Source organism: Ictidomys tridecemlineatus, chromosome 1 (genome assembly GCF_052094955.1).
Source record: "Ictidomys tridecemlineatus isolate mIctTri1 chromosome 1, mIctTri1.hap1, whole genome shotgun sequence".
In the NCBI taxonomy this organism is placed as follows: Eukaryota; Metazoa; Chordata; class Mammalia; order Rodentia; family Sciuridae; genus Ictidomys; species Ictidomys tridecemlineatus.
The window spans coordinates 51,461,841-51,594,901 of record NC_135477.1 but is presented as its reverse complement, the minus strand read 5'-3'; the positions used below and the strand labels follow the sequence as shown (position 1 = coordinate 51,594,901).

At 50.1% G+C, this 133,061-nt stretch overlaps 2 protein-coding genes, 1 long non-coding RNA gene and 1 pseudogene across 9 annotated transcripts; 1 reads left to right on the top strand and 3 right to left on the bottom strand.

The window, feature by feature from the left end:
- Nucleotides 1–19,221: 19,221 nt before the first annotated feature.
- Nucleotides 19,222–54,403, bottom strand: Npffr1 (neuropeptide FF receptor 1). Its single transcript, XM_078040975.1, has 4 exons — nt 54,054–54,403; nt 38,471–38,785; nt 29,355–29,454; nt 19,222–26,547 (listed from the first exon to the last, which is right to left on the bottom strand). The coding sequence occupies exons 1-4, from the start codon at nt 54,058–54,060 to the stop codon at nt 25,671–25,673; spliced, it is 1,299 nt and encodes a 432-aa protein (XP_077897101.1). The 5' UTR covers nt 54,061–54,403; the 3' UTR covers nt 19,222–25,670.
- Nucleotides 31,904–34,333, bottom strand: LOC101963511 (serine/threonine-protein kinase Sgk1 pseudogene; annotated as a pseudogene).
- An 8,649-nt stretch (nt 54,404–63,052) lies between the features above and the next one.
- Nucleotides 63,053–132,375, bottom strand: Lrrc20 (leucine rich repeat containing 20). 5 transcript variants are annotated; one of them, XM_078040970.1, is made up of 6 exons: nt 132,265–132,316; nt 128,051–128,198; nt 127,794–127,938; nt 100,726–100,875; nt 87,034–87,201; nt 63,053–65,385 (listed from the first exon to the last, which is right to left on the bottom strand). In XM_078040970.1, exons 3-6 carry the CDS (start codon nt 127,873–127,875, stop codon nt 65,228–65,230), a joined length of 558 nt encoding a protein of 185 aa, XP_077897096.1. In that variant the 5' UTR covers nt 127,876–127,938; nt 128,051–128,198; nt 132,265–132,316; the 3' UTR covers nt 63,053–65,227. The 5 variants fall into 5 exon arrangements, with proteins under 5 accessions (XP_077897096.1, XP_040128381.2, XP_005326004.2 ...); XM_040272447.2 differs by lacking the exon at nt 128,051–128,198 and having other exon boundaries at nt 132,265–132,375; XM_005325947.5 differs by lacking the exon at nt 128,051–128,198 and having other exon boundaries at nt 63,053–65,382; nt 132,265–132,375.
- Nucleotides 76,665–78,441, top strand: LOC120885382 (uncharacterized). Of its 3 annotated transcripts, XR_013435621.1 has the most exons (4): nt 76,665–76,942; nt 77,171–77,342; nt 77,684–77,873; nt 78,022–78,441. It is a non-coding gene; the product is annotated as an uncharacterized LOC120885382 (long non-coding RNA). The 3 variants fall into 3 exon arrangements; XR_013435619.1 differs by lacking the exon at nt 77,171–77,342 and having other exon boundaries at nt 76,675–76,942; XR_013435620.1 differs by lacking the exon at nt 76,665–76,942 and having other exon boundaries at nt 76,949–77,342.
- Nucleotides 132,376–133,061: the final 686 nt, after the last annotated feature.

The window sequence follows — 133,061 nt, the reverse complement described above, 5'->3', positions numbered from 1 at the left end:
TTGACCACTGACCTCTCCACCACGCACGCAGGGAGCTCACCTTTGACTCTCACGCCCCCCCCCCCCCCGCAGAGCAATTTCTTATCTCTGAAGGCGATAAGTCCCTTGCTTCCCAGACCTGCCCTGCTTGCTGTTTCTCTCTTTCTCTCTCCCTTCTTTCCTCTCTCTCTTTATTCCTTTCCTCCTTTTCTTTCCCGAGATTTGAACCCAGGGACGCTTTATTACTTAGCTACATCCCCAGTGTTTTTTATTTTTTTGAGATAAGGTCTCGAGAAGTTGCTGAGGGTCTCACTTAATTGAGAGGCAGGCTTTAATTTGAGATCCTCCTGCCTGAGCCTCACGAGTGGCTGAGATTACAGGCGTGTGCCACTGTGCCAGGCATATTATTGACATCTCTTAAAATGGCTACCAGGAAGGTACCCACTCCTCCACCTTCTAAGATATGATATTGTTCAAATTGCTTTTAACCTCCCTGTCTTCAGTTTCTCACCTGGCAAGTGGAGATAATAATAGTAATTATTTTATGGGTTGTTAGGAATGATTATCTGAGTGCTTGAAGCAGAGCCTGGCTCCTTGTAAGCACGCAGAAAATGTAACTTATCATTCCTGCCCTCCATAGTGAGGACAAATTTAGTGTGTCCTCCCAACCCCCCACCCTGAGTCTCCTTTCCCAACCCACCCTAGGTCCACAGAGACTTAAGATGGAAGCTTTGGGAAGTTCCCTGCATGAGTTAAAAGTCCCCGGAGTACATTTATCTCAGGAATAGGCTCATCGGAGCTTGTTTTCCACCTTCTGGTCCATCGTGTCAGGCCAGATCCCCAAACTAAAGTCTATTGAGGCCAGAAGCAGATCTTTTGTTATCACTTTCCTAAACTTACATGGTAAAAAGAAAAAAAAAAAGATACATTTAAAATCCTACTTATAAATTGAGAAATACTTTTTCATATATCAAAGATTGCCTAGTTTGTTTGTTTGTTTTGTGATCCTGGGGATGGAACCCAGGCTCTTGCACTCCACCCCAGAGCTGCATTTCCTGATCTGCATTTCCAGCTCCATGCATAGTTTTATTTTAAAAATTGATAGACAGCATTTCTTTTTGTTGTTGTTTGGTTCGTACCAATGATTGAATCAGGGGTATTTAACTACTGAGCCATGTCTCCAGCCCTTATATTTTATTTTGAGATAGGGTCTTGTCAAATTGCAGAGGCTGGCTTTGAACTTGTGATCCTCCTGCCTCAGCTTGCCAGGCTGCTGGGATTACAGGTTTACACCACCATGACCACCTCTCTTTAAATAATATTGTTTTTCTAGGACATTAATTACCTTAAAACAATTTAATTTTTTTTCAAAACCATGTCTCATATAAAATAAAAGTTAGAAAACAAGTAATAAATGAAAATGAGATAAAATTCTAATTAGTGTCCCTGCATATTTGTTTTCAACTGCCAGCCCCTTTGACACCCATTAATTTTCAGAAGGTTGACCTCCCTGACCTTTTGAACACAACACCACACTGTTTTAGAACAAAAGGGCAAGGAAAAAAAAAATAGTGGTGCAATACTTGAGTCAGTAACAAAAGGAAGGTCTGAAAGTTAGAGAAATCTCTGCAGAGTAAGTAGATAAGTAGGATCAAGTCTGAAGAATAAGAGGAGGTACCTTTGAACCACTCTATTATTTTTCTTCCTTTGAACAGATGGTACCAATTATCTCAGAAAAACCTGGAATCTCATCTCTAACTGACTTATGAACAGACAAAAATGATGCAATAATAATGTGCTGCACACACTTTCCTTTTTGCTTCCTGCCAGCTCAGAGCAAGATAATAAAGTCTCACTGACCTCTGGACTTGCCCACGGGCTCTGGTTTCATTGAATATGTTCAGAGAGCCAATCAGTAGCAGCTCAATGAAACACCTAGCCCTGGTTCGTGTCTCTTTCCCTAGCAGGCAAGGGTAGTGAGCCCCACTAGCCAAGAGGTACTTGTTCTATTTCCCATGCCTCTCTAGGGCTGAGCACAGTACCTGCCCCAGAATAGATGTTTAATGAATGTTTGCCAGACCAGCAGATAGAAAATTCATAAAAAGAAGTATAAGAGGGACTGGGACTGTAGCTCAGCGGCAGAGCATGTGCCTAGCATGTTCAAGGCATTGGGCTCAATCCTTAGCAAACACTATATACAAATAAAACAAAGGCATTCTGTCCATCAACAATTACAAAAAAAAAATTTTTTTTTTTTTTTTAGTTAAAAAGAAGTATAAGAATATCAGTTTTCCAGGCACAGTGGCTCATGCCTGTAGTCCCAGCAGCTCAGGAGGCAGAGGCAGGAAGATCATGAGTTCAAAGCCAGTGGAGTCACTAAGCAACTCAATGAGACCCTGTCTCTAAATAAAATACAAAATAGGGCTGGGGATGTGGCTCAGTGGTCAAGTGCCCCTGAGTTCAATCCCCAGTACCCCCCCCCCACACACAAAGAACATCAGTTTGACCAAAGAAGAGTCCACAATTCTCAAACATTGTCTTTCTTGCTCTGTAACCAAATCCATTGTCACTTTTCAGTCCATGTCCTGTCATCTTTGCTGAGGGTGACTCTGTTGAGTACCTCCAATTTCCTGGCTTGTGACTGCATTCTCTTCTAATGTTTTGTTGTTGTGGTGGTGGTTTGACCAGGAATTGAACTCAGGGGCACTTTATCACTGAATCACATCCCCAACCCTATTTTTGTTTGTTTGTTTTTTATCTATCTATTTATTTTTTTATATTTTCAAATTGGTTGTTCAAGACATTACAGAGCTCATGATATATCATCTTTCATACATTTGACTCAATTGGGTTATGAACTCCCATTTTTACCCCAAATACAAATTGCAGAATCACATCGGTTACACACTCACATTTTTACATAATGGCATATTAGTGACTGTTGTATTCTGCTACCTTTCCTATCCCCTACTATCCCCCCTCCCCTCCCCTCCCATCATCCCTCTCTACCTCATCTGCTATTGTTCAATTCTCTCCCTTGTTCCCCCCCCTTCCCCTCACATCCCCTTCTATGTAATTTTGTGTAACATTGAGGGTCTCCTACCATTTCCATATGCTTTCCCTTCTCTCTCCCTTTCTCTCCCCCCACTCGTCTTTGTTTAATGTTAATCTTTTCCTCATGCTCTTCCTCCCTGTTCTGTTCTTAGTTGCTCTCATTATATCAAAGAAGACATTTGTCATTTGTTTTTTAAGGATTGGCTAGCTTCGCTTAGCATAATCTGCTCTAATGCCATCCATTTCCCTGCAAATTCTATGATTTTGTCATTTTTTATTGCTTCGTAGTACTCCATTGTGTATAGATGCCACATTGTTTTTTATCCATTCATCTATTGAAGGGCATCTAGGTTGGTTCCACAGTCTAGCTATTGTGAATTGTGCCGCTATGATCATTGATGTGGCAGTATCTCTATAGTACGCTCTTTTAAGATCCTCAGGGAATAGTCCAAGGAGGGCGATAGCTGGGTCAAATGGTGGATCCATTCCCAGCTTTCCCAGGTACCTCCATACTGCTTTCCAAATTGGCCTTATCAATTTGCAGTCCCACCAGCAGTGTACAAGTGTACCCTTTTCCCCACATCCTCACCAACACTTATTGTTGTTTGACTTCATAATGGCTGCCAATCTTACTGGAGTGAGATGGTATCTTAGGGTGGTTTGGATTTGCATTTCTCTGACTGCTAGAGATGGTGAGCATTTTTTCATGTACTTGTTGATTGATTGTATGTCCTCCTCTGTGAAGTGTCTGTTCAGGTCCTTGGCCCATTTGTTGATTGGGTTATTTGTTATCTTATTGTCTAATATTTTGAGTTCTTTGTATATTCTGGATATTAGGGCTCTATCTGAAGTGTGAGGGGTAAAAATTTGTTCCCAGAATGTAGGCTCCCTATTTACCTCTCTTATTGTTTCTCTTGCTGAGAAAAAACTTTTTAGTTTAAGTAAGTTCCATTTATTTATTCTTGTTATTAACTCTTGGGCTATGGGTGTCCTATTAAGGAATTTGGAGCCCGACCCCAAAATGTGCAGATCGGAGCCAACTTTTTCTTCTATCAGACTCAGTGTCTCTGATTTAATATCTAGCTCCTTGATCCATTTTGAGTTAACTTTTGTGCGTGGCGAGAGGAGGGGATTCAGTTTCATTTTGTTGCATATGGATTTCCAATTTTCCCAGCACCATTTGTTGAAGATGTTATCCTTCCTCTATTGCATGCTTTTAGCCCCTTTATCAAATATAAGAAAGTTGTAATTTTGTGGATTGGTTTCTGTGTCCTCTATTCTGTACCATTGGTCCACCTGCCTGTTTTGGTACCAGTACCACGCTGTTTTTGTTACTATTGCTTTGTAGTACAGTTTGAACTCTGGTATTGCTATACCTCCAGATTCACACTTCCTGCTTAGAATTGCTTTTGCTATTCTGGGTCTTTTGTTTTTCCATATGAATTTCATGATTGCTTTATCTAATTCTACAAGAAATGCCGTTGGGATTTTAATTGGCATCGCATTAAACCTGTAGAGAACTTTGGGTAATATCGCCATTTTGATGATGTTAGTTCTGCCTATCCATGAACAGGGTACATTTTTCCATCTTCTAAGATCTTCTTCTATCTCTTTCTTTAGGGTTCTGTAGTTTTCATTGTATAAATCTTTCACCTCTTTTGTTAGGTTGATTCCCAAGTATTTTATTTTCTTTGAGGATATTGTGAATGGAGTGGTTTTCCTCATTTCCATTTCAGAAGTTTTGTTGCTGATATACAGGAATGCCTTTAATTTATGCATGTTGATTTTATATCCTGCCACTTTGCTGAATTCATTTATTAACTCTAGCAGTTTCTTTGTAGACCCTTTTGGGTCTGTTAAATATATTATCATGTCATCCACAAATAGCAATAATTTAAGTTCTTCTTTTCCTTTTTTTATGCCTTTAATTTCTTTTGTCTGTCTAATTGCTCTGGCTAGTGTTTCAAGAACTAAATTGAATAGAAGTGGTGATAGAGGGCATCCCTGTCTTGTTCCAGATTTTAGAGGGAACGCCTTCAGTTTTTCTCCATTTAGGATGATGCTAGCCTGAGGTTTAGCATATATAGCTTTTACAATGTTGAGGTAAGTTCCTGTTATCCCTAGTTTTTCTAGTGTTTTGAACATAAAGGGATGCTGTACTTTGTCAAATGCTTTTTCTGCATCTATCGAGATGATCATATGGTTCTTTTCTTTAAGTCTATTGATGTGGTGAATAGTATTTATTGATTTCCGTATATTGAACCAGCCTTGCATCCCAGGGATGAATCCTACTTGATCATGGTGCACAATTTTTTTGATATGCTTTTGTATTCGATTTGCCAGGATTTTATTGAGAATTTTTGCATCCAAGTTCATTAGAGATATTGGTCTGTAGTTTTCTTTCTTTGAAGTGTCTTTGTCTGGTTTCAGGATCAGGGTAATGTTGGCCTCATAGAATGAATTTGGAAGAGCTCCTTCTTTTTCTATTTCTTGAAATAGCTTGAAAAGTATTGGTATTAATTCTTCTTTGAAGGTTTTGTAAAACTCTGCTGTATACCCATCCGGTCCAGGGCTTTTTTTGGTTGGTAGTCTTTTGATGGCTTCTTCAATTTCTTCCTTTGTTATTGGTCTGTTTAAATTGTGTGTGTCCTCCTGACTTAATCTGGGCAGATCGTATGACTTAAGAAATTTATCGATATCTTCACTATCTTCTATTTTATTGGAATATAGGGTTTCAAAATACTTTCTAATTATCTTCTGTATTTCTCTAGTGTCTGTTGTGATATTGCCTTTTTCATCCTGTATGTTAGTAATTTGAGTTCTCTCTCTTCTTCTCTTTGTTAGCATGGCTAAGGGCCTGTCAATCTTATTTATTTTTTCAAAGAACCAACTTTTAGTTTTTTCAATTTTTTCAATGTTTTTTTTTTTGTTTCAATTTCATTGATTTCTGCTCTAATTTTAATTATTTCTTGTCTTCTACTACATTTGCTGTTGTTTTGCTCTTCCTTTTCTAGGTTTTTGAGGTGTAGTGTGAGTTCATTTATTTGTTGTTTTTTTCTTTTTTTGAGGAAAGAACTACAAGAAATGAATTTCCCTCTTAAAACTGCTTTCATTGTGTCCCATAGATTCCGGTATGTTATGTCTGTATTGTCATTTGTCTCTATAAATTTTTTTATCTCCTCCTTTATGTCTTCTGTAACCCATTGATCATTCAGTAACATATTGTTCATTTTCCATGTGATGTAGGATTTTTCCTTCCTTCTTTTATCATTGATTTCCAGTTTCATTCCATTATGATCAGATATGGTGCATGGTATTATCTCCACACCTTTATATTTACTAAGAGTTGCCCTATGGCATAATATATGGTCCATCTTTGAGTAGGATCCATGTGCTGCTGAGAAGAATGTGTATCCACTTGATGATGGTTGATATATTCTATATATGTCGGTTAAGTCTAGGTTATTGATTGTGCTATTGAGTTCAATAGTTTCTTTATTCAGCTTTTGTCTAGAGGATCAGTCTAATGGTGAGATCAGTGTGTTGAAGTCACCCATATTTATTGTGTTGTAGTCTATTTGACTTTTGAACTTGAGGAGAGTTTGTTTTATGAACGTTGCAGCTCCATTGTTTGGTGAATACAAATTGATAATTGCTATGTCTTGTTGGTGGATGGTTCCTTTTAACAGTATATAGTGTCCTTCTTCATCCCTTTTGATTAACTTAGGTTTGAAGTTGATTTTATTCGATATGAGTATGGCAACTCCTGCTAGCTTCCGAGGGCCATGTGAATGATATGATTTTTCCCAACCTTTTACCTTCAGCCTGTGTATGTCTTTTCCTATCATATGAGTTTCCTGAAGGCAGCATATTGTTGGATTTGTTTTTTTGATCCAGGTTACTAGCCTATGTCTCTTGATTGGTGAGTTTAGGCCATTAACATTTAAGGTTACAATTGAAATATGATTTGTACTTCCAGTCATGTTTATTTATTTATTTATTTTGGTTTGGCTAGTTTTTAATTTTTGGTTATTTTCCTTCCCCTTTACTGAGATACCTCCTGCTGTTAGTTTTGGGCACTATTTTTCAATTCCTCTTCTTGTAGTATTTTGCTGAAAATGCTTTGCAGTGCTGGTTTTCTGGCTGTGAATTCTTTTAGCTTTTGTTTATCATGAAAGATTTTCACTTCATTGTCAAATCTGAAGCTTAATTTTGCTGGATACAATATTCTTGGTTGGAATCCATTATTTTTCAGCGTTTGAAATACATTGTTCCAGGATCTTCTCACTTTCAAAGTCTGTGATGAAAAATCAGTCGTTAACCTAATTGGTTTACCCCTGAATGTAATCTGCCTCCTTTCTCCCATAGCTTTTAATATTCTCTCCTTATTCTGTATGTTGGCTATCTTCATAATTATATGTCTTGGAGTTGGTCTATTACGGTTTTGAATGTTTGGGGTCCTGTAGGCTTCCAGGATTTGGCAATCCATTCCATCTTTCATCTCTGGGAAGTTTTCTAGAATTATTTCATTTAATAGGTTGTCCATTCCTTTGGTTTGATTCTCTATGCCTTCTTCTATCCTGATGACTCTCAAATTTGTTTCTTTTTTATGACATCCCATATCTCTTGAATAGATTGCTCGTGGGATTTAAGCATCTTTTCAGTGTTGACTATACTCTTTTCAAGTTGATAAACTTTGTCTTCATCATCTGATGCTCTGACTTCTACTTGATCTAGTCTATTTGTAATATTCTCGTTTGAGTTTTTAATTTGGTTTATAGTTTCCTGCATTTCTTGGATTACTGTTTGATTTTTTTTTAAGATCTCTATCTCCTGGTAAAGCTCGTTCTTTGCCATTTGAATTTGTTTGTTTAATTCATTTTCAAAATATACTTTTATTGCTTTGACTTGCTGTCTCATGTCTTCTCTAATAGTCCTTTCCATCTGAGTTAGGTATGCCTTGAGTTCTTTCCCTATCCCTGTTTCTGATGCTTCTAGGTCCTCCTGTAGATTTAAGTTGTCCTGCATTGTTTGTACTGCTTTTTTTTCCTTGTTTTTTTCATGATGTTCACGCTACTTTCCAGCTCTATTTGATTGCTGTGTTTCTGCTCTCTTCTATAAATTTGTTTTGGTTTTTTATATCTCTGTTGTCTCTCCTTTGTGTTGGTAGATTATGCTTGCTAAAGTGGATTTTGCTGGGAAGGAATTCCAATGGCCGAGCTCCAGTGACGTCACCTCTCTGCTATGGCGGGCCCCAGGCTCCTTACTGGGGTGTCCGAATGGAGGGGTGGGACTGGACCGTCTCTGGTTGGTTTCAGCTCCTGGACACTGGTGGGCGTGTGGTCTTCAGCCGCCTACTCGCACGGGCAGCAGGCTAGCTGTCGCCGGCGGGCGGGCAATCTCTAGCCGCCCAGTCGCAGGGGCAGGTGTGCGGTTTCCAGCTGCTCAGTCGCAGGGGCAATGGGCCGGCTGTTGCTGGTGGGCAGGCGATCTCTAACCGCCCAGTCACAGGGGCAATGGGCCGGCTGTCGCCAGCAGGGGGCGGACTCTAGCCCCCTAGTCACGCAGGCCTGGCCTCTAGTCCGCTGGTTTCTCCTGCTAGTCCTGGTTTCTCCTGCTAGACCAGATTTCCCCTGAGTGATGCCTCTGGGCAGTTCAAACTGTACTCTGGGCCTGCCGTTTGTTGGGTGTGGAGGGTGGCTATTGAGAACCCCCCCACCCCCACACTCTATTGTTTTGATTTTTTCCACTTGCCCCTCCCCCCGCGCTGGCAATACAGGTTTCGTTTTTCCCCCCTGCTGATGGGAGGGGGAGTTGAAGGTTGGGTGTCTCTAGTTTTCCCTGCGTCTTTATGTAGGCTTGCTCTGATAATCCCTCCCCTGGAGAGCCTAGGAGAGATTTTATGGGAATTCCCTGCTGAATGGGAGATGAGCTGAGTAAAACACACCTGTTTTATTGTTGCAATCTGTCGGAGAGTGGTGGTGGTTACTTCAGCTCTCCAAGATGGTGGCCACTGGTTTCCTTGGTGGAGTTTCTGTTGTTGGGGATAGAACTGTCCCGTTTCCTTCCCCATCTGAAATCCCGAACTCAGCCCGGGGCTCCGTGAGTGCTCAGGCGGCAGGATTCCACAGCATCTGCAGCAATCTCACTGCTTGCTGGTCGCTTCTCGGCGGCTCCCCACTGTCTGTAGCTGCAGGGCCAGCCACGCGGATCAGTCTGCCCGGATCTCTGGTCGCACAGTTGGCTTGTGTATGAGACTCAATTACCGGACCTCGGTGCTGGAAATCCTTCCTCTAGGTTTCGGTGCACCCCCATTTTGCTGTAAGTTCCTAACAAGATAGTTTTTTGTCGTTCTAACTCGTTATTCACCAGCACAGTGGCACGGTACACGGGTGTGATGCACTCTATTCCCGGCCATCTCCTACCCCCAACCCTATTTTGTATGTTATCTAGAGACAGGGTCTCACTGAGTTGCTTAGAGCCTTTCTAAGTTGCTGAAGTTGGCTTTGAACTCTCGATCCTCCTGCCTCAGCCTCCCGAGCTGCTGGGATTACAGGTGTGTGCCACATGGCTGAGTAGCTTTTCTCATGTTCTTTCTCCTTCTCTGGCCACTCATTCCTCATTCTCCCCTTAGCCTTCTCTTCATCTTACTCATTGTCTTTCTTACTTCTGTTTCTAGAGACGCCCTCTTTCCAGATTATGTCATGTACATCTTTGGCATCCACTACCCCCTGTAGGTCCAATAACATGAAAACTTTCAGGTCTGTAAGTTTTATTTAATACATGGCCATGTTCTGCGCCAGGTGGTAGGGATATACCCCTTAGAAAAACATGGTCCTAGCCCTTCCAGAACTTAAAATCTAGGGGAACACAGACTACAAATATAATTGCAATAAATTTGGGTGAGTACAGTGATAGAGGAAGTACAAGGCATTGCATTATGGAAACAAAGAGCCTCTTGGAGGAAGCAACCCTTAATCTATGACTTGAATTATAAGCAAGGATTAATAAGGTGAAGGGGGAAAGGCAGAAGCCAGAAATGGATTAGTAAGAGGTAAAGCCAGTCAAGTAATCTGGCATCAAATGGCAGCAGGCCTTGGAAGGCATGGCAGACTGTGGTCTGTAAAAGGACATCTAAGATGGAGTTTTAATGGGAAAATGACAATCTGAATTGCTTTTAAAAGTCAGCATCTCAGAACCTGTTTTGATACTTAGCAAGACCCCGAGGCATAGAGACAAGAAATCTGCTGCAGTGGCCCAAGGCAGAAAAGAACTACCCAAGAGCTCTGTTCTAGATGGAATTGATTGCTGATTAATGGAGGAGGTGACAAGAGAGTTGGAAGTTTGAGGAGGATTTCCAGGTTTCTGGCTACAACACCTGATGGAATGGTTTGTCATGTAATGAGATGATTGATCTGAGATGAAGCAAGACTGTCACGGCAGACGCTGCTAGTTGCCTGCCCCGAGGTTTTATCGCCCCCTCCTTCCTGATAGAATCCTGATTTCATTCAGGAGTGTTCTCTTCTGTGCACATCTTTGCTTCAGGGTAGCCAACCCCTGTTCCATCCTCAAGGAATGAGTTTTAAATAAGCTAAGAGAATCATTGTTCCCAATGGTTTGTGTTCGGACATGTTAAAGATATAGTTCTGTCTGGTGGGATGAAGGGAAAACTGCTAAAAGGGTTTCTGAAAAAGCACTTCCTTATCTTCAAAAGGGAATTCTTGGGCCAGGCTTGTAGCTCACTGGTAGTGCACTTGCATTGCATCTGTGAAACACTGGGTTCCATCCTAAGCACCACATAAAAATAAATAAATAAAAGTATTGTGTCCAACTACAACTAAAAAATAAATATTTAAAAAAGAAAGGCATTGTGTCCTTCTACAATTAAAAAAAAAAGAGGGGGGCTGTGGTTGTGGCTCAGTGGTAAAGCACTTGCCTAGCACATGTGACTGAGTTCGCGATCCTCAGCACCCACATAAGTAAATAAAATAAAGGTATTGTGTCCATCTACAACCCAAACTATATATATATATATATATTTTTTTTTTTAAAAAAAGGGCTGGGGTTGTAGCTGAGTGGTAGAGTGCTTGCCTAGCAGGATGGAGGAACTGGGTTCTATTCTCAGCACTGCATATAAATAAATAAAGGTCCATCGACAACTAAAACATATTGAAACTGTTAAACTGAGGTTTCTGTCACTTGAAACCCAAAACACCTTGGCTCAAACAGACTAAGAGACTGAAAAAAAGGAGTGGAATTATGATACATGCTATCGTGCAGGTGAAGCTTGAAGACCTTATGCTAAATGAAATAAGCCAGGTACATACTGTGGGATTCCACTTACCTGAGGAACAGTCAAAGTCACAGATGGAGAAAGAAGACTGGTGGTAGTCAGGGCCTGGGGACGGGGGTGGGGAGGAATTGGGAGTTTTCAATTAATACCATGTGGTTTCAGTTTGGGAAAATGAAAAAGTTGTGGAGATGATCAGTGTTAATGGTTGTATGACCCTGCGATTGTACAAAAGGCCAATGAAGTTGACACCGAAAAATGGTTAAAATGGTATAATCAAATAATACATCTTTATTTTAAAAAAAGAAGTCATCAATGGTTACTTCAAAATTTATATATTGGGGCTGGGATTGTGGCTCAGCGGTAGAGCGCCTGCCTAGCACGCACGGGACCCAGGTTCAATTCTCAGCACCACATAAAAAAATAAATAAATAAAAGGTGAGTGTTGTGTCCATCTGTTGAGGGCCACAATCAAGTCAAGATGGCACCTGGCACTTTGCCAGGAGGAGAGGTTTGTGAAGTAACGCCAGCGAGTCATTAAGATGATGAGGATTCCTTAATGACTGACTGCTGTATCTAGATGATGTTAATTAAGCTGTGTGTAATTAGTTAAGTATATATACCTCTGCTGTTCCGTAATAAAGAGGCTCCCCCTGTTTCAACCTTCACAAGTTGCTTGTCACCCCCTGGTTATTTTGCCCAGCCAGACTGCGGCATCCATCTACAAAAAAAGATTCTCTCTCTCTCTCTCTCTCTCTCTCTCTCTCTCTCTCTCTCTCTCTCTTTTAATATATTGGGTCGTGTATGTATCAGAGCAACAATGTGCAGATAAAAACTGCACAAAGTATTTCAGGCAGAGGGACATTAATAGAGGGTCAGTAGGCAGCAGAAGAGCAGAGTAGCCAAACAGAGATTAGCAAAGCAGGAGCCACTGTTGTTTCTAGACTGATGGGACAGGAGGAAGAGGCAGGGTGCCCAAAGGAAGGAGCTCAGGGGCCTGTCCATCTGGAGATGGAGTTGCTGCAGGGACAAAAAGGGAGGGAAGACTGTTCTTTCCCTTCATCACATCTCCTGCCAGGGTCTCCCATGAGCAGGGCCCAAGTGGAAGCCAACTATGTTAGCCAGCTTTTACTAGTTTATGCTGCTATAACAAATAATATAAAAGATCTCAGTTACTGCCATGACAGTGGTCCATCTGTAAATCCCAGCTACTGGGGAGACTGAAGCAGAGGATCACAGATTCAAGGCCACGCTTGGCAACGTAGCAAGACCCTGTGTCAAAATTTTTTAAAGGGACTGGGGATATAGCTCAGTGATAAAGCACCGCTGGGTTCAGTCCCCGGTACTGCAAAAATAAGTAAATCAATATCTCAGTTACTTATCAGAATGAACATTTCTTTCTTTTTCAGGTTACATGATGGTGCCATGGGCCAGCTGTGGCTCTGCCCCATATGTTCTCCATGCTCATACGCAGACTGAAGTAGCATCCACCATGTTGGTTTTAGTACAGAGTATGGAAAATGGCAAACCATTTTCTCAGGCTCTCAAGCTTTTGCTCAAAATAGAGTATGTGTCACTTCTACTCTCACTGTATCAACAAGGTCATGTGACTTTGCCTGATGTCATTGGGGTATGTACCTCCTCTGGAGGGTTCTGTGGGGCATAACCATGTATATAGCTGTTTTAGTCAACCGTGACCAAAGGACTGACAAGAACAATTAGAGGAGAAGAAAAAAGTTTCCTTGGGGGCTCTTGGTTTCAGAGGTCTCAGAAGGCCAACTCCATCCCGCAGAGCTCTAGGTGAGGCAGAACATCATGGTGGAAGAGTGTGGTGGAAGAAAGCCACTGGGAGCATGGCACCCAGGAAGCAGAGAGAGGGCCTAAGCTCAGCCCACCAAAGGCGTGTCCCAGTGGCCCACCTCTTCCAGCCACACCCTGCCAACCTGCAGTTACCACTTTGTTGATGCCTGTTTTAATCAGCTTGTTCACTGCTGCGGGTAAAAGATCTGACCAGAAAAACTTTAGGAGGCAAAGTTTATTTAATGGCTCATGGTTTCTGAGGTCTCAGTCCACAGACAGCAGGTTCCAATCCTCTGGGCTCTTGCTGAGGCAGGAACAAGATGACAGAAGAGTGTGGCAGAGCTCACATGACAATCAGAAACAGAGAGAGAGGAGGTCTCCTTTTCCTAGATACAAATACATACATACCCCAAAGCCAAGCCCCTAATTCCCACCTCCTCCATCCACAACCTACAACTTCAGTTACCGCTCAGTTAATCCCTATCAGGGAATTAATCACTGATTGGTTTAAGACTCTTGCAACCCAGTCGTTTCTCCTCTGAACTTCATGGTATTGTCTCACATGTGAGCTTTTGGGGGACACCTCATATGGGATTAATTCATTGATTTGGTCAAGGCTATCAGAACCCAGTCATTTCACCTCTAACCTTCTTGCATTGTCTCACACATGAGCTTTGGGGTGGGGGACACCTCATATCTACACCATAACAATAACCATGTATAATTCTCTTACAGGGAGAAAAACAAATAACTGGAAACAATAATACCCTCTATCATTGTCTAATTTGTTCGTCACCAATGTTCATCTCTCTGAAAAATGATCTCTTCCCCAAAGAGTGACACTCAAAAGTCTCAACCAATTATACTAGCAGGGTCAAAGTTCAGTTGTTGTTTTTTTTTTTTAGTTGTAGTTGGACACAACACTTTTATTTCACTTATTTATTTTTATGTGGTGCTGAGGATCGAACCCAGGGTCTCACACGTACCAGGCGAGCGCTCTACCGCTGAGCCACAACCCCAGCCCAAAGTTCAGTATCTTATGATAGTTTCTGCATTGTGTCCGGATATGGCTTCTCTTAAACCAGGGACTTAAGAACTTAAAAGCAAACAAATGTTATCTACCCTTCCATCTATACTTAATATGCAGTGGTTGTCACCAAGAAAGAGTAGACACAAAAATGAATACTGTCATTCATAAACAGAGGGGGAGGCACCCAGCATCGCTCATTCTTTGAATTCCAAAATCTTGCTGGGGGTTTTAGAAAACACTCCTTTTTTTTCAGCTTCAGCTGCCTGAAAGTAGCTCTCTGGTATCTTGGCTTTATCTTCTGGAAAGATCCATTCTTTTCCATTATCCTTCTTGGCTCTATCTCGAAAATATATATACTCCCTGGGACCTGAGTAGCTTTTCAGCTTTCTTCCCGTCCCCTGAAACTTGGGAACACAAGATTGTTCTGCAACAGTCAAGGTCTCAGGTCCTTGCCCAGGCAGGGGCATTTTGACTTAACACAGCTCTTAAGAACACACCACACCTGTGATTCTTTTCTCTCTAGGCCTAATTACTAAGGTAACTTGCATTTATCAGGCCTCTTTGGGAGGCCCTGAATTTATTTTCTCTGAGCCATTTTATTCAATGGAGAATTTAGTGGGGGTTGCTACTTATGCCCTTTATCTGTCCCAAAGCTGAATTTTGAGGCTTTGTCATCTTTACTCAAAGCATTTTCTCAATTTCTATCCTTTCTTGGTTAGAGATAAACAATAATAAACAATAGTTGGCGTCTCTCAACAATGGAACTTCTGGATTCTCTCTTTTCCCTTCCAACCTTGCTTAGAAAACAGCCTGTCGGGTTTCTGTTCTTGAGACTAAAAAGCTCAGGGGTCACTCCAGTTGAACTGGGATGACTGGGCTGCACGAAATAACCACACAAGAGACACAAATACCTTTTTCTTTGGGGTCACTGTGGCGGCTCCTCTGGCCTTAAAGATCTGCAGGAAGAGAGAGCGAGAGCACGCGCTGACCCCTTTTATTGAGGAGAAGCTATTCAAATGAGACAAGGGGTCAGGTTTCAGGGGCTGAGTCTGTTTTCATGATGTCCACTGTCAGCAGGTTGACTGACACCTGGGTAGGCCACACCCAAGGGCACAGTAAGAGAAGGGGACACACACAAGGCACTTCCATGGAAGATTCTATCCTAAACAGGGCAAGGGGTTATATTACAAAGGAACAGGTGAGCACAGCTTCACCCATGGGGCTGTAGCAAGACTCACCCATGCAAGAGACACCGAGACAGCGACCCTCGAACCCAAGAAGGGTGGGGAAAGCTCTGCCACATTTCTGCGACTGAGCGCCTCAGCACCCAGCCGGGGAGTGTGACCCACTCACGCACAAGGATGATCTCCCACAACAGCCATTTCTTTTCAGAGCTCATTTCTGTCTTGTAGAATCCTGTGAAATTCCGCCAAGAGCAATCAAGGCACACTTGTAACAATCTCTTCCCCAACTTCTTTGCCTAAACTAGGAAGCTACGTGGTACCTTACCTACCTTCCAAGTGACCGAAGGCTACAGTTTCCTTGCTACTCACCAGTAGGCCCTGGAGCAAAAGACATACCATGTTTTAGGACTGCATTCTGGTCCTGGTACCAGTTACTCCCTTAGTGCATTTTTCTAGATAATGTTGTTGTAACAGACGACCTTCCTCCCACCAAAATGTTACAACATGCGTTTCTTCCTCAGAGCACACGTCAGCTCCAGGTTGACTTGGCTCAGCTTTACATATCTATTAGTCTGGGGTCCTGACTGAAGGGAGCATGTATTTCTTGGTCTCATGGTAGAAGGAGGAGAGAAATGGCTGAACCATAGAATGGTTCCTAATGCTCCTGGTCATGGTTGGTACAAACAACTTCCATTCACTTTAGGGGGTGAGTAAGTATACTCATCTGCAGGAGGTCCTCTAAGTTACCCCTCCACTTGGCGAGGAGGTGATGTATACTCCTTTTACAGGGAAGAGAGGAGAATCGGTAATAGGAACCCAGTCTTGCACACCTCTGACAGAGGAGCTTGAGAAACTTAGTCTGTAGGGGTTAGCCTGCAGACAGATAGACAGACACACACACACACACACACACACACACACATACACACATGCAAGTGATCAGGGAAAGAGAGTAAAGAATGGAAGTGACAACAGGGGCTCAGAACAGCCATAGAGCTGGGTAAGAAGGCAGCTTGACATTACTTTGTACAGCACATTTTTCTATAAAACAAACAAACAAAAAAACCAATTAGCCAAAATTGTCAATTGACTATTAAATAAAGGAAAAGACCTGGTAGAGATAATAGGGAGTGTGGGGGGACTAAAGTTCAGGGCGAGGGACTAGAGGTCAGGTTGAGATGCCCAGTGGTGGTTAGATATGAGGCCTAGAAGGTTGACGGGGGGGCCGTTGGTTTGGGCACCTGAAGCCACAGAAGACGAGCTCCCCCGGAGGAAGTGTGTAGAGGGAAAAATCCGCAGGAGGCCTACAGCCGAACCCTGAGAGTCCCAATATTCCAGAGCTGGAGGCCATAGAGGAGGTACCAACCAAGGATCTGAAAAGGAATGGCAGAGGTGGACGATAAACTGGACGATGTGCGTTTTGGAAGCCAGGGCAAAGGGGTTTGAGAACACGTGGTCCACCCTTGTTGATATACAGAGCTCTGGACTGGTCTGCTTGCCTAGGAGTCCAAGAGCGAGCACACCATCTCTGCCTTGGGTCCTTCATGTGTCTGCCCAGGCAGCCAACCTGGAGGTCCCCCTGGGCTTGTCCTGGTTGACCGCTACAGCAGCCCTGCCTGTCCAGCACCTCTTCACTCTCCTCCCTCCTTCCTGATAGGACCCTGTTGTTCTTCAGAGAAGCATCCACCTGCCCCGCTCTATCTGTCTGCTTCAGGGAATGTGAGGCCTTCCCAAGCCTCAGGGACAGGTTTGGCTGTAGGTACGTGACATAATTCTGACCAAGGTGAGGGGAGTTGTGATGGAGGCTCTGGGAAGGGTTCTGTGCTATCAGAGAGACACTAGAAGAGGCTGTCCTTTATCCCACTGGGCACTGTCATGGAATTTGCCAACCTGGAGGAAGTGTGGTCTGTAGGTAATATTGATACACTTAAAATGAAGACACGAAGTGAAAAAAACCTTGCCTCTTTTTGTATTTGAGGTGGGGGGACTGGTACTGGGGATTGAACCCAGTGATGCTCTACCACTGGCCACATCCCCAGTCCTTTTTGTACTGAGACAGAGTTTCCCCCTAAGTTGTTGAGTCTGGCCTTGAACTTGTGATCCTCCTGCCTCAGCCTCCCAAGTCACTGGGATGACAGGTGCGGGCTGCCACACCCGGAAAACCCTTGATACTGTTGAACTGCTGCATAAACTGACCCAGGGAGCTTCCCTGCCTCTGGTTTTCTTGTTTTCTGATATAATAAATTGGCTTTGTAGCTATTACTGTGTTCAAGCCAGTTTGAATCAGAGTATTCTATTTCTTGTCCCTAAGAACCGTTCTAATGGATGCAGCTTCTCCACATTCTTTTCCTCCTGCCCCAGACTAGCTTAGACATTCACTCTGATCCGGGATTCCAGGATGGGCTTTGATTATCGAACTCAGCCATTGTTGTCCTGTCCTTGCTAACTGATGGGAACCCCATCCCAGAACATGGGGTTGGGAATGTGGCATTCCCTGGCCACAGGGATTGGCTCAGGAACAAGTACCTGACCCATTTTAAGCCAGTAACTGGCTTTGGAAAAGTCATGACAAGAGAGATCATCGGTCTGTCTGTCTGTTCTCCCTCTCTCTTTTTCTGTCTGCAAGAGGCCTCACTCTGTAGAGGAATGGACACAGGCTGGGTCCTCGATGACACTGTGAGCCCCTGGATGCACCAGTTCTCTGCACTTGTACGAGCCACATTATCCCTTTTAACTTGGTCACTCTGTGCCAGGTTTCTGTTAGGACAACTGAAAGCATGGGGGGGCGGGTGATGTCTGCAGCAGCTCTTGAGCCTGTTGCCTCTTCTCCATCCCTCCTGCCTCAGCCAGCCCCATGATTTCCCACCCTGATTCCTGCAGATACCTCCTTTCCTTACTGGGATCCAGCTCCATCTCCCTCCAGCTCGCTCTGGACATACTGCCAGTGTGAGCTTTCAAGGGTGAGCTACTGGGCATGATGGCATACACCTGTAACCCCAGCTGCTCAGGAGCCTGAGGGAGGAGGATCTCAAGTTCAAGGCTAGCCAGGGCAACTTAATGAGTCCCTGTCTCAAAATAAAAAAATTAAAAGGCCTGGGGTAGAGTGCTAACCTAACACATGTGAGGCACTGGGTTCGATTCTCAGCACCACATAAAAAAAATAAATAGAATAAAGTGATTGTGTGCATCTACAACTACAAATATTTTAAATAAAATATTTAATGTGGCTCAGTAGGTTCAATTCACACTCCCAAAACCAACAAGCCAAAAGATGAAGAGCTGAGTGTTCTCCTCTCTTATTGACCCTCCTTTCCACGAAGTTGCCTGTAATTCAGTCTTTACTACTTATAGCAAACTGCTTCTGGGAGCCCTTTTCTGACACCCCTCAAGCTGTCCCATAACCTCGTGGGACACCACTCCAGCAAGTATCACAGCACATTATGATTTTTCTCTTTCCTGTCTCTGTTCACTGGATGGTAGGGAGCTTCACATTCCCAGACTTAACAGATTGTAAATTTGTCGAGCAAACACAGAATTCAGTTGCATCTAAACTGTCCCCTATAATTACAAATGGCGAGTTCTCGAAACAGGTAATTCAGTATAGTGTTGAGATCACTGCACTGCAGCCCACGAAGCCTGAGGTTTGGTTTTGATTTCAATACTTAGGAGCTCTGAGACCTCAAGGAAGTGCCTTGGCCTCCATGCTACTTAACTTACCATCTACAAAATGGGGGTGCTGTGGTTGGGTTAGAGGGTCCGTAGCTGCTGTCCACTTTTTTTTTTTTAAAGGGATGGCTATTTTGCCTCAAAACAAAACAACGTTCATGGTGTAGACACAAAAGGGGAAAACTGCTGATGTTGAACAGCACGTAAGAAACAGCAAATTCTTTCACAATGAGTTTATTTTCCACAATTTATATCACAGGTAACAGGATCATTGTGGAGAAGAGGAGAAAGGAGGCGGTTATGATATTAGAGGTGGAGTCCAAGGGCCACCAGACCACACCGTGGACAAAAACAACGCTCCCCCTGGGGGCACTCCAACCAGAAATATGGGCTGCTCCGTCTCTAAAATAGCCGGACTTGGAGACAGAGGGTACTGGTGGGGGAGAGTGATCACTCCTCAAACAAAGAGTGATTGAATACCACCTCTGGCTGGGTGACAGAGAAACCCATTTCTCCAAATCACTAAGCTTGGGTTTTTCCACCTACATTTATTTGGTTGTTTGCACATGACAACAGCAGCATTTGTAGGTGACCGGATTCAAAGACCCGGGCATTGCAGCCAGCGAGAGAACATAAACAACAGGACACTACAGTCAGTTTAGCAGCTTCGGCTCCTTCGGTGACCACAAGCGCAGGGGAGCCTGTGGCTGATGAGGGCTCCGTGTGGTATTGGATCAAACTAAGTTAGTATCTTTTACTCAAACTGCTGGTATCCCTTCCATCTCAAACCCTTGGAAGCCTTTGAATGTGATGGAAATATGGCCTCGTGGCCAAAACAGCAGTCTGGAGCCTGTGGCTGGCTGGTTTTATTTTTAGGATACCTCCATCAAGCCTCTTGCTTTTATGCTGAACCTCAGCTCCCATTGCAGGAAGGAGAGGCTGAGGCAGCTTCAGGGAGTAGCCAAAACCTGAGCTTTATGGAACCAAGACATAAGGCTCAGGCTCAGCACCTCCCAGTTACATGATCTATATGTAATTTGACCTAGCTTTTCCCATCTGTAATGTGGGAATAATAAACACCTACTTATTTCATTGCTTCGCTCATCCAATAGAGATTTGTTGAGTGCCTCTTAAGCACCAGGCAACATTCTAGATTTGAGTCCACAAGATGAGGCAAGTAGACACAGCTGCTGTCCACATGAAGCTTCTGTTCCATCACGAGAAAGAAAACGATGCACAAAGCCCTAGTACCATGTCTGGCGCTGAATATTTGTTTTTGTTTGGCTTTGGTTTTGCCTTTTTGTGGTTGCTAGGGACCCAACCCAGGGCCTGGCACATTTGAGGCCAGTGCCTAACTACTGAGGCCCAACCCCAGTCCCAATAAATGTTTTGAGTTCACCAGAAACTTAATTATCATCTATTAGTGATAGGTGCCTCTTAGATTTAGGGAGAATTTTTGTGCACAAGTCTCTGCAATGTAATCATGTTTTAAAAGATGGATTTGAAAACCCTTTATAATAAAAGATAAATGGCCAGCAAACACACAAAAGGATGCCCAGCATCACTAGTTACCAGGGAAACTGATGCTACTCAGTGTTGGCAAGAGTGGGGGACAACTGGGCTGGGGATGTGGCTCAAGCGGTAGCGCGCTCGCCTGGCATGCGTGCGGCCCGGGTTCGATCCTCAGCAGCACATACCAACAAAGATGTTGTGTCCACCGAGAACTAAGAAATAAATATTTAAAAAAAAAATTCTCTCTCTCTCTCTTCTCTCACTCTCTCTTAAAAAAAAAAAAAGAGTGGGGGACAACTGGATCTGCTGATGAGGGTACAGAATGGTGGAGCACTTGGAAAATGCTTTGGCAGTTTATTACCCAGACGGCATACTTGCCATCCACCTAGCAGCCTCGCTCCGGGGTACTTACCTAAGGGAGTTGAAAGCATGCATACATAGAAGGACTGGTACATGAATGCTCACAGCAGCATCCTTCATGATAGTCAAAAACTGGTAATGACCATTAATTGACCAATGGATAAACAGAACATCTTCACACATACACATAGAATGGGATACTGCTTAGCAATAGAAAGCAATGAACTACATGGTACCACATCAGTGAATTTCAGAAACATCCTGCTTCGTGAAAGAAGCCACACCCAAGAGGCTATCTATAGACATTGATTCCAGGTACAGGACACTCTGAAGTCAGATGCGTGGTTTTCTGGGATCAGGACTAAGGGGAGAGGATTGACTGTAAATTGACACCAGGAAACTCTTTGGGATGATGGATATATCTGAGCATAGTGGTGACTACACAAATGTAAATAATTGCTAAAACTCTCTGGACATATATTTAAGATGGGTGACTCTTACATGCAAATGATGCCTCCATGAAGCTGTTACCGAAATTGAAAATATATAGATATAGGTGCATAGAAAACAACTATGCTTATCTTGTAGGATTTAAATGTTTTCAATTTTCTTTTCTGTACTTATCGAAATTCTGTAAAATTTCCACAATGATTATGCAATGCGTTTGTAAATAAATAAGTAAATAACCCCCACCAACAATAATTGGGTTATTCAACAAGGAATCTATTTTGACTCAACATTGTTTGCTTGTAAGGAAGCCCATTTGGGTCACCTCTTTCTCATCTATCTTTCCTTGGTGGCATTTCTGAGGGGTGAGCTGAGGAGACGGATGCAGAAAGGTACAGAGCTTAATAGCAATGCCTTGTCCACGCAGCCCTCGTTTTGGCTTTCTCCTTGATTTGGGGATGAATACACAGTAGGTTGGTGATGGGGGGCTCCGGTCGGTCCTCCTTTGCCAACTCCACCCTCCATTCCAACCCAAATCAACTCAAGTGTTCTCCAGGCCCCAAGAGAAGATCCACAGCCCAGGGCTGGGCAGACTGTGGTTTGTGGGGCTGGGGCGGGCCCCGCCTGCAGCTCACACTGGTCAGCTGGGTGCCATGTGATCTTGGGGAAGTCAAGGGGCCATTCATCCGTGGAGACCCGCCATGAGAAGGACCACTCTTGTTACACTGTGGTACCACAGGACACAGAGTCCCTCCAAAAGCCCCTCTGGGGTGGGGGCACCGTGTCAACAGGCCTCTGGCCCTGTTCCCCCCTCACATGCTCAGTTCATCCTTGAGCTTTCCTCCGTGAATGGACAGTCGCCTCAGGAGACCCGACCAAGCCAAACGTGGAGAGTGGCAGGTCAGGGAGCCACACGGCCTGCCCTTGAGTGTCTTGGTTATACAAGTCTCCTGACAGGGCCTACGTGTCGGGACACAGGAATCCAGTGAGAATTAAAAAGCTGTAATTATAAAAAGAGCTTCGTGAAAACATGCTGTGGGGGTCTGGGCTTGTAGCTCAGTGGTAGAGCGCTTGCCTAGCATGTGCGGGGCACTGGGTTCATTCTCAGCACCGCATATAAATAAATGAATAAAACCAACATCAACACCTAAAAAAAAAATATTTTTAAAAATCCCACGGGCAGAACACACAAATTTTTAGCCACTCTAATCAAGAAGCAAAGCCCCATGGGAGCACAGAGCTGTTGGGAAGCTTCTCTCTGTCACACATAAATTCGAAGTTGAGAAAGATCTTGGGGGTCTCTGTCCTTAGGGTTCACACAGACACTATTTTTTAGGAAGTACTTGCATTCTCTTAAAGCTCCATACATTCACCAAAGCCAAAAGGTGGAAACAGCCAGTGGCCATTGTTGGGTGAATGGACCCACAAAATGTAGAATATAGATTATGAAGCCTTAGGAAGGAAGGAAGGAAGGAAGGAAGGAAGGAAGGAAGGAAGGAAGGAAGGAAGGAAGGAAGGAAGGAAGGGAGGGTAGGAGGTGGCTCAGTGGTAGAGCACTTGCCTCGCATGAGTGAGGCCCTAGGTTCAATCCCCAGCGCTGCAAAATAAGAAGAAAAATTTAAAAAGAAGGAGAGAAATTCCAACACATGCTACAACATGGATGAACCTTAGAATAACATGTTGAGTGAAAGAAATCAGTCAAAAAAGGATCAATACTGGAGGAGTCCACTGGTATGAGGTACCTGGAATAATCAAATTCAGAGACAGTGGAATGGGGGTTTTTAGGGGCCGGAGGAGGGGGAGTGGGGAGTTGCTTCATGGGTACTGAGGAGGGAGGCTGAATTCTGGACATGGGGAGTGGTATAGTTATGTGGCAGCGGGGATGTACCTAAGGCTGCTGAACTGTACCCTTAAAAATGGCTAAACTGGCAAGATTCATGTTGTGTGTATTTCACCACATTCACAAAGAAACAAACCAGTTCCCCGTCACTCACAAGGCCCCAGGGCTTCACCAAAGCGTCAGGTTGTGTCATCAGATCCAGTCTCTGGATGGGCAGCCTCTGATAGTTTTAAATAAAAAATACAACAAAATATATGGATTGTGAACGCTGTGTGCAGGAATTTTGCTTTCTTCTGCCGGCAGTCACCACCTCTCAAAACATGGCATCTTTAGGAGAAATAAAGCGAAGGGGCCATGGTGGGAAGGTTGGTTTTTGTGAGTGCCTTGGTTTCTGTCTCCCTCTTCCTCCCTCCCTCCCTCCCTCTCTCTCTCTCTCTCTCTCCTTCCATCTCTTCCTCTCTCCCTGTCTCTCTCATACACACTTCTGAGAGAGAAATACACATAATGGCTATGTTTTTGCACTGGAGGAGGCCATACTAAAGGAGGCACACCCTGGAGCAGTGTCTGCTCCAGACAGCTACAGGCACAGCCAGTTGGGGTTTGAGATGGCCCTTTGTTTAGTCTATTTTTAGAGCCTGGCGTCAGAATTCTTCACATAAACAGCCACCAACTCCCAGGTGTATGCGTTTCAGGGCACAGATATGGCACAAAAAGTGAACATCATGCAAGGCACCAGCTAAGGCCACTGAGGGGCAAGACCCCCTTCCATCATTCCTAAACTTTTGGAACGGAACAGGGTCATAAGGAATCTCAGCAGCTTGCTCAACACATGGCTCATAGATCTTATACACAGAACAAGTCAGGCCGGAAATTACAAGAGCAAACACAATAGATTCATTTCCCCAGCCCAAGATCTTGGGCACCAGGATTCTACTCCGTGGGCTTTCTGTTTCACTATTAGACAGAAAGTCTTTGGGGGAATTTCCAGCTCTCCTTCCTGCCATGCCCATGACCTTCCCTGAAAGGCAGGAGGCTGTATAGGAAGAACAGTCAGAAGATGTGTCCTCACACAAACCCCGCTCCTTGGCCCTTAAGAGCTCACTTTTAAAATGTCCATACCAGTATCGCCAACCTTGTTTGTGTGAATGAAATAACACAGTCAGTGTTTGGGGACCTGTTTAGACAACTACTTGGCATTTTCTTCTGTCCCTGTTCCCAGTGCTTAGAATAGAATAAACAGGGTTAAGTCATTGTGTGTTGATTAAGGAAATAATCAGAGCCTCAGAGCCCTGACCTTGGGAAATGTTTCCTTTCCTTTCACTCAGTTTCTAGCAAAAGCAGTAATGGATTGAGGGGGGGGGGGGAATGTCCAGTCAACTGCAGATTTTTTGCAGGTGCGCCTGAGGCAACCCAGTTCCTCCCACCTGCTAAAGAGAAGCTGCACTCTTCAGGTGGCACAAGCCACTGATTGAGAGCTGAAGAGAACAGAGAATCTCTTGGTTCCCACTGTTTGAGGTACATGAGTCATCCATGTGGGGAGGGGTTCAGGAGTCCCCCAGGAGAGCTCAGCTGCAGTCAGCTGGCCAGCGTCTATATCCCAGGATGAGTGAGGAAAGGCCTCTGTCCTTCACACTTGCAGCCTCCACATGGGTTTCCAAAGGTGGACAGCAGGAACAGTGCTCTCCCTTCCCCTTTGTCCAGTAGTAAATAAACACACCTCCACCTGGCTTCCCAGCCCCTGCACTGGGTCTGCCGGGCTCTGGGAGATGGGGGTGGGAGATAGACTCTTCCTCCCTTCTCTAGGCTCAGGTCTAATGCCCTGTAACAAGCAGGCTCCCCAGGGCGACATCCTGAAAGAGAATGGCCCTGGACACTTCCTGGAACAAGACAAAACAACGCATTGGAGCTGGCAGGTGAGGCACACCATGGTCTCCCAGCAAAAGGTCCAAAGAAGCAGCCTGAGCAACAGAACATACAGACTGAACGACAGGGTTCTGAGCATCAAAGCTCTGCTGGCTTGCTTCCTATCTCTTCCCAGCTGCCTAGTTGGTTAGGATTTTCAGTTTCCCTGTGCTTCCCTTATGGGGTCCTTTTGGAGACAGCTGAAGGCAAAAAAACCATTCAGGCACTGGAGCCTGGCAGGTCCAAGTGAGATTTCCAGCTGAGCGATCTTGGGCTAGACACCTCTACTCTCTGGGCCTCTGTTTCTGCATCTGTTGAAGACAAGGTGCTTAAGAAAGCCCATTTCCAAAGCGTTGTGGGAATTCAATGAGATGATGGTTGTCAAATCTACCCCATAGGGAGCGTTTGGGGAGAGGAGGTTTCTTCCTCTCCCTGCCATCTGAAGGGAGAGGACATCAAGAGCAGCGAGCAGCCTGTTGCCTTGTTTTTGAGAAGGCATTTTGGCATCCTCTTCAAACTCCGCCCCAAGCTGCCAAGTAAGTGTCCAGGTATCGCAGGTGCAGTTGGGGCCACAGGCAGGGAGGGGCCTGCCCTTTCTGGACCACCTCAGATGTTCCATGCTGGTACGGTGAGGGGCAGGTGGGAGCAGCCAGGCCCCTCCTCGGGTAAGCCCTGGTGGGCGACCCGCCCGTTCCGCAGCGGTGGGCGGCCAGGCCTGGGGGCCCCACTGCTGGCGCCCGACTCCGACGGCAGGCCCGAGTCGCTGGGCTGCACCTCCATCAAGACCCTCCTGCGCAGGAGCCAGCCGGGCCGCTCCGAATAGGTGCCGTGGTGGCGGCCCCACTGCAGAGGGCAGAGCCGGGCGCGGAAGGCGGCCTGGAAGCCGCGGCGGAAGTTCTCGTTGAAGTAGCCGTAGATGATGGGGTTGGCGCTGCTGTGGAAGAAGGCCAGCCAGTGCGCGAAGGGGAAGGCGTAGACCGACAGCAGGTGCAGCTGCGGCTCGCTCAGCTGCCCGTAGTCGATGAGCAGCAGCAGCGCCCAGAGCGGCAGCCAGGACAGCGTGAAGAACAGCGCCACCATGACCAGCATGTGCACCACCCGGGCCTTGCGCCGCGACGCGCGCCCGCCCTCGGCCGCCACCTCCGCGTTGTCGCGGGCCGGGCCCGACGCCTTGCAGAGCTTGCGGGCGATGCGGGCGTACATGACCACGATGAGCGCCAGCGGCGCCAGGTAGATGTGCGCGAAGAGCACCGCGGTGTAGACCTTGCGCATGCCCTTCTCGGGCCAGGCCTCCCAGCACGAGTAGAGCGGGTAGGAGCGGTTGCGGGCGTCCACCATGAAGTGGTGCTCCTCGCGCGTGACGGTCAGCGTGACGGCCGAGGGACACATGATGAGCAACGCCAGAGCCCAGATGACCACGATGGTCACCAGCGCCTTCCGCAGGGTCAGCTTCTCGCGGAAAGGATGCACGATGCAGCGGAACCTGAGGCGGGAGTGGGGGGAGAGAGGCAGGGATCTGGGAGGGTCCCGGGGGGGCCCCCTGGCACCTAAGGCAGCTCAGACAACAGCCCAGACGTTAGTCAGGTGAGTTTGCAAGCAAATTGGCTTCTCACCTGGGAGGGAGGCTGCCCGGGAAACAAAGGCAGCGACAAGATTTACGGAGAGCGGGGAGGAGGGAACCGCAGCCTGGGAACAATGAATTAAACCTTCCCTGCGCTTCTGGGGTACACTGATTCTCTGGCAGCCCGCAGAGCCATCAGTCTGAGGTGCACATCCTGCCCTGGAGAAGGCTCACTGGGGGTATCAACAAATACAATTTTTAGCTGTTATGGATTTCCCAGAAAACCCTGGGAGGTCAGATGTGGAGCCTGTGTGGCAGACTGTCCCTCTGTCATCTCAGCCAGGGCCCCTTCATCACTGCCTTCACCACACGAGGGCAAGTCTGCACCATTTATTTCCTCATTAGACTCTTTTCAGCAGCAATTGTTAATACACCCTTAATTTATAGATAGGGAAACTGAGAGGGATCAAGCAACTGGCTCAGGGTCACACAGCCAGCAAGTACTGGTGACCACCTTTGAACCCAATTTGTCTTGCTTCACTAGGCCACATCACCAGTAGCTGTAGGCCCTTGTTGTGAGTTAGAATTTCCTGAAGCATTTAAAAGGTATGCACTGAATCCCACACCCCAAACTCAATTTCTCTAGTCAAAGATCCCAATGTAATTAGTCTGGGAAGCTGGAAGGGGTTTTAGCTTGCTTTGTTTGTTTGTTTTGTTTTGCTTGGAGGCTCCTGGACGTTCCAGTTTGCAGCCAGGGTTGAGATCTGCTGCCGGAGGTGGAAGAGGTGCCAATGTGTCCTCCATAGGGTGGTTCATCCCAGGACTTCTAGAGTGTGTTCAGATAAATGCATGGAACTACCCAAAGGGCCAACTACTGAAAAACCTTTCTGGGCCTCAGTTTCTTTCTCTGCTAAATGGGGTCCTACTCCGGAAGGCTGTTGTGAAGCTGAAGTGAGGTCACCACCCTTCTGGAGACATTCTGAATGCCTAATAGTGAGAGAAAGGAGGGGCTCCAACTTCCCAGGAAGTCTTCCAAGGGCAGAAAACAGACTCCGAGGAATGTCCAGCTTGCCTCTTTCATGGAGGGGAACCTGGTCCAGATAGGGGAAGAGACTTTCTCAGAAGGTCCCTGGCTCCTTGGGGACAGAGCCTGAGCTTGAATACAGGGTGGAGCCGATTTCCAGCCAAGTACCCTTTCCACTTCACTCACCTGTATCCTGTCCTGCTGCCTATCCCTCTGTCCCAGTCTCAGCACCTTTGTCCTCTCCCATGGCCTGACTCAGCCTGGGTGACCTTGACCCACTGGCTTTTCAGTATCATATCCCAAAACTCTCCAGAGAACAAAGGATTCTTAAAGCATATACTTAAGAGGTGGAGGAGAATCCTGGGGTAAAAATCCAGGAAGGCTTCCTGAAGGAGGTGTCACTTGAAGAATATTGCCAACACCACTGGGAGACATTGCACATACTCATATCAATAAAGGCTGGTGGAGTGGAGGGACTTCCCACACTCACCCAACTAGTTAGTGGCTTTGTGGAAAGAGGAACCATCTCCATCACACTAGCTACCTACTTTTTTTTTTGAACTGTGGATTGAACCCAGGGGTGTTTAACCACTGAGCCACACCCCCAGTCTCCCGAGCTGCTGGGATTACGGGCGTGGGCCACTGCACCTGGCCCAGCTGCCTACTTGACTGGGTTATAAAAAGTAGGTTGAGGCCGGGGTTGTGGCTCAGTGATAGAGCACTTGCCTAGCACGCATGAGGCACTGGGTTCAATTCCCGGCACCATATAAACATAAACAAATAAAATAAAGGTTTTGTGGGAAGAGAAAAGTAGGCTTGGTGGTGGTGGGGGAAATAGAAAAAAGATGAGATCACTCGAGTCTAGAAAGGGAGGCCTGAGTATTAGCGCTGAGGAGAGGACGAAGAGGAGTGTGAGGGTGCCCTGAAGAAGCAATGGTCACAGCTGACCTTTGGACCTTGAGCCGGGAACTGTGCCTAAGGTTTTCAGGCAGGAAAGCTTAGTTGTCTGAAAATGGTGGTTGCCATGGTACAGACGAGCCTCCATTGTACGGACCCACCCAACATCACACAGCGAGGCACTAATGAGCGTAAAAACTACCTCCAGCTCATCTGCTTGCCATATTCCCTGGGGAACGCACCCCAGGAGCGCTCAGAGCACCGAGATGCTGGGCAGGAGGACAAGCGCCCTGGAATAGGGAGACTTAGGGCTCAGACGGGTTCCATTGCACGCCTCCAGCCACATTCACAGAACCACGCTTTATCAGAGAATCTGCTGGAATCTGGCTGAAAGACCAGAGGTGGTGGGGATGGGCTGGGGTTGGGGACTGAGTAAGACCTGGACTGCCAGGGACCGGCAAGCAGACAGCGGGGTAGGCTGAGGCGGCGGGGAGAACCCCAACCCCACCCCAGGCACACGGAGCCCACCCCTGTGCTGCTCCCTTAGCGCTGGCTCCCTGGTTCCCAGTGCAGCAGGCAGGACCCCCGGGCTCCTCACAGGACTCCTATCAAGCCTCCCCAGGGCTCTCTCCAAGCCTTCCAGAGGGGGTGGAGTGTCCTCAGAGCAGGTACCCCAGGCTAGAGGGCAACTGGGCCTCCAACCGTGCTCAGCCTCCCCTCCAGCCGAGAGGCCCCGCCTTCCAGCCAGCCCAGTGGTGCGTGGAGACACCTCCTCAGGCCAGCCCCTCCAGCCAGGGGTGACTCTCACCTTTCCACAGCGATGGCCACCAGCGTGAACACGGAAGCCGACACAGACATGCCTTGCACCAAGCCGCTCATCTTGCATGTGGCGTTGTCGAAGGGCCATCCTGCAACGACAGAGGCCCCCCTGGCATGAAAGAAGCCCCCCCACCAGGAGTCCAGACTCTGGCCCTCTCAGCCAGGACCCTCTGAAGCTTGGGTCTTCCCTCCTTGTCCTGCCTGGGCTTGCACACTTCCGGGACGGAGGCACCAGGCAGCCCATGTCAACAGGCACAGCTCCGACAGGTGGCCTTATGCTGGCCAGTGATTTCTCTCCACCAGCCCTGCCTGGCTTTCTGCTCCCATGTTTCTGCCCCAGGTTCTAGGCCATTTCCTCCTTCATAACTACCCTATCATCCCCTATTTACAGAAGCTGGCACATCCCTGTTATCCTAGAAACCCAGTGACTCCGGAGGCTGCGGCAGGAGGATTGCAAGTTCAAGGCCAACCTCAGCAACTTAGTGAGACCCTGTCTCAAAATAAAAAATAAAAAGGACTGTCAATGTAGCTTAGTGGTAAAGTGCCCCTGGGTTTGATCCTCAATACCAAAAATGTGTGTGTATGTGCGTGTGTGTGTGCACTATGTTACTCTGTGTTCATATACATATATTTCCTAGCTCTGTCCCTTGAGAGGGCCTAGAAGCAGTGACAGCCCAGAAGCAATAAGCACTCCTGCCTCCCTTGTCTTGGTTTCTAAATACTATTTTCCAATTAAAGGAAAAATGCTCCTCAGGGAAAGGGTTAATTCCAGGGCTGATGGTAGGCAGATAACAGATGACCCTGGAACATTTTGTGGTGTCAGAAAGTAAGAAAATACTCAAAAAAAGCATGGCAGCAGGTTGGGAAGAAGTCAACTGCAAATGCTCCCAATAGCCCAATCTGGCCCAATTTAAGTAACAAAATACATAATGGTAGTATTGGATTAAAACCCAGAATAGAATTCCAATTACTAAATTTAGGAGTGTTCTAAGTGGAAAATCATTGCTAAAGAAACATAACAGCAATAATTGTTGCAGGCAGGCACCACCAACGATGCTAAAAATCAGTGGATAAATGAATCATGAGAAATAGGACCTTTGCATAGTCTCAAAGTACACCCCTATGAAAGTAATTATTCAGGGAAAAATAATTGCTTTACAGTTGAAAAACCTGAGGCACCACTTTAACCAAGTAATCAAAGAAAACACCACCTCTAATAAACATGTGGCTTCTCAGCATGTTTTCTGTGATATTCTTGCCCAAAAATGCATAAACTGGATCCAATTATGAGAAAACATCAGGCCAACCCAAACTGCACAACATCCTGCAAAATAACGGATCAGGCTAGGTACAGAATAGGTGCATGCATGTAATCTCACCAACTCAGGAGACTGAGGCAGGAAGATTGCAAGTTCAAGGACAGCCTCAGCAACTTAGTGAGGCTCTAAGCAACTTAGGGAGCCCCTGTATCCCAAAAAGAAAAAAAAAATTGCCAGAGATGTAGCTCTGTGGTAGAGTGCTTCAATTCACAGGACCACACACACACAAAAGGCTGATCAGTACTATTCCAATGGTCAAGTTTATGACAATGAAGGCCAAGGAAGGACCTTTAACAAGTTGGAGGAAATTGGGAACACAAATGCACTGTGCAATCCCAGCTTGGATCCTGGGCTAGAAAAGTGATGCTGATTATATTCCTGAAAATCGGTTTTATGAAAGATTAAAATCCGTGTTGAAATCCTGAAAGCCCAAAATTTCCAGCAAAGAAGGGGCTCTAGAAGAGGTGGAAAGTGGAATTCTGGGGAAGGGGTGAGAGCGTGGGCAGCTGTCTGCAGGATCCTTGTGTCATGTCAGGCACGTGAGTACCCAGACACCTGGTCAAACATTATTTGGGGTATGTCTGTGAGTGTGTTTCCACAGAAGATGAGTGTGGATGGGGAGGATCCACCTCACAGGAAATGAATGAATGCAAATGTGTTCTCTGAGGACAGCCAGGCCTCACACAACAACAACAACAACAAAACCAAGCAGCGATTCATTGTGACACAGGACTTCAAAATATAGTAATGTAGTTAATGGTCATGAAGGGTCTACCTCCATCCCATAACCCATAATTGCCCATAACCTATCTCTACAATACACTTTTTCATCTGTTAATTTTTATTTTATTATTATTATCATTATTAGCAGTACTGGGAACTAAACCCAGGGATGCTTTACCACTATACATCTCCAGAACTTTTTATTTTTTTTTTAATTTTAAGACAGGGTCTTGCTAAGTTGCTCATGGTGGCCTTCAACTTGAGATTCTCTTGCCTCAGCCTCTTAAGTCTCTGGGATTACAAGCATATACCACCACACCCAGCTATATTGAATTTTCTTTTCCTTTTCTTTTTTTCTTTAAATTTCTCCCACTATTTAATATTGTCAGCAGTATTCTCTTTTTTTGGGGGGGGGGCGGGTACTGGGGATTGAACTCATGGGCACTCAACCACTGAGCCACATTCCAGTCCAATTTGGTATTTTTTTTTTTGTAAATATTTTTCAAGGTTTTATTGCAAACCAAAATTGGTTCATTGCACACAAAAAAAGTTGTGTGGTAGGAAGAAGGGATTGTACATATTATAACCATGTTAATTACAGTACATTAAAATGGTGGTTTACATTACAAATAAGCCTGTAAGTTTAAATATACTAGTGTTATAACCCAATGTACAGACTTTCTTTATACAATACATACAATTATCAGGAATGCAAAAAAAAAAAAAACACATAAATAATGCCCATTTTACAGGTGACATTTTAAATAATGAAAACACCAAACGGCTTCAACAACTGGGGCGTTGGTCTATAAAAACCCTTTCTAAAAATAGAAATATTTGTAGCAGCAATGCTTTCTTTTAAGCATCTGGATGCAAGTCATTGCAAGACCATTTCAATAAAGTTTAGTTATTAACAATATCTTACCAAAAAAAACAGTCTACACATAAAATTTATCTTCCAAATATGGAAGAAACAAACAATGTCCCACATTGTTGTGTCCTGCAAGTGTCACATTGATGCTTATAACAAAATCCATGTATGATCAGGCATACCACACTCATACCATTGTTCACATAGTACATCCACAAGGAAAAATAAAGAACTGAAACACTCTGCGATAGGAAAAGCTTTGGAGCTAACACGAACTCAGCAGAAAAGGCACATTTCAGAATATTCCTTATCACAGCCCAGACAGACCCACAGAAGATCCTTCTTAGATCAGCATCTTCCTCCTAACGAGATCGTTGCATCGGTCTAGGGTGGCACGCTAATGCTCATTTCAGAGATAGCACCACGTTGGAAGGAAGGATAAAAATGAAAACCTCACGAGCTCACTGAGAGGAGGGTGTGCTCTTTGAAAAGCTTCCAGCAAACAGTGTGCAACAGGATTGCCAAGCTTCCAGAGATGTGCAAATTCTTTCTTTTAAGATGTCCTGTCAGCTGGCAGCTCTGCCCAAAGGCTAACTAAAACATTTAAAACACACATGAAATCCTTCAAAACCACCCCTAAGACTGTTCAGAGGAAAGAGTCCATGGGAGGTGCGTATGAAAAGTCCAGGAATGCTTCAGCAGCTTCCTTCACACTGGCTGTGATGAGGATGCTGTCAGGGGACCTGCCGATGGAGTTGGGGACAGGTTCTTCGGTAAACTCAGGATCGAAATGCCGCAGGTCGCTGGGCCCACTCACATTTGGGTTAAAAGGGGGCGTTATCTTCTTATTAATGAGATCATCCCAGTTAATCAGAGAGAAGAAGACGTGATTCTTAATCTCCATAAAGTCGTCCTTGGCACCAAGCCTCTTTGTCCTGTCCTTCTGCAGGAGGCCCTCCAGGAGATGTCTTGCAGAATTTGTGATATTGGGTTTCAACTGGAGGGGCTTGTTCAGAATGTTATCGTACATCTCAGCTGTGTTTCGGCTGTAAAAAGGAGGCAGGCCATACAGCATCTCGTATAAAACAGCCCCCAGGCACCACCAATCCACCGTCCTGTCGTAAAGCTGCTTATGAAGTACTTCGGGTGCAAGATACTCAGGTGTGCCACAGAAGGTGGATGTCGTGCCATTGTGTTCAATATTTTCCTTGCAGAGTCCAAAGTCAGTAAGGACAATGTGTCCCTGTGAATCTAGCAAAATATTCTCTGGTTTTAAGTCTCTATAAACAATGTTCAGAGAGTGCAGGTAACCCAAGGCACTGGCTATTTCAGCAGCATAGAAGCGAGCCCGTGGTTCTAGGAAGCAGCTCCCTCTGAAGATGGTAGAATAGCTCTCCTCCATTAATGTAGTCTAGGACAAAGTACAGTTTGTCGGCAGTCTGGAAAGAGAAGTGAAGGCCCACCAGAAAAGGGTGTTTCACATTCTTCAGTAGAACATTCTGCTCCGACATAATATGCTTCTCCTCCTTCTTTTTCAGGATTGCTTTCTTCTGCAAAACTTTGACTGCATAAAATACTTCTTCTGCCTTGTGTCTTGCTAGAAGAACCTTTCCCAAACTGCCTTTCCCAATTACTTTCAAGAAGTGAAAGTCAGATGGTTTAGCATGAGGATTGGAAGATGGACCAAGGTTGAGGTTGGGAGATCTTCTGAGGTTGGGAGATTTTCAAAATGGACTGAACTTCAGGGTGTTTGCACGCATAGGAGTTATTGGCAATCTTCTGAATAAAGTCGTTCAGGCCCATCCTCCTCTGTTTCATGAAAGCAATGAGAATCGCTACCATTCCCCTCATTCTGGAGTAAGTGAGGGTGCCTCTAGCAGCCTCGGTTTTCACAGTCATCGCCACCGACAGAGCACAGAGAACCTAGGCTGACGGGAGACCGGCTTGGCCAACACTCCCAATTTGGTATTTTATGTAGAGAAAGAGTCTCCCTGAGTTGCTTAGCACCTTGCTGTTGCTGAGACTGGCTTTGAACTCGAAATCCTCCTGCCTCAGCCCGCCCCCCTCCCAGCCCACTACCAGCTGCTAGGATTACAGGCGTGCACCACCATGCCCAGCTGTCAGCAGTATTCTTTAAAATTCACTGTGCTATGTATTTCTTCTTCTCATCATTTACAATACTAGAGGTACACATCGTATAGAGAGGGGCTGGGGATGTAACTCAGTTGGTAGAATATTTGCCTTGCATGCACAAGGCCCTGGATTCAATCCCCAGCACACATACACATACACACACAAAAAAAACCCAAAAACAAACAAACAAAAAAAAACCCTTAGAGTTCTGCTTTGTCTTGTGCATTTTTTACAAATTTGACTCCAAAAAAGCACACCACCACTGTATTGGCTTTGTGTCTAAGCATTACACGTGTACATAAAAACTTTGCAATATCCTCAATAGATGACAAAATGTCCTGTTTGTACACATGCATTTGTGAAAGATAAATTTCTCAAGATCTCTTTGGGCAGCTGCATGTATTCTGGTGATGCATCATGATTGCAGTTATAAATCTGTGTGCACATAATTACCAATCTTAGTGGTATGTGTTTATAATTTCTCTTTTTGACTGATTTCTTTATGAATATGATTCATGTGCTCAAAACTATTATACCCTGTGACTGCCATTAGTGAACCTTAGTTTTTGTGTGCCTATTATTATTGCCTATTTATTGTGTAAAGTGGCATTTGATGTGGTCTGCAGTGTTTTTATGTTTCTCAAATAAATTTGCCTTTAAAATTGCAAACAAAATGTATATTAAAGAAATTTTTAAATTAATTTTTTCAAAATTGGATTTTCTAGATTTTGCTCTTGGGGGGATTTCAGGCTTTAGAAATCTTTTGGGATTCCAATATTCAGGGTTATGGGTTCAGGACTGTGGCTCAAATCCCTAGAAAAGGACATCTGTGGGAAAACTAGTGAAATTCAAATGAAGTTTAAAGATCAGTTAATAGTATATAAATGCTTATTTCCTCGTTTGTATTATTATATTATGGTTATTTAGGAATATTAAATATCCTAAATAAAAGGTGGATAAAGGGTACCTGGAACCTTTCTGTACTAGTTTTGCAAATTTTCTTTAAATCTAAAGATATTTCAAAATATGATATGTCAAGAGCTTTGTAATGTTGTGAACAACCAATAAAAAAAAAAGAAAAAAAAAATCTAAAGATATTTCAAAATAAAAGGAAAAGAGCCAGATGGCACACACCTATAATACCAGCAGCTCTGAAGGTTGAGGCAGAAGAATTGCAAGTTCAAAGCCAGCCTCAGCAACTTAGCAAGGCCCAAAACAATGCAATGAGATCCTGTCTTTAAATAAAAAACAAAAAAGGGGGCTGGGGTTATAGCTCAGTGGTAGAGCATTTGCCTTGCATGCATGAGGCACTGCGTTCGATCCTCAGCACCACATAAAAATAAATAAATAAAATAAAGATATTGTGTCCATCTACAGCATATATATATATATATATATATATATATATATACACACACACACACACACACACATATATATATACACACACACACACACACAATTTTTTAAATACAAAAAAGATCTGGGGATGTGGCTCAGTAGTTTCACATCCCTGGTACCAAAAAGTAAGAAAATAAATAAATAAAAATAAAAGGAAATCAAAACAAAAGCCCACTAGGTTCAAAAGCTTATGTACTGTATGAGTCTATTTATATGACCTCCTTGCAAAAGCCAAACTGTATTTTCTGTCCCTACAAAAACTGATTGCTGATTCCAGGGAATAGGGGAGGTGCCAAATACAAGGAACATGGTGCTTCTTGGGCTGACAAAATTTTTCCATATCTTGATTATGATGGTAACTATGACTGTTTTCATCAAAACTTGTGGAACTCTTCCCCAAAGGGTGGATTTTGTCGTATGTTAAATTATATCTTTAAAAATAATTTAAATGTGAATACTTTTTTTGGGGGGGGCGTACCAGGGATTGAATTAGGGGCACTCAACCCCTGAGCCATATCCCCAGCCCTATTTTTATAATTGATTTAGTGACAAGGTCTCACTGAGTTGCTTAGTGCCTCACTAAGTTGCTAAGACTGACTTGGAACTCATGATCCTCCTGCCTCAGCCTCCCAAGTGGCTGAAATTAGAGGAGTGCACCATGGGGCCCTGCTAAGAATGTATAAAAATAAAGACAAATTAAAGATAATAGGATGACATTCCATGGATCAGAGAAGGGAGATGTAGTGGGATATGAATAATGAAGGGAACAAATAAATAAACAAAATATAAATGAGGAACTTCACAACAAAGTGAAGTCACATGGTGCTATGAACTGTGGCACCCATGTCAGCCCTCTGCACAGAAAGGAAGGAAAGAGGGAAGAGAGGGTGGGAGGGAGGGAGGGGAAGGGAAGGTGGGAGGGAGGGAGGGGAAGGGAAGGAAAAACTCAAGTTTTACTTAATTGTAGAAGATTCTACTAGAATCAACCTAGATACCATAAAAAAATAAAGGTGTACTACATCCATGCCATGCAATTCTTATCAGTTGTAAAAAAGAATGAGAAACTCTTTTATTTATTAGTATGAAATATTAACATGTAAATTGGTTTAATGGTTCTTATTTACAACAAACATGATCCAGTTTTAAGTAGGGGTGGGTAAAAAGGCATAAAACTGAACGGAAATGTACCCTTTCTTTTTTTCTTTTCTTCCGGACTGGGGATTGAACCCATCTCTTCTTATTTTTTGAGACAGGGTGTCACAAAGTTGCCCAGGCTGGTGTTGAATTTGGGATCCTCTTGCCTCCGCCTCTTGAGTATCTGGGATTACAGGTGTGCACCACCATGCCCGCCTTCATTTCTTTAATTTACTCGTATATACAAAAAAAAAAAAAAAAAGACTTTTGGAAAGAAACCCATAAACTGGTCCCTTCCTCCCAGGAGAGGAGGCCTGGCTGGAGGACAGGGGTGGAAGGGAGACCTTTTTCGCTGGTCACCTTTGGGAGCTTCTGATTTATTGAATCATGTGAATGTTTGGCTTATTCTAGCAATTTTTTAAAATGTAGTTGTGTGAAAAGGACTGGAAGACACCAGTTTCACCAACTGGTAGCCTCACTATGTTGCTGTCGACAGGCGTGTGAGTTTATGGTGCGCGCACCTGTGCGCATAAGCGCACGTGTATGTTTGTGGGGGCCGGATGCAGAGTTAATGTTCAGCATCCCTGAAGGAATCTGGGACTCAGCAGTGAATCAAGGTTCCACCAGGAAGAACCAGGACACTGCCCTGGCTTCCCTTCTTGGGGCTCAGAAGCCACAGAAACTCAAGCTGCGGCTCCCTCTGTGCATCATTCCAAGCAGGGGGATCTGGAACTGGAGCTCCTGGGAGCGCTGGCTCAAGCAACTGTAGGCTCTGACCTGCAGGGGTCGCCACAGCTCTGGAAAGCAATCCCTCCCCATCTGGAGTCCCAAGGAACCGATTCTAAAACAAGAGCCAATCGCAAGAGAGAGCGTGTGCTGGTGGAGGCTTTCCGACATCTGCGGGACACACAGGCAAGAATTTAGAAGCCAGAGTTCTGCTTATTGCCTTCTACAGATCCCTCCGCAGTGCCTAGCCAGTCCCTAGACACTCCCAGCAACAGGGAGTTCATTACCTACATGACAGGACCCTCTTTTGGAGAGAATCACTCAAATAAGCAGAATTTTAGGTCCTTGTTCAGAGGAAATCTGCTCCCTACCATTTCTTCTCATTAGTTCTATTTCTGCCCGTGGGAGCTTCTTAGGGGTGTGAGGAGGTGGGCTGTGACACTTATTAGTTTTGTAACTACAAACCAATCTCTTAACCATTCGGGGAATGCTTCCCCCATCCATAAAATGAGGATAATCACAAAGCACGCTTGGCTGAATTGCTGTGGGGATTAATTAAGATAATGCATGAAGCATATGTAACATAATGCCTGGCACAAAGAAAAATGATTAATCCATTGTATCTATTATTTCTAGTCTAATCCCTCAGCCACAAAACCATCTTGAGAATTTGAGACAATGGCATCTTAGCCAAGAGGCCAGCCCAGCAGAGATCTGTCTTCCATGCATTTGTTTCAGGCTTTAGCTGAAGTTGGGGGGGGGCAGGGGACACTCCCGCAGCCCCTTGTCCACACTCACCCGTGATGAGGTTGTCCACAAGGGTGGTGGGCATGCAGAAGATACCCACCAGCAGGTCGCTGACGGCCAGGTTGAGGATGAACATGTTGGTGACTGTGCGCATGTGCCTGTTCTTGAGCACAATGAAGCAGACCAGGGCGTTGCCCACCATGCAGAGGAGGAAGATGAGCACGTAGGCCACGATGAACATGACGGCCACTGGTGAAGAGTGCTGGTAGTAGGAGGAGAAGGTGAGGTTGGCAGCCGGGGTGACCTCAGCTTCACTCCCATTCTGACTTTGGGGCCAGCTGCCATTGGGAGGTTGGGAGGGCTCCCCTAGGACCAAAGGAGCAGAGGAGTCAGGCTAAAGAGATGAACCTCACTTTATGGATGAGTACCCACCTGTGTGCCTCACCCTGGGCAGGCCCTGGTGCCCTGGTCACATGCTCAACACCAGTGGCGACTGGACAGCACCAATGCCCAGCTTCCAACACACTGATCTCATACTGTCTTGCCCAAGACTTACTCCCCAATATCGGTTACCCTCCATCAAAACTCCCCCCCACCCCTCTGGAGGCTCCATCCTTCTGGGCCTTGCTCTGTGCTTCAGGACTCAAGTTAAGGACTGCCTCTCCCGGGTTCTCTTGCCCTCTGGCTTCTGGCTGGGTTCAGCCAGTGGCAAGTGCTGAAGGAGATGGAAGGGCAGGAGGAGAGAGAGGTCCGAGTATTAATCTTCTGGCTCCCTCCTGCCTGCCCCAATTCTGCCAGCAACTGTTTTTTTTTTTTTTTTTTTTTTGTGTGTGTGTGTGTGTGTGTCGTTTTTCTCCTAAGAGGGACAACTCAATCCTGTTGGTTGACTCCTTGATGTCGTCTGAATGTTTCTCTCCAAAGTCCATGTGTTGGAATCTAAATCCCCCACATCCTATGTTCAGGGTGTTTGGAGGTGGGGCCTGTGGGAGGTAATTGGGATTAGATGAGGTCACAGGTGGGGCCCCATGATGGAATTCATGCTATAGGGGAAGAGAAAGAGAGAGCTGAGCTAGTAAACTTGCTCTATCATATGATTCCTCACCCTGTAATGATGCAGCAAGAAGGCCTTACCGGATGCTGGTCCGATGCTCTTGGACTTCCCAGCTTCCAGAACCGTGAGCTAAAAACCTCTAATTTTTTTTTTATAAATTACTTCATCTTGGGCATTTTGTTATTGCAACAGAAAATGGACTTAGACGTCCTCTTCTGTGGCTTTAGCACTTGCCAGTGGCATTGTTCCCTCTCCTTGTACCAACAGGCACGCAAGGTGGGAACCGTACGTATCCTGTGTTCCTGGTCCCTCAGTGACATGCAGCCCGGGTGGTCCTGCTCTGTGTTTCTGACTGTGGACCAGGCTTGAGCTGGTGTCTCCCCAGCCATGTTTTGAAGGGAGAAGCTCAGTGTCCAACCACAAATCTTCTGGGAAGTCATTAGCTGTGGTGACTCACGATGTTGTTTCACAGACTCTCCTCCTGCCTTCCTCTGGGACTGAATGTGGCCCATTCCAGGGGACGGAGAGTCTCTGAGGAGTCTTTTCCTGTCACACCCAGAGCTTAGCCACTGGCTGGCAGGCCTATTGGAGGTTTTCGACCTGGGAGCTAGAGATACCCGGGAGAGCAGGGACAATGAGCTGGCACCATCAGGGCTACAGGGACCAGAGGTAATCACAGGGGATCCTCTGGTGGGGTTGGAGGAGGAAAAGCCAGAAAGTTCCAGCTCATGGTGAGAGGGGATCACACTGCCCTAGATAGGCCTTGTAGGATTTCCAGTTGCACCGAAACATCTTTATTATAGAAAATATCAAATATGAACAAGAGAAACTAATACAGTGAACAAACTCTGCAGTAAGAACTTTAATGAGCCATTACAAGAGAGGATAGTATAAAGAATTCTCATGTGTACATCATCTACTTTCAACAATGACCAAGGCCAACCTTGTTTTATCCATATTCCCACTTTTTGGATGATTTTGAAGTACGCACCGGACATCATTCCTTTTCATCCACAAACATTTCCATTTCTGAAAAGTAAGGCCCCTAAAAAAAATTCTTTGAAAGCCATGATCACGCCATTGTCAAACCTGACAAAATTAACAATCACATTATGATATTATCAAATACCTAGCGTCCAACATTCAAAACTCCCTGATTGATTCATAATTTTTTTTAAGTAGTTTGAGTGAGGGTTCAAACAAGATTCCTGTTTCTATTACCTATTATTATGTGGCGAAGCACCCTCATATTTAGTGGTATGGCACCTTGGCTTGACATCTGGGGGGTTCTTCTGCAGGTCTCTGTCGGGATCCCTCATGTAAGCTGCAGCCATCGGATAGCTTAACCGGGGCTGGAGGGTCCAGGATGACCTCCCTCATGGGTCGACGGTTAGTGCTGGCTATGGGCTGGGGAGTCTCAGCCCTCCAATGGCCTCTCCTCCTCCAAGAGGTTAGCCAGGGCTCCTTCAGAGAAGGGTGCTCTCAGGAGTCCAAGAAAGCAAACAAAGAAGCTCTAGGCTGGAATTTTCATATCACTTGTGCCATATTCAACTGGCCAAAGCAAATTTTAAGGGCAGCCCAGATTCAAGCCAGTGGAGAAACAGTTTCTACCCTCTTGATAGGAAGAACAGCAACATTAGGTTATAAAAGGGTTTAGACCTGACAGGGTGATTCATGAAGGTCCATTATTATAAAATCTGCCAACATCCTCACATTGTACTGGGTTGTTGTCCTCCTAAATCTCTTTTGATTGACAGATTCCCCCCCCCCCTTTCCCTTCTGCTATTTATTGGTCATAAAGATTAGATCTGTAGAGTTTCTTGCAGACTGGCTTTTGCTGATTGTTCCCTCATGATGACATTTTACATGCTGTGCTTTCTGCACCTGTGTTTTCTGTAATCAGAAGTTAGATCTAGAGGCTTGAACGGATTATGTCTGCTGGTCTCTCACTTGGTGATGCTAAGCTTCAGTGGGTTCAGATGATGTCAGCCTAATCCTCCATTGTCAAGTTCTCCATAAGCTTTTTACTTAACATGTTCAGCAGTCACTAATGAGCATCACCTAGATCCCTGGTTGCATTTTAAATAGGACCTACACTCTTCACCACGGCCTCCAACACACTGCGTGGTCTAATCCCTGTTGACATCTCAGGCGTGGCCACACTCCCCTTGCCCATTCGCTCTGCCTCTCCGACCTCCTCTAGGTTCACTCTTGCTTTTCCTAACCCCAGGGCCTTTGTTCTTCCTCTCCTTTTGCTTTCAGCTTAAACACTGTCTTCCTGGAGAAGTCCCACCTGATCATCTACTCAAAGCAGGTGCCTCACTGTTATCTCTTACAGTTCTGTTTATGTTCTTCAATATTTTTTGTCTTTGTTTTCAGGACAGTTGTCTTTTTGCCTGTAATTAAAGTCAGCTCCTGGAGAGCCGAGATTTTCCTGTCTTGGCGGCAGCGTTCCTGGTATTTTGTGAGTGCCCCACCACAGTCAAGAGTTCAATAAACAATCGACAATAATGGAATCAATAAATATTTATAGGAAGCAGAAAGGGAAGAGAGGGTGAGTCCTGACATCAGGCGACAGGGTGCTGCCTGCAGCAGGCAATGCTGCATTGGAAGGCCTTCTCCAGGCCCTCCAGAAAGAACCCCAGGAGAGGCCTTTGGGACCCTTCCTAGGCAGCTCACCAGGCTGAGCCTCAACCCTGAATCAGTCCCTATGACTAGGGAACGTCTGTGGGTGTGGATAAGCAGAGAACATTGCCAGAACCTCTCAGTCTAGACCCTAGCCTGTCCGGCCCCCCACCACCCTGCTTCCTTTGGCCCTCAAATGAGCTCATTTTCCAAAGTCTGTCCCTGGGAAGTGTCTGGGAGCAATCCTGGCCATCTCCAGTGCCTCTGCTGAGCTTGGACATCTGTCTCTAGACCTAGCCCAGCTCCCAGCACTGTACACTGATCCATTCTCAAGGAGGAAAATCTCCCAATTCCTGGCAAAGCCCTGCCTGCCTCCACCCCACTTGAGCTCCGTGCCAGTAGCCAAAAGCTCATTAACAGCCTGGACTTATCCTTCCGGAGATCTGACAGGTGCCCTTGTGGTTACATACTGTGAAATTTTCATCCCTTGAACCCAATTAAGCAGTTCCCCTACAGGTGGAGCTTCCTGGAGGTCTCAGGATGTTATGATGGTTGTCTCCAGGGCACTCTGATGACCTTCGAGAGCAAGCTCTAGGCCACTGAAGGCTGGTTTGGCGAGGTCAGGTCACAGAGGTTCTTAAAGCATGCCCCTCCCCAACCAGCAGCATCAGTACCACCTGGGACTTGTTAGAAACAGACATCTTGGCTTCATCCTTGACCTAGGGAACCAAAAACCCAGATTTTTGGAGCTCAGTTGTCTGTGTTTTAAATTTTAAAGCTTTGGCTGGAGGTGCAGCTCGGTGATAGAGTGGTTGCCTAGCAGGCACAAGACCCTGGGTTCCAGCACTACAAAAAAAAAAAAAAGTATTTTTAAAAAAGCATCCTCCAGGTGATTCAGATCCCTGCACCAGCTTTGAGAACCACAGAAGGACTTGGACCAACACCTGGCCGTGAATCCTACACACGTGGGGATATCCCAGTCCTCCTTCCTGTTTCCTCACCTCTGGGGGAACTTGGTGTCTCATCTTTAAAATAGAAATACAACATTACCTGGCTATGACCTAGGGTAGGTCGTGCCGCCTCTCTGAAATCCAGATTCCTCATGTTAAAACCAAAAGGGCACTCACTGCAGATCCGCCTAGCAGCAGTCCTGAGAACGTTCCATTACACAATGGATGTGGGTGTAGTATTTTTATAAACCTAGTTTGGGCCCCCCAGAAGCCTGAAGGACGCGTGTGAGAGAAAGCAACTCCCGATAAAGGAGCTTAGTCCAGAACAGGTTTCCGTGTGTCCCTGGGCTCAGAACGTCATCGTTGCTGCCACCTGCTGGTTTGTCTTGGTAATGCATCAGAGCTCAGCTACAGACCAAAGACAGGTTCACCCATTCCGGCCAGGCCACCTCCTGAGAGCCTGCAGCTAAACCCAGGCACTGGATCCATTGAAGAATGCCACACTAGGGCTGCCAAGGGCCCAAAGCACAAAATAGGACACATGGATAAGAATCACATGAAACAGAAAGTTCATTGGTAACGTAAGACGTGCCATTTAGAAAAGAACATCAGGGTAACCTTTTCATCAATCAGATTGGCAAAGATGAAAAGTGCCGAGGGAGGGCTGGCATGTGGCTCTGCACAGCAGGGGGAACACCAATCAGCTGAGCCTCCACTGCAGAGGCACATCCATCCAGCACCCTGGCAAGGGACCTGCTCCCAGACCCCGTCATTCCACGTCTGGAGATTTATCCTAAGGACGTCTAGAGACACAGGGTTGTAATGGTCACAGAATAGTGTATACATGCACTGTGAGTCCTTATTCCATATAAAAGTGTGCATGTGTTCGTGTGAACTGTAGACGAATTTTTAAAAATTAACAATGTTTGTTCAGAGGGTGTTTCATCAAGTGATTTTTATTTTCCTTTTTCCTAGCTTGCATTTGAATTACTTCATCCAAAAGAAACGCTGATATATGGGATCAAACACGAAGTCAGTGGTTCTCAGCCTTGATTCCTATCATAATTACCTGGAATTTCACAATGCAGATTCCCTCCCCGCCCCACACCCATCGTGAATGAATCAGAATTTCTTGGAGTGGTATTTAGGCATTGGTATTTTAAAAAATTCTCCCCTGGTGATATCCATGTACAAATATGAAAACCACTGAATGTATGGTCTCTCCCCACCCAAGGTCCAAGGTTTGGGGGGGGGTTTAACATTTTAGAGGTCACCAAACTCTCAGAGATCAATGCCTTCTCATTCACGTCGCAGAGGCTTTGCTAGGGCTTTCTCTTCATACACTGTGGAATGGTCCCTGTCCAGAGGACAGCGCTGGATCCTCTCCCAGAAAGAGTATTCAGCGTCTGACACACTCTTTCAGGCAGCAGTGAGCCCTGGAGACCTGGCTCACTGTAGCCATTGCTGTTCCTTCTGGCTTTGTGACTCTTCCCTTGGGAACCAGTCCTCCTTGCATGCTGCTCTTGTCAATCAGGAGTTTGGACCTACGCTGGGCTAACGGCTGCCCAATTGGACTTCTTTTGCTTTGAACTTCTTTTTTTATTGGGGGGGGATACCTGAGATGGAACCCAGAGGTGCTTAACCACTGACCCACCATCCCCTACCCTTTTATAATTTGGGGGGAGATGGGTACCAGGGATTGAACTTGGGGCATTCGACCACTGAGCCACATCCCCAGCCCTATTTTGTATTTTTATTTAGAGACAGGCTCTCACTGAGCTATTTAGGTCCTAATCAAGTTGCCCAGGCCAGCCTTGAACTTGCGCTCCTTCTGCCTCAGCCTTCTGAGCCACTGGGATTACAGGTGTGCGCCACTGTGCCCAGCCCTCTTTTGCTTTGAATTTGAATCTGGGTCCTGGCCACCCATCTTTTCCTCTCATTGGATGACCTACCTGATCCCTTCCGATAAATTCCCATTGTTGCTGAAACTACCCAGCCCCAATTTTTTTGTTGCTTGTAACCCCCGTGTCTTGGCTAGTACAAAGTGATCAAATCAATCATCCTTGGCCCTCCTAGGGATTTGCACAGTTCAGGGTCAGAATCCCAAGGATGAACCAGGCGTGGTGGTGCACATCTGTAATCCTAGCAGTTTGGGAGCCTGAGGCAGGAGAATCGCAAGTTCAAAGCCAGCTTCAGCAACTTAGTGGGGTCCTAAGCAACTTAGTGAGAACTTGCCTCTAAATAAAATATAGAAAAGGGTTAGGGATGTGGCTCAGTGGTTAAGCGCCTCTGAGTTTAATCCTGGTACCTCTGTCCACACCCCCATAAAAAAAAAATGACAGTGGAAGAAGGGTTAGGCAGAAATTGTGCCATAGGCCCCTAAGGCTTCTGCTCCCCGACTCTTAACAAGTCCTGTGGGCTTCTGTGGACACAGGGCTGCGCAGAGAGGCAAGCACCCTGACCTGGGAATCGGAAAGCGTGGCCTGCAGGGCCGTCCTAATGATTGCCACTGGCAAGGCCAGGAATTCAGTTTGAAGGAGAAGCTTGGGACTCTTTGTCTTGAAGCTGCTTTTGTACAGTTTAGACAGAGAGACTTTGTGTGTGAGTGTGGTGTGTCCACACATCCCTGGGGTTGGTGATGGGGGCTCTAACCCCTCTTCGTACTCGCGTGTGAAGTGGGGAGATCATTTCATCCCTGTGTCCTCCTTAGCTCTCAAATGCAGACGCCCTGCGTGTCTCACCTCTTCCCCGCTGTGGGCTCAGAGAGACGACAAACTGTAAAGGGCCTCACAGACCAGGGGCTCTTTCTTGACGGCAGTAACTATCCGCCAGGCAGCCGTGAGGGAACTGGGGGGCCTTGGTGCTGTGTCAGTTCATTTGGGTCAGTTCCCAAGGTAGCAAGCTGGGCTGGGCCTGTGTTTGGCCTGCTCGGGAGAGTGAAAGGCGCAGGGGGACGTACAAGGAAGGAGGCCTCTTGAGGCCACAGCCTCCTCCTGCCCTGCCAGCGCCCAGACACTCACACAGCAGCATGGATTTTGCAGGCCTGGTCCCTTCTTGGTAAGTAGGAGCAAGTGGGGCTTCCAAGAACCGTCTAGGTCAGCAAAGGCCAAAGAGTTGAGGGTCAAGTTGCTGGGGAAGCTGATAGGAGCCCCAAACAAGCCGTGTGTGTGTGTGTGTGTGTGTGTGTTGTGTGTGTGTGTGTTGTGTGTGTGTGTATGGTATGTGTGTGTGTGGTATGTGTGTGTGTGTTGTGTGTGTATGTGTATGGTATGTGTGTGTGTGTGGTATGTGTGTGTGTGTTGTGTGTGTGTGTATGGTATGTGTGTGTGTGGTATGTGTGTGTGTGGTGTGTGTGTGTGGTATGTGTGAGTGTGTAGTGTGCATGTGTGTGTGTGGTGTGTGTGTAGTGTGTGGTATGTGTGTGTGGTGTGTGCGTGTGTGTGTGGTGTGTGTGTGTAGTGTGTGGTGTGTGGTGTGTGCGTGTGTGGTGTGTGTGTGTTTGGTGTGTGTGTAGTGTGTGTGGTATGTGTGCGTGTGTGTGTGTGTGGTGTGTGTGTGTGTGGTGTGTGTGTGTGTGGTGTGTGTGTGTGTGGTATGTGTGTGTGTGGTGTGTGTGTGGTGTGTGTGTGTGTGGTGTGTGTGTGTGGTGTGTGTGTGTGGTATGTGTGTGGTGTGTGTGTGTGTGGTGTGTGTGTGGTGTGTGTATGTGTGGTGTGTGTGTGTGTGGTGTGTGTGTGTGTGGTGTGTGTGTGTGGTATGTGTGTGTGTGGTGTGTGTGTGGTGTGTGTGTGTGTGGTGTGTGTGTGGTGTGTGTATGTGTGGTGTGTGTGTGTGTGGTGTGTGTGTATGTGTGGTATGTGTGTGTGTGGTGTGTGTGTGTGTGGTGTGTGTGTGTGTGTGGTATGTGTGTGTGTGGTGTGTGTGGTGTGTGTGTGTGGTGTGTGTGTGTGTGTGTGTGGTGTGTGTGTGGTGTGTGTGTGTGGTGTGTGTGTGGTATGTGTGTGGTGTGTGTGTGTGGTATGTGTGTGTAGTGTGGTGTGTGTGTGTGTGGTATGTGTGTGTGTGTGTGGTGTGTGTGTATGTGGTGTGTGTGTGGTGTGTGTGTGTGTGGTATGTGTGTGTGTGGTGTGTGTGTATGTGTGGTATGTGTGTAGTGTGGTGTGTGTGTGTGTGTGTGGTATGTGTGTGTGTGTGTGTGGTGTGTACACATCACACATGTGCTTTCCCTTGTCTTCCCTGAAGCCTTTTCATTTTCTTCACTTCCTCCAAGAGTTCTGTGATTTTCTCCATGTTACCCATGAAAACCTATATTCAGAAAAGATTCTGGTTCAAGTCCTTTACCTCTCAGGGAAAATCGAATTGCCTTTATCACATATTAATTAAGTCTATACTCTCAGTCCATTGAAGGAATTCTGAACCTTAGAAAGTGGGGAGAGGGGTACAAGAGATTTAAGGGTCCACGGGCAAGAGTACATGCCTGTAATCTCATTCACTGGAGAGGCTGAGAGAGGAGGATTGCAAGTTTGAGGCCACCCTCATCAATTCAGTGAGACCCTGTCTCAAAATTTTAAAAAATTAAAGGGCTGGGGATGTAGGTCAATGGTAAAGTACCCATGGGTTCAATGCCCAGTACAAGGAGGAGGAGGAGGCGGCGGCGGCGGCGGCGGAGGAGGAGGAGGAGGAGGAGGAGGAGGAGGAGGAGGAGGAGGAGGAGGAGAAGGGAGAAGGAGAAAAAGAAGGAGAAGGAGAAGAGGAAGAGGAAGAGGAAAAGGAAGAGGAAGAGGAAGAAGGCGGTTGCAAAGGAGGAGGAAAAGGAGAAGATGACATAAAGGAGGAGAGGAAGAGAAAGAAAAGGGGATGAAGGACACAGGATTACCTCTTTCTTGCTCTTGGTAAAGCCAAGTACATCCCCAGAGCTCCCTCTCTGTGTTCCATGACTGTCTGCTAAATCTACCTGTAGAGCTACTCACATTTCACTTCTCTTCACTTCTCCCCCCACCCTCCCAGCCATTTTTCCCCCCAGGGCCAACATCTGAGCTCAGGGCCTTGTGTATGCCAGTCAAGAGCTCTGCCATTGAGCCAAATCCCCAACTTCAGCATTTTACTTCTTACTTCAGCTGGGCATAGAGGGTTTTCCCTCTCACTAAGTTATACATGCCTTAGGGATAGAAGCCATGCTTCATTCACCACAGAATTGACCCACAGACAAATGGCCTAGAACACAGAGATGATCAATGAGTGTTGATAATTACCACAGGTTCTGAAGGCTATGAATTTTCCTCCAAGAACTGCTTTAGCTGTATCACACAGGCTCTGATTCATATATTGTTTTCATTACTACTGAAATACGTTTTGTACAGCACCAAGCTATCTCTGACAAGGACAGGAGAAATATTGTCATTTCACAGAAAATCAAAGCACAAAGACAAAATATAATAAACATATAAAAAACTTGTCAAAATGCAGGGTGTGCAGCAGTGGTGGAATCCTAGATTTTACTTGACTCCAGATTTCAGGGTCCTCAAATAAACTCTGCATTTGCCATATCCTACCATTTTTACATCCTCTCTGAGTGCCATTAGTCACCTCTAAAGCCTTCCAGTGCCCATTAGCAGCCACAAGGGAACCTTGATTTGGAGAGGACCTTGTCTTCCTGAGCATCCTGCTACAAAGGAAATGCCATGAATACTATATGTATCATTTAAAACTTTGCCTGCAGAAGAAGGAATACAGTGGCCACAGGGAGAACCAGAGCTACTGTGGGCTTATTTGAAGAATTATCAAAGAGGACACCTAAGCCCTTTGAGATCCATTCTTCCTCCACCAAGTACTTCCCAATAGGCAACACTGCCCCAAATCTCAGCATCCCTGTCCCGAGTTACTTATGTTCTCTCTCTCCCCATCCTTACTGGGATCTTGTTTAGGAAAGACTTTGATAAATTTGTTCACAAGGATGTTGAAATGACTCACAACAGCTCACAGGGCTGTGTATCTTTTGGCCATTTGCATTTTAAAAGGAGCGAAAACTTAAATCAGAAAATGCAAAGCTCTTGATGCGATTTCAGTTATTAATGAGAGAACAGCAAAAAGCATTTGAGGAGACTGAGTTTCTGTCTCTTATGTTTGTATCTTAAGCAGAACTGGTCGAAATGAGCCATATTTTGGGTTCCAGTTATTGTGCCTCAGTTTCCTTACGTATAAAATCAGGGATGAGCAGCCGTTTACACGGGCCTGTCCTGGTTGTAAGTGCCTGGGGTCTTTGCAGTTGAATGAGCCACACGATGATTCAATGATTGAGCTGAAATACTCAACATCTCCTCAACTCACTGCTAGAAGCAGGACATGGTCATTCCGTAGCCCATGGCCTCAGTGAGAACCCAAACTACACACACCCGGCCTCTGCTTCCCCAGCTGCAGACAATGCGATTCCTCACACCCAGCCAGACAGGAAGGTGCAGGTCTTTAGGACAGAGCTGCATGGATGGACTCTGTGGAGGCTGTGGTCCTGGAGTGGCCCCAGAATCTGGGTCATTTGAGCAGAAGGAGTCAGCAGAGCAAGGCAAGCTGTATGTGCTGGGCCTCTGTTTTATCATCTGCTAAAGAGGGACAGTGCTGTCTCCATGCCCACCTCCCAGACTCGATAGTCAGCTCCAGGGTGATCAAGTGCTTTGTGGAAAAGGGGAGGGCACAGTGACTCCAGGAGCAGCATTTCCAAGGGATATGGAAAAGCAGATCTCACCTGGACCTCCAAGAGGCTACGGTGTGCTGAGCTGGAGGGAGACCAGTTGGCTGGCTCCTCTCTCCAGGGGCCCCCTTCCCATACGTGGTCTGCCTCCCTGCAGGTATGGCCTGGGGCCAGTGTGGGTATACATCTCTCAGTTGCAGAGCTCCCAGGTTGGATAGGCAGCTGTGGAGGCCACCAGGGGCTTCTAGGAAGCCACTACTACATTGGGGTCAGGATGGGATGGGACTGGGGAGTGGATCTGATTTGCTGTCCTGCTGCCTTACCCATTGCATACACCACAGTCAGGGGCCAGCAGAGAAGGTGGAGGTGGGTGGCAGACTCACTGGCCCCAGCTACTCTGCAGGGACCTCAGCAAACTGCAGTGTCTGTCTCCAAGCATTGGGAGAAGGCTTCTGGGCCCTCAGGCATCCGTCTAGGCCACACTTCTGGTACAGCCACCCCAGAGTTTCTCCTCTCCCCAGTCAGTAATCAGACCTCTTTCATACTGGATAATGAGAGTTGGTGAGGAGACAGCTTCTAGGCCAGCTCTGAGTGATGGAAATATCTTCCTGGTGTTGACCTGAATTGTTTTGCACGTCAGTTCCTGTTCTGTTCCCTGGGCTGCAAGGAACAAGGGGGAGCCCCTGTCCCCAGCACCATTCCCTGAAGCTCATCTTCCCACCCTCACATTCCAGGATCTCCAGCTCCAGAAAGAGGGGCTCCAGACCCATCTCATCATCCACCTTTTTTTTTTTTTTTTTGGTACCTGAGATTCAGCCCAGGGGCAATTAACCACTGAGCCACATCCACAGCCCTTTTATATTTTATTTAGAGACAGGGTCTCACTGAGTTGCTTAGGGCTTTGCTAAGTTGCTGAGGCTGGCTTTGACCTTGTGATCCTCTTTCCTCAGGCTCCCGAGCCCATCATCAACTCATTTTGATCCCCTCCCTCAGTATTTTTTCTCAAGGGCCCAAGCCAGAGATCCCTCCTGGTAACTGCATGCCATTGGCTTTGTGGATCTACACTCGGGACTCCACATTTTCATGTATGTTTTGTACATTTATAGTTCATTTCCTTGCTTTCAACCCAGCATTCCATATATCGTGACTAACTTACAGCTTGAATCTGTTGCACTGGGGGAGCTGCATCTCCTAGCTGCAGATTGGATAAAACATGCCTCTTATTTTCCCTCTAAGGGACCCAGGGACTGCTACCAAATCTTTAATGAACCCCCATTGTCCATCCTCCAGCATCCTTGTCTATCAGTTCACAGGGTTTTCTTGACAGATCTCTGCAGCATCCTGTTAAACTGCTATAATTCATCTTTTTACCTCTCGGAAACACAGTCTGAAAGAGGAGACTTGGCAGGTTTTGCCTAATTTGTTCTTAGTGAGCTCTGATACAGGCTACTAATGAGCATCTATATTATCATCTTTCTTCTTGAAAAGAAGTTGTTTTCTATTTCTTTGGTGCCGGGCATAGAACCCAGGTCTCATGCGTGCTAGACAAGTGCTCTCTCTACCACTGAGTTACAGCCCCAGCTCCGAAAACGCTGGGTTTTGTTTCCTTTTTATTTAAAATGATGAGCTTGTTATAAAACAGTGCTGAGCACAATAAAAGAGAGAGGAAACACCCCTGAGACCTCGCACCCAGAGGTAACCTGGGTGGCTGCTACGTTTGTGATGCTTGATGCCAACTCTTCTTGGCCCAAAGATTTCAGCTGGGGTGGACACTTCCTTGCTCTGCCATTACCCCATCAAGCCTGCACCCCGGGGTCTCTCTGCTTTACTTTTTCTAAAGCTAAAAACAGGAATGACGCAGAACTGTAGGAGGAGGGCGACCCTCAACCAACAGGGAGGGACTCATGGCCGGTGACATCTCATTTCACGTGGGGCAAATTACCAGTGCATTCTGTACTTTGCTCAGGGAGTCCCTAGCAAGATGGAGGCCCCAATTGTCACGGCTAAAATTAGTTCATGAATGCACCCATTTCTTTCTTTCTTCCCTTTTATTTATTTATTTATTTATTTATTTATTTATTTATTTATTTATTTATTTCTGTACTTGGGATTGAACCCAGGGGCTTCCATGCACTAAGTAAGTGCTCATCCCCAGCCCTCATACACCTATCCCCTGCTGTTTTCCTTTCCTTTCTCACTCTTTTCATTCCTTCACTTCTGCTTCCCCACATCAGCTCCCAAAGGAACCCCCTATATCCACATTCTCTTCTTAGGATATTTTAAAAATAACTTTATTTTACCTTTTTTTTTTTTTTTAATGTGGTGCTGAGGATCAAATCCAGTGCTTCACACATGCTAGGCAAGTGCCCTATCACTCAGCCCCAGCCCCAGCCCAAAGGTCTGTTGTTAGAAGCAGGAGAATCCAAATGCAGATGTTAGTGACTATCTCTTTGCATGTAAATTCATATTCAGTATAAATTATTCTCTCCAATATAAATTATTCTCTCCAGTAATAAGCCTGTGTAATTTCACATAAAAAGGATCATACATGTGTTCTAAAACCTACTTTTTTAGGACTCTTATTATTTGTATGTCATACAAACTCACATGACAGAATCTGTTCCCAGTGGGCAGAGAACATATTTCCATGTCAATAAATAAAATCTGAAGCACATTTAATGTAAGCCATCGTGGATGTGCCTCCTCTTTAATTTATTTAATTTACAGGCATCTAAATGGCTTCCAATTTTGCACTGTGGTGAACATGCTCAGGCATACGTATTTGCAAGCATGCAGGGCGGCTCCCTTTGAAAAAAATTGTGAGATGTTCGATTGCTTTATTGTCTCCTAACACTTAGTTCACTCTGTGTCCAATCATTTCCTCTGGAAATTTAATAGAGGTCAATATTAATCTTAGTGCTTTATAGGTTTTTAAAAATACATTATCTTTCCCTCTTTTTTGAAAATCAGGCACTTGCCCGTCTTCAGTTTTCAGGCACTTTTTTAATTCTCTGTAATTTCCTCTAAGGCAATGATTACATCTGCAAACACCTCTGGCTCTCTGGGATGTCATGCATCTGGGTTTTAAGGGGTGAACTTATTGTAGGTGGCTCAGGGCCCTCTTCCCATCATTCACCGATCCTAGGTTTCAATTTTCTCCTTATGCTCTTCATTTCCCAATGTGAAGGAAAATGGCCTGAGCACTACTCTGCCTGCCCTTTAGCCCCAAGCCCTGAGCAGAGCAGATTCCTTCTTGTCCTTGCTTTGACTGACAAAGCTCTTTGCTCTGTCCTTTCCAATTTCCCCCGGTTTCTGTTCACTGGGGCTTCACTGCTTTGCCGACGTTATTCTTTACAGACCGTGCCAGTCTTCCAGATCCATCCCTGTATCTATGGTGCGTGCTTTTCAAACCCTAGCTCAATGGAAAGCTACAAGTGCAGCCTTACAGCCTCTTCCATAAAGCCCTCTTCTCACTCTTGACAGCAGTATTTCCAATTATTGGAATGTCAGAATTTTCTTCCTCTTGCAGAGCCTTCTCTTACTGGCATGAATTTGTACAACACATCTTGTCTTATTTTATCCTCACTGCCAACCTGGGAAGCCAGCTGAATGTAAGTTCCTCCATGCAACAGATGGCTCACCGGTGGCACAGAAAGGTTTAGGCACCATCTCAGAGACACCCTGCAAGCTAGTGGACAGTGCTCAGTCCTCCAGTTTCTCAGCCTAAATGCATCCGTCATCCACATGGGCTGAGAGAGGGGTCTAGACCCCACCTGATAAGTTGGAGCCAGCTGCCTGTGCCTTGGGCCACTACCTGGTAAAGTCTGGAGGTTAGGTCCTTACCTCCCCTTCCCCCCAGGGACAGAAATTCTCTCTGCATGGAGGCAATCTCTTCTAGAATGCCATCTCTCCCGCTACCCCCACCCTGCAAACAGGCAAAGTTGGTGACAATTCCCTAAAGCCAATAGCCAAGCTGTCCTCACTTGGTCTCAAATGAACCTTTGCTCAGGTATGGGACATTGTGCCCAGCAGGCAAGCTCGCACACACACATACACACACACACACACACACACACACACACACACACACACCCCATAAACACAGAGACACCCCCAGATATCTCTTTCTCTCTCACACACGCATACACATCATGGACACAGAGGCATCCCCAGATCTTTCTCTTTCCCTCTCTATCACTGTCACACAGTGTCATAGTGTCTGGTTCTGAACAGCCACGGGTGATGAGCTCCCTCATTCCCTTGCCCCCTACTCTTGAGTCAATACACCTCCCCACCCTCGCCCCCAGCCCCGGGGTCACTTACCCTCCATGCTTCCCACTCTTGCCTGTTCCGGGACAGTCTCTGATGGAGCCAGGCAGCCGGCAGGGGCAGAGGGTCTCTGCAAGGGCTCGGTTGTCGAGCCCTGCGCGCTGCCTCTGCGCTCCGCGGGTCTGGTCTGGTCCGAGGCGGGTGGAGGCGCGCAGGGGGCGCTCGCAGGCCCAGGCCGGTGCCCGCGTCTCGCTCCCCTGGGGTCGGAGCTGACGCTCCCGCGCAGCGCTGCGCTGCTGTCCGCTGGACTCTGCCGCCTGCTGCCCCACGCCTCCCCGGCCAGATGCAAGTGGGGCGGGGGGGGGGGGGCGTGCGGGAGGGGTTCCGCGCGGCGCCGTCGCCATGGCACCCGGCACACCTGTGCCGGCCGAGCGAGGGCGCCCCGGTCCCGCTTCCCCCATGGAACTCTCACCGCAAGGACCAAGCACAACTCCAAAGTACGGGACACACTGCCTACTGCAGACCTGGCAACCATGCCCAATAACTCCCTCTCCCGTCCCGCGCATCCCAGCCTCGCTCCACTCTTTGTCCGTGCCCCTTTCAGCCTGGCCCAGCCATCTACTTTGGTGTCCAGGATCCTGGGTCCTCCTGAGAAGGTGATGCACCAGAGGTAACTGTGGATACAAAGAGGACTTCAGAGGGGAGATGGCTCCATCAGCTCTGATCACTCCCAGGACAATGGGGATGTCTGGATATGACCTATGGCTTTGGAATTAATCAGCCCAATTAAACAATTAAACACTTGCCAGATGTTTACCCCTGGGCAAGTGTCTTACCTGCACCTGAATCTCAGTTTCTGCATTTTAAAGATGGTTTTGAGAAGAGTAAATGTGTCATTGTAAAAATTTCTGCCCAGCACGCAGTAGACGCTCAGCAAATGTCTCTAATTGTCCATCATCGCCCTCCCTCCATCTCAAGTCCTTGTCAGGCACCCAGCAGATGCCATTTTCTCATGTGAATGAAGATCCCAGGTTCTAGGCAGATGAAATAAAGTGAATGGTCCACTCCTTTCTCTAATTAGGAGTCAGGAGTCTGTTCCCTTTCGAAACTTCTTTCATCTCTAGAGACCTGTGGTTCCCAAACCTGGCTCATACATTAGAATCACATGAGGCCAGTTTAAAAGAACAAAATTACCAGTGCTGGGGCTGTGGCTATGGCTCAGTGGTAGAGCGCTCGCCTAGCAGTGCCAGGCCCTGGGTTTGATCCTCAGCACCACACATAAATAAAGTTACTGTGTGCAACTACCACTAAAAAAAATAAATAAACATCTTTAAAAAAAATTTCCAGTGCTGAGACTCTTGTGTAGACAAATTGAATCTCACTTGACAATGGGTTCAGACCAATCAAATTGTATCCCTGTGAATAGGGCTTGCGCATTTGTGCACTTTCAAAATTCCCCAGGTGATTCTAAAGTGTGATCAAGGGAGAGAATCACTAGCAGGACACTTCTTGGCTTCTTCCCTTCCACAAGGGTCCTGCCCTCATAGAGTTTATGGTCAAGTGTGGGAGACATGAAGAAGGAGTGAGTGAACGAAGGTTTGCCTTTCCTGGGGCCTGTGCACCGTACCATCCCCAGGAATCTTCCCAAATGTCATTGTGTCCCTCCCCTGCTTACGGTCCTCTGTGGGTTTCCAGGTGTTTCCTGCTTTAACCCTTACCTCCTCCACATGCCATCCAAGCCACTCAGGACCCAGTCCTACTGCTTCTCCCTCCATCACCAGACACAGACTCCTCCATGAGCATCTCTCTGTCCTGTCTTTTCTTGGGCCCTCTGCCTGAGTACTCCTGTCCACTCCTCTCACCTGCCCATCCGTTTGTCCCCTCTCCCATGCTCTGCTCTCTGCTCCCATGTTTTTAGAATAGCTCTTAGGGTGGTGGTTCCCAGACTTTGCTGCACTTTAGAATCATCAGGGAGATTTATATATATACCAGGCAAGCGCCCTACCAGTGAGCCACAACCCGGCCCCTCATCGGGGAGATTTTAACACTCACATTCCCCATGCTCAAGTCACAGCCTGGCACAGTTCTACCCACAATTCCGGGGTGGGGTCCAGTTCAGAAAGGGTGTGCTGATCTCCAGTTGCTTCTGGTGTGTGGCAGGGCACGAGAACAGCTGTCTGCCGTGATGCAGTAGTCATTCCTCTTCCTGCGCCTGCCTCCCAGCTAGTGGAGGACCTTCTCCCTTTGTAGGCCTCTCATGCGGCTGCTATAACAAATAGGCCAGGCTGGGTGGCTTCATAATTGAAATGTATTCCATACAGTTCTGGAAGATGGTGAGTCCAAGATAAAGGTTCCAGTCCATTTGTTTTCTGGCAAGGGCTCTTATCCTGACTTGCAGACACCGCCTGTTGCTGTGTCCTCCCGTGGCCTGTCCTTGCTGTGTGTGCATGAGGGAGACACTTTCTGGTATCTTTTATAAGGATGCTAATCCCAGGGAATCAGGGCCCCCACCCTTAAAACCTCATTTATCCTTCATTACTTCCTTCAGGCCCTATCGCCAAATACAGTCACATGGAGGGTAGGTAGGACTTCAATTATCAACTTTGGAAGGACATAAACATTGAGTTCATAGCACCTCCAAGAGCAGAGACCTCTCTCACTGCAGGGTGCCCCATCCCAGCATTCTTCCTGGTGTTGACTGAATGTATAGGCCTGTGCCGGCCCCACGTTCTTCTCTGAGGAGAGCTGGAGGCGTGTTCTGAGGTACCTGAGAAAGTTGGTAGGTGGCCAGAATAAGGGTTGGCATGAAGCCAAAGAGTGCCCTGTGGGATAGCTCCCGTGTGGTGGGGATGCCAGGCATCTCCCGTGGGAGACTCAGCCTCCTCCTGCTCTGGCTGGAAGTGCACACAGGTCTTTGAGGGTAAGGAAAGCCATTGGGGTAGCCGCCACTTTGAAATGGCTTAGAATCCTGGGGGAAGGGGAAAGGGGTCTTGGGGTGGTAGTCTCTGGGAATCAGATTCTCAGCACACTGCCCACAGCATCTCTTTATTGCAGCCCAGACAGGAGTTGGGTCCCTTTCCTGGGAGCAACGAGGTACCTACCCATCACTCTTCTGAAGGAGGCTCTGAGAAGCATTTCCTTCAAAATGTCTTAAAACGCTTACTAGTGAGCTGACCTCGAGAAAGTAGGTTAGAGTCATTATCTGCTTTTTTCAATGACAAGGGCACTAATGGCTGACTCACTCCCATGGCACAGCCAGGGGGGCAGTAGCCATGGAGGAGAGGCCAAGAATGCCAAGTCGGGAGCTCCCAAACGCCAGGAACCAGGGAGGGCCAGAGAAAGGCCCGGGGCAGGGAGCTGGGAAACCTGGACCATCGTCTGGGCTCTACCATCAACTCCCAGCATGCTTGGGCAAGTCACTCCATTTCCCTCTGGAACGTTCTGGAATACTCCCTCAGGAACTCGGTGGGAAGAGTGCTCTCACTCTCAGTCTGCCTTATCCTCTGAAGAGTTCAGCTGTAAGGAGTCTTCCTGAGGAGGGGAGGGAGAGACCCTGGAGGACTGGGGGATGCCTGAGGAAGCCCACCTCTCGGCTGGGGTTCACGCTCTGGTTGGTTACAGAGCTTCTCAGAGGGGCACTAGAAGGACCCAGGCCACTGTGTCAGGAAATACACATCTCTAGGGGTGATAGAGGAGCCCCTAGGGACAAGGGAGCAGCTCTCTGGGATGGCTGGTCACAGCTCAATGACCTCCTCCAGCTTAGGTGGGGCCTTCTGTAAGCCCCTGCCTGGGCCTAGCACCCTGATTCCGAGAGACCAGGACTGTGGTCCAAGCGTCTTGGGCTTGACATTCAGTCAACACCCAGTGAGGGCCTGCGACCAGGAAGAATGCTGGGATGGGGCACCCTGCAGTGAGAGGGGTCTCTGCTCTTGGAGGTGCTGTGAACTCAACGTTTATGTCCCTTGTTAAAGGGCAGATTACCACCCTGCTAATCTCTGACTGTAGCCGGGCCCTCCACCTTCTCCAAGGCTGTCTCTTCACCTGTGCAAAGGAAACAAAAAAATGGCAGGGACCTCCCCTTCACTGTGGGCATGAAATGAGCTTGTCACAGGACAGCACTTAGCCCAAGCACAGACACACCGTGTCCTGCTAGTGGGTATTTTTGTGTTGGCGGCTTTCCACCTCTTCTGATCCTTCTTGTACCTCTGGTTCTTTTCCTTCCCATCAACCTTTGGGTGGCTCCAGTCCTTTCTCTAATAGAAACACTGAGCAGCTGATAAACTTGGTCCTAGGAATGCTAACACTCAAAAGCCACCCTCCTGGGGAAATCTGTTGTCATATGTTTCCCCAAACCTAGAAAAAGAGGCCCAGATGGTGAGAGCATGCAGGAAGCACCGTTTAACAGGCCTACCTGACAATGTACCGTTGCAATTTCATTTGTTATGATTAATTAAGGATACAGACTCTGTGAAGTTTCATGTCAACTTGTGATTTGTGTCCAGTAGAAACAATAAGCCCATAGTTGAATGTGCCTAGTAGGACGTTCATGTCCATTAATAATATGTAGGTCTTGTTAAAGGGCAGATTCTTAGATTCTATTTTTTTCTTTTCTTTTTCTTTTTTTTATTGGTACTAGGGACTGAATTCAGGGCCCCCTGCCCTGCTTGCTCAGTGTCCACTCTACCACTGAGCTGCACTCCCAGCCAAGACTCTCCATCTCAAACATTCCCCCAGATGCTACTTGATGCTGATGGTCTAAGGTCCACTTTGAGTAGCAAGGGTCTGGACCAAACTCTTTTTTTTTTAAATTTTTAGTTGTATATGGACACCATAACTTTATTTCATTTACTTATTTTTATGTGGTGCTGAGGATCAAACCCAGTGCTTCACCTGTACCAGACATGTGCTCTACTCCCGAGCCACAGCTCCAGCCCTTGGTCCAGCCTTTTAACCTTGTCTCTAGAATCCTTGTGTCAGGGTGTCAGGGGCTGAGATGAGATCACAGGGAGAGGGCAATGCCTGACAACCTCATAATGGTGGGATTTCAGGCTACAAGGCCAGAGGGCAGGGTTGGGGACTGCCTGTCCTCTCTCAGGCCATACCTACTGGATCCTGGCCACTCAGGAAAAGCCATGACTTGCAAGGAAGTTTTTTCCCCTAGTTTTTTGCCCTTTGGTGGAAAGTTCAGGTATTTAATGTGGGATCGGAACTTGAGCTGATAGTTCCCATCAGGCAGCAATTCTCTCCGAAGCAGAGGTCTTCAAACATCAGTGGCATTACATTCATTCAGCCAACCAGTAAGTAGACATTGTGTACTTACTATGTGTCACATTGCTCAAGAATTGGAGACACAGCAGAGACCAAGACAAAGATTAAACAGACACGAAGCCACAGAAAAAATTAAGTATGGAGTCTATTAGATAATAAGCACTATGGGTGAAGACAGAGGTGAGCAGTTAAGGGAGATGGAGAGGTGCTGGGGATGGAATGGAGGGTGGCTATGGTAGGTCTTGATTTGAGCAAAACTTGAAGAGAATAAGGGAGTTGGCCATGGGACTGTGGGCAAGGAATTTAACGCACAGCCCCTGGGACATGAGTGCTCCTGGGATGTTGGGGGAATGGCTGGGAGCTGGTGTATTTTGCATGCAGGGAAAGAAATTAGAGGGGCAACAGGGGGCAGGTAACAGCGATCCTGGAAAACCATTGTGATGCTTCAGCATTGATGGAGAGTCATTTGGGACTGCAGCAGATGATCTGGAATGATCCTCTGCACACTTTGTGTGAAGGTGCAGAGGGACTCTTTAAGTGAAGAGGTATGGGCCTTACAGCAGCGAAGCCATGGAGTCTAACCCAGCCAGAGCTCTGCTCCTTCCTGGTGCCTACCTCAGCATCCAGGGCGATGCAGCTGTTTACGGAGGGCTGAGGTAGCTTGGGAATCTGCCTGCAGCTGATCAATCCTCTTACAAATAAATGGTCCAAAGGCAGTAATACCCCTTGCACAGCTTCAGGGGGTCTGTTCTTGTAAATAGTGCCTGTTTTGGAGATGGCATTGTGAATGACAACCCCCGAACTGAACACTGAGGCAGACTCACAAGCCCATCCTGGAAGGCACCTTAACTTAGGTGCTTTCCATTCTACAGGAAGTGAATAAGGTGTGCAGCTGCCTCTGCTGATGACTCATGCACCTGGCCTTATCCATTGTCCTGGGAGATTGAACTCGGGCTACGTAGCTATGAGGATGGGACAAGTGGAGAACTGTAATCTCTTATTCCCTCTGGGTCTAAATCTCCCATCAGCCCCCAGGGCAATGCAGCAAGCAGCTCTGCATTGCCATGAGAGGGGCAAGGCTCTTGGCGGATGCTGAAGGCTGTGCCCACCGAGGGCAGGTGTGGGTGGCCATGAGAGGAGGCTGTCCATGTGTGAAGTGGGCGGGCAGCTGACGTCCTTACCTACCGTATGTGCTGGTTAACTGGCAGGAGGTGCTGGCATTAGGCATGAGGCACTGTTAGCACCCATTTATAGAGTAGGTTAGGAGAGGCTCAGAGACCTAATCACAGACCCACAACAGAAGAAATAGGGTGTCAGCTGGAGAAAACGACCAGTCACTTATGCTATTCTGGTCGGGCTCTCAGAGGCTGGGCTCACGGCAAAGGCCCTGGACTTGCAGCAGCGAAGCCATGGAGTCTAACCCAGCCAGATCTCTGCTGCTTCCTGGAGCCTTGCCAAGCCCCCCGGCCTGGCTCCTCGTCTATTCTGTAGCCATCAAGATGGGTGTTGCTAAAAGTAAGTGAGCGAGCTTCAAGTGCCTGCCTAGGCCAGGAAACACTAGGCCCTCCATGAGGGCTCCCCTCTCCCAGGGTTGGGTGGGGCCAGACTGCCAGGCCCTAAGACACCAGTCGGAGCCCAGTCTGGCTACTTGTGGGCGAGAGGGTTTTCCTGCCCAGCAGCCCACAGCCCCGCTCTTCTCCCAGGCTGCCCTTCCTGGTGTTGGCAACTCTCCCAGAACCCTGCTGAGGTTCTCTGGGACGGCTGCCAACTCACCCTGCCAAGGACTGCACCCCGCCCCTTGGCTAGCTTTCTGAGAAGGGACAGGCACATTTCAGGTAGGGCAGTTTCAAATCCTGGTTCCAATGTCCAGCACGGTATTTTGGGGAAACTCACAATCTCCTTTGGCCCCACACAGCTTCCTGTCCACATTATATTCCACCAACTTTTTCAGCCTAAGTGCACTCTTCCAGGAAACTCTTGCCAGAGAAGTGAAAGTGGTAAATAACTTTACTGTTTGTTCCCAGAGCTTTCTGAAAGAGTCATTTAAAGGAACACCAAGTTGCTGAATTCTCAACAGCACCAAAAGAGTTTACTCCTCAAGACTCTTCCAGCTCTCAGCCTCCAAATCCCCCCTTGCTGTGTCCACTCACCCTAAGCCATGTCATGTCTAGCCAATCCCAATCCAGGTTTCCTCCCTGTGTGGAAAGACCCATCTAGAACCAGACTCTGAAGTCTCATCCCCACTTGGACACCCTGGGAAAAACTATGCCACTGGAAATTACCCTATGGCAGGCAGAGGACAGCAGGACTGGCCCTGTTAGATGGAGAGCTTGACCCAGCGATCTTTGTGAACCAGGATTGGACAGGAAACAGCACGTCGGAGTCCTCTCTTTGATCTTCGGGGTAGAGAAGGGCGAATCCACAGGGGACAGTTGTAAATGACAGCAAGGCCTTCAGAATCTAACAAACAGCGGCCAACAAGTGGTCACGAGATCCTTGGGGATGTCCTAGGGCAGCCATTTCATTTTACAGATGGGGAACAAGGCAAAGGGATTTGTCCAGATTACAAAGCTGGCGGGACTGTTACAGGAACCAGATGAGTTACCATCTGCAATGCACCAGACTCTGCCTGGTACTTGTCTAGCCTCAAATTCAAGGCAAACTCAAGTTGGTCTCAGATTTAAAACACAAAACCTGGCTGGGCACAGTGTCACTTGCTTATAATTCCAGCAACTCAGGAGGCTGAGGCAGGAGGATCACAAGTTCGAGGCCAGCTTCAGCAACACAGCAAGACCCTTAGTCACTTAGCAAGACCCTGTCTCAAAATAAAAAAATGAAAAGGGCTGGGGATGTGGTTCAGTGGTAAAGCATCTGTGGGTTCAAACCCCAATACCCAAAACAAAACAAAAAGACAAAAATACCAACAAAAACCCCTGACTCAAAGCCTTGAGCCCTAGAACAATGGTTCTCTAACTGACTGCATCAGAACCACCTGGGGGCTTATTCAAACGGGGTACTTAACCCTCCAATACCCCACCCCTGTGTTTCTGACTACAGGTCTGGGGTGGGTGGGGCTGCACATTTGTATTCCTTTCTTCTTTTAAAAATTATTTTTTGGGGGCTGGGGCTGTAGCTCAGTGGTAGAGTGCTTGCCTTGCAGGGTGCAAGGCCCTGGGTTCCATCCTTAGCACCACATAAAAATAAAAAAACAAATAAAGATATTGTGTCCATCTATAACAATATATATATATATATATATATTTTTTTTTTAATTAGTTTTTGTACTAGGGATTGAACCTGGGGTGCTAAGCTACATCCCCAGTCTGCCCCGCCCTCCTCTTTTATGAAACGGTCTCATTACAGTCTCCAACCTGCGATCCTCCTTCCCCAGCCTCCCTAGTCGCTGGGATTACAGGCCTGCACCCCCGAGCCTGGCCTGAGGATTTCTATTTCTAAACAGCTCCTTTGTGAGCTCCTGCTGCCTCCCCAGAGACCCTTCTTTGAGAACCACGGACCCAGAGGAATGAATTACTATGGCAAAGTGTTTGGCACCACTAAGGGCGTCGTGGGGAGAGCAGGTCCCTTCACCCTTCCTCGGGCGAGGCATCCACTCCGCTTGACTGTGCCTCCACCCACACGGGGCTATTCTGAAGGTCCTCATCGAGCTTCCTTTCCCTTGTGTTTTCACCAGAGGAACAGCCCCTCTTGGCACGTGGGCTGGTGACATTTGGGCTCTTGGTGGTCTGTGTGAGGAGAACCAATCAAACCCCACCCGGAGGCAGAGGGAACCAACACATTCTTTATTGCAGACTGAAGCTAAGGGCTCGCTCACACCGTGAGTCTGGATTTGGGAGCTCCTCCGACTGCCCACGCTTTCCCAGAGAGGCAAGGGCATGCTGTCTAAGCAGAGTAGAGGAACTTCCAGAAGCAGCCTCTCACAGGGCCAGGGATAGGACCTGGAGCAGGCCGCCTGGCGTGCAGGGGCGAACCAGAGGTAGGATCCAGATGGCCACGCACGCCTAACCCTCATCTCCTGGCGATGTGATCATCCCCTTCAAAGGGAGTGTCGTGCAGACTCTGGAGAGAGCCAAGAGGCTACGGGTCTCCCAGGGCTGGGTTGAAGGAGGCTGAGCCCAGACTCACATCCCTGGAGGTGGCAGGGGGAGAACCGGGAAAGCCTTTGCCCTCCAACCCGAGGACATGCCCAGGGTCACCTCTAGACCCTCATTTCTCAAACTATGACATACTTGTAGGGATCAGCTGGGAATCTTGTTAAAATGCGGATTCTGCTGCAGGAAGACTGGGGTGGGCCCAGGATCCTGCTTGCAAACAAGCTCCCAGATGATGCAGCTGTTGCTGGCCCTCAGATCACGCTTCGCGGTGCAAGTTTCTGGCCATGAGATGGCCTCTTCCACCAGGAGAGACCCGGCTCCAGAGCATGGGGGGTGGGGGGTGGGGGGCAGCCCAGCCCAGGCTGCACTGTAGCCCCCACCTGCCCAGTGTCCACAGCTGAACTCAGCAGCCCTGGAAACCTCTTTCAGAAGGACAGGAAGGCCTTGAGATATGAGCAGAATGGACAAGGTCTCTCTCTCGGGACACTAAGTATTCAGTGACCAACAATGTCAGCTCCTTGCCAAGACAGGAGACCTGGAAGGGGGAAGCACATGGGGCGCCTCTGAGACAGGCTACTGCTCTGACTGGTGTCAGACCTCTGGAGAGCCGGACTGTAGGTGTGGTAAAGTGGCCCAGCTCTGCCCAAGGCCTCAGGGGTCTGCACAGATGCACACCTAGGTGCAGAGCAGGTGGGCTCTGGGGAAGCCCTCGCTCCTCCCATGAGAAAGTGAGATGTAGCCACCTGGGGCATTGGGAAGTCGGGGTTCTCCAAAGCACTGTTTACCAGAAAGCAAGAGCCAGGTGGGGGGCCTGCCATCTCGACTTGCCCCAGTTTTAGCACTGAAAGCCCCACATCCCAGGAAACCCTCAGTCCCTGACAAGCCAGTCACCATACTGTCTGGCCAAACCCTAGAATCCAGATGAGGACCTCACAATGGCTAGGTCAGCATTGTGGTAGCTCTGGAGCCAACAATCCGAAGTGTCTTCTGCCCCCAAGGGGCCATGACAAGGGAGAGAGACCATGGGGGCCGGGGCAGCTGATTACTCAGACCATAGTCACAGACACAAATGGCATTGTTGTCCCTGGGCCACCTCTCCTGCAGCTCAGGGGTGAGGACCAGGCACAGCTGGAAGTCCTTCCCTGGGGAGGTGTGGAGCGCTCAGGACTTCCTGCCCACTCAGTGTTCTTCACAAGGAAGGACAGAGCTGCCCTGATTTCTCCCCAGGGTCCATCCTCGGGGTGCATTGCATCTGCAGAACGTCTTGCCCTGTTCGAGGCCACGGCCTTCCCGGGTCTCCCACTCAGGCTCCTGCCGGCCCAGGGAGCCAGGTGGTGGAGGAGGGGCGTGGCAAAAGGCATCATCCTCAGTTCTCAGGAAGCAGCAGGTGGAGGGTTGTCTTCCACTCCTCTCAGGGAAGCCATTGGCTCTCAGCACTAGAAACAAGGCCTCCAGCCCACGGAGGCCCAGAAGATGCTCAGCTGCACTCATCTGCGGGCTCAGAGGGCGCCTGGTGGTTTGAAGCTAAAACCTCCAAGGACTCTAAAGGAGGCCAAAGCCCTCTGCCAGGCAACAAGGCTCAGAGAGGGTAGGGGATCTGCCCAAGTTTGCACAGCAGCTGTGTGCCCACTATCCAGGCTCCAGCCCCCACTCAGCCTCCTCCTTCTCAATGCTCTAGGGCCTCTACTGCTCTAAACTAGCTATCCTGGACTCGCTGCACCCCACTCCCGCGATACTCTGTTTGGCCTACCCACCCTCAGCCCCCCAGCTTAGCCTCCCATGGGCCTCCCTCCTTTCAGGTGACAGGCCAATGGCCTCTGTCCCTGAGATGGTAATGAGGAGGGTGCTCTAAGGTGGAGGGGCCCGTGCACCCTCTGGAGACATGAGCATGTCAAACTTGATGAGTGGCGGGGCGATCACGCGCACCTCGGCATTCAGAGGGTTGGAGAGGAGGTTGACGCTGCGCAGGGCGGGCATGGCGGCCAGCTTCTCCACGGGCACATCTGCTGGGGAGAGAGGGACAGGTCAGAGGGGGTGGGGGCAGGTAGGTGGGGCAGAGGACGGTGCAGCAGCAAGACTAGGACCACATGGTGGTGAGGGGCGGCTCTCCCTGCCCCCTGCCCTTGGGGCTCAGCACCTGGTGCCATGGAGGGAAGCATCCTTCCAAATAAGAAGTGGCTTTCTCAAAGGTTAAACATAGGATTGCTACATAAACCAGCAATCCGACTTCTAGGTGGAACTGAAAGAGTTAAAGACAAGGTTCAAGGCTATTTCGTGAATGTTCATAGCAGCACAATCCATAGCAGCCTCATGGAGAAACAAAAATGTGGTGTGTGCACGTCATGGAATAACCTCAACTATAAAAAGAGGAAAATTCTGATACATGTCTTATCATGGATGAAACTTGAAAATGTTGTGCTAATGTGTGCTCACGCACACAAAGTGTTAAGTTTTGCCGTGCTTAGCAAAACAAGGAGTTCTGTGAGAAAGAATGAACTCTTTGAACTGTGTCCTTGTTGCTGTCTTAAGAAGATAAAAGAATGATCTGCCAAGTGTAAAATTTTATATATATTGTGTGTGTGTGTGTGTTTGCTTGGGAATAACTAACCACAAGTTAATTGATAAGAAACACAGAGCACTGTGACCATAAACAAAGTTTTCCTGAGAATGGAAAAAGCATTTATCCATGCTTGTAAGGATTAAGCTGCCGAAAGGATGTTTTTTCTTTCCCCTTCTTTTAATTAACAATGCTGTATAAAAGGAGAGAAAAAAGTAAAGATGGTGCTCATTTTCTACTGAATGCGTGTGTGTGTGTGTGTGTGTGTGTGTGTGTATGTGCGCGCGCGCGCACGCGGGTGTCTGTCTTAAGCATCTCTGCTGTACCAGAATTACAGACTGTCAGCGGGTCTGACATGCGAATGAAAGAAGACAAGTGCAGAAGGGCAAATACTGTGTGACTCCACTTATAAGGAATCTAGAATAGCCCAACTTACCAACTCAGAAAGTACAGTCAAGATGACCAGTGGTCGGGAGAAGGAGCAATGGGGAGTGGTTACAATTTCTGTTAAGGTGACAGAAACAGTTTGGAAATGGACAGTGATAATAAGTACATGGCACCATCACGGTAATTATTGCCACTGAGTGACAGGCTTAAAAATGGTTAAAATGGCAAATTTGGGGCTGGGGTCATAGCTCAGTGGAAGAGCGCTTGCCTAGCATGTGTGAAGCACAGGGTTCGATTCTCAGCACCACACATAAATAAAGATCTATTGACAACTAAAAAAATATTTTTTAAGAAAATGGCAAACTTTGTTCTTTATAGTGTCGAAATCTTAAAAATTAACACTGTGCTATGCTACGCCCACTGAATTGTACACTTCAAATGTGTGAAATGTATGGCATGTGAATTACATCTTAGCAGGGCGCAGTGGTGCATGCCAGTAATCCCAGTCATTTGGAGGCTGAGGCAAGAGGATCTCAAATTCAAGGCGAGTCTCTTGCATCTTAGCAAGTCCATCAGCAACTTAGCAAAACCTTGTCTCAAGATAAAAAAATAAAGAGGGGCTGGGGCTGGGGCTCAGGGGCAGAGCGCTTGCCTAGCATGTGTGAGGCACTGGGTTGATCCTCAGCACTGCATGAAAAATAAGTTAATAAACAAAGACATCGTGTGTCCCTCTACAACTAAAAAAAATTTTTAAAAATGAATAAAATAAAATAAAAAGCGCTGGGGATGTAGCTCAGTGATAAAGCACCCCAGTACCAAACAAAAAAGCGAATCATATCTTAACATCTCCAAGAATATTATATGCATGAAGTTAAGAAATCTTCTACTGAGAGAAAAGAAGGTGCCCGTGAAAAAAAAAATTTAGTCCTTTTTAGTTATAGATAACATTAGGATTCATTTTGACCTGGTAATAAAAGCATAGGATATCGTTTGCTCTAGGCAAGTGGAAATTCTTATTGACCATGGGAACACCATTCTCTGCCACATAATCCGGTCCATTATGCCACTGGGGAGTCCCCACAGGAGGAGCCAGGACTAACGTGGCTTCACCGAAGGAAGTCAGTGAAAAACTTGGCTTTGTCAGGACTCTGGACCCTGGACACCGTGCCCGTCTTATGTCACTGCCCTGTCCAAGCTCTGTGGAAGTTCCCAGCTGGGCCCGGGGGTCAACATCCAAGGGTGAAATGTTCTCTGGAATCAAAACAAACCCATCTCCTGTTACTGCTCCAGTGGAAATCAAGCTTCAAACTGTCAGCCACTCGATTTATGTAAAGATACTAGGGCACTTCTCAAGACTCATCCCAAATGCCACTTGGTGACAAATATAATGATCTGATTAATTCAAGGTCCAACAGACAGATTTCTAAATGAAGAGGCAGCGTAGCATAGGACAGACTCAGAAATTAATAAACCCAACTGAGGCCCCGGCTTTACCAACTCTACCACCCGCCCCGGGTCTTAGTTTCCTAATCTGAAAGATGGAGAGTCTTTGATTTGGTGTTTGTCATGATGAGATGGGGGAGGGGGGAGGCATCCTCAGCCTGAAGGACTCACAGCGGGTGTCCTCCTTGGGACATCCCGCTGAGGGGCACATGGAGTCCATCTTTAATTTGTGTTCTGATCACTTAGTCAGAGTGGTGCGTGATTTCTCCATTTCTCCACTGCACAATTACTCCATTACTGCTGTTTTCTCCCCCACTCCCCCGCCGCTATCAAGAAGCCTGTGGAAATACTTTCAAGAGCATGTAAGTATCCTGCTGCTCACCAACATTTAGCCTCCATTGCCCTGGATTTAGCTTCCACTGCTGATTCTTGCCAATCTGATCTTTATGGTGCTTGCAAAATTATGATCGTTCCCTCACGAACAGAACCCTGACACTCTAAGGAAAGCCCGCCTTCCCTCCTCTATTTATTACCAGTATGGAACCCTCCGCATCTAGTGATTTACAATTCAACTAGCATTAATTTGGTGCTGAAATTGTCCCAGGCTTGTCCAGTGGGAACCCTGTCAACTTGGGTCCTAGGTCTGTTTTTCCTTCAGTGCTAGGCACTGAACCCAGGGCTCTGTACGTGCCAGGAATATGGTCTACCACTGGCCCTTCCTGTGATTTTGACATGCTTCCAGCATTTGGGGGATATACTTCCTTCCTTCCTTCCTTGGTTGATTGACTTTATACTGGGGATTTAACCCAGGGACAATCTACCACTGAGCTATATCCCCAGCCCTTATTATTTTTCATTTTGAGACAGAGTCTCACCAAGTTGCCTAGGGCCTCGGTAAATTGCTGAGGTTGGCCATGAACTTGTGATCTTTCTGTCTCAGCCTCCAGAGCCACTGGGATTACAGGTGTGCACCACCGTGCCTGGCTACTTCATTACTTTCTAGTAAGTCTCACTGTGAGCCTTCCCCTGCGGCAGGCCCAGGGTCAGCCATTTCTCCAATAAGTCCGGGTCCCCTCGGGGGAAGGGTATTCATGCCTGGTATAACAGTGCTGTGTGGTGTCCCATCCAGCCCCAAGGCCCCGTGCACACAGACCGCTGCCTTTGGCTGCTGTTGAATGTCTAATGCAGTGTGTCCCCCTTGCTTCCTCTCTACTGTGCCAGCACGACACTCAGGGGGCCCCCATCTGTTCCTAAGGACTGGTGTGAGAATGTCTTCATACGTATGTCCAGGGGCAGAATGGACTGCTCCATCAAAGGATGTGTGCCTAACTGGTCTTAGAATGCCCGCCAAGTCTACTGGGAACCCCAGCCACGTTTTCTCTCCAAAGGCTTCCAACAGAGGCCGCCTGGACCCGCCCACCCCCCTCCAGGCCGATGCACAGAGACCCTGACCCTTCAGCATGTTTCTGCAATCTCCTCCCCTCCCCGTGCCTTGTGCACCACAGGAAGGGGTGATAGTGCCTGGGGCTCCACCACCCAGGAACAGGGTGGGCTCTGCCTTCTACCCTCTGGGCAGAGCCCACCTGAAGACAGACACCGTCCTCCTCGCTGGGCTTGGTAACTGGCCGGATGTAGCTACTTGCTACCTCTCTTGGGGGGTGAGGGCAAGGAGAAGCCACGCGCTCAGGACAGTTTCTCATATCTGCACCCACACTCAGGTTTACGAAGCACTTCCAGGCTTGATTCTCCGCAGCCGTGGGGAGAGCCCCACCAGTGTTCTTCTACCTACTTTACAGACGAGGAGACTAAGGCTGGAAAAATCTGTCTCAATGACACACAGCCGTTAAGAAGCAGGGCTGGGCTGTGCTGCCACCTAGCTAAGAGGATGCTCCATAATGTTCATGATGGACCAGGCGAGGTGAGTGTGGAGGGGAGAGAGCAACCCAAAGGCTTAACCCTGAATGGGCAGGCAGCTCTGGGTTCCCATACAGTAGGAGCCTACAGGGCTTGGATCTCAGTGCTGGGTCAAGTTTTGTTGTTGATGGTGGTTTCGTAAGTAACGCGTAAGTGCCTGAGTGCGCTCTTTGTGTCAAGGAATTTACTGACTCCTCACAAAGGCAGAATGAGGAGCACTGTCCTTATCTCCATCTGATAGGTAAGATGAAGGACGGAGAGGTTAAGTGACTTGCCCAAGGGAACACTGCTGGGGGCTAGTGCTGGAAGAGAATGAAGCCAGCCAGGCCCAGTACGCCATCGTCCACGGGTACCCAGCCTGGCATGTGCCACCCTCCTGCAGCCTGAGAACCCTCGAAGGAGACCCCTAAGTTAAGGGAGACAGAAAACAGTCTATGGGTCACATGGCATGTCAAAAACTTAAAAAACAAACAACAATAAAAACCCAAACCGAAACAGAAAAGAAAGGAAGAAACCAGTCTGTGTCTACAGGGTTTCTTGAAGAAAGAAGAAAGTTCTTTCTTCTTTCTTCAAAAGAAGAAAGTTCTGAAGGTTTCTTTCTTCCAGAGTGTTTGGCTTCCCCAGGCCCAGTCGCTCACACCTGTAATCCCAGGTACGGAATGGACAGCTCCATCAAAGAAGCAATGAGTCCGGAGGCTGAGGCAGGAGGATCCTAAGTTTGAGGTCAGCCTCAGCAACTTAGCAAAACTCTGTCTCAAAATAAAAAATAAAAAGGACTAGAGATGTGGCTCAGTGGTAAAGCACCCCTGGGTTCAATCAAAGCTCTTGGTTCCTTGAGCCATCTAACTAGGAACAACCCCCTCCACAGCCCAAGGACATTTTCTCCAAGAGAAGCGAGGACAGCATTACAGGGTCTCAGTTCCCTGTAAGTTCCCAGTTATAGGCATCTCCTGATTTTCCTGCAGAGAATGGTTTTCCTGGAAATGTACTCAAATTGATTCCAGAATCTTCTGTGCCTCCTTGTTCTGCTCTGGATCCTGGGATAGAACAAATCTGAGCTTTTTTTCTCCTGGTCACTTTTGCAGCCTGCAGCCCAGTAATACCACTACCTTCTTTGGGTAAGGTGGGGGCTGGGTGGTGGTGAAGATGCACGAGTTGATCTTTGGAGTCCGACAGACAGACTTTTTCTGACTTTTCTAGGACTGAACTGCCTTAAGCAGGGTCTCTGAGCCTGAGGTGTCTCACCTGTAAAATGAGGTCATACTGCCCACTTTGCAAGGAGGCCACCGGAAATCAACAAGATGCCCGTGTGCAGTCGGCCAGCAATAGACATTCAACAAGGGTCAATTCCTTGCTCCCCGTCACTAGTCTAGGGCCAGCAGAGCAGCACCACCCAAGACCCAAGGGATAAATCCACAGAGCTGGTCCAGCAACTAGCCTGAGCTGAGCGCTAACGTGAGAAAGAGGAGGGCTAGCCTTGGTTTTCTCCTGGAAGTGCCACAGCTCCCTCACCACCGCCCACAGGAGGTCAGAGCCCCCGACTGGCCTTGCTGGGATCTGAGAGACCCAGCCAGAGACTTCCTTGAAGCCCTCATGCTCATGGGCTATTGCCCGGGGTGCAGAGATCACGAGAGAGACCATCAGAGTTGGGAGGACCCTCAAAGCTGAGGACACTGGGGCATGGTGGGAGGAAGCAACTTCTAAAAATATTTAAAAAAAAGAGGAACCCCTGGGAACCGATATTTGAGGTCCTATTCTAGGTGGTTCCTCACAGGGATCCACCTTGCAGATAGGGAAACTGAACCTCAGATTCTTGGTGGCCAAGCCAGTGAGGAATGGGGGCAGGAGTTCCTGATCCTAAAGCCCATGTGCTCATCATGCACTCGGAGGGGCCAAGCCAAGGCCAAAGCCTGCTCCTTTCACTGACCTGCAGTCCCCAGAAGATAATCAGGACAGGCAGGTGGCACCAAGCCACTCAACTTGGGCTGGAGCCTGGCTGAGGGCCTCCTGACCTTGACTTTCAAGACACCCAACCTCAGAGATGGGAGCATAGCCTGCTTCTCCACTCGGTCTCCTCTTCTGATACTGGGGACCACTTGTCCTGGCTCAGTTTCTCCAGAGGGGGCTGAACCAGGGAGTTGGTGAGGACTCCTCCCCTGTTGGACTCTGACTCCTCTGTCCCTCAGCCAGGGAGGCCAGCAGCCTGCAGGGTGGCTGGGCTCCTGAGGGCAGGAAAGTTTCCCTGGAGTGCTGGTGTTGCAGAGCGTGGCGCTCAGACAGGGGACAGCCTTGGAGCATGCACCACCTGGGTCTCAGCCTCTCTTTCCACATCTACGCGGAACTAGCCTCTCCAGGTCCGTGGCATCTTCTGACCCACTCTGCTACAGGATAATGGCGGCTCTCATAGGTGCAGAGCAGGCAGTAGCTGCGTCTCTTTCCCGTTTGAACCACTCAAGTCACTCTCAAGTCACTCGGGCAATTTAAATCAGATGCGTCAAGTCAAAGCTGGCGGAGCGAAACAGCAAGTGGTAAGCCCAGGAGGCCAAGAAGGAGTTTCCAGATGAGGCTTAAAGACCTTCACAGCATCTCGACAAGAGGGGGCGATGGCTAGAGAGTAGGGGAGGGGAAGGAGATGATGAGCTGAATTTGGCAGATGGGAAAAGCAAACTTTGGAGGGGTTAAACACCCTTCCCTGGCCACAGAGCACACACAGCAGCCCCATGGTCACGAAATAGGTCTTTGGTCCACCTGGAGAGGAATCTCCACTCTCCCCTCAGTAAGTGGGCCACTCCTGGCCTCAAGCACTCATGTCCTGCTGCTCCTCAAATCCCAGCTCAAAGGTCCCTTGGTCCACCTCCAAACTTCCTAGCACTTTATACCACACTCCAGAGCAGAGCACACGGCAACTCGTGCATGTTTGTTCCCTCTGTGAACGTGATACCTAGGAGAGTGCTCTGGGGTGCTCAGTGCTTACTGGGTGAATGAATGAATGATTGCATGGTCCTACCCGCTAAACTAGACCATGAGTCCCTTCATGCTGGAGACCATCCAGCACTAGGTGCACAGAGGCCCGACCATCACTGCTGCTTCCTCAACTCTGACCACAGCTACATTCAAGAGTTGGAATCCATCCCCGGTTGGACCCATTCTGTGCACATTTTCCAGAGAGGGGCAAGGTCTCAAGGGGCCAAAGTTGTGACAGGACATGGGCCTTTTAGCATTAGTAATCCAACTCAGAGAGTGAGAAAATACTGACGAGCAAAAATAAAGTCACCATGTTCCATTACCTGGAATTAATCGCTGCGAATGTGCTGGTAGGTGGCCTGTCCAAATTTTTAGCGGGGGGGGGGGGGGGGGGGCGCGAGTAGGTACTGGGGATTGAACTCAGGGGCACCCTGAACCACATCCCCAGCCATATTTTGTATTTGATTTAGAGCCAGGGTCTTGCTGAGTTGTTTAATGCCTTGCTTTTGTTGAAGCTGGCTTTGAACCTGTCTCAGCCTCCCAAGCTGCTGGGATTACAGGTGTGTGCCACTATGCCGGCTCCAACTGTTTAATGTGTTTTTGAGAGTCTATGCACACACATGTGTGCACACTCATACACACACTTCCAAAATGGCTTCGTGGATACCATGCCATAACATGCTCGTCTTCATAACACGTTGTAATTATCTTTTCAACTTACAAATTGGTGACATTTTTATGGCCCCATCAGATTCATGCTATGGATTGTGCCACCTGCTTCCGTTGTTGGGCAGTGGGCTTGTTTTCAACTTTTCACTAATCCGGATTATGAGAGGCTAAGAGTCCACAAGGCTTCTGGGGTTTGCTCCATCTCTTTCAGCCAATGACTGCAGAATGTAGAATGTGAGGGTCTAGAATCTTTTTATGAAGCCAGAGGAAGATTCCCTAACTTTCCTGTGGTCCCCAAGTATATGGAGAGGGTAGGTAACAAGCTTCCATTCAAAGCCTTGGGTCCTGGGTGAGGACTAAGGCTGAAGACTCACTGTCCCATGGCAGAGAAGGACTGTAACCAGGATAGATGGCACACCTCATTTGACCCTGCTCCCAGTGCAGCCAGCCACCCTGGGCTCCTGTATCTGCGGGAAGCTTAGAGTAATCGATAGGAGCAGGATCGCATGGGCAGTATTTACAGAACACTACTTCCCTGGATAAAGCCTGGCTCCTCTCACTGATCATTAGCAATATTGACTGGTAAACTCATTTCATGCCAGTGGGACCAGCCAAGAAGCAAGACAAAAATGCTCAGGATGCTGTACTTCATCTGTGGATCCCCAAGGTCCAAGGGAAACCAAGTCTGAATCTGAGCCCAGGAGAGTGGCAGGAGGTGGTGATCTCCCAGCACAGAGGCCACCTAGCAGAGGTCAGCCAGCCTCTGATTCCAACCAGGGCTGACCGGCACCTCAGCCTCAGTGTAATTCTTGGTTCTGGAGACCAAAACCACTAAGATCAAGGATGTCCTGCTGAGCTGAATGACATGGGAAAATGACAAAATGCCACAGGAGACAAGCAGGCAAAGTATGGTAACCTGGCAGGGACACTTCTGGGCCACACTCATACCACACATTCCTGGCTGGCCGGGAGCCAGGTAGGGGCAGTGACTAAGCCTCCCCCACCTTCATAGGTCCCTGGACAGAGCACCCCAGTGGGGGTAGGGCAGGAAGTCAACAGAAATAGAAGAGCCGCTGCCCTTGGGGACCACAGAAGATGTGCTGGGCCCCTGATGCTCCTGCAAGCTGAGTTCCAGTCTCCAGGGAAAGCTAGGGGGAGACCTAAGTCTACTGCTAAGCAGGCCAGAGCTAGAGACCCAGGCCCCAGGTTGGGTTTGTCATTTGAAGCTTTGCAACCTCAGGCAAGGTTCTGAACCCCTCTGAAGCTCACCTCTCATCTTTAAGATGGCCCTAAGGAGGATGCAGTTCCCCAGATGCTGAGAGTGTGGTGGGCGGCCCTGCTGAGAGGACAGGAGAGCCCAAGTGTTCCAAGGGCCCACTAATGACTCAGAAACACTCTTGTCCCCTGAAGGGCAAAAGGCAGGGCAAGAAAAATGAAGGAGAAAAGCCCTGGCTTGTGCTTCAAAGTTGGGCTGTGGAGCATGGAGTGGGCCTGTCGGCCGCGGCCTGCCTTCCGGAGACTCCCCATTTCAGATGTGACATGCAATCAAGGCCCGATCACAATTGTTCCTTTCAGAGACAACAGGGTCTGCTCAGCCTCTCTGGAGACAGCCAAATGAGTAACTCAAATTGCCGGGCCCAGGCCTGGCCGTTAGCTAACCTCTCTCCCTGCACTCCCCTCCTCCGCTGCCGCTGCCACACTCTGCCCTCTCGCTGCTGGGAGGCTGGGAGGACTGTGCCCCCCACCCCAGGCTCTGGCTGACAGGCTCTGGGGAGGACCTCAGAAAGAATGAGAATTTTCCTGTCTCCTCTCGAGTGTTTGCCATTCCCCCTCTCACGGCTGATGGTGTGTGTGTGTGTGTGTGTGTGTGTGTGTGTGTGTGTGTGTGCGTGTGTGCATGCACACACATCTCACCTCAGGATGAGAACCGCCTAACCTGCTGGTGGATGCCAAATGCCTGGGTCTGCAGGAGAACAGGGACGCAGGGTAGAGAGGTAACGGCCTCTCCTGGGATGTGGCTGGCTCCTTCCTAAATCCTCCGTGCTCGGGAATTAAAGTTGCTGATTCAATTGTACCAATCTCTCAGAGAAATAAGGCCTCCCTTACAATTGGAAAAAGAAGAAAAGGGCCAGGGTTAACCAGCAGGTGGGATGAATGCAGGCACTGCCCGGGGGACCTGCTCCCAGAAAATAAGATGAGCTGAAGGGGAGACGGACTGGGGATGGGGGTGCAGACTGGGGGAAGCGGCCAGGACACCAATGACGCCAAGGCTCTGAACCCAAGGCAGGCGGTGAGGAGGACCTAGCCATTGGCACGCTGGCTAATACTTAATAGTCCACTCCTCGGGGAAAAACAAATCAACCCTGATTTGTAGCACTGGTCCATTTTCAATTTCCACAGCCTAAACTGAAGTCACTGTCACTGTAGCTGATTTCAAGCAAGCACCACGAGGACCTCTGCACGCCAATGGCTGGGCCAGCTTGTGTGGCCCACCCAGGGAGGGTCGCGGGCCAAAGCTCAGGCTGCTTCCCTCCACGTACGCTGAGATTCTTTGGCATAAACTTACCCACTGGGGGATTGGCCCACGGTTTTGCTATCTGTATTCTTAGCTGTCTTATGTTTAATAATAACCATTCTTCTAGAAATTCCAAGTGAGCAGGCTATGCTAAGGGGAACTAGGGAAGGGGGTTCTGGGGCCTGGGGCAGCAGAGCACCATGCTTAGGATCCGGGGACAAACAGGTGAAGGAAATAAGAGGCACGTCTTCAGAGCTCAGCTCTGTCACACTTTAGTCAACTGTAGCTCTCTTGGCTGGGCTTGTCACTCTTCTCCAGAGGTAGCTACATGCATGCCCCCAGAGACACAGGGGGGGCTGGTTTTACAGCGTCTGCAGGGGCTGGAATGAGGTCTGAGCAGTGTATGTTCATGGTACTCCCAGAGACCCTCTGGCTGGGGCAGAAGGTGCTTGTTGATGGAAGATTCTAGTCTAGCTCAGTGGCTGTCTTCCCTGCTCATTGGAATCATGTGGAGGGTTTTAAAGAATCATGAACCCTGAATCCCACCATTAAAGATTCTGATTGAATTAGCATGGGATACGGTCTGGGACATGGTGCTTAAAAGCTTGCCAGATAATTTGAATGTCAGCAATTTGAGCACCACTGATCTCTTTGGTGAAGATTATGAGAGAATCTGGTGAAAATCCTTGCAGAGCATTTCCACCCTGGGATGCTCTACCCCACTGGCTCTCTGTGTGCGACTGCATCCCCATGGAGCCTCGGGAAACCTGCCTCATTACCCTCCACCATTCCCTCCTCCCCAAGGGAGCCTCCTTCCAACTAGTCACATGCTTCTGTCATAACCTCCCTGTGGCTTTCAATCTTCCTGCAGTTAATGTGTGAAGCCCTCCTTTCCCTGCTCAAAGCACTTGCTGAATAGCTGGGGATCTAGAGTGAGATTGCTTGCATTGGAATCCTGGCTCTGCCCACACGGCATGACCTTGACCAAGTTCTTTTTTTTTTTTTTTTTTAAAGAGAGAGAGAATTTTAATATTTATTTTTTAGTTCTCGGCGGACACAACATCTTTGTTTGTATGTGGTGCTGAGGATCGAACCCGGGCCGCACGCATGCCAGGTGAGCACGCTACCGCTTGAGCCACATCCCCAGCCCTTGACCAAGTTCTTTAACCTCCTTGTGCCTCAAGGTGGTAGGGAAGGTTAAACAAGAGCATCCTTGAAGAGAGCTTATAGAGGAAAGCTGAGCATAAACTGGACAGTCACCAAACACCAGCTAGTATGACCCCCCAGGTGCCAGGAGCCCTGCAAGAGCAGAGCATGTGCCTTGTTTATCTTTGTGTCTCAGCTCAGTGCCTGGCACCAAGTAGGACCTTCAGCCTGAACCCACGTCTGTGCCTCCGCCAGCTTCTCACATCTGATGAAGCCATCCCTGCCAGACTGGGCTCAAAGACCCAGAGCGCGAGGCTGCTCTCCAGCAGTCTAGACAGAGCCGAGGCGGGGGTGTCGGAGACTGGCAGGTGAACAGAGCTTGGAAGTGTTTTGTTGTGTTTTAAACAAGTGTCAAAGAATTTCTTACTGTTTGCTGGTGGACTGCCAGCAGATTGCCAACAGGATCCCGGAGAATTGGAAGTTCTGGTTTATCAAGGCTTCACCTCGCCACAGTGGTTGGCACACAGAGTGCCATTTAGGCAGAGGCAAAGTATATGAAATGTCTTTTGCCCAGACTGGGATTGCTAGTTTCCCATAGGAGGACGCGTGAGGGGCAGGGGCTGCCAACAGGAGCTGCTCTTGGCCTCAAGCAGGGGGGCTCCGTCTTATTTGTACTCACGGCTGTTGAAGCCTGTCTGCTCTCTCCCAGGGCCCCCTGTGGGCAAGGCCGCACAGCCAGCAGGTGCTCCCAGCACTAATGACTGCCTCCGCCTGAAGGACACCCGCACCAATTGTGCATCACCTGTGGGCACAATCCAGCGCTCTGTGGGTGCTGGGCCAGGGACTGCAGTGCAGAGGGGCTGCGTCTGCTGGGACGGAGGAGGCCACCAGCTGGGAGGGCAAGTCATCCTTCCCTGGGAAGTGGGCTGTGCTCAGGGGGAAATGCCAATCCCATGCCCAGGGAGGCGGAGCTGCCTTTCCCCTCCAAGACAGGAGACCCAGATCAGGGACAGGAGAGAAGGGCTGTGGTTTGGTTTTGTCTTCCAGATGTGCCCACCCAGAGGGTCCCTGTCTAGTCACATCCTTGCCAGGCTTGGAGGCTGCACCATGGCCACCGCCTCTTCTCAGATACCAAGTGACCATCTCAAGTCCCTTTTACAGATGATGCATGAAAGACCGGGAGGGAAGGGAGAGGGACCCCCACTGAAGGATATGGAAATATCCTTTTAAACACATGTCCCAGACCCCAGGAAGAAAAGGAGGACAATGGGTTCAGGGACAGAAGGAAAACATGGGCTCTGGACTCCCTCAATTTCCTGCATCTACAACTGTCCCCCCGACTGCCCAACTGACACATTCTGCTGTGAATCAGTCTCATTAAACCCTATAAAGCTCAGATCCCTATTGTAACCACTTGCCATTTTCTCTCTTGAAATTGTGCTTAATAAAGCATGGCTGATCCGTCGAGGTCTCTCTCTCTTTCTCTCTCTTTTTTTTCATTTTCCACTAACTGCCAGGTCCTGGCAGCAGATGCCATTCTGTTTTTTTGCTGTTGTTTTGTTCTGTGGTGCCGGGGATCAAACCCAGGACCTCACACATGCTAGGTAAGTGCTCTACCACGGCGCTGCACCCAGCCTGCCATTCTGTTCTGCCCCAGCTGCTGGCTTTAATCTTTTACACTACATCAGGGTCACTGCGGGACCGTGGGCAACTCCCCAAGGTCTTGCCCAAGTGTAACAGTCCATGATTCGATTCGGCAGGCCCGGCTCCGACCTGCCCTCCGTGTCTCCCCTGTGGTCTGTTATTCTCCCCATTTTCCAGAGGAGGACTGGAGACTCTGAGAGACTGAACACCTTGCTGGAAAGATAAGCCCACACTCCCTTGAGCCTCTGCAGTTAGGATCAGTCAGACAAAGCTGGAGTGGTGGCAGGTGTGGGTTTCTGCCTCAGTGTCCCAGAGTCACAGCCAGCTGCAGCAGCCTCCAGACTCCCCCACCGCAGCTCTGCTAAACGTCTCGGCCTCCAATGTTGCCCCATGGCCTCCCGATCTCTGCCTTCCTGATGACAGGAGTCACTCCCTCCACTGAAGCTTTCCACCGGTGGCTGTCTGAGTAACTGGTGGTCCAGGCTGCAACCCCTGCGATGGCATCGATGCTCTTGTAAGCATCTAAGTCCCCACATATCCCTTTCACTCAAAACGCCACGTGGCTTCCGTTCCCTGGTCTTCCTGAGCAGGTGCCTGGGGGATCAGGCGCAGCACACGGGGAAGGAGCTTTGTAACCAGAAGGCATCACGTGTGCCTGTGGGGGTCCTCATAATTATCCACGCAGCCATGACTTAAGGGGCTCCTTTAAACACACACTCACATGGGAAAGAGTTGACAATCTTCTACAAGTTCACAGAAGGACCTGCCACTTCATAACAGGGCACTGCCACCGTTGGATCCTCTGACGAGGGCGGGGAGGATACGGATGAGGACTATTCTCACTTCTCAGCTGAGGAGGCATTTCCAGTGACAGGACCACATGCAGATACTAAGTGGCAAAGCTGGAACCCGAACATAGATCTTCAGGTCCCCAAGCAGTACCTTTCCCACCATCCCCAAAGTGCCAAGTGGGAAGTCCCTCACCTGTCGATTACCTCCTCAGCAGAGATGATTTGCCCACCCTCTCTGTGAGCAAATGGGACCCAAGAACAGCAGCAGAAGTGACAGATCAGCGTGCTTCAAGTTGTGTGTGGCGAGGGGGTGGGGCTGGTGCACAATTGCACTGGGGCCAGCCACTCACAATCCTTCAGAAGGACAATGGTGGCAAGCTCTCCCTGGCCAGCTCACCCCTGCCCTACACCCTGTGGCCCACTGGTCAACCTCCCTGAGCAGCATCTTCTGCCTCCTGTGTCCTGACGCCTGGGCACGAGCAAGAAGTGGTCCAGCAGGCTGGAGGGCAAGGGGTGAGGGAGGCGGCGTGCAGCCAGGATTGGAGTGGGCCAAGTGGCAGGAGGACGGGCACATGGCGGGAGGTGACCACAGCAAACCCTGACCACAGCCCTGAGTCCAGGGGAGGAACCGTTGTCCCTGCCTGCAGATGAGACAAGGCAGGCTGGCAGAGATGGGCTGGCCTGTTTGTGCTCATGAATGTGCCTGCTGGGCCTTCAGACCTGGGCCCTTCCTGCTATCAAAGTCCAGGCAGGGAAGGCGCCCGGCAAACGCTGGCTGTGAAGAGTGGTCAGGGGTGAGTGAAGATGGACGAAGAGGCTTTCACTCAGCAGGGGCCATAGCCTGTCAGGAGAGGAGCAGAAGGCAGAGGGGAGGGGCCCAGATGTCTGCTTTTGTATCACCATGGGGGGGTTGTCTCTCTTTTTGTGCCACCCGGAGAAAAGACAGGCAGGCAGGCCCCGGGGACACACTGACAAGCCTTTTTTACCCACGGTGTAGCTGCCTCGTGGGCCCAGGGGACGTTCTGAGAGCAGCTGGTGCCAACAGATCTTAAGCTGCATCCACAGGGTGGCAGATCTGAGGACTCCCGCTCTGTCTCGCTCTACTGCCATCCGGCCTGGGAGGAGGCAGGGCTTTGGACCTGGGAGGATTTGTTTTAGCCAAGATCCCTACTTCTTGCTGCCCCATGCTGCTGAGGGCTGCTGGGTCTACAAGGTGGGCAGCCAGCGGGACCTCTCAGCGGAGCTGAGGCCATGGCATGGTCTACTTTAACATGATACCTGGGAGGCGGTCTCTCCCACAACACCTTTGACCAAGCAGGACCAGGACTTGGCTAACCCTCAAGCAATACAACGTAGAAAATGGTGCAGCTCAAAAGAGGCGATGAGTCAGATTTCACATGCAGTTTGTTTCACAGTCTGAGCAGAGGCTGCGGACAGAGGAGCTGTAGGTGCCAGAGGCCACAAAGAGTGCCATGTGCTAATCCACACTGACCGGACCAGTCGCCTGGGGTGTGGGGGAGGCAGAGGAGGGCAAGAGAGCAGCGACTCTGCTTTGGCCTTCTTAAGAGCCGACAGCCTGACATGGCAGGCAGGAAGCTGCAGGAAGAACTGTTTGCTTTTGCCAGCAACCCCTTCCCAGCTACCAAGGCCTTGCAGTGTGACCCCTGCCAGGGAGCGCAGTTATCCCTGCACCTGCAGGACTCTGGCCATCCCTAGAGAGAGTCCATCCCTGTGCACCTGCCAATTTTATGGGGCAAACAGTTGTGAGGAGTCTAGCTGGCATGTGGCTTCGCTCATTCTTCCTTACAGTCACAGAGATTATGATTCAGAAAGTACGAGAAAGAACCTAAGGATATGCTTTTTTTTTTTTGGTACTGGGGATTGAACTCAGGGGCACTTGACCACTGAACCACATCCCCAGCCCTATTTTGTATTTTATTTAGAGACAGGGTCTCACTGAGTTGCTTAGTGTCTCACCATTGCTGAGGCTGGCTTTGAACTTGTGATCCTCCTGGCTCAGCCTCCTGAGCTTCTGGGATCCCAGGCGAGGATATGCATTTTAATAGACACTTGGGATCATGGGGTCATGGGCTCTGAGGAACATGCAGCCGCAAATCTGCACTTAGGAGGAGCAGTTGCACTTGGGAGGATGATGAGGCCATGAACAATGAGCTGCCTCCAGATGCTGCTGTTTTAGGAAAATGCCCTGAATGAGCTCTTCTGAGTGTCATGCACACAAACGGCCTGCGGATCTTGTTCAGGTGCGGACTCTGATTCAGGAGGCAGAGCCTGAGGTTCTGAATGTCTATCAAACTCCCAAGGGATACCTGGGCTGCTGGATGATACTTTGAAAAGCAAGACCCAAGCAGGGTTTCTCAAACTTCATGCCTCCAAATCACCACAAGGGAGACGTGGCTTGTTGACAGATTTTTGCTGCACAAAAATCCACAAGTTTTGGATTGATAGGTTTGGTTTGGGGCCTAAGAATATGCATTTCTAACCTGTTTTCAGCTGCTGCTGCTCTTTTGTGATCCCCACTTTGAGAAATACAGGCAGGGACAATGACAAGTGAAACATTACAAGAGCCAAATGAAGCAATTGAAGCCCAAAACACCCCTTCGCAACACAGAGGCTCTTTCTTTATGTGCTGTTGCTCCAGTGATTGTTTTTTTTTTTTGTACCAGGGATTGAACCAGGGGCATTTAACTATTGAGTCACATCCTGGCCCATTTTATTTTTTTATTTAGAGACAGGCTCTCACTGCGTTGCTGAGGACCTGGACAAGTGGCTGAGGCTGACTTTGAACTCGCGATCCTCCTGCCTCAGCCTCCTGAGCCACTGGGATTAGAGGGATGTGCCACTGTGCCCAGCTCTGGTTATTAAATTCTTAACTAGAACTTGTTTTCCTATGCTCTTTTGCTCTCTCTGGAACAGGGAGCGTGCATAGAGGAAAGAAAAACAGAGTATCAAGGGCTATGGAAAGTAAAATTCTCATTTAGTTGAAATAGTCTCCTGCTTAGCAAAATGAAGTCTCCCTAATATGTGATTTTCTCTTCACTCCCACTTGTTCCAGGACTGAATTGCTATGTAGCAGCAAGTACTTATGAGCAAGTGGGGAGAACTAATGACTCTCCTGTGCCCACCTTGAAGCATATGTGTCAGCTAGTGTGGTGAAAAGGCTGATTTCCCAGTCTTCACAGGATGGGTGACCCATTATGACCCCATGTCATCACTCACAGTCAGACTAAATGCCTCACCTCCTCTGAGACCCTCCCTCATGCTCTGGGGAGCCGCCTCCCACACGGTCACATAGTCAGACACCCCCTGGCAGGGGCATCCTCTCTCTGGCAGGCCATGGCACGTCTCGCCTCCCTGCAGCTATGACCAGGTCCTCTCTGGTAGCCTCGTATTGCTCACAGTAATGCTGTAAGCACCCTGATGTCAGGATCTGTCACTCATTGGTCTTTATACCCCTACTTGGACAGAGATTGCCTTTCACCATGTAGTCTTGTTCATAAATACTTAAAACCTTCCATATATAGTTGGCTCTCAGTCTCTGTGTTCTGCATCCAAGATTGAGCCAACCAGAGATGGAAAATATTCAGAGAAAAATTGCATCAGTACTGACAGGTACAGCTATTTTCCTTGTCATTATTCCCTAGACAGCGCAGTAGGAGAACCATGTATATAGCACTTACGTCGTATGTGCTCCAGAGAGTATTTGAAGTGCACCAGAGGGTATGCTTAGGTTATATGTAAATACTTGCATTTTATATAAGGAAATTGAGTATCTGTTGGTAACCTTGGGGGTCCTAGAACCAAACCTGTGGATACCAAGGAATGATTGCATCCTTCTGGTTTGGAAAATAAAAATCCACATCTCAGAAACTTGTAAGTGGCTATTGTCTGCACTACACTACAAACCTGCTAAGCTACAAACCCTTTTCTCCCTCTTAAGAATGTCCAAACCAGCCAGGTGCAGTGGCCCATGTCTGTAATCCCAGCAGCTCAGGAGGCTGAGGCAGAAGGATCACAAGTTCAAAGCCAGCTTCAGCAACTTAGCAAGGCCCTAAGCAACTCAGAGAGACCCTGTCTCTAAATAAAACATAAAAAAGGGCTGGGGTGTGGCTCAGTGGTCAAGTGCCCCTGAGTTCAATACTCCCCCCGCAAAATGTCCAAAGCATATAGCCATGTCCTGACAGCCCAGTCTCCAAGATCCCAGGAAGCTGCTCATTCCCATGGGAGGCATCTGCTGCTGGGTGCCAGCTGCAGGAGGTAAGAAGCCCCCTGACCTGCTCCATTTCCTGTTCAACTGAACAGCCCCCGACCTTCAGACCAAGAGGATTTGGCCAAAGGTAGAGGGAATGAGAAGACATGAGGAAGGACTTCCAGACAGAGAACACAGGCTATGCAGGGGGCGGGGGACAGGGGGAGAGGAAGACTGCATGAGTGGTTGGGAGCATGGGCCGGGGAGGACAGGTGGCTTGGCTGGCCAAGAACAGACCCCCACATCTCCGTGAGACAACGTGTAAGAGTACCCTTTGATACTTTTCCGCCATGACCCATAATAAGAAGTACAATTTTTCATCATGACCCAGAATACATACCTGTGAATGCACACAGTAAAACTGAAATTAAAAGGCACAAAATAGTAATTATTATGCTCCGTGTGATGTACCCTGGCATTTTCTATTCTGCTCCATTTAGAAATTGATGGTCTCAACCCACTAATTTGACATTACAATTCACTCGTGGATCACAACCTGCAACTTGAAATAATCCGCCCTTTTGTGTCCCCACTATTTTAGAGGAGCTTCAGGGCTTTCAACTTCCTGCTCTACGCCATGCTCCCAACCCGCTGAGCACCTGCTGTATGCCAGAGGCTCACTGCCGCGGGAACGGGGAACAGGCAGCTCCCGAGAGGAGAGGACACGACCACCCTCACACAGAGAAGGGTCCCACATACAGACCAGAGGGGTGACTGCACGGCTGGCAGCAGCAGAGGCAGCCACATGTCACAAGGACAAGAGACGTGAGGGCACTCAGCCACCCTGAACACCAAGGACACGGAGGAGTCTGTTCCTTGCACCCTGCGAGGACCCAGCCTTGTTCCCTCCAGGGAATGAAGCCCTTGATCCTCCTCTTCCCCCAAAATGGCCCAAAGGTGGAGGAAGATCAGAAGCAGCGCTATTCAGGAACAGAGGGTGACCGGGGCAGGCCGGAGGCTCCTTCAGGAGGTCCCTCGGGGGGAGTCCTTCTGATGGACCTGGGGGCTTGCTTCAGAGCCCCCGTCTCTTCTCTACTCACTGTTCTAAAGCTTCATGACAACTCATTGTCTCAAAGTTTTCTCTCATAAAAATCTGGTTTTATTTTTCCAATGCCCTGAGGACTCCGAAAAGCAAAGCCACTGAAGGCGCCCAGCCTGCTGCTGATTATCCCAACGAGATCCTGCAGGAGATGGGGACAACCTGGAAAAGTCCAAAGGGCTTGGCACAGTCCTCACCACCGCTGTGGCTACAGGCCCCCACCCAGCTGCCCTGCGCCGCTTGCCCCGTCCACAGGGCTGTGAAGGGTGGAGCGCGGCCCTCTTACTGGTTTGGGAAGAGAGAAGCCACCCAACGAACCAGAACGGATCAGGGAGAGGGGGCAGTGGGGAGAGTCCAACCAGGGGACAATGACTGCCTCCATATCCCTCTGGGGGCCGAGGGCAAACAACCATGGCCTCCTCCCTGGGGTCTGCTGAGCATCTGCTGGACAGGGGCAGCTCCCCCAGCCCTGCCCCTGTTCTGGCATCTCCATAGACCCCAGAGCTGGCCCAGACTGGGCTGCAGGAGGCTCGATTACCTGACCAGGTGTGCACAGGCACTTGGCCATGAAGGCTGGTGAATCATCTGTCAAATGGGGGTGATCGCCCTGTAGATGCCCAAGTATGCACAAGCGTCGTGGGTAACCTACAAGACGCTTCTGTGAGGAGTCATTACTGTCACTGCAGAAGGCAGGGAGCCAAAGCAGCCTCTCTCTGCTGAGGGGCTGTTGCTGGAAGCAGTAGGAGGTCTGCCCCCCAACCCCACTGCACACTTTGGTGAAAGTCACTTCATGAACTGCAGGCAGCACAGATGCCCACCCCACCTGCTCCCCTGCTGAGGGACAGTCCCCTTCTCATCTCTGTCCTTCTTGGGGTGGTCTTATCTTTCAAGAGGAAAGATGAGAAGAAATCAAGGCACAGAGAGCTGACGTGAGTCTTCCAAGGCCACAGTCGGGAAGTGGGAATGCCCCAGGCCGGGTCCTGTCCCACCCTCCTGCCTGCCAGCCACATGTCCAGCTCTGGCCTTGGCATGGCTACTAAGGCCCTGCTGGGTTCTGTCCTACTGAGATAAGCAATGGAAGGAGGCAGAGGCACAGGAAGGGCCTTCGTGACAGAGAGGCATGGGAGGGAGGACCCGGCAAGGAGGGCCTGGCCAGAGTGCAGGGGCCAAAGGGCCCAGCAGCCAGAGCCTAGAGGCCAAGAGGGAGCACTTCTGGGCATGCTCCTTCTGCTGCGCAGAGGCCCAAGTGACTGGTGAGCTGGCCCAGGCACAGGCTGCTCAGGGACCCTGGCCTTGGAGCTCAACACTGAACCACAAGTCCCTCCCCAGAGGCTTCCCAGAGGTCAGGCAACAGCCCCAGAACCTCACAGGTCAGCAAGGCCTATGGCCCTGCCCGCAGCATCCCTGACAGATGGGCACTCACCGCCGGCATGAGGCACAGGCCACTCCGCACCAGAGAGCCCAGACCACTTGAAAGGCTTTGCTTTTAATCAAATGACATAATGACTGTAAAAGGACTTAGGAAAACAGGAGCAAACTGAAGGGGATTAGAATTAACACCGGTGACAAGAGAACGGCATTAAAATTAGAGGCAAAATGGGAGGGTGAAAGGGGTCAGGGCAGCTGAAGGAGGGGCGGAGGAGGAGAGGAGACCCTGCGACCCAGCGGGCGCCTGCTTCTCTCTGGGGAGATTAGGCTGCTAGGCGAGAGGATGCGTCCCTCTGCAAGGTCCTGACGAGGCGGGCGGCAAGGTGTATAATTGCTGCCGGAGGAGGGAGGGCCGCTCCCCGGCTCAGCAGAACCCAGCCCCCGCGGCTGCTGTTTGCAGAAGGCACACATCAGACACCATGGGTGCCCGATGGTGAGGGCCCTGGGAAGCCGGGCTCAAAGAGGATCGTGGTGAACCCTGGGAGGCTGTTCTGTCCAGTGGTCCCTGTTTCGCAACAGGGAGGAGCTCACTGTGAAGGCGGGAAGGCAGTGGCAGTCAGCGTACAGAGGGCACCCACTGAAGAGTCTTGGAGACATCCGGAGACTCAGAGAGGGACCGCCTGTGGTCCACAGGGGCCCAGCTGGTTCAGGGACACATTGTAGGAAGCTCTGGCTATCTACCTCCCAGTGAAAGCCAGTGCCCAAGTCATCACCTGGCAGGTGGCAGGACCACACACTGGTCACCCTCCCAGGTCCACTACTCTTTGCTCAGGTGTCTTGGACCAGTAAGCCCACGCTTCCCCTCATGCCTGTGACAGCCCAACTCCAGAGCCCTGTGCCCTGCAGGGCCTAACGTGGCAACTCCAGGTCAGAGGGTGGCGCCCACTCACCCACGATCTCATTCTCCTCCAGATTGATGGTCTCCAGCGAGGGCAGGGTGGTGAGCTGCTCTGGGAAGTCTTGAAACTGATTCCGAGACAGGTCAATGACCTTGAGGTGCTGCAGGCTGCCCACCTCAGTGGGCAGGCGGTGCAGGAAGTTCCCCTCCAGGTGGAGCTCTGCATGGGGGAAAGGAGAGGAGGTGAGAAGGGAGCTGCCCCGACACCACGGGACTGCTGCCGGTGGTGGCCTAGGCTCAGCAAGGAAGCCCCAGGCCCCAGAGGAAGTCCACTAATTGGCCCACTCCACGTCTGCTGACCTGCGGAAAGAGTGATGTTCCCACCACTGCCCGGAACCTGCCATCATTCCAGCAGAAGCCACCTGGGCAAAGATCCAGGATGTGCTGCTTCCCATCAGACAAGGCCTGGATGGGGCGGGTCAGGATGGGCAGCCCCCCTAAGCAACCCCACTCATCAAGACCCTCTTTGCTCCAGGGGCCACCAAGGGTAGCCAGTGTTTCCATGTCATGTGTCCTTGCTCCCTGCCCACTCACAGGCAATGAGCCTTGGCTGTATTCCTGCCCCAGAGCCGCTGCTGTGAAAGCTGGCCAGCAGCCCATAGTGGAACCTGCGGGAGAGGGGCTGGGCCAGCGGGAGTCCTCCACTGGGAACCTGGCCCAGGCAGTGCTAAGGTGGACCCCGGTGGAGGCTGAAGCGGAAATGTCTTGAGATAGAGGCTGGGGAGGCCATAGAGACCCTGTGCAGCGAGCGAGCAGGGTGAGGGGCAAAACCAGGGTCAGTGACACAAAGGAAGGATAATGCAGGGCTACAAGATGGGGATCCGGAGTCCCCACTGCCTGGGTGCAGACCCCAACTGCGCACGTACAGCCGTTCACGCAGAATGTCACTCGGCCTCAGTTTCCTCATCTGAACAAGGGAGCTGATGCTCATCTCTGCCTGGTAGGGCTGCTGGGCAGGAGTCACAGAGCAGGGGTGACGAGCCTCAGGGTGGGGTGTCCTGTGCGCCATCTTGAAAGGCTTCATCATTTTGCCCTCGTAATTTTGTAAGGAGTGCTAGGGTCACAGTGCTGAGCTCAGACCTGGCCTGCCTTCCTGCAACAGGCCCTTGGCAGCTGCTCCCCTGTTCCCTGGTGCCCCAGGACATACCTGGCCTCCCCCTTCCCCTCCCTGCTCTGTGACTCTTGCGACCCACCACTCCCAGCAGGGAAGGTCCAAGTCAGGCCTATAGGTCTGGTGCTATATCTGGGTGGAGCATGGTGACAACTGGTAGCCTCTCCTGTCCAGGGCTCAGGGACAGCAGCACCTCGGTAAGCTTGGTGGGTGACCCACTGGAGGATGAGTCTTGGACGGAGTGAGCCTCTCACCCACCCTTGACCAGGTCCTGGCAGGTCCTGATTCCCAGGTTTAAAGATCCTTGGAGTTGCCCATCTGCTATGGCTTAGGGTGGGGGGAACTTAGGAAGGGGAGACACCTGGATCAACTTCCCCAACCACCCCTGGCCAGGGAAAAGAACAGTAATCTAACATCTGGTAGGAGCAAACACCTAGCCACCATCAGACCTGAGCGCAAGTGTGCGTGTGGGAAGGGGGCTGGGCACTTGTGAGTGTACACCAACTCTCTTCTTCCTTCCGCCCTCCTGAGGTCAGTGTCAATCCTCTTGTTCAGATGAGGAAACTGAGGCCCAAATGGGTCGTGAACAGCTGAGGACGGCACTGCTGGGGTTTGCCCTCAGGCAGCGGGGACTCCAATCCCCCTCGAGTTGCTCCTTCTGGCCCACTCAAGGCACCCCTGGAAAGGAGCCACACAGCACAAGCCGTATAATTTCTTGATTTTACATGCTGGTTAAATGCTCTGATAATTGCACTTAAAGCCAGCATTCTAAAACACAAAGACGAATGGCAAAAACTCACGCTAAGTTTTTATTTTTCCTGGCTTTGAATGACAGGAGATAGCAAATGGAAAACACCCCAACATTCTAAGGACAGACAGCAGAAGAAAGGGAAAAGCTTCCTGTGGACTCTTAAGGCACTTTTCCCGGAACAAGAATCCCCCGTCTTTGCTCGTGCTCATGCCGAGCTCCGTGATTAAAGCCTGGCTTGCAGAGTCACTCCGAGGGTTCCCCACAGTGAGCAGAACCCCTGCCTCCTCCCCAGGGCCTACACACACACACACACAGAGGACAGGCAGGAAGTGCATCTGATTCATCTTGTCCCTACAACCAGCCTCCTGCAGGGTACCTTGAGGTCACTCAGCAAATGTTCGATGAGTCATGACTCTTCTCAAACATAAGGGGGGGGGGCCTGGAGTGCCCCCTGCCGTCCCATCCTTGGGGACATCCTGAACTCAAGTTCCATCGGATCACCCAGGTTGCCTTCAGCAGTCAGGTTCTGAGATAACCCCACCCCAATCAGAAAGCACCCCATCCAGGGCACCATCAGAAGGTCCCAGGGGTCGGTCGAGGTGACCCTGCACAACATCTAGTCTGGTGTTTCCAAGTGTGCCTTTGCCAACAGCATTTCCTTGAGCACTCCGTGCAGGCTGCTGCCTCAGAGCCTTGAACTTGAGGTTCCCTCTTTTAAAATGCTCAGGACCCATTTACATACAAGGCTATCTGTTGTGTCTTCACTGATTAAAGACAAGTCGCATCATCTGTGTCTTTACTTAAATGTCTCCCTGCTAAATCCCCTCCCCCTGGTTGCCGTCCCCTTCCCCTGCAGAACTGACCTCAGCAGTGTCCACTGCTTCCTCTCATATTGACCTGCTTGGACACAGTCCACCTCTTCCTGGGAACCCAGGCTGCACACACACACCAGGCTTTGCCCCAGTTGTAGAAAAACACAGCCCCCGCCCAGTCCACAGAGGGCTCTCCATAAATATTTGATGAGCACACAAATGAACACATCGATGAATTTCAGCACTAAAATTTCTGCCTCACGTATACCATCATTCTTCCTTAAATTGATTTGTTCTTTTTTATTTATACAAAAAGAAAAAATTGTTATTGCTTTCTCTAAAAATAATGTTGTTCAGTTCTCACTGGACACCGTTGCTGCAGGAAGCATCTGGGCTCCAGGCAGATGATCCAGGTGGATGGGGGGTGAGGAGAGCACATTCCAGGCAGGGGCAGCTGCTCTGCGGAGGCTCTCAGAAACCACTTCCCCCTGAAATGGGCTCTCCATGAGAACAAATTCCGATTTCCTGGCTCGTGGGTGTTTCTTGAAGCTTTCATGTTCTAGGAACATGTGGCCACCATCTGTATGGCTTGGCTGCCCACGACACCTCCAGTCCCCAGTCCACAACCTGTCTGCCATCGAAGCCTGAAACAGGCTATTTAGGGAGCCAGGCTGGCCCGGCCCGGGCGGCGGTCCTGGGAACTGAACCCAGGGGTACTCAACCACTGAGTCCCATCCCCAGCCCTTTTTATACTTCATTTAGAGACAGGGTCTCACTGAGTTGCTGAGGGCCTCGCCAAGTTGCTGAGGCTGGCTTTGAACTCGTGATCCTCCTGCCTCAGCCTCTTGAGCCTCTGGGATTCCAGGTGAGCGCCACCGTGCCCGGCTCACAGGGCATTTCTGAAGACAGGATAGAGCTCTGCTTGCAGGTGTTCAGTGCTGCAGACCAGGCAGTAGCCAGTGTCCCCGAATGACCAGGCTTATTTTCATTTCCATATTTGGGAATATCAGCGTGCTTATGTCCCCACACCCTAGCCCTCTCTCCTCCCTCCCCAGAACCTGCTGTGCTCTCCTCGATCTCATCTACTGGCTTCGCAGATGTCCAGGGCACAAGGCCCATGTCCACAAGTGAGGGTGTGACCCCAGGCCCAGGGAGAGAGCCCCCCTGCACCTTCTTCCAGGGCTCACGGAGAGGGGCTGGACAGCATGGGGGTGACATGCAGGCTCTGGAGCCAGATGTCCTGGGGTTCAAAATCAGACTCTGCCACCTCCTGACTGTGTAGCCTCAGGCGAGTTGTTCATTTATCTTTGCCTCAGTTTCTTCAACTGTAAAAGGAGAATGGTAATCGACACAGGGTTGTAGTGCTGTTACAAAAACAGGCTTTCAGAAGGGCTGGCTCACAGTGAAGCAGTAAGCACACAGAACAGAAATCAGATGGACAGGCAGGTAGATACGGCCCCTGAGAGAATGAGTAGCCTGGTTAGTACTCAGTTTCCTACTAGACTCGAATCACTGACTGCCTGAGCTTAGGCTCAGAAGAGAAGAACGTGCTCTTTGCTGGAAGCTTTAGTAAGCCCCAGGCCAGCCTGGTGGGAAAGCCCCTGCAGGCGCCAAGGCACTAGGGAGCAGGGGTTGGCAGTGAGCAGATAAACGTAGCCACACCATTAGCCTGAGGGGTCTCAGAACCTTCTGGCTCAGTCCCCTCAAGAAGAAGAGGCCAGACCCCACAGCTCAGGAGGGGGCCGGGGGAACTGGTGGGCGGTGGGGAGTTTGTTACCTATAATTTTCTGACATGTTCAGAATTCTTATTTAAAAAAAAAAAAAGATCAGGGTAGCGCAGGCTGGTAATCCCAGCTACTCAGGAGACTGAAGCAGGAGAGCCACAAGTTTAAGGCCAGTTTAGCAATTTAGCAAGAATTTGCTTCAAAATTAAAAAGTAAATAAATAAAAGGGCTGGGGATGTAGCTCAGTGGTAAAGCGCCCTTGGATCCAATCCCCAGCACCAAGAGATAAAGAAGGAAAACAAAACAAAACAAAAAAGATGGCCTTTATCACACGACTCAGGTGGAGTCTGATCATAACCCCTAAGTGGCTCGGAACACAAGCACCTCCTCCCGAAGGTGGACTCCCGGGGCATTGCGGGAGCTGCCCGTGGGCCTGGCCTGGACTGTGGGTGTTCCCGAGTACGCGGTGCCTGTCTCCATCCATGGGTTTGCCTCCCTTGGTTCTGTCTCTCTGGAGAATCCCAGGGGTGCTCTCTGGAGGTCTCAGCGGCCTGACCACAAGGACCTGAGGCAGCGTCCGGGCTGGGGGGAGCCTCTCTTCCCTCCCAGGGCCTGGGGCAGGGACTTCCTGCCACGGATCAGCACAGGGAAGACAGAGGCAGGGCCACCGCATCAGGAAGCTTAGAGCCAAGAGGCTTGGTTCAGTGCTCTGGAGATGAGAACCCGGGTCACAGCCAGCCTAGGAAGGTCCTGGTGTCCCTCAGCTGCTCGGGGGAGTGTGTCTGGTCTTCAACGACACCCTCGAGAGGTCTCAGGGTGACCAGAGAGGCTTCCCTGCCTGCAGCTCCAGTGGGTCTGCCTCCTGGGCTGTTCACGTGCAGCTTCAGGGAGGGTGTGAGGCAGGGGACAGGGTGTGTGGCCCTCTGCCTGGCTCCAAAGACCCTAGACAGAAGCCAAGCGAAAGGATCTATGTCTGTTCCTGCTTGCTACCCACGTCGCCCTCACCTGGGACAGTCTGCTCGCCCCCGGTGTCCCTGAAGGCTCCCTGGAGCCCCCACGTGAGAGGCCTCAGGAGCTGGGTACGGTGGAGCATGGGGGCGCCTTGTTCCCCAGAGCTGCCTTACGCTGACCATCGCTGAGGCCACTGCCCCTCCACCATGGAGACCAGGGAACTGCTGGTTAGCAAGTGTCACCCAGAGAGAGCAAGGCAGCTCCCACCAAGGACAGAGGGCGAAGGACCAGCACTGGGGCAGTGAGGGACAGCGGCCATGTGGGGGTGCTGGGCAGGCAGGGCTGACATGGTCCAGCAAAGAGGATAACGGTGCCCTAGGAGGCCCCTGGGCTGGGTTCAGGAAAAGTACGGAAAGATGTCAGGCTTCGGCTCCAAGAAGAAAGACTGAAGCTGCTGTGGATCTAGACCTGGGCCGGATCAGGAGCCCGGGGAGGGGGTTCATCCGGGACCCTCCATAGCGAGCCCAGGGCCTGAGGCAGGGCGGGCACTCGGGAGATGTGTGCTGCACAAATGAACAAGTAAACGGGGGACAAACGAAGGTGACTGACCTTGACTCCCCAGCTCTCCCTGCTGCTCCCGGGCCCAGCACACGGCGAACCCCGCAACGGGCTGTTGTCCTTCCCCGGCAGGTGGCCAGGCCTCCACCTCCAGGAGAGGTGCCCGCCCCAGCCTTTGAGCCATTGGCCTAGAGCTGCCAGCGAAGATGTGGGACCCCAGCTTCATTGTGAATTTCAGATACACTAGTCATTTTTAGTACAAGGACACCCCAAATCCGTCGCGGGACATATTCACATTACCAGTCATTCCCTGCTCGTCTGAAATTCCCCTCTAAGTGGGTGTCCTGTACTTTCTTTTGTCCCACCTGGGAAGGTGATTCTGGTGGCCCTGCCTTCACGGGCCAACCTGAGGTCGGCCATGCCCTGCTCTCCAGCCCCCAACAATCACTGCAGTTACCGCGCTCCCAGGGAGAACCCCGACTGCGTCGCTGCTTTCCCCCTGCCGTCTCCACCGACCCACACATGGCCCCCTGGTCTCCAGGACCAATCACCTAGCCTCTCGCAGACAAGAGGACAAAGATGCGGGAGGTTCAGTGCTTACGGTACCTGGAGGATCCAACAGAATGGTGCAGGTGTCCTGATGAGGGCCTGCAGCCCCGTCACCAGAATTCTGTCAAAAGAACCTCTTTACTTTATAAATTAGTCAGCCTCGAGTATTTTGTTATAGCAACACAAAACAAACTAATATACTCCACTTCTCAGGGAAACTGAGACCTGGTGAGGTCAGTCAGATCAACAAGGAGGATGCTGATGAATTTACTTTCTTTTTATCTCCTATGTGGCCTGCCCTGGGCACTTTCTCTGCTGTTTCCACTTCAGAGGAAGAACAACAGTGAGGCCCATAGCCTCAGTCACCTGATCATCTCCTGTGCCAACTTCCCAACTGAACACAGGCATAGCAAGGCCTGGTGTTGCTCCTTACCCTGGGGTCATGGCACCCCGCCTCCTGCCCAGGGTCTCCCAGCCCTTCTCTTGGGCAGAGTGGGCCAAGGGCCTCAGGTCCCTGGGGCCACATTACGGGCTCCCAAGGTTCCTTCCTGCTCTCTTCTTACAAGGTTCACAGTTGAACCGACTGGGCTCTGGGACGGACCCACGCCATCCCATTGCCACGGTGTCCTGGCCTGAGCCCCGTCATGGCACGTCCTCATGTCCTATTCCTGCAGGACTGACTTCTCCTTCCCCAAGCCCCCGATTACTGTGCACGTGGGCCTCACTTGGACAGCTGCCAGGCTGGCTCGGATGCTGAGGTCCACCTGGACAGAGCGGGGACTCCTGCTGACTCCATTAGGTACGGGGAGGCTGGCCTGCGGTGATTACACAGCCAGTCCTCAGGGACAATGCAGCTGCAAACACACCTGCCATCAAGGGCCAATCAGTCCCTCGGCTCTGACCCCGTGTCACCGAGCAATCACGCCCCCACTTCCTGGATCCCCCAAAGGGCAGCGTCAGACGTGGAGTCTGGCAGCGAAGTGTCCTTCAAATGGCCCGTGCTTAGTGCAAGAGGACTTCACCCAGAGACACTACTGCCCGCAGGGTCAGCAGGTAACGAGGCAGGAGAGAAGTCCCGAAAGCCAGTCTGCTCCACAGAAGGCCTGAAAACAGTCCTTTAACTGGGTCAAGGGCGAAAATGAGGTACTGAACATTCTATCTCCAAGAAAACACTACGGCAGCTCTCGCTGTACCAACGTGAGCCAACATCTAACACATACCACCAAGTCCAAGAAGCAAGACATAAAGCAGTGCAGTACCCTACTCCCATGCCCAGCCTATCAGAAAGCTCTGGGTCTGGAGCCATAGTCCAACACCATCTTCGCTTGCTGTGTGACCTTGGATAAGTTACTCACACTCTCTGTTTCAGTTTCTTTCCTCATATAAGGAGAGATACTAAGAGAATCTACCTGACAGAAGCAAGAAGATTTGAATAATTTTATACTTGTAACGTGACTTCAACGACGCCTGCCCATAGAATGGCAGGCTACAAATGCTAACAGCAAATGCTTGCAGAGGCAGCGGCTATCTCTAGAACTGGCAATGGAGGGTGCCTGGACAGGGAACTGGACATCTGGGGACAGGACTGAGAAAGCCTTATCTTTCCCGGGTGTCTTTTCTAGCTCTTGGCCTGAGTGCGTCTAGTGCCTGTTCAAAACATAAAGAAGTACCCAGGACACACTTCCACAAACGAAGCCGTGGAGCGGGTGGGTGTGGCGGGGACGGGAAGGACGGTCCAAACCTGAATGGGCAGTGGGGGGAGGGGCATCCGGCCACAGCGCAGCAGGGGAGGCCGGGGACATGACTGCAAAACCCTGCGTCACACAGGGTTACGTGGGCTTGGGCCCTGGAGGACAGAGGCATCAGAGTCACAAGGTCCAGTGTCCCAGGCGTGTCCCCTCCCCATGGACACTGCATGACCCCCCTGCGGGGTGGGCCGCGAGGCTGCCGGGCCTGTGAGTGTGGCAGGAGTTCCTCTCCAGGCCGCGGCAGCTCCTCCCAGGGGCACTGAACGCACCCTCCGGCTCTGCAGCTGGCCGGCCGCTGCCCAGCGGTTCTTCAGTTCTCTGCAGCACAGCCTTCTGGCGCTCGTGCCCTCTGGCCTCGGTGATCCCATTTCTGGGTTCCAACCTAAAGGTGGGGAAGCCCGTGGACTTGGGTCCCTCTTACTGCCGGGAGGGCTGACCTCCGGCCCGGAAGCATGCAGGGGCCATGGCTGGGCCTCTGCTGAGGTCACCTAAGTAACCTCAGGGCCAGGCCCCCTGGAGAAGGGATGGCAAAAACAGATGGAGGAGATGGCCCTGTGGCCTCTCCCAAGAGGGCTCCTCGCTCCCCGGCCTTATCTTGCACAGGGGACACCTGCTCCTTATCCTCCCCTCCCAGAACACCAGGGAAGATGCCCTTCCAGGCCCCTGGTAAGTACTTCCCCACCGTCTACTGTCCCCCTCGGCCCCCTAACACCTCCTAAGATTCCTGACCCGGGTGGACAGTGGCAGCTTGGACAGAACAACACAAGGAAGAGAGGGACCCGCCTGTCCCACTCACCCTTGCCTCATTGATCCCAGCTGCGTCACACTAGCTCCTCCATGCCCTCTGCCCACGCCCACCGGGGACACCGGCCATGGAGCGAGGCTGGAGCAGAAATGACCTGCAGCCCTCGCCAGAGGGGAAGAGAAGCCCTCCCACCTGCCCTGCTGGCCGCGGCAAAGAGGAAAATTGCAGTTTTCTCTGGCAACATTCAAAGGAGCCGCTGTGGGAAGAGCCCTGTGGCGAGGCGGGCGGGCTGCCTGGGGAGCAGCAGGGGCCCTCTGCAGACAGGCCTGGCAGGGTGCCCGCCTGCTGCAGGCCCGGAGCCTGGGGAGGACCCTGCGTGTCCTACCCGGGTTGATGGCTGCCTGGCATCTCCTGCCACACACCGAAGGAAACATTGAAAAGGGACCAGAAGCCCGTCACTGTCACAGAATCAGAGAGAAGGTGCCACAAGCCCAAGAGAACATCTCAGCTCCACCTGGCCAGAGGTCAGAGTGGCTGCGGCCCCCACCCTCTGGGGCCAGCTCTGACCGCTGGGCCTCTGCTGGGCCGGGTTTCCTCCAGCTCCAGGACCCTGGGGTGGGCTGCTGCCCAGAACAGCCGGGACTTCGTGCCCACCTGGACCAGCTAGAGCCCTAGCAGTGCCCACAGCAGCTCCTCCCCCTGTGAAGGGCAGAGGGGCCTCAGGATCTGGAGGAGGATAAAGCCTGGGGCTGGGCCTCTGAGGGCAGCCATCTCCCCAGCCTTCCTGACCCTGTGCCTTGCTGCCCAAGGCTCCTCCTGTCCTCTTGTCACTCTCTGCTTCTTGGCTACCCAACTGTCCCTCCAGGACCCTTCCTGAATGTTCCCCAGGTGGACAGCTCCCAGGGCCAGGCCCTGACAAGCCTGTATCCTGCTGGTCTGCAACATTCAATCTGGTACCATTTTCCCCAGCTGTTTCCCAAACACACCTTTTAACTTCTGAAAGATGCTTTGAAAACCCCCCCCTTATTTATTCCGCAAACACCTACCCATCGGTCAACCCCGTGTTCAGCTATTTCCTCGGGAGGCTTTCTGGCTCCCCACACACCCCGAACAGAGCCCACTTCGCCTCTTCCACGCCCCTGTGGCCTCAGCTCTGCCCCTCACACCGTCCTGTGCCCCTCACACCTGCCTCCCTGCCAACAGAGGCCCCTCCGGGACCTCGGGCAGCTCTTGGCTGTCTTATCGTCTCCAAAGGGTGTGGGCGTTACACGGACCTGACACCAAGTGTGGGGCTGGGCGGGCCTGGGAACCTGGGCTCCCGTGTCATCGTGGCCATGCACTCCCGAGCCCCCCAGGCCAGGACTGAGGCGGGCTGTAAGGGGCTGGATGCTCAATGAGCCCACCAGGCATCCAAATAAAGCTCAGGTGCAAAACCTGCAGCACCTGGCCACTCTGTTGTCTACAGACACCTCCCAGGAAGGACAACGGCCTGCGGAGTCAGACTGGAGGAACCCGAGGCAGCAAGCCACTGAGGACCCTGTGAGGATCAGCCTGGCTCCACTGATGACTGACAGCGCCCTGATTTCTGTCTCCACTCCCAACCACGCACCAACCAGAGAACCCACGGGCCCCCCACAGGCCTTCAGGATGGCCCACTCCCGGGGAGCCGCTGGCCTCCCCCACACCCGCAGCCACCACTCAGACCCGCAGCCTTCCCCCTCCTCTGCCCGCCTTCGTGTCTCTGCCAAGTGCAGGTGAGAGGGGCCGAGCCCAGGGCAGAACAAGAGGCCTCTGCGCTTCCCACTCGGGGGTCTCGGTTCACCTCCATAGCCGTTGTCTCGTATCCTCATGGCCTGGCAGGCCCAGGACCACTCACTCTAAAGAGCTGAGTGACCAGCAAGGAAGTGGGGAGACAGGAGGAGACAGCAGAGCCTCAGCTGCACCCCGGGGCCACTCCGCACAGGGCCCACCTGCCCTTCCAGCCACCTGTCTGGGCCCGGGGCCTCCTTGGTCTTGCTTCTTCCTTCCCTACGGTGGGTCCATCCAGGGGAAGGAATCACTTAACAGTGACCCAATCCTGGGGGGTGGGGGGGACATGAACCCCACAGAGGAGAGTCCCCAGTGAAGCCCTGGGAGCAGGCAGATGATTGTCTCCTGTGGGCTGGCGTGGCCTCCCAGGGCCTCCTCTTTACACATAAAAGAAGAGGGTTTTTCTGATCAAAGAGAAACCACAATGAAGACTCCGGCCAGAGCCATCTCGCTTAGAGCAAGTAAGGCCCAGGCTGCATCCCGCCACCCACACGTGGAATCCAATCGGCAGGTGCTCTGGCCGCCCTTCCTATCCCGGTGATGTGGGGGCGTCAGGAGGATGGAGCCAGGACCCTCCAACAGACTGGACGGCAAGGGGGTCAGGAGACACGTCTCCACAGCGGGTTCCGAGAGGTGTTCCCAAGGCCCTGCCGACCAGGCTGCTGGCCAGGCCCACTGATCCCAGGGGCCACCACCACCCGCCCAGCCACGTCACTCTTAAGGATCCATCCTCTTCCCGCAGTGGCCTCCCGCACTCCGTCCCCACCCGCATCCCAGGCCCCAGAGTCTGTCCTGCCAACCTGGGCTCCTTCGGGGTGACACCCTGGCGTACTGGCCTTTGTTTCCCTGCTGTAGACCCAGGTGTAGACGGTGGCAGGTGCTCGAGGGACGGGTGATGGAAGAAAGCACGGAGGCCCTCTCGTCCTGCCCAAAGGAAGCTCCCGCCTGGCTGAGCTCTTCCTGGCCCCAAGCACTCCCACCGTCCATTTTCAACCCTCTGTTCTCCTCTGGAGGGCAAAGGTCCAGCCCTGCCTTGGCAGATACAGCACCAGAGGACACTCGAGCTGACCCAGGTGGCCCAGAAAGGCAGCCCTGGCCGACAAGGTGAGCAACTGCTCCGAGGCCCTGGACAGGCCCTCCCTCCCTGACTCCTTTCTCCATCCATGAAGTGCGACGAGAGAGGCCACGCTGATACAGTACAGGAAATCTTTCAACTGGTGGCCTGTGGGATAAATCTGACTTGCAAATATGTTTTATTGGATTTCATTTTATGCAAAACTTAGGAAAATTCACATAAAATCCTCATTTCCTGCTTCATTAAATAAGCAGAAGTGTGGGCAATGCCACCCCCTTTCCTCTCATGACGCCCCTGGCTGATGCTGAACAGAGCATAGACTAGTTTGCCATAGTCCCCACCATTCTTTATTGCCACATGCCCAATCCAAGTCACTCAATAAATGCTAACCTCTTAGGTATTTGTGTTTATAACCCTTAATTATGACTGACAGCACTTTAGATTGGCTGGTGCAGGTACTAATGAATGTACTAGTGAATGCCTCGGCCCAGGCCCACACAGATATTCTGATTCACCTGATCGAGAAAACAATGTGCCAGGTGTGGTGGCTCACACCTATAATCCCAGTGGCTCAGGAGGCTGAGGCAGGAGGATAAAAAGTTTGAGGCCAGCCTCAGCAACTAAGCCAGACCCTGTCTCAAAATATAAAATAAAAAGGGCTGGGGATGTGGCTCAGTGATAAAGCGAACCTGGGTTCAATCCTCAGTACCAAAAAAGAGAGGGAAAATAGATGACAGTATTAACAGAAAAGCTCCTCCTGTGATTCTAATCCCACCAGGAATGTGAACTACCGTTTTGGGGAGCTGGCTGGCTCTGCAGCCCCATCTCTCCTTTGTAAGGCATCAGCTACAGGAAGAGAAAGGAGGGAGCCAGGCCAGGCGACAGCACCTGTGGGCGTCTCTGGGCAGCGAGCCTTGCCAGGGCCCGCCCCGCCCGGGTCACAGGTGCTGTAGCAATGAGCTCTGGGAGCGTCCCTCGGAAGTGAGGACCCAGGCGAAGCCCTCCTCCTGGCCCCTCTGTGTGCACCTGGCCCGTGGCCTCTCCAGGTCCTGCCTGGCTCCTGCTGGAGTCCCTGCATAAGCCCCTCCCCTGGCTGAGCCATGTCTGCCGGTCCGTGCCTCCCTCTCCCTTCTGGGCTCTGCCCCGGGCCCACGCCTCCCCAAGAAGCTGGCCCGGCTCGCCTGGCTGAGACCTGCTTGCTCCAGCGGTTGAGGCAGCACCGGCATTCTGTGGTACTCATTTCTCTCAACAGGTCTCAGACCCTCTCCGCACCCCTCAATGGGGAACTCCAGGACCACCTCTGGCACTTCTCCCGCCCAACAGTTCACAGCACACAAGCACCCAGGCTGCGGCTCCACTCCACAGGTGACAGAGGATGGAGGGACTGTCGTCTAGAGACGGGAGGAGGGCCACAGGAGCTGGTGCTCACTGCTCATCCACCCAGAGGAGCCGTTTCAAAAGAAATCCCAATGCCCGTCCTGCCAAGCTCCCGCCAGGGGCCCTGGCTGACTGTTCTGCGTGTTCAGAGGAAATGCTCAGAGACATGTGCCAGCTGGCCTGGCCCTCGTCACTCCTGAACCCAGGAAGCAGCTCAGGAGAGCAAGGAGCTTGTTCGAGGATTCACGCTTCCTGTGCCTCAGAGCAAATGTCCCGTGGGCCTGCTCAGAACAGCAGACCTGGCCAGCAAGACACAGAAGCCGCCCTGGAGATTTCTAGGCTGCAGGGAGGACCCAGAAAGGACTTCGTGGGTGATTCATGCCTGGGGACTGGCTCTGGAGGCATCACTCACACAGGGTCAGTCTAAAGGAAGATGGCTGGCCACGCCCTCCTGCTGGGCTGACTGCGGCCTACCTCGGAGCTGACTGAACGTGGTCATGAACTTGCTGGTGAGGGACTTGAGCTCGTTGTCAGCCAGGGTGATGAGGTGGATCTGGTCGGAGACATTCCGCAGGACCTTGTAGATGCCGATGGGGAAGGAAACCAGCTTGCACTCGGCCAGGTCTGCAGCCAGAGGAGAGAGACGACAGTCACCCACCTGGCTGCCCAGGAACGTGCCCCAGACCCACACGGACCCCAAGCCCATCTTCCTGCCCAGCCTCCGCACCTCCGGCCTGTCTCTCCAGGGATGGGCTCCAGACCCCGCCCTCCCTCTCCAGGAGTCCCCTCATCAGCATTAACTCACACCTGTCCCTCCTTCGCAGACTGAACCTCAGGATTTAGCTGCGCACCTCCTCTACCACACAGCCTACTAGCTGCAACACACCCAAGGCCGGACCTGCTGGCACAACGATAATCGGCATTCATAGCCGCGTCCTTCAAACCCTGAAGGACCGAGTTCCTTTGGAATCATCAGACTCAGCAGCGTCTTTAGACCACTTCAGCCAGCTGTTTGACAACATGAAATGCACACAGGCTCCGCGGCCTGACCTTCCAGTCCCATCCCGCTGCATTCAAGTCTCGGGTAAGTCGCAAGAGGGAAGCTGCCCCCCAGGACAGCCCGGCAGCTCCCTGGTGTTAAACACGCTCCTACATATCAAGAGAAACAAGGACACATGGCCACGCCACACTACACACAGGTGCTCACACCAGCACCATGCACAGGAGCCTAGAAGTGAAAATGACCCAAGGACCATCAACTGCAGAACAGACCAACAAAACGGGATCGAGCCTCGTTAAGGAATATTATTCAGCAACGAAGACATGAAGCACCAGGCACGCTGTAATGGGACCAGACCACGGGAAACACGCCATGCCCCAGAAGTCCATCACAAAGCCCATATGCTATATGCTTCCATTCACACTGGATGTCCAGAGCAGGCAAATCTGTGGACAGAAAGTAGGTTAGGGGGCTGGGGCTGGGGCTCAGTGGTGGAGCACTTGCCTAGCATGTGTGAGGCGCTGGGTTCCATCCTAAGGACCACATAAAAAATAAAGTTACTGTGTCCATCTACAACTAAAAATATTTTTAAAAATTGGTACCCTTTAAAGGCAGGAATTACATAGTACATGAATTACATCTCAATAAAGCCAATAAATATATTATATATATATACACACATATATATGCATACATACATATAGCAGTAGGGGGGGCCCCAACAGCATAGAGGTTTACAAATTAGGCTGTCCAGTTCCTACAAGTCACTTCAATTCCCTGAGCCTCAGTTTCCTCATCTGTAAAATGGGGATATCATCATCTGCCTGGCAAGGCCACTGGGAAGAGTAAATGCAATCAAATGATAAAGTGCCTAGCAGGTACATCGCCATGTCGTCCCTCTCCTCCCAGCCCTCCCCCTTTATCCAAATCCTCTCTATGCTTCCAGGCCAGCTCTCGCCCCACCTCTTTCAGAAGCCCTCCAGGGCACCCATGTTGCTCCCTAGCCCTAGGCCCCAGACCCCTCACCCACTGACGGCACTGTCCCTCTCACTCGACAATTCTTGACTTTCCCCCCAAAGATGCCAGACTCTCTCAGGCCTCTGGGCCTTTGCAGATTATTCCAAAGCAAATATGCAAAATTCGGTAATATTCCCATTGCTAGCAATGAAATACAATTTTAAAGGTCCTACTCCTAATAGCCACAATAAATAAGTATGTGGAAATCCCAGTTGAAGCCCTCACCCTCCTGCCCCAGGAACTTCTCCTCTGGCTCCAAGTCCCTGTTCAAGGTCAGCTCCTCCGGGAGCCTTCTCTGCCCCCTCAGCACTGCTCCAGCCCCTGAGCCTCAATGCAAACGAGACCCCCTCACCGTGCAGGGGCACTAAACTTGATAGTTTTTTTTTAAAAAAAATATATTATTTTTCAGTGTTCGGTGGACAAAACATCTTTATTTTTTTTTTATGTGGTGCTGAGGATCAAACCCAGTGTCCCCCACATGCCAGGCGAGCGCACTACTGCTTGAGCCACATCCCCAGCCCCTAAACTTGATCTTGCATCTGTTTTCCCCCTGGTCTGGGAGGACGCCAGTGCGCGGTGCCAGAAGCCCCGCAGGTTGGAGCAGAGCAGGGGCGCTAGTGACCTGGCTGACACAGTGTGAGAGGGAAAGAGGACAGCTGGCACAGCTGGGAAAGGGCGACAGTTCAGATGGCCGAGGATTCCCAGCCTCCCCTTCTGGACAACACGTTGAGAAGCCTCCGCGGGTCCAGGGCACCTCAGCCCGCAGCTGTCCAGCGCCAGGCACCGGCTCTTATGTCGGGAAGTGGGGCGGGCAGAAAAGAGCACCACGTCCTTCCAGGGAAGGGCACGTCTCCAAAGGTCAGACTTCAGAAGAGGGATCAGGGCCGGCTGGCAGCAGACGGGCACCACAGGCCCAGAGTTTGGGGCAGGCTGGGGATTCTAGAGAGGGACACTCTCAAACAATAAACCCGCTTGCGCTTGGTGTCAGGCGTACAAAGGGCCAGAAAGGAGTTTTTATTGTGCTTTTGGGTGGGAGCAGCGGGTGTCATCACACTCACCAGAAGCAACACAAGGGAAGGCAGAAGCTTCCCTATAAAAATAAGGAGGCCGTCCACCACCAGTATCCCTGAAGACGGCCTCGAACATTCTGGCCAATGAGCAGAAGGCACAGACACGAGAGCAGACAAGATGGTCACGATGTGCCCATGAAGTGACCGCAGGACCGTATCAGAAGTGCAAAGCCGTCACTTGAAAAACTACCTGAACTAAAGAGAGCCCAGCAAAGCTGCCAATCAAAATAGACAGGAAAGACAATGATACTCCTATACGTTGGCAATAAAGTCTTAAAAGATCCAATTTCAGACAACAACTGCATAAAGTACAGAGAGACGATCATCGTGGGAAATACAACCAACCAATATGAAGAAAAAGAGAAAAAGCCACGAAGATACTTTTAAAAATGCATTTGTACACCAGACACAGCACACCCGTGTAATCCCAGCAGCTCAGGGGCTGAGGCAGGAGGATTGCAAGTTCAAAGCCAGCCTCAGCAACTCAGCGAGGCTCTAAGCAACTTAACAAGAAAGACCCTGTCTCAAAATGTAAAGGAAAAATGTTAAAGGAAGCCTCACAAATAACTTGGGGAAGGTAAGGATTCATTAAACTATGTCAGAATAACCACTTAACAGTTTTTGAAGAACAAAAAAATAAGAGAGAGAAACTCAGTCTAACAATCAAAAGAAATCCTAGGTAGAGCTCAGTGGTAGAGCGCTCACCTAGTGTGTATAAGGCCCTGGGTTCGATTCTCAGCACCACATATAAATAAATTAATTAAATAAAGGTCCATTGACAACTAAAAAGTATTAAAGAAAAGAAAGAAAGAAAGAAAGAAAGAAAGAAAGAAAGAAAGAAAGAAAGCCTACGTAGAGTTACACTGTGAAGTATTTTTAAAAATCCAACCAAAAATAATCAAAAGTGGGCTGGGGCTGTGGCTCAGTGGCAGAGCTCTTGCCTAGCATGTGTGAAGCTCTGGGTTCAATCCTTAGCACCACATATCAATAAATAAAACAAAGGTCCAATGATAACTAAAAAATATATTTTTTAAATAATCAGAAGTACATAGACTCAAATATGTGACAATGACTTTCCAAACTCAGGAGCCATAAAAAAAACTGCAAAGAAACTAAGTAAGAAATAAACTGCATTAAAAAATAAACAAATAAAACCCTAGGACACCTAAAAACATAAGGTAAGCCAGGTGCAGTGGTGCATACCTGGAGTCCTAGCTACTCTGGAGGCCAAGGCAGGAGGATCTCTGGAGCCCAAGAGTTTGAGGCCAGCCATGACAACAGAGAGAGACCACTTCAAACAAAAAAGTGAGCAACAGATGGTGAAAAAGGATGTGTAAATAGGGTATATGAGTTCCTTTTATTGTTGAAAATGCTTGAAGTAATTGAATAAAGAAAACTGATCAAGATATAAAAAGGACATAAGAAATTCACAAGGTAAAAACATAATTAGTAAACAAATATATAGCCCCTTGCTGTTGCTTCTGGTGTGTGTGATGACACTGCTGCTCCCACCCAAACAGCTTCTTAGAATATTTATGCCAATTTACATACAGCCTGCTCAACAAGTAATAAGACCATTAGGGAGGGAAAAAAAAAAAACGACCTCTGCTATTATAATCAGGAAAATGACATCCCTTTCTTTAATTTGCAATGATTTCAGTAATGAGACTAATTATATGTATAGTTAATTAATCATTTTTACTCTCCCAGTGGACAATCCTGCTGGTGTCTCTATTTTTCTTCCTTCTTTATTTATTTATTTAGTTAGTTAGTTAGTTAGTTAGTTAGTTACCAGGGATTGAACCCAGGGACGCTTAACCACTGAGCCACATCCCCAGCCCTTTTTTATATTTCATAGAGACAGGGTCTCACTGAGTTGCTTAGGGTCTCGCTAAGTTTCTGAGGCTGGCTTTGAATTTGCAATCTACTGCTTCAGCCTCCCAAGCCGCTAGCATAGTTCCAAGGACAGGAATGACCTGCAGGGTAAGCCACACAGCTTACGGGGAGAAAGGCGAAAGGCGTTTTGCCAAGTCACACCCCATTAACCTGTTTACTGCAAGCACCAAACAAGACTCCTCCCGCTGAGCCCTTATCCCTGCCTTTGATGTGCTCCCCTTAAATTGGGGAATGGGGTCCTGTTTGGGTTGGTTAGTTCCAGCTCCTATCAGGACTGGGAGGCCCGCCAGGCGCTGCTCTTTTTATATCTGATCTCTGGCTCTGTCTGTATTTCTTACTGATTGTTTCAGACTTTTTATTTTCCCAGCTGGCTCACACCTCCTGGGCAGGAACTTGCCTTATTGGGGTGCTGGTCACCTGGACAGGAACTTTCATTGGAAAAAAGCAATCTGGCAAATTCAAGGAAAATTGAGGGCAGCCAGTTCCCTATCAACAAGAGAAACAGAAAAGGAGCTCGTGAGAGAAAGCCAGGGACCCTGATTGGACCGGGATAAAAACTGCAGAATGACACCTGCTGGCCTCACACACCACTGAAGAGTCACAAAGTGGGCCCCATCTCCAGATTGGGGAGAGAAAGAGTAGTAAGGACTCAAAGCCACTGTGACCTCGAAGGTCCCACTGGACTCAAACACAGCCAACAGCACCACTTACAAGGCGCCAGGCACTGCTTCTGTAGTAACTCATTTAATTCCCCCAACCTGCGAGTTAACCTCACGGAAGGAAATGAAGCCCCCGTTGACAGGCGAACTGTCCAAGGCCATTTTGCCAGGAGGACACCAAAGAAAAAATCGAAATGCAAAGATTCCTGACCAAAGGGTCAAGTCGGGTGACCAGCAGGGTAGTTTGCTCAGGGCTCCCCTAATTTAAGCGCTGAGAGCCCCACCTCCTGGGGAAGCCCTCCCCTGGCCTAGGCAAATAGGGACGTTGGGTCACCCTAAATTCAGACTGACGGATGACAGATTTCGACAGAGGAGAGAGGCGGCAACCTGGGGGCGCCCAGGACTTTCTCCTGGGGGCTTCTTACCTTCCTGCCCGCCCCTTCCTTCCACGATCTCCGGAGCGCAGGGAGGAAGGCCCCTGGCACCAGAACGGCGGGGTGCAACCTGGGGTGCACATCCACAGACCCCAGCAGGGGCAGGAGAGTGGGGAGGGGAACAAACGGGGGCTCTGCCACCAACACCGGCTGGCAGCTGGACTCCAGCATCTGTCCCCAGCACCTCCAGCTGCTGGTGCCGGGCTGCAGCCCAGAGCGGAGAGACGCCTGGAGAAGGCACAGGGCATCATTATACCATAATTACCATCATCGCAAGAGGGCCACACGGCGTGCCCCAACCGCCCGTTAGAACATCCTCTGCGTTCCTGAAGAAGCCTCTTATTCAAAACGCAGGGGTCTTTTATGAATGGCTACCTCATTAATCCTAATGAATGCCTGATGAAAAGGATCGGGCAGAACCCAGCCGGAGCGAGCGCGACTCGGGCAGCGAGCACCACTGGGGCCGAGCTCGCGCCTGACTCAGACAAACAAGCTCTGACCCCTGCCAGTCCCCCTGGGAGGTGGGCCTGGTGGCAGGACCCAACACAGGGGCAGAGAGGGTCACGGGGCCCCAGCCAACAAGACACAGGGCTCAGATGGGCTTGTGGCATGGACAAGAAAAGAAAGCTGTCAGGGTTACAGGAAGAAACTGGCCAGCGCGGCCACATCCATAAGACATCTTTCCGCATGTGATCTTAGGCTTAGGAGGAGACTAGAGAGCACTGAGCCCAAGTTTCCCAAACTCCCAGGAAAAACCCTATGGAGCCGGGCACAGTGGTGCACGCCTGAAATCCCAGCAGCTTGGGAGGTTGAGGCAGGAGGATCGTGAGTTCAAAGCCAGCCTCGGAAACTTAGCAAGGCCCTAGGCAACTCAGGGAGATCCTGTCTCCAAATAAAATATAAAAAAGGGATGGGCATGTGGCTCCACAGTACGGTGCCCTGGTTCAATCTCCAGTACCGAAAAAACAACAACAAAAAAATTCCTCTAGAGAAGCTGGTTCTTGCCTTCTCCTTCTCCCCCAGAGATTCAGCGGGTGCTTTGGGGACGTGCCAAGGAATTTGTTAACATGTATCCCCAGATGATTCTCAACAATGGGCAAACCTGAGAAATACTGAATGATGAAGCCTGCAATCTGAGACCTGAGATTCCCCGTCTCCACTGGAGGGCAAAGAGCCCCCCTCCAACACTGCAGACAGGGCGCCACGGCCCTCCACAGAATGGCTCGAGCTGTCAGAGACTCTTCATAAACTACGTTGATAACTGTCCCGGTCTGCGTCAAGTTGCTGTGACTGTAATGAACTCTCTAATGCTGGTCCTTGGTATAAAGCAAAGAAGTTCATCAGCCTGCAAGCGGAGACTGAGGGCTCTGGTGCCGGGAGGCCCTCACGGTGGAGGCATGAGGACAGCAGGAGTGCGCCTGGGGCTGGTAACGCGGCAAGGGGAGAGGAACCACCCTCCTGCTGGAGCTGGTCCAGGGCCCCACGAGAACGCAACCCCTTCCCGGGCTCGCCACCAGTGACCCAACGACCTCCCACTGACCCAGCTCTTAAGGGTCCCACCACCTCCCACTGCCACCCTGGGGGTCAAGCCTTCGACACTCGAACCTTTGGGGGAGACACTTCAACCATATTCAAACCAGAGCAGCCACCCCGCCACCATCACCATCTTGCCACCCTCCCCACCCCACATGGTGTATCTGCACCCCCCCACGGCAATCCTTTACGCCCTTGAGCATGGAGGACATTGTCAATTTTTATCTTTGTTTGTTTTTGTATCAGGAATTGATCCCAGGAGTGCTTAGCCACTGATCCCCGTCTTCAGCCCTTTTTACTTTTTATTTTGAGACAGGATCTCACTAAGTTGCTGAGGCTGGCCTCAAACTTTCGATCCTCCTCCCTAAGCCTCCCCAGTTGCTGGGATTACAGGCTTGAGCCACCACGACCAGCCAAACTTTCTTTTCATCTGTGATAAAATACACATAACAAAGATTTAGAATCCTATCAGGCTTTCCAGGGTGGGGGACAGAGGGATGAATAGGCAGAGCACAGAGTTTGGGGGGCAGTGAAAATACTCTATCATGCTAACATGGTGGACACGTGTCACTACACATTCTCCCAAACCCACGGAATGTACAACAGCACAGTGACCTGGATGTAAACCACGGCCTCTGGGTGGCAGGGATGTGTCCAGGTAGGCTCATCAAGGCCAGTGTTGATGGCAGGGAAGCTGTGACGTGGAGGTGGGGGTATAGGAACTCGGCACCTTCGGTTTTGCTAGGAATCTGAAACTGCTCTAAAAACAAATTACATCTCCATCTCTTTAAAAAATTACTCCCTTACCGTTTTTAAGCATCCTTGTAATATCAATCTCCAAAACTTTTGCATCTGGCAAAAATGAACCTCTACCCTTATTAAACAACCCCTGTCTCCCCAGCCCCAGCTGCTGGCGCCCACACAACACATAAACTTCTACAGGCAAAAACATTCCAGAGCAGGGCACGGGGGTGCACACCTGTCATCCCAGTGGCTCAGGAGGCTGAGGCAGGAGGATCGCAGGTTCAAAGCCAGCCTCAGCCACTTATCCAGGCCCTAAGCAACTCGGCGAGACCCTGTCTCTAAATAAAATATAAAAGGACTGGGGAGGGGGCTCAGGGGTTAAGCACCCCTGGGTTCAATCCCTGGTACAAAAAAATAATAATCATCATCCCAGAACCTTCAATCGGATCCTTCCAGATGCTCCACTTGAGAAGCAGGACCTGCCCAGCTCAGCTAGCAGAGGCTCCTCCTGTGCTCACCTCAGCTCAACATTAACCGCTGCCCCTGCCCACGGATGGCAGCTGGGGGCCAGGGGGCCGGAAACCACACTGCTTCGGACCTGTTATTTCCTTGACTCCCTGAAATCACTCCATGAGATCACCACCAGGCTCGTCCCTATTTAACAGACAATGAAACTGAGCTACAGAAAAATGACACAAGTTGCTCAACATGACTCATCCAGGGTCACCCAATGAAATAATAAGGAACGTTTCCAAGGGGCTTCCTGTCCGCTAGTCCCAGCGCTCATCGACTCCTTATCACCCCAGGAGATGGATCGTCACCATTCCTGTTTTCTCTAGTGACACAGACACAGAGCGGCTGGCCTTGGCTAGTGTGAGGCAGAGCTGGGCCTCAGGGTGTGCCCCTAACCACCGTCTACCCGGCTTCCTGGGGTGTGCAACTCTCCTGGGATGGTTTGCTGCTGGCAAAAGAACAAGGGCTCGTGGGTTTCCAGCCAGCAGACGGAGCAGACCGGTCCTCATGCTTCAGGGTGGGGTCCTATGAGCGCTGGCACCCCGCGGTCACCACGGAGCTGAGCCAAGGACGGACTGAGACTTGAAAGAGCTGGTGAGGACTGTTGGGGTCCTGGCTTTGTCACCGATGGCCCTCGGCCCACAGCTCCATCACAGGCCGGGCTGTAGCCCACCGTCTCAAGATCCCGGTGGCTGCCATTGTGACACGGCCAGGCACTGGAAAGACTGCGGCAGCTGGACCCTGATGCCACAGTGTCCCTCCCACAGCAGGGGACTCAGTTAGCAGGGTCTGGATCTTGGGAATCACGGGTTTTCCAAGCTCCCCCAGGTGACTCTGACCTGCAGCCGGGGTGAACGCCACCCTCCGTGGGCACCTCCGGAACCGTGACGCGGGTCTCCTGCTAAGGTGCAGATTCAGGCGCCGTACAGGGAGTGAACCCAGGCAGGGGCGCTTAACCGCGGAGCCCGTCCCCAGCCCTTTTATGTACTTTATTTACAGACAGAATCTCACCCATTGGCTTAGGGCCTTGCTAAATTACTGAGGCTGGCTTTGAACTTGGGATCCTCCTGCCTCAGCCTCCCAAGCCACTAGGATGACAGGCGCCACCGCGCCGGGCTGAAACCCAGTTCTTTTCTCTTGCCCCATGCAGGAACCTTCGTGGGGGACACCTCATATCCAGACCGTAACACCTTCAATGTGTGCCCCTTCAATGGCATACCGCTTCCCCAGAGCACGAGTGCCATCCTCACCTCACACAGGGGACAAAATCGAAACCCTGAGTCCAGGGAGAGAAGCAGGTCACAAAAAGTCCAATACCGGCTGATTCCATTTCCATGAAACGTCCAGAAGAGGAGAGGAGACAGGAAGGGTGGCCAGGGCCCAGGGGGATGGGGAATGATGGCCGTGGGCGAAGGGTTTCCTTGGGGGGACGAAACGGACCAGAAGGAGACAGTGGTGATGCTCGGCAATCTTGTGACTATTCTAAAACGGACTTTAAAATGGGAGTTTTGTGTTACACGAGCAGGACTAAAACAAAAACGAGGACACGCCGATCCCACGACAAGGCTGTTGTGAGCACGAAATGAAAAGTCTGCCTGGTGCTTGGCAAGGTGCCCGCAGACAGTCCACAGGAAACACCGCTACAAGGCGCGAAGATCCCGCCTCGGCTTGGGAATTCACAGCAGAGGTGCCTTGGGCCCGTCCCACCCTGGGGACGAGGCCACCTGGCAGGGCACTTAGTCTCGACATCTCAGGACAAGGGGACAACCACAGGTTGTGAGCATGGGATCCAGAACTTTCCAAAAATATCCTGTCCTTCCTGGCAAGCCGGATGACAATTTGAAGACAAAACCACCCAACATTTAATTTAAAACAAAAGTTAATTCCATGCCCAGTGCAAAATCAAACGACGCACCAATTTGACATTAGGTTATTTTAATTTAATCAACGACTCACGGCAAACACAAAAGGGAATCAGAACAGCAGCCACCCTCATGCCAACAGCGTGGCCACCCCAGACCTTGGAGTGGCCCTGAGGTCATCTTCAAGAATAAAAGCAGGTAACACTGTCACTTTATGTAGTCCTGGCAACCACTTCCGAGGAAGAGAGTTATAATCAATCCCCTTTTGCAGATAAGGAAATTAAGGCTCAGAGAGGTTAAGAGTTTGCTCAAAGTCACACAGCAAGTAAAAAGGTGGAGCTTGCTTTCCTCTTGAGGAATCCAGATTCTAATCTGCTGCTACCCTTCATTCATCAGGTCACTGGACAGGTCACTGTCAGGGCCTCACACTCCCTACCTGTGAAATGCCTGGTGAAGGTAACTGAACCTCTAGTGGCATTTTCGCTGGCTCTGTGAGGGCCCTGTCCTGTTGTCGCTTATGTGAGGGTTTTTGTTTTGTTTTTTCCTCCACTGAATGAACGTGACAATTATAAATGCATTTGTCCTGCTTTTCCTGGCAGGACAGAGAACTCCTGGGGGCAGAAATCAGGTCCCACTGAGATGAGTTGCATATTTAAGAGAGTGTGAAACTCAAGTTCAAATCCAGCACAAGATTTGCCGGCTGTGAGAGTCTAGGCAACCCCTGCCAATCACAGAGCTCAAGCTCCCCTTCTCTGAATGATGCCAAAATCCCACCTCCCCAGGGCTGCTGGGGAAATCAGGTGGAATCATTTGCCTGACGAATATAGGCACTGTCCAAGGAAGGACCATGAGCAAGTCAGAGCCCGGCCCGCCAGGAGCGCATGCTCAGCCACGAAGAAGAGCAGTGAACAGGGACGGGTAGCCGGGAGAAGGCTGTGCGGTGACCACTGCCCCCGGGAAACCAAATGGTATCATGGGACAGCAGGTCACAGGGGTGGAGATGGGACAAACCTTACCAGGGTGGCCAGGGAGGGCTTTTGGAGAGGGAGCGACATTTAGCGCAGGGCATGGCAAGATGCGAGGAGAGGATGATTCAGACAAAGTAACAGCACCACAGCCTGATGGGACACCTGCCCGCGCCCTAGCTAGCTCCCTCCCTCCTCGCTCACTCGCTCGCCCATCCTGTCCTCCTCCTGGTGGCAGGGCGGTGCAGAGACAGGCACAGCGGTGGCCCTCAGTGAATGAATGTTTGCCTGAAAGAACTTGACAAAACAAGGAACCTTGGGGATAAATCGGAACATGACAAAATGCGCATCTTAGCAAAACGCAGTCATCCAAGACCAAGCAGCTGCCAATTAAAAGGATCTTAACTTCCCCCTCATCAGGAGGCGACTGATCCTGGGCTGCACCTGTCCCTGAGAAGCAATCGCAATCCCCTAACCTCTGCAGCAGATGACAGATTGCTCATCCTGTATGTGTGACCACACCCGCAGCTCAGGGTGTGCTGGGGCCCGATGCCAGAATGACTGGCTTTGCTAGTCCGCCCCCAGCATGCACTTCTGTCCCCGGCCACCTCATCAGAGCCATGTTTACATTTCTGTCAGTATTTCGGTTTTAATAAACTCCTTGGCCTTGTTAAACCACCTCCCCAAGGCGAGAGCCTTCACACTTGAGCCATGCAAGCTTTTAATGCGACAGAATTATCTACTTGGCGGTCTCCCTGTGGTGGTGCATCTTTATTCTGCCAACACACACTTTTTCAAGCTGCATAATTACCCATGCAATTTCAAACAATGTTGTTGTGCTTCCCCCCTCCAACACGCTGCTCCAAGTGCCAGAGACACCTGGGGCGGGCCACTGTGGGCAGGGGCTCTTTTGCAGAATCTCTGGCTCCAGCACACGGTGCCATCTGACAGTCCCCTGCTATGCGCTTCACTGGTGTCCCCTGGGGGCCCCAGCTCATTGGAATCCTCCTATCCACCCCAGATGGCCCAGGGGTCTCTATTCCGGTGAAACATGACCAGGTTTCAGACTGCAGGAGCAGACAGCCACCCAGCTGCCCCCGGCCACGGGCAGCCACTGTCCTGGGTCCCCGCCCACAGCCCCACCCCACCAAGGCACCAGATCATTTGTTCCCTGGATTCCCCGAAGCTGCTTCCCGTCTGTGTCATGTCCTGCAGTGACCTTCCTAAACCCGCCCCAATTCGTCACTGTCCTCAGAAACCACCAGAGACTCTCACCACCACCCAGATCAGGGACAGCAGAGGCGGCTCACGCACTCATTTAACTTCCTGAACTCAGTGTGCGTGACTCCAGGCTTGAAGACACACATTTCCCTACAACATGGGTTTGCTAGTCACAAACCAGCCACGTCACCTGGCTCTCAGCCAGCAAAACAGTGGCCTCCGCTGCCCTCAGGCCCGGGTTTGACCCCCTCCCCACTGGCACTTGGTAGATGTGGCCTTGGGGAAGTCACTTAGACCTTCTGTGCCTTGGTTTCCTCATTTGTAAAATGGGAGGGACTATTTTACAGCTGGTGGATGATTAAATCGCAAGGCTGCTGTGGGGCTGGAAGGAGATGCAGGGCGGCAGGCCGCGGGGATGGCCTGGACCCCGGGGGGTGGGGTGGGAGGGGTATTAAATCAATGTGAGCTCTCAGTGTTACTCAGAGGTCATTTTGACTCTGAGTTTTCAGTCCTCAGATCCTCTTTGTTTTGTTTTACTTTACTTTGCTTTTGGAACTGGAGATTGAACCCAGGGGCACTCGACCCCGGAGCCACGTTCCCAGCCCTTTTTATGTTTTTTTAATAGTTGTTGATAGACCTTTATTTTATTTATTTATATGGGGTGCTGAGAATCAAGCTCAGTGCCTCACACACATGCCAGGCAAGTGTGCTACCACTGAGCCACAGCCACAGCCCCCCCCTTTTATATTTTATTTAGAGACAGGGTCTCACTGAGCTGCTTAGGGCCTCACTAAGTTGCTGAGTTCAAAGTTGGCTTTGAACTGGTGATCCTCTTGCCTCAGCCTCCAGAGCCACTGGGATTACAGGCATGTGCCACATGCCACTGTGCCCAGCCAGACCCTCTTTAGATCCCAAACCTTGTGCACTGCACCAACCAGCAACATCACAAACCAGCAACTGAGGGTCTGCCCTATGGTAGGCAGGGTGACACTGCGTGCCCACCTCTACCCTCCTGTGTCACAGCCCTGCCCCTCCCCACAGGAGCCTTCCACTCAAGGCCGCCCAGCCTCTGCCCACACAGACCCTTCACCTAGACTGCCCCCACTCCTGTCCCCTGCTGCCAGCCTACCCCCCAATTCTTCCTTTAAGGTCACTTTTCCATGCAAACCCGTCAGTGTGGCTGCTTAACTGATGTCGCGTGTGCACACCGTTCAAGACAGCGAGGGCAGGACTCAGTCCTCCCCAGCTCACACTCCGTTCTGCAAGTGTCACACAACCGAAGCGACTGTCCAACCATCCAGTGACCTGTCTCCAGGCTCCAACGTCACTGCACCCTCTGCATCTCAACCTCCTCACTGTGAAGGGACCGTCACCATCCATGGGGCTCCCCGGGAGACGGCTACATAGGGCCAGTTCTCACACCTGGCACAATTTCTGCAGACAGAAGAGTGAGGCAGAGAGAACTGAGGGTCGGGCCCATTGGGCCAGGAATTCCTTCACCCAGTCAGTAAGGGCACCACAGGTCACCTGCACCAGCGGCCTGGCAGGAGACAGACACCCAAGGAACAGGCCAGCTGTGCTGGGGCTCAGCCACTCACCCCCCTCCTGCTTTGTGCTTTTGAGTTGGCTGGGACGGAACCCGGGTGCTCCACCGCCGAGCCACCCTCTCTCCGTATCCCAGGGTCCATCTGCTCTTCCTCCCTCCCAGGAGCCACAGGCTGTCATCAAGCGGATGCCCTTCCCGCCATGGCTCCTCCTGTCCCAGAGGGTCCAGACAGGCTCCCACTGAGTCCTCAGTGACCAGGGAACAAAGAGGCAAGACTCGGCCCAGGCCTGGGGGCAGGGTTTGCCAGAAGCCCCATCCGGCCCTCTCCTCGCTCCTGAACAGTGCGCGCTATACCCCCAACAGGGGGACGTGGCACTTGGCATCCACTTTTGCAGGCACCAGCTGCTCTGGCGTCCAGTCCAGAAGCAGCTGGAGCGCCCCAGGTGCCCAGGGGAGAGCTGGCACTCATCACACATCCCAGGCCAGGCCCTGCCCTCTGCCTCACCGGCTGCCACACGGGGCCGAGCTCTGTCAGTGAAGCTGTCCGACTCCCTGAAAGCTCGCCTGATTTCTCTTTCCAAGCTGGCTCTTTGCCTCTGAATAACGCCTGCACACACACCGGGTGTCCCCTACGTCCCTTTCTCTGCATTGGCTCATCCTGCCAGGCTCACACCCCCTGGTCCCCCCAAGAGTTTACTGACTGCCTCTGCAGCCACAGACAGAACCCGCAGGCCACTCTCTGCAGACCCACTGGGCATCGACCGCACCAGCTCTCCCTGTCCCCCCATGCCACACATGTAGCCAGAGCCCAGGCCAGCCTGAATGATGCCTTCACCACCCAGAGCCTGGTGCACACTGCACACATGTTCCAGGGATGCGCGAGGAACAGTCACAGCAGCATGGCGCGTCCACATACAGTGGCATGGGTTGAGTTACTGGGGTTTGTGCGCACTGTAAAATATTATACAACCGTGAACAAAAGAACAGACTACGGCCACAAGTTCCCCCACGGAGGCTTCTCAAAATCACAAGGCTGAGCGGTAAACAGACAGAGCTATATGCCTTACAAATCCATGTGCATGGAGCGTAAAAACAAGGCAAACTCAACTATACAGAGGTGCAGACACACATGGTAAAACTAAGGACAGGGGAAGGCTCATCACACAGCACACTGGCGACCTCTGGGGGTGGGAGGAGCTTCTGCTCATGGTCTATGTCTACACCTGGGTGATGGCGGTGGGAGCGCTGCATTCTTCTATTGAACAATGAACTGTTCTATTGTTTTATGGACTTTCCTGTAAATACATAAATTTTTATAGCTTTATTAAGAAACATGACTGGATGAAGCACACTTAGAAGGAAGATCTGGGAGAAATGGCCAAAAAGCAAGCCTTCAGGCTGGGCCTCAGAACTTGAGAAGGGGGCCCAGGGAGGGGAGCCCTCCACAAAGGGAGCAGCATCGCAAAGGCCTGAGGCTTTTTTTGGTACTGGGGATTGAACCCAGGGGTGCTTAGCCACTGAACCACATCCCCAGACCTTATTTTTTTTTAAATCTTTTTTAGTCATACATGGACACAATATCTTTATTTTGTTTGTTTTATGTGGTGCTGAGGATCGAACCCAGTGCATCACATGTGCAAGGCAAGCGCTCTGCCACTGAGCCACAACCCAGCCCACATCCCCAGCCCTTTTTAAGTTTATATTTTGAGACAGAGTCTCACTAGGGTGCTTACAGTTTCACTAAGTTGCTGAGGCTGGCTTTGAACCTACAGTCCTCCTGCCTCAGCCTCCTGAGCCACTGGGATTACAGGCCTGCGCCACCCCGCCCAATGGGCCTGAGGCTCTGTGGTACCAGTTTGGGCTTTACTCTGTAAGGGGAAGCCATCGAGGGTTAACACAGAGACAGCTGCAGCTGGCCAGGGCTGGGGTCCCATGCTTTACAGAAGGGCACCTGGCCCATCAGCTGGGAGTCAGCCCGCGGTCTGGGACCCCAACTCCTCACCTCTAGGTGGAAGCCCTTCCTACGAGAGAGCAGCTGTCTTCCTGCAGCTCACCAAACTCCACGTGGCAAGAAGCCTGCCCTGCAGAGCTGCCAGCACCAGGCCCGTGCTCACAGCTCACAGGGTGGCCTCCTAGAGAGGGCTCTCAGCCAGGGCCATTTTGCCCCCTGGGGACAATTAGTACTGCCTGGAGACAGCTCCCGTAGTCACAACTAGGGGAGGGGGTACTACAAGAGCTACAGACAGAACAGTGCTCCCCCAAATTCATCGGTTGGAACCTAATTCATAAAAGGATAGCCTTTGGAGGTGGGCCTTGGGGACGTAAGTAGGTCGTGAAGGGACCCTCGCACACAGGACTAGCAGCCTCAGAAGAGAGACCCCAGAGAGGTCCCTCCCCCATTGCACAGTGAGATTACCCTGCAAGAAGACAGCTGGAACAGAACCTCTCCAAGACACCAAATCTGCTGGCACCCCGGTCCCGGACTTCCCAGCCTCCAGAACCACGGGAAGTACATTTCTGTTGTGCACAAGCTGCTCGATCCATGGTGCTGTGCTAGGCAGCCTGGACAGACGGACGAAGACAACCAGCAGTGGGGGCAGTGGCTGGGGAGGTTGCTGAACCCCCCCACACAGGACAGCCCCCACCACCAGCAATCCAGCCCAAGAAGGCTCATTAGTGTCAGGACACAGAAAGGCCCGCCCAGAGACTCGAAGCCTGCCTTTCAAATAAATACGGAGCCCTCAAGACAGAAAAGCCCTCACGGGGGAGGTGACGTGGAGGGTCATTCCTGGCCTCCCAGGACCCTCAATCCAGAGATCGTGTCTAAAGATGATGGCATTTTAGGAAGAAGGTTTCTGGTGACCCCTGACATCGTACCACATGGAGCAGGGCTGGGAGAGGGCTCTCCCCTCAGGAAAGCAGCAGGGGGCTCTGCAGTGGACACCCCCGTCCCCTTCCCTGCCTGGCCATCTCGCAGCCTGCAGCCCCAGGAGAGGCAGGGAGCAAGATGCCAGAGCCAAGAATTCAGCCCTAGTGGGGAGCAGAGAGAGGAGTCCCGTGTCTGGGGACTGCCCTGGGAGCCCATCCCTCCCCTGTGCCCACAAAACACCGACAGCTAAGGGACATGCAGGTGGCTAAGCGGCCTACTCCACCTGGCTGACCCTGAGGACTCCCCAGGTCCACACCCTCCACCCCCACAGGTGACAGCTTCCTTCCTTTGCCCTAGAACTGCAGGCCAACAAGCCTCGACCAAGGCCAAGGCCACCACTCAACAAGGCAGACAAACTGCTCCTGCTGTAGCCCTGGCTACTCGCCCTCCTCAGTGCATGTGTGAGAGACAGACAGACAGAGTGGTCTGCTTCCCCCTCCAGACTGGACACTCTGCAAGCAGGTTCTCTGGGCAGAACAAACACAGCAAGTACTCAATGTGTGTTTAATTAAGTTTTTTTTTTTTTTGCTTATTTATTTATCTTGGGGGGTACCAAGGATTGAACCCAGGGACACTTTACCAGTGAGCCACATCACCAGCCGTATTTTGTATTTTTATCTAGAGATAAGGTCTCGCTGAATTGCTTAAGTTCTCACTGTGTTGCTGAGGCTGGCTTTGAACTCACAATCCTGCTACCTCAGCCTCCTGAGCTGCTAGGATAACAGGTGTGCACCAAGGTGCCCAGCAAGAAGTGGATTTTTTAATTAAGAAGGCAGTTATGATCCAGTTATCGGGTATTAAACTGCTTCCTGAATGCTCTCTTTCTAAGTACCCTTGTTCCCAAAAGCGGGTTGTAAGATCACATCCCTGCAGGATCATCTTGAAGTGTAAATACAGGAAGTGAGCTGGCGGGAGGGGATGCCCTTGTGAGGACCTGGCGCTCACCCACCAACAACCTGGTCAGGGCTCAGGTTCCCGACGCCTGCTGGGGTGGTGAAAGGGTGCCACCTGCTGGCGGGTCTAGGACAACGGCACTTTGGCTGAAGTGTAGGTGAGCCTGGGAGAGAGCAAAGGCAGGTGTGGAGGGGGATATAACCACACACCACCTTACCCCTCACTAGCCCTGGTCTCCCTACTCAGGGATTTCATGGCTCCCAGACTACCTGCTGATTCTCAGGAACGTGTCATATTCATATTCTCTCTCACATACACTCACACACACCCAGAGCCCTGCCCAGAAATCTCCAAACTGTAAATAGTAAGCCAGGAATTCTCAAAATGCAAGGTTCATCAAATGTACATCTCCAGGCGCTCTCTCTGAGAATGTACCTTCTAGAGCTCTAGAGAAGGACACATGATCCATACAATCACCCTGGGGCCGGGGCTGCAGCTCAGTAGTAGAGCGCTTGCCTAGCACATGAGAGGGACTGGGTTCGACCCTCAGCACCACATAAATAAATAAAATAAAGGTACTGTGTTAATCTACAACTAAAAGATTAAAAATAAAATTTTAAAAAATGTTTACCCAATAGCCAAATACCCAGACGATCTGATAGGAAGAAATCCTGTGACCTTGAGCTAGCCAAAGATTCCCTGGATAGAACAACAGAAGTGCTGTATTATTAAAAAGAAAAAAATTAAAAGAAATGTATTTAAAATGTACTTAAGGGCTGGGGCTGGGGCTCAGTGGTAGAGTGCTCGCCTGGCATGCATGGGGCACTGGGTTCGATCCTCAGCACCACATAAACATAAAATAAAGGTATTGTGTCCACCTACAACTAAAAAATAATACATGAAAAAAATGTTTAAATAAATGTATTTAAAAGAAAAAAATGAGGGCCGGGTGCAGTGGCCCATGCCTATAATCCCAGCATCTTGGGAGGCTGAGACAGGAGGATCGAAAGTTCAAAGCCAGCCTCAAAAACTTAGCAAGGCCCTAAGCAACTCAGTGAGACCCTATCTCTAAATAAAATATAAAATAGGGCTGGGAATGTGGATCAGTGGTCAAGTGCCCTTGAATTCAATCCCTGGCATCCCCCTCCCCCCCAAAAAAATTGATAAATTGGACTTTACCACCTAATTAAAAATATCTGCTTTTCAAAAGACACTGTTAAGAGAACAAAAGACAAGGCAGAGGATGGAAACTGTACTATCAAAACCCGTACCTGATAATGAATTTGCCTCTAGAATATATAAAGAACTTTGCAACTTAATGAGAAAACCCATTCTTTGAAATGGCCAAAAGATTTGAATAGACACTTTATCAAAGACAGCTAGATGGCCAGGAGGCACATGAAAAGACGTTCAACATCATTTTTCATCAAAGAACCGTAAATTAAAGTCACAAGGAGATGCCATTATGCAACTAAAAGAATATATAAAATTAAAAACCACATAGAGTGTTGAAGAGAGCTGGGCGTTGGTGACACACACCTGGGTAATCCCAGCGGCTCAGGAGGCTGAGGCAGGAGGATGGCAAGTTCAAGACCAGCCTCAGCAACTCAGCAAGACCCTGTCTCTAAATAAAAATTACAAAGAGCTGGGGGTGTGGCTCAGTGGTAAAGCACCTCTGGATTCAATTCAGAACAACAACAACAAAAAAAAAAAAAACAACAGTGTTGAAGAGGACAAGAAGGAATTGGAACTCTGGCTGTGAGTGGGGCTGGTTCTAATAGCCAAACACGCTCTCACCAGGCAATCTAGCAATCCTACCGGCCTGGGCCCAAGAGAAATGAAACCTGCCTTCACCTGTATGTGAACATTTACAGGCTTTAACTTATGATGGAAAAAACTGTAAATGATCCAAATGTCCTCCAACAGATGAATGAATAAAGAGAAGATGGTAATCTATGCGGCATAGTACTACTCAGACCAAAAGGAACCCTCTAAGCCAGGTGTGCAGGCATGGCCCACAGTCCCAGTCACCCAAGGCTAGGCTGGGCAACTTACTGAGACCCTGACTCAAAATAAAATAAAAGGGGTTGGAGATGTAGCTTGGGGGTAAAGTGACTCTGGGTTCCATCCCCAGTATGGGAAAGGAGCAGAGGTCGGGGGAAAAGCAGAAGAAGCAGGGGAAGGGGGAAGGAAAGGAACCCACTTACTGATTCACACAAACCAAACACAATATGCCCAAATACAAGGAGCCCGGCCTGAGGTGCTGTATACTATAGGATCCCATTTGCATATTTCTTAAAAAGGCAAAAACATAGGGATGGGGAAAAGATGGGTCACTTCCAGGTACAGGGAACAGAGGCAAATCTGTTTGCAAAGGAGCACGAGGGAATTTTCCGAGGTGCTAGAAAGGTTGGGACCCGTGATGTGGTGATACGTGATTATATGTCAAAACGCTCAGGATTGCATACTTAAAATAATAGATTTATATAAATGATACCATGATAAAATAAATAGTTCTCTCTTGGTATCCACGGGGGACTGGTTCTAGGATTCCCACCAATACCAAAATTCAGGGATGCTCAAGTCTCTCAATTAAAATGGCATGGCAGTTGCATATAACCCCACATCCCCTCCTGTAGACTGTAATCTCTAGATTGCTTTCGGTACCCAAATGATATGAATGCTACATAAATCGTCACACTGCCTTGTTTTGAAAATGATGGCAAGAACAAAGTCTGTAGTGTTCAGAACAGGCCCAGTTTTTTTCCAAGCAGTTTCTATTCTTAGTTGGTTGACTCCAAGGATACAGAACCTGTGGACAGGAGGGCACTCAAGGTCTAGGAGAGTTACCTGGGAGGCTGGCTAAATGGCAGACCACCCCCTTCCTACCCACAGAGATTCTACTTCAAAGCTCTGGAGCAGAGCTCATGAACAGGCATTTTAACCAGAACTGATTCAGTCCTCAGACCAATGCCCAGGACCGCCCTTTGGAAGACCCTGCAGGAATGGAGGAACTGACCAAGGGACATCTGCCCCGGGAAGCGGCCCAGGGGGTGTCCCCACTGCCTCATCACCACCTGGGTCATCCTAACAACTCTGTTGACATCAGGCACAACAGTAGATATTAGCCTCTGGTTTTTTTGACTTGAAAAAAGTCAAAACTGGAAAGGTGTTTACAATGATGCCTGGAATTTCCTAAGAGCAGGCCCCACAGAGGAGTCTGGGAGGCAGAGGGTGGGCGGGTGCAGATGCTCCAAGGCCCTGGGCTGGTAGGTCAGTCTGGGTCACCCAGGGGCCTAGGTTTCAAAGCCCAAAGGGGCCCAGAAATGTCATTTTGAGCCTGGCTTGAGGTGGGGAGCCAAGACCCCTGCGAAAAGCTGGGGTTTGAAGGACCACCTTCTCAGAAAAAGAATAAACCCGGGGAAATCTCCTTTTTGAGTACTGGAGAGCTGTCCGGTCTTGGCCTGGGCACTGAAGTGAACAAAACACCTCCCCCAAAGATTCTGAAATCACAGGCCTATCCTCGGGGTTTGAGGAGTCACTACCCCTAAGGCCCAGAAACCCCGAGGGCTGGAAGTCAAGAGGCTCCTGGGCTGTCACTCACACAGTCACACACACACAGCTCCCCGAGGACACAGCCCTTCAACCCAGGACTACACAGAAGAGGCACCGCAAGGCCCGAGCCCAGGGCCCAAAACTACCTGAGGTTCACCCAGAACAACCCACTGTGACAAGAGTCGGCGGGACAGCAGACCTGCACCCTAAGAACACCCTTTGACAGAAGAAGTAAAGTTCCAGAAGATAAGTACAAAGAACTCATAGTTAGAGAAATAAGAGTTGAACCCTTAAGAAAGAAATGATGTTATTCCTTTAAATCAAATTCCTTCTTACATAAAATTCATTGGATCCAAAGAGAATCCAGAGCAGATTCGATCAGATTATTAAGAGAACCAAATAGAACTTTTGAAAACATGGAATTAAAAATTTTAACTGCAATGGAAGGCTCAGTGGGTTAAACACAAACAAAGAAGCAAAGAGTGAAATGGAGGACAGACCTAAAGAAATCCCTCAGCTGTAGCCCAAAGAAAGCAAAAAGATACAGAAGGAGGCCGGGTGCCTCAGCACATGCCTGGAATCCCAGCAGCTCAGAAGACTGAGGCAGGAGGATCTTGAGTTCAAAGCCAGCCTCAGCAACTCAGTGAGGCACTAAGCAACTCAGTGAGACCCTGTCTCTAATAAAATACAAAATAGGGCTTGGGAATTGGGGCTGGGGCTGTAGCTTGTGGTCCAGCGTCTGCCTGGCACATGTGAGGCACTGAGTTCGACTCTCAGCACCACATAAAAATAAAGAAATGAAGATATTGTATCCATCTATAACTAAAAAAAAATCAAAAAGTAAAAGAAAAGGGCTGGGGAATGTGGCTCCGTGGTCAAGTGCCCCTGAGTTCAAGCCCTGTACCTTAAAAAAAAAAAAAAGGAGATACAGAGTAGGGCCTGCAGGGATTCCTGACAAAAGAGACTCAAGGAATGGCTAAGAGCAACACACCAACAGCTAGTAACCAGGAATTCTCTATAAATGAACAGACAGGAGTCCTCAGAGTCAGAAAACACAAGACTCTTGAAAGGATTAAAAAGTACCAAAGGTGCCATCCAACACTGTGGCCCAAGTTCCTCTCTTCCCAGCCCACGGCGATGCCTCCACGCAAGGCAGCCGTGCCTCCTGGTTCCGTTTTTTTTTTTTTTTAAAGAGAGAGTGAGAGAGGAGAGAGAGAGAGAGAGAGAGAGAGAGAGAGAGAGAGAGAGAGAATTTTTAATATTTATTTTTTAGTTCTCGGCGGACACAACATCTTTGTTGGTATGTGGTGCTGAGGATCGAACCCGGGCCGCACGCATGCCAGGCGAGCGCGCTACCGCTTGAGCCACATCTCCAGCCCCCTGGTTCCGTTTTTAGGCCTTTCCACGTCCTGCTTTTCTGCTGTAATGATCCCACTTTAAAGTCACCCCAAGTCAGGGGTGGTGGCGCTCACCTGTAATGCCAGCAGCTCCAGAAGCAGAGGCAGGAGGATGGCAAGTTCAAAGCCAGCCTCAGCAACTTAGCAAAGCCCTAAGCAACTACCTTGTCCAATCCTATCCTGTCTCACAATAAATATAAAATAGGGCTGAGGGGTGGCTCAGTGGTTGAGTGCCCCTGCGTCCAATCCCTGGTACAAAAAAAAAAAAAAGATGAGCACCCCTGACTTGTGTTTTTTCCACCTGCTATAGTACCAGGTGGTCCTTCTTAAAAATCTATCCTCCTCTAGTTTTAAGAGAAATACAAGGAACTGGGCACCATGGTGCCCATCTGTAATTCCAGTCACTCAGCAGCTGAGGCAGGAGGATTTCGAATTCAAGCCTAGCTTAGCAACAGAGCAAGATCTTGTTTCAAAAATTAATTTAAAAAAAAAAAGAAAAAAAGAAATGCATTATCATAGAACATTTATAAAATACAAACTATTGTTTTATAATTTTCATTTGCATCTTGTTTTGTTTCCTTTCATTTTCTCTTCTACATAAATACACACGTTTAACATATTTGGTATATTATCATATACACAGTTTGGGATCCTTGTTTTTTTTTTTTTTCCCAAGCACATCATATATAAGAATGTGCTCGTCTTTATTTAAGCATACATTGGACAGTTACTCACCATTGTTAATGGCTACACAACTGACACTGTACAGCTGTGACAAAATTGATCTAAGCCATCGTCTGGAGCGGGATGCTGAGGCTGCTTAGACTATTTGCTGGTTCACATAGGAACCATACTGAGTCACCCAGTTCCATTTCCACGTCCTCTAGAAAACTTTCCTGGACTATATGAACTCCCAGCCGAACTCCTCCTCTGAATTATAACCTGGGCTCCAGCTGATGGCCGAGCTCGGAGCCTGTGTGTCGCTGCTCTCTATCTGATGGGTGGTGGGCTGGGCTCAGGCCCAGAGCACTACTGTACACATCCAGTGAGCTCTCCAGCACCTTGCACACAGCAGGTGCTTAATACTCACTGACTGCTTAGATCCCAGACCTCCCAGGCTGCATGAGCCTGGTCAGCCCCACTTCCCAAGGGTCAGGACTGTAGGCACCCACAGTGGCCTGCGCTGATATTTTGCTTCTTCTCTGACCACTATAGAGGTAAAAAGGCCCCCTACTGTCCAATTCTACCTTTAAAGGCCTGGTCCCCACCGCCTGGGCGTCTCCACCTTCAGCCAGGGCCACCATGGCTCATGGCTCTCCCAGGTTGGAGAGGGCTTTGCCACACTCACTGAACTTCCACACCCACCGAGGGCTGCGTGGTAGGGCAAAGGCCTAGCTCTGGTGCCATTCAGTTAGTGGCCTGGCAGGGAGCCAGAGGCCTGGCTTGAGTTCCTTGGTGGGCATGGACCCTGGACGGTACAGAGGAGCTGTTGTGGCCCTCCTTCCCCTAAGCGCCCCCCACACCTCACCCAAGGCAGCTGCCAACTCGCCAGTTCACAGAAACCCCCAAGGGGCCCATGGGGACATCTGAGTCTACAATCTCTGGTCCACAGAAGCTGAAGCCCAAACTCCCCCGCAAAGCCAAACCGTCTACCTACTGGGTACCATCCCTCACCCCCTGCCCCAAGCAGCGGTGATACCTCGGCAGGGGCCTCTCTCTCCCTCCCACTGCCTGGGATACCTGTGTCCTCATAGCTGTCCCCAGGAAGCCTCCCCTCCTCCCCCCACCCCCGCAGCCCCTGTACCCTTGCCACAACTGAATGAGATAGAGTTGTATGTGTCCCTCTAACCTGTGACATTTTAACATAAGTGTAGGTGATTTGACCCAGAGATTTATCAATTTGTACTGAAGTCGCCAATAGAAGCTGGCCCAGCAGAGAGAGACCTGGTTGGCTGACACCTGGAGGTAGTGTTTGCGTCATGCAGGATTTAGGCCCCACCTCTAGCTTTCAGGGATGAGAAAAAAATTAAAATTAATCGCTGCCATCTACTGAGCTGCCTACATACCAAGCACCTTACAGGCATTATAATTGCTCCTAATCACCCTGATGAGGTAGACACAATTACCAAGTGCATTTTACAGATGAAGAAACTGAGGCTCAGATGGGTTAAGCAATCTGCAAAGGTACTAAGCTAGCAGGTGACAGAGTGGGGATTCACCCCCAGGCCCCCCGAGAGCCAAAGCCTGGCTGTCAGTCACAGTATCAGTGGTGGTCAGCCTCAAATACTGGGCCAAGCACAACCATGTCAGAGAGTAGTGCAGAATCCAGGACTCCTTGACTCAGGGCCCACAGCCAATAGCTCCCCACCATGCGGCTCCCCAGAGCTCCCTCCAGAGCCGGCAGTCATCGTCAAGTCAGCCTGCTGGTAGAGGAGACCCTCGCCCTCCTCGGCTCAGCTCAGCCAGCACCTCCCTATGCCAACACAGCACCTGACCCTGTGCTGGGCTCCGGCTGGGCAGGGAGACAGGAGCAAAAGATCACAGGGTCCCTGACCTCTAGGGATGCTGGCTGGGTACTAGAGGGCAGGAAGCCAGCAGGGGTGAACGGGGTCAGGATGAGGGTTTCCTGGAAGAGGCCCTGACCAAACCCATCCTAAAGACGAAGTGTCCTTCCACTTCCTGAGCCATCATCCCCTGCCTTAGGAGCCGCATTCAGACACACCTGGCTGCTCACAGAAAGGCCAGGGTCTGGGTCTTTGCTCGGGCAGTAACCAGTATAGAAATGCTCCTTTGCCAGATGGACAGAAAAACATAGACAGACAGACATGCACACGCACGCACGCACACACACACACACACACCTGCCTATGGAATTCCTTTCTTTGTGTCAAAGACTTAACTCAAAGCCACCTGACTATTTGCATGATCATCCCCAAGAAAAGACTGCCCTAGTCCTCTGTCCTCTGGGTTCCCAGAATACAGCTGTGGCTCTGCAGTGGTGCTTACACTCCAGGGATCCATCGATCGATCTCTCTCTCTCTCTCTCTCTCTCTCTCTCTCACACACACACGCGCGCGCGCGCGCACATGTCATTCATGTACACTCTCCTAGGTAGATGCACAGCATCCCCTGCTGACCCTTGTCATAAGCATCTGTTGATTAAACGGGCTGGTCTGTCTTGGGGTACCTGAGGAGCTACCAGGCTAAGAGCAGTTCAAAGCGAAAGACCCCTGCGGCAGGCCGGGCGTGGTGGTGTGTAACTGTAATCCCAGCTGTATGGGAGACTGAGCAGGAGGACTGCAAAAACAATTAAAAAATAAAATGTAAAATGGGCTGGGGATGTAGCTCAGTAGTAGAGTGCCTCTGGGTTAAAAAGAAAGGCACATACGACACAGTTCAAGCAGTGTAAAGGGAGTGCAAAGGGGCCTCCTGGCTGAGTGATCTCAAAAGAGCCCACTCTGCCTGTGCTCCTGCATCTTCTCCTCATCTGCAGAGGGGGGCTGGGCACACCCAGCAGGTATGATTCATCACAGGGAAGTTCAACAAGAGAACACTCCGAGGCACCCAGCACGGGGCCATGCACAAGGGCTACTCAGCCAGCACTGGCCCGGTATCTTCGGTATCTTCGGCTGGTCCAGGGGCACACACACTCAGAATCATTGCAGTCCAAGGATAAGCACACACTCTCCATTTTCTTTTTCTTTCTTCTTTTTTTTTTTTTTTTGTACTGGGGATTGAACCCAGGGGCACTTTACCACTGAGCCACATCCCCAGCCCTTTTTATTTTTTATTTTGAGACAGGTCTAAGTTGCTGAGGGCCTCACTAATTTGCTGAAGCTGGCCTCAAACCTGCAATCCTCCTGCCTCAGCCTCCTGAGTTCCTGGGATTGATTACAGGTGTGTGCTACCGCACCCAGCCTCAGGCTCCATTTTCTAGCACCATTTTTTTTTTTTTTAGTTGTAGTTGGCAGCAATACCTTTATTTTATTTATTTATTTTTATGTGGTACTGAGGATCGAACCCAGCGCCTCGAATGTGCTAGGCAAGCGCTCTACCGCTGAGCCACAACCACAGCCCCAGACCCATTTTCTAGCATTTTTCAAACCTCTTTGGCCATGACCCATGGTAAGAAATGTGTCGTAGGCTGGGACCCAGCATGAACAGACTAACACGGTTCCACCACTACAGGGAAAGATCCATGACTCCCTCCTGACAAGGCGCCCCTGAGACTGACCCCTTCAGCTCTTCCTAGACCATCTCTACACTGAACTCCACAGGTCAGCTGGAAAAGCCTTGTCCCCACTCACCCAGAGTGTCAGAGCCGCTCTCCACCGTTTCGTTGACCTTCCGTGCAACTCTGGCCACGGCCTCACCCATCTTCTTCAGCATGCAGACTGGGGTGTCCCGCTGCCAGCCCCCAGGCCGGTGTGCTGCTCACAAAGGGGCCTGTGCCTAGAGGAAATGCAGGGCTATGAAGCACCATCCTGCTGGGGCTCGCCCCATGCACCTCCTCCCCGGGAACCCAGACTGCCAGGAAGCCTACAGGGGACCTCAGGCCACTTACCTCCTCTCTGGAACTCAGAACCCAGGCCACAGGCAGCTCAGCCTTTGGAAGAGCTGATGCGCCTGTCAGAGGGTGAGGGCAGCTGGGCCCTGCTGCTTCTCTGGGAGGATCAACATGTGTGACCTCATCAGACGAGGGCCCGCCGGGCCTGCATCAGTAGCCAGGTGGGTGTAAGGACTCAGATGTGCACTGGCCTGTGACTCAACAGGTGGGGCACCAAGGAGGAGGCAGGACACAGCCAAGGGCAGGGGAAAGACACCTGTCCCTCCATACTGCGACCTCTGAGTCAGGGCTCTCTGTGCACAATTGCTCCAGCTCCCCTGTTCACCCCACCCACATCTGCCAGGCTCCCTGTGCACGGCAGGAGGTGGCGACTCCAAGGCAAATTGGAGCTCAGTGTGACGGGTGGATGGGTCTCTAGAAATTGCCTCCCCAAATGCCAACAGGAAGGGAAGGTTACAGCATCAGCCTGCAGACCTGATTATCAGACTGATGCTGGGTTGATCTCCAAGAAAAGGGGGAGGTGCTAGAAAGGAGAGAAGGGGACCTGATCGCCAGGGAGGACGCCTTTGAGAAGGGTAAGGGAGATAAGATAATAAGGTATGAAGATATAAAAATGTCCTCAACCCTCTGTTTATTACTGAGAAGGAAACTAAGGCATAGGAAGTGGCTAAGTGGCCTGAACAAGGTCAAAGGGAGTGAGTGACAATGACCAGGCCTGCTCCATATTGATAACAGCAGCACCCCACAAAGAGAGAAGGAACTTGAGGTCAAGGTCTTTGTCCCTAGGCCCCAATCCCAGCTTCCCAGATAACTCAGGGATTCCAGGGAGCTTGTTCCCAGGGCAGACGGGAAAGGCAGGGAGAAAGGGAGGGAGCCAGTGCTCAGAGCTGCTGGCAGACCGAGAACAGTGCCCATGGGCTCAGCTGGAAAAGCAAGGCCAAGCCCATCTACCTGCCCAGCAGAGTCAACGGTGTTCCGCATGTGTGTGTTTCACCAGGGAGGCTGACACTGAAGGCCAGAGACACACAGGTGCAGGGGGAAAGCCTGTTTGATAGGCAGAATGTCCAACTCCATCATTAGTAGCTAAGACAGCTTGGGAGAGTTTTTTAACCACTCTGAGCCCCAGTTTCTTCTAGTAGGTCTAGTAATACCCACCTTGCTGAGTTAAACACGATTGAACAAAATCTATAGATCTACCTGATACTCCATAATTCCAGTTGAGAGGATAAAGCAGCACATGGACACTCATGGCAGCAGCATCTAATCCCAGCTCATTGCCCATGCGAAACTGAGCAAGTCATCTCTGAGGAATGAGAATTCCCATCTCTCCACCTCCAGGAAGTCTTCCCTGATTGCCCCAGCCCTCAGTGTTCTCTCTTCCCTGTGAGTTTCCACAGCACTTAATGACTTAGCACAAGTCATCTGGGTTGCTTTTGAGCTTTTAAAAACCAAAAGATACCCACACATACAAACATACACATTCAACTGGGCATGTGGCACATGCCTGTAATCCCAGCTACTTGGGAGGCTGAAGCAGAGGAAGTCCCAGGAGTGGCAAGCTCTGAGGCCCAGTGTTGTGGGTCAGAGGGAACAAAAAAGCCTGAACAGGATCAACATGTAAAGTCTGAGTGTCAGAATAGTTCACTAGGAAGAAGGGTTTCTAATATTCCAAACCATGCTCTGAGCACAGCACAAAGGTGCCCTAGATTTCCAAAGGGGATCTAAAATCATCACTTAAAATATTAAGGGCTTAAAATCACCACCCTTGGCTAGGAATCACCCTTCCTTCACCTAAAACTTCCTTGTCCCCCGTTAAGGGAGAATTAAGTCCATGGGCAGTCCCTCTCCAAAGCCAGAGGACAGAGAGAGGCAGGGCTGCAGATGGAAGGGCGGCAGGATCCCATGTTACGGGGCCCAGTTCAGGGTCAGAGGGGTCCAAACGAACAAACTTGGGATAATGAGGAGCTGGACTGGGCCTCTGGGACTCCAAAAGGGCATGGACAAGATGAGCCAAACACAGAAAATTGTCCAAGTCATGCAAGTGGCAGAGAGCTGCGGGCCTACTCTGGACTGAGGGCAAAGCCCCTAAGCAAGGCTGCCCCTAGGTTGTGGGGGCCCCTGTCTAGATAAATAATCTGAGTCAACAACCTACAATCTGCATGTCAGCACCATCTGAACAACTGGCACTTAAGGCAGCCCCTCCTGGAACCAGAACCCAACCACAGGACTCCAGGACACCCCATAGGCCCAAGTGTGGAGCTCCCTGAAGCATCTGGTCATCCCCACGTGCGGGAGTGGTGACAGCAAGGAGTCAGAGAACATCCCAAAGGACAGAAACAGTAATCATCAGCACACATGGGTTTAGCCTAGGCATGGAATGTTCCAGATAGATGGTACTACCAATCCCAACCAGTTCCAGGCACTGGAAGGGGCTTTGGACAATGTCAAGAAAGGCACTCCAAACCCCAGAGACCCCTGGACATAGGGTCTTAGCCCACACTCACACTGCTCCTGTCCCCATATGGTCCTCTCCACACCGCCCAACTCCCCTTTCCTATGAGTGGGCACCATGGTCCCAGGATATGTTTAAATCCAATGAACATCTCGTGGGGACCTTCTTTAAGGCACACACTGAGAAGTAACAGGACAGGGACAGGGTATGGGCCAGAACAAACTTCCCACCAGGAGGCAGAATGAGCCAGATGCCGCTGCAGCTATGATGCCAGGCCCAAGGGACCTCAATGAAGGCATAAGGCAAGATATGAGCACCAGCTACACAAAGAGATGCAGGAGAGAGGGAGCCAGGCCACCACCCATCTGTTACCAGAATAATTCATGCACAGTTTCCAGGACTGTGAAGGAGCCCCATTTGCAAAATGGAAATACCACCTTCCTTAACTGGTTATAAAAAATACCTGATACAGCACTTTGGAGAAAAGACTTTACAAACCATGAAGTACTTCCCACATGAAGGCATTTCCAATGATCAAACAGGTATAGACAGGAAGTTTGAATATAATAAATTGAATGCCAGAAAAAAAAAATCGTTGACTTTGTGGGAACTGGCAATACTGGCTATTAGCCTACATCAGAACCTGGGTTCATCTCAATTCAAAGCTGGGGGTGGGGTGGGGTGTACTTAAACCCTGACAGTGGTCCTCTGACTCAGCCCTTACCAGCAAAAACTCTACCTTTTCTGCAGTCCCAAGAACTCTGCAAAGGAACCATTGCGACACCCCCATCTGCACCAGCTGCTCCTATATTTAGTTACTGGTGTGGTCAATTGGGAATTTTATAGCCTGGCAGCCACTCCGAATGACAACCTGAGCCTCCTCAGCCATGTGTTTCGAGCTGCTCCCACGCATGGCTCTAGCCAGTTCTCTCGATGGTGCCAAGCTAGGGAACGGGTGGGGAGTTGAAGGGCAGAGGACTTGCTTGGACCCCACTAGCTCCAAAGGCCCACTCAGGCCAGTACAGAGTTGACCCACTTTCACACCGGGGGGGAAAAGAGCCTGTTGGGCTGGGAACGGGACGCCTTGTTTTTTGCGCCACGGGATTTGAGGAGACCTGTGCGAGCTCCCTTATGGACTTCTTGACATCCTCGGACTGCACCTTCCAGGACTGCACTGTTGGCCAGGCAGGGGCCCGCCTAAGCCGAATGCCCTCTGTGACTCCTGGTCCCGGGCCCACCGCTTGCCCGGCGGACGGGGACTGGAGAAAATAAAGCAAAGGACTGAGGCATCCCCACAGCGGCCGTGGGGCCAAGAGGCAGCTCCAGAGCAGGCATCTGCAGCTCTCCAGGGCGGAAGCAAACCCCGAAATTGTCACTTGGGGACGAAATACACAGTAACCTCTCCCAGCTCAGGCGCCTCCCCAGGGGAACGGAAGCCCGTGCGAGAGCGCGTCCCCAGGTTCCCTTTTCCCTGGTAGCGTTGCACCCACTCCCCATGAGCTACTGCGATGCAGTCGCTTTGTGCAAACAAGAGCCGGCGCCTCCTGGCCGGTTGGCACCGCAGGAGCCGCTGCCGGTGCGCCGCTGCTCTATTCCACCGGGTGACCTGGGGGAGGGGCAGGGAGGGGACGAAACATAAACCGGGGTATTTCTCTCCCTCTCTCCCCCAGCCCCTTCAACGCTTGGCTTCAATACTACGTTTCCTTTGCGGGGCACGAAGCGTGTGGCCCGATTCCGGACCGCTTTCGGCTCCACTTACGGCGACAATGCCTCCTAGCGCCCTGCGCAGCGCAGTCACGCTCCCTCGGCCACCGGCGGCGCCCCATGCAAGTTCCGAGCCCGCAGGGCGGGGCGCGCGGGGCGGCAGGCTCCGCGGTAGCTCGGATCAGCCAATCAGCGCGCCGGGACAGGCGCCGGGGCGGGAGCGGGGGCCGCGCTCACCCAATCAGCGTTCCCTCCTCACGCCGCGCGCGCCCGAACGCAGAAAGGAACCGCTTTGTGTGCGGCTTCTGGAGAAAGGAGCGCTGGCGGGCCCCCGCGTGTGGACTCGAGTGTGCACCGCATCCCGGAATCAATAGAATTGAGGTTCCAGATTTGGTTTTCTCGAGAGATGGACTGAATTAGCCAGATCCCGGGTACTTCGGAAAACGTGAAGTCCAAGAATGGGGAACTTTTCATCTGGGGCTTTCTGCCGCCCATTCCTATTTTTAGAAATAATAATTCTGGCTGTTATTTCGCCTCTTGAAAGCCCAATGTGTTCATCTATAAAATAGGAATTAAATATATAAATACCTACTTAACGGGGTTACCGAAGGGATTGATAACATGGAATGCTTAACACAGCGTCCAAACCAAGCCATGATCCCTTGCTCAAAGGTCGCTGCCTCACTGACCTTCACTTAGAGAGGACACCCCATATCCGCTAAAGGCTATGTGGAAAGAGGGTGCCCTGCCTCGACAGTGAAAATTGGAAAGGCTAAGCCTGTCAATTGCTCCAATAAGCAAAAGCATGTCTTGAGTGTGCTGAGTCCTGAAGAAGTAATAATTCGGCCTCCA

Excerpts from the sequence above, each read along its gene's own strand:
- Lrrc20 (XM_040272447.2), bottom strand. The coding sequence starts at position 127,875 with ATGCTGAAGAAGATGGGTGAGGCCGTGGCCAGAGTTGCACGGAAGGTC. Across the intron at positions 100,876-127,793 it reads GAGCGGCTCTGACACTCTGG|ACCTGGCCGAGTGCAAGCTG; the intron begins GTGAGTGGGGAC and ends CTCTGGCTGCAG. Across the intron at positions 87,202-100,725 it reads CACGTTCAGTCAGCTCCGAG|AGCTCCACCTGGAGGGGAAC; the intron begins GTAGGCCGCAGT and ends TCCCCCATGCAG.
- Npffr1 (XM_078040975.1), bottom strand. Across the intron at positions 29,455-38,470 it reads TGTGGACAACCTCATCACGG|GATGGCCCTTCGACAACGCC; the intron begins GTGAGTGTGGAC and ends CTGTCGTTGCAG. Across the intron at positions 26,548-29,354 it reads GTGGCCATCGCTGTGGAAAG|GTTCCGCTGCATCGTGCATC; the intron begins GTGAGAGTCACC and ends CTCCCGCCTCAG.